This window comes from Zootoca vivipara, chromosome 3, assembly GCF_963506605.1.
Source record: "Zootoca vivipara chromosome 3, rZooViv1.1, whole genome shotgun sequence".
In the NCBI taxonomy this organism is placed as follows: Eukaryota; Metazoa; Chordata; class Lepidosauria; order Squamata; family Lacertidae; genus Zootoca; species Zootoca vivipara.
This window is the reverse complement of record NC_083278.1, coordinates 74,900,940-75,044,929: the sequence shown is the minus strand read 5'-3', so window position 1 is coordinate 75,044,929 and position 143,990 is coordinate 74,900,940. Positions and strand designations below refer to the sequence as shown.

The 143,990-nt window shown below is 42.1% G+C and overlaps 3 protein-coding genes across 3 annotated transcripts; 2 read left to right on the top strand and 1 right to left on the bottom strand.

Annotated features, from left to right (window-relative positions):
• Positions 1 to 15,534: 15,534 nt before the first annotated feature.
• On the top strand, positions 15,535 to 41,619 carry ERO1B (endoplasmic reticulum oxidoreductase 1 beta). Its single transcript, XM_035108391.2, has 16 exons — positions 15,535 to 16,038; positions 19,318 to 19,437; positions 22,959 to 23,042; positions 25,281 to 25,322; positions 26,132 to 26,214; positions 27,009 to 27,082; positions 28,854 to 28,974; positions 29,063 to 29,109; positions 30,494 to 30,505; positions 30,981 to 31,007; positions 32,229 to 32,321; positions 32,430 to 32,676; positions 33,846 to 33,915; positions 35,343 to 35,429; positions 36,091 to 36,224; positions 37,249 to 41,619. The coding sequence occupies exons 1-16, from the start codon at positions 15,934 to 15,936 to the stop codon at positions 37,307 to 37,309; spliced, it is 1,407 nt and encodes a 468-aa protein (XP_034964282.1). The 5' UTR covers positions 15,535 to 15,933; the 3' UTR covers positions 37,310 to 41,619.
• Positions 41,620 to 43,528: 1,909 nt separating this feature from the next.
• On the bottom strand, positions 43,529 to 69,140 carry GPR137B (G protein-coupled receptor 137B). Its single transcript, XM_060272861.1, has 7 exons — positions 68,647 to 69,140; positions 58,944 to 58,993; positions 54,252 to 54,474; positions 50,360 to 50,507; positions 48,678 to 48,802; positions 46,466 to 46,590; positions 43,529 to 45,503 (listed from the first exon to the last, which is right to left on the bottom strand). Exons 1-7 carry the CDS (start codon positions 69,016 to 69,018, stop codon positions 45,392 to 45,394), a joined length of 1,155 nt encoding a protein of 384 aa, XP_060128844.1. The 5' UTR covers positions 69,019 to 69,140; the 3' UTR covers positions 43,529 to 45,391.
• A 14,111-nt stretch (positions 69,141 to 83,251) lies between these two features.
• On the top strand, positions 83,252 to 143,147 carry NID1 (nidogen 1). Its single transcript, XM_035108393.2, has 20 exons — positions 83,252 to 83,528; positions 92,722 to 93,021; positions 94,388 to 94,617; positions 96,466 to 96,881; positions 98,692 to 98,841; positions 99,654 to 99,905; positions 103,394 to 103,594; positions 103,937 to 104,179; positions 105,604 to 105,747; positions 107,135 to 107,263; positions 112,311 to 112,454; positions 113,883 to 114,005; positions 117,646 to 117,861; positions 119,247 to 119,419; positions 122,028 to 122,154; positions 124,986 to 125,157; positions 125,968 to 126,125; positions 126,873 to 126,996; positions 131,072 to 131,184; positions 139,210 to 143,147. Exons 1-20 carry the CDS (start codon positions 83,322 to 83,324, stop codon positions 139,329 to 139,331), a joined length of 3,744 nt encoding a protein of 1,247 aa, XP_034964284.2. The 5' UTR covers positions 83,252 to 83,321; the 3' UTR covers positions 139,332 to 143,147.
• Positions 143,148 to 143,990: the final 843 nt, after the last annotated feature.

Below are 143,990 nucleotides of genomic sequence, written 5' to 3'. Positions count from 1 at the left end.
ATAGTATTTCGTCCCATTTTCTTAAATCAGAGTCCTCAAAAATAGGGTGTGTCTTATACATGGCATGGGGATGTCTTATAGACAGAAAAATACGGTACTTTGCATTTACACCCCACCTTTTTCTCCAAGGAGCTAAAGTTACTGTACATGGTGCCGTGTCATTTCATCCCTGCAACAACCCTGTGAGGTAGGTTAGGCTGAGAGGCAGTGTCCGGCTCAAGGGTACACAACGAGCTTCATGGCCAAGTAGGGATTTGAACCCTGGTCTTCCAAATCCTAGTCTGACATTCTAACCACTACACCACATTGCCTCTCCTAATCCCACAGTTGTTAAGTAGAATGATGCTACGATTCCAGTAATGAAGTTCAGTGTTGAAGGCTCAGAAGATAAAGCAAAAAGAGAACCCCCACATCATTTCAGGGGAGGTTTTAGATTTAGCTCATGCTGAAATGAGGACAATATTTTGTTGGCATCCATCTGTCTCAAGAGATAATGGAGTGAGCCTCTGGGGGTGAAGTCAAACTGCTGTGTTAGCAGCACCAAAGTGACTTCCCTGGGATGCAAGCCTTGGCAGTGTTTATGGAAGGTAAAATAAAAAAATTCCTTCAGTAGCACCTTAAAGACCAACTAAGTTTATATTTTGGTATGAGCTTTCGTGTGCATGCACACTTCTTCAGATACGATGGTATCTGAAGATACGATGGTACGATCGTATTCTTCAGATACGATGGTATCTGAAGAAGTGTGCATGCACACGAAAGCTCATACCAAAATATAAACTTAGTTGGTCTTTAAGGTGCTACTGAAGGAATTTTTTTATTTTGCTTCGACTCAGACCAACACGGCTACCTACCTGTAACTAGATTTATGGAAGGTCTTTGGGATAAGACAGACTTCCTCAACCTTGGCCCTCCAGATGTTTTGAGACTACAATTCCCATCATCCCTGACCACTGGTCCTGCTAGCTACTGATCATGGGAGTTGTATGCCAAAAAAATCTGGAGGGCTGAGGTTAAGGAAGTCTGGGATAAGACCTCCCTCTCGCCCTCACTGATGTGGTCCAAAGGAAAGCACAGCAAAACATTTGGCACTAGCTTGAGTGCAGGAGTTGCTGGAAGGGGGCGTGCAAGGCTTCGTCCAACCATATTAGGGACTCCAGATCTGTGTAGGGTTTACTCCTTAGCCTTTTCTTCACCCAAAGATATCCCATACAGACCATATACAAACCAATTAACCTAAGAGCTACTGATAAATACACATATTTTTCTAAGCCCTAACTTGCATCCTCCTAAAACTTCCAGCAATCCAAACTAGTTAAAAGCTTACTTTTTATTTATTTTTGGCCATATAGCAATCTAATCCAAAATTGTCTTATAGCTAACAAGTGCTTTATAGCTAACAGTCCAAGCAGGAATCAATGAAACTGCCTTCTGTAGGCTCTGAGGAGAAGCTGCAGAACATGAATCCAGTGTATAGGATCCAGAATGGTACTAATGGGAAAGAAGTTCATGTAAAAATAGTGGGAAATGTTTCAAATTGGAATAGTAAAGTCTGAGCTTCACAAGGGAATAAACCAAAATTAAAAGGATTTTTGGAAGAAACAAAATGATATAAAAACTGTATTTAGTCAAAACCATGCATGCACCAGACGTCTAGAACCCAAAAGACTAGCTCAGAATAAATTGCTAAAGTAGCTTCTAAAGCTGGAGGAAGGATATGCTCAAAACAAGAAATTCCTTCTCTCCGAGAGAAGGCAAAAAGGCAAGCTGGGCTCCAAAGACCTCAACAAGCAAAAATGTATTAGAAAACAAAAATAAAATCAAGCCATGTGAGCTCCAGCACTGAGGTAATCTATTTTTGATCCCTCTGCTCCTCCTCACTTTTCTGTTTTCTGATTCACTCTTTCACCCCACCTTTTCTTACTAAAATTCAGCTCTGTATTAGTAAATGACATCAGGAGCAAACTCCTGTAGAACAAGTGTCTTGTTTTTATTTAATTGTTTGGTTGGACTAACATATTCCTGAACCTTACTGGGGTACAAGGAACCTCATGAAGGCCATTCAAAACTGCCAACAAGTCTTCATCCTGGGGCATGATATCAGCTTGACTAAAGCCTTGCCAGCCTAGTGCTGCTGGCTGTGGGGAGTAGCACACCTTATATCTTCTTTCTGATCTCAGCTTGTCTAAAGCATTGCCAAGCTTTCCATTTCTCATGATCCAGCAGGGTCCAGGCAGATACAGACATTTCTGCCTTTAAAGCAGACGTTCAGGCATGCTTAATTAAACCATGAGCCAGAGTCTTCTTGACCAAGGTTTACTTCCATTCCATTCCACAGCTTCTGAAATTATCACCTTCACCACACACATAGATTGGCCCACCAAACTGAGAAGAGCAACAATATTCAATATATTTGCAGCCTGCATAGATGACCAAGCAACTCTTGGGTGCAACTGTGTGGCAAATTATGTGCTAAAAATGATCATCAGTACAGTGGTACCTCGGGTTACAAACACTTCGGGTTACAGACTCCGCTAACCCGGAAGTAGTACCTCAGGTTAAGAACTTTACCTCAGGATGAGAACAGAAATCATGTGTCAGCGGCATGGCGGCAGCAGGAGGCCCCATTAGCTAAAGTGGTACCTCGGGTTAAGAACAGCTTCAGGTTCAGAACAGACCTCCGGAACAAATTAAGTTCGTAACCAGAGATACCACTGTATCTGCCTGTAGGTTTGCAGCCTCTTGGAAGCTGTAGCCCAGTACAAGGGTACCTCGTGTACTGTCACCCTTACAAATGCTTCGGGTCACATTCTCTGCTAACCCAGAAGTAGATGCCCCTTGTTGCGAACTTTGCCCCAGGATGTGAGCGGAAGTCGTGCTCCAGCGGCACAGCAGCAGGCGCCATTAGCAAAAGTGTGCCTCATGTTACGAGTGGTTTCCGGTTACGAATGGACCTCCGGAACGGATTAAGTTCATAACCAGAGGCACCACTGTAACATCTAGAGGGCCACAGCTTCCCAATTCATTGGTCCAGGTAGGTGTTCGGCTGCCTCTTCTAGTTCCCTGTTGCCTTCTGGATACAATTCAGTATCTTACCTTTGGCATTGAAAAGCCGCTTGTGTCTTGGTACTACTGTAAACATTAAGATCAACTGTCATTTCTTATTGCTTGTATGATTCTGTACCAATGGTATGCTCTTGGTGATTGCCCCATATTTGTAGAACTACTGTTCTGTAGTAGAGATCCATCAAAATCTAAGCTTTTCTAAATATTTTCTGGAATAACACATTTGGCTGGTATTCTAGCTGCCAAAGTTAATACAGCAAATGATTGGTTTAATTTACTTTAATAAAAAATACATCCACTTGAAACAGCACAATTTTGTTCTAAGACATGGTTTTTGTATATTTGATTTTTATTACATGTATTTATTTTATTTTGGGAAAGGTGGGCTAAAAATGAACTGGAATGATCGAGTCAATGTTAAAAATAAAAAATCCTATTGATTTTAATGGGGGAATTTAAGCGCATGCTTAAGCATTCCCCACTGGTATAACTTTGATCATGTTCAAATTAAGCAAATTGTTTTTGCTTGTCTTTAATCTTCACTATAGAGATTTTTACTGTTTGAATGTTCCCAACTCTCTGGCTAGGCATCCTCTCCATAGGATGCATGGCTGGAAGAGCTTTCCTTCTGAAAACTTCTTTCTGTTCACACTTCTTAGGATCCAAGACAGAGGCTCTTTCTTCAATGAATGGTCAATCCTGTTTGGCTGATGGTGCAACTCTAAGCATGTATACTCAGAAGTTCAATGGGACTTATTCCCATGAAATTATGGACAGGATTGCAGCCTATATGAATTTGTTTGAAAGATCAATGTAGAAAAAAACCTTATTGTACAATGATATAAAGAGACCTTTGTATCATTGTGCAATAACATTGTTTGCCCTTGGCCCCAGGGCTTGATGGATGACAAGTAAAAGGAATAAATAAACTACAGATTCCTATCACAAATCCTACGTTTTATAAATTTCTTGATGTTCCTTTAGAACCACCAAGTTACTCATTGATCCTTATAATATCCACTTGATGTTTGAAGTACATATCCATAAAACACAGACTTTCATGATCAAATCCTTCAGGGTTTAACTAGAAATAAGTTGGCTCCACATTCAGTTTATTTAGAATGATGACTTGTGCCTACTGAGCTGTGAAAACTTGATTTAGAAAAATCACATGCTAGAGGCCTCTTGGGACTCAACCATTTCTGAATACACATAGGGAATGATGCCACTGGGAATATTTACCTCCCAAAAAATAAAATATATCTGTGCCCACAAAAACCCAACCTCTCTGAAGCTGTCAGTTGCTCAAGAAATCTTGCGCTTCTGGCAGCCCCCGTTCTTAATGTTGGCATTCTGTGTTTTGTGATTTTTACTACAGCTAATTGTTGATAACGAGTTTATGTTTCAATATGACAATTCTTTCTTAGACGATAATTTAATACACCCACCTGTAAGTTTCTATTGACTATCCAGAACAGAAATCTGAGGTATACATTTGACTCCAAGGTGACCCATCTGCTGAACAGGTATTATCTGGAGGGACAGGAAAGTACATGGTAAAACTGTTTAATAAAAATGAGCAAAAATAATTAAAGTTGAAGGAAACCCCAGTCAGTATGCAGAAGACAAAGCAATTGACAGCAAGAAGAACATAACAGCCCTGCTGGATCAGATCTAGGTCAACACACAGCCTCTGAACCTGGATGTAGGATATAATTACCTAACTTGTAGCAAGTCATGGCCTTAGCCTCCATAAATTTGTCTAATCTGCCTTTTAAAATGGAAATGTGAATGGCAACCACTACAAATTGTGGCACTGAATTTCTGAGAATGTGCTCTGTGACGAAGTACAGTCTGATGTTCTCTGAAAAATTAATGAACCTTACCTAATTCCAGGTGCACTAAATACTTACATGAGCATTTTCTCAGATACCAGTTATGACTGAAATGACATACAGAATCATGTTGATTTGTAACTATGCATCACATTTCTCTCCCCCCCCCATTGTTCATGCTAGTTATTAAATGTGGCTTATACACTGGCCACGAATGGCATCTTTCAGAAGATACCCCAGTTTCCAGATAGTCAGTGTACTGTACTTGATAGTCAGACAGTCCTGCATAGTATACATATATCACAAAACTACTAATGAAGCAATTCCCTCACTTCTGCCTGCCCACAGGTACCTTTTACAGCTGTTCAGAAAAAGAAACAGTGCCCTCTGGTGATTCCCACCCTAATAATGTTGCTGCCAAATATAAAATGGAAATGGAAACATTTTACTTTGCTCTCAAAATGTTCCTTTCATGATTGACTATTAAAAATAAAATTGATCGAGCCACTATTAACACTATTGCCTTTTTTACTGCAAGTGTGATTTTGTTTCTTTTCTATATAGTGTTTTATATTGTTAATAGTTAATAATAGTAAGGGAGGTAATTAAGATAATTAAAAGGAAAAAGGAAAAATCCAAATAATTCCTAAACTCAATTATAGCTTTGTGAGAACTCTATTTAAAATGAATGTGGTTTTCTTAAAAAAACAATTCAGTAAACTCAAATAAAAGTTAAGCCCATTAGTTCTAATGGCAGAAAGTTAAGCACCTGCTTTACTTTCTTACTGAAATGACACACACACAAAAAATGCAGGTTGCTTTGTTGGTCCACTAGGAAAAGAAATGTAAAGGTTACATCAGATAATATCTTTATTAGGGCTAACTAAAATGTCACTTTAAGGCTTGGTCACTACAGTGTGACCTTTTAGTTGGATAGTCGGCTGTTCCTGACCTCAGTAAATGCTTTTCAATGGTTACTTTGGCTAGATTGTGCCTACTGTGGAAAGGAAAAGGAGTATTGTAGGACTAAAAAAACATTTTCAAACATAGTCTATATTGGCAGCCACAAACCCGCCCTACGTTTCAAAACACCAAACTGGCAAAATGCATGTAATTTTCAGCTCCTAGTCGTCTATATAGATCACAGTGACTATAAAAGCTGCCTCAAAAATAGCATTCAAAATATTAACTGTCACTTGCTACTATGTTAATTAACAAGTCAACAAAACCAGCAATTAGAGGGCAGAATTCTAAATTTGATAGTATCTTACAAAGTAAACACTGGAAGGTAGTTTCACTGTGTAATACATCCTTAAACAATGCAGCAATTTGTCTACTCAGATCATTACAGCTTAGTATATAGTTGTTCTAGTCCTGCATTACTAAAGCTGCAATACTAAAAACTTACTGGAGGCTGTCCTACTGAACTCAATTAAACTTCAGAATATACACTATTTTTGGGACAAAGTGTCAACTGTGGTCTTCTTTGATAGCTAGTGTCTGGGGATAATTTAATAAAGATAGATTGAATAAATACTGTATGTACAAATCAGAAAGACCAAAATATGGAATTATAAACCCTGTGAATGGAAGAAAACCACTATTATTTGCACCCAGAATTTATTTCCTCTCCATCAGGACTTGGAATTGGCTGACTTGCTATGACCAGAAACATCATTATCTTTCCAGTGCCGTCTTCAGGAAGGTTGTAGCTGCATACACATTATATTTTTAAGCACCTTTCCCCCTTCAAAGAATTGTAGGCATTGTAGCTTACTCCTCAGAGAGTTACAATTCCTAGCAACCTTTAACGAACGACAGTGCCCAGAATTGTTTGAGGGGGCAATGTGCTTTGAAGGTATGGCTTCTACATAAGGCTGCAGTTCTGCATACAAAATCTAAAGTTGGCCAATACATTTGCTAGGGGCAGCCAGAAATGTCACAAAGAGTTGCAAACTTTTCAGTACTACAGAACACTTCATCAGGCAAGATGTTATACAGGGAAGCGGGGTCGTGGAGGATGAGGATTTAAGAAAAAATTACAAAAAGTTAGATTGAATGGGAGTAGCCAGAAGGTCAGCTTGTAGGTTACACAGGGAGCTGCCTTATACTGAGTCAGACCACTGGGTCCATCTAGCTCAATATACACCAGGAACAGCCCACCCATGAGGCAAGGTGAGGTGACCGCCTCAGGTGCCAGGATCTACAGGGACAGCAGATCCAGCCTCCAAGGAACACACTGACCACTGTCGCAGCTGCGATGCCAGCAGCAACTACAGCACACACCTTGGCAGCTTGGCAGCACCCACTCTCACGCTGCCTTGATAGCATATCCTCCTACCGTTGTTCCTGATTTGGATATTTATTCCTCCCTTGTTCCTGATGTAGATCTTCACTCCCCTCTTCTTCCCTGGCAGAGAGAGGCGGGTGTCATTTTGTGGTTCACCTCAGATGCCAAAATATCTTGAGCCAACCCTGGTTGACTGACGGTTGCTCTCCAAGATTTCAGGTATTCCCACCTCTACTTGGAGAAGCCAGGGATTGAACATGGGAACTTCTGCAAACAAAGCAGATACTCTCCACTTTACAATGAGCCTTCCTGCAAAGATGGGGATTGCAGGCTGAATAAATCTCTGCTAGGTGCAATAAGTAATATGATTTACAGTGAGTTATAGCCATTCAAAACTCGGAGGTCTGTACAGCCACACATCTGTCCATCCTCCAACCAGACAAACAAGAGGTATCCCATTTCAAAGACACATTCCAGCCATGGAACTCAAGTACACCTGTATAGGACTGCATTGTAATGATTGTGTCAACACATAGCTGCTTCTATTTTGTGAATTGTATTCTTTGGGATTAATTTTAGTTGCCATTTTAATTGAATTTGCATAAGGTGACTTTTTATATATGATGATAAGGAGGAATATATCTCGCAAGATGAATGCCTTGCGCAACAAAAAAAATTGCAAGACGAAAGCGTTTTGTTGACTCGCGAGACGAATTTTTCTATGGCCATGCTTTGCAAGGCGAATTTTTTTTTTTGCATTTTTTTTTCTTTGATTTGTTTAAATTGGAAAACCGCAAGATGAAATTTTCGCAATACAAAATGACTTGCGGAATGAATTAATTTCATCTTGCGAGGCATCACTGTAACTAAATAAATGTATTCATCACTATGGGGTTGGAACTCTCTTGCTAATGTTAGTTTGGAAGAAGAGGCAGATTTCAAAATGAAGAGAGAAATTTATCTTCTTATGGTCGAAAGGCCTGTTATGGGGCAAGGGACAGAAGCACAGGACAGTGCTCTGAGAACAGCTACATGTATCTGATCCAGAGGTGTCTCAGGAATACTGAACCTGGGAATAAATAGGCTCCTGACTGGGCCCTTTGCCTTTGAAAACATTGAGAGGGGATACTTAGCTGTGGAAGCAGAAACAGCGAGCAGAACAGCAGAATCAGTTGTTCACTGAAGGCAGCAGTTCCAATAACTCAGACGTTCAGAAATGACATACACTAGTAATATTTCTCCAGCTTGGCCTTTTGCTGTGTTCCAATCTGGCAATACAAACTCTACTAATAAAGATGCCTGTGTATTCCCCATATGGTGAAATTTGGAGATAATCTGTTTATCTCCATAGACCTAACTATTGTCTCAAAACCGTTTTGAATGCTTCTAAAAAAATTAAGTTAATTTTTAGTGCATGATTATTCATTTGAGATATTAATAGCTCTTTGTACTTTTTTAAGCTTTACTTTCTATCTTCTAAATTTGATCTTATGTCTTCCATTAACTGCATGACTTCTTGTTTCCTGCTCTATATCTTTTTCTCTTTCAGAATATCTTTCTGTGCGGGGTATATTTTTAAGCTCCTACTTCGTCAGACGGTTAAAAATTATCATTGTAGACAGCAGGATGTCTTCAAATAGCACATATTATTGCTTAATACTTAAGAATCGGCATACTCTCACTAACGACTTCTTAGCCTGCAAGTAACATATTGATTCCCATTGTTTACTACTAACTTTAAAGTTAAAGAATTCAAATATTGATTTTAAACCTCTTTTAAAGTTTAAGAAGCGAAAGTTTTCAAACCTGGCAAACTTTTCAAAGTGTCAAACAACAATTACCAGATTCTGGCAAAACAACTTTTTTTTGAAAGTGAAATTGATATGATTTAAAAAATACTAGTTTTCAGATAATAATTCAGGGCCAAATATATCTGGGAATGAAAACAATTAACTCATTAACAGCTTCAACTAAAGTGTAGATGCAATTTTGAGACATTATCACCCCAAACCTGGAATGTTTTTGGGAGTAGGGAGCAAGAAAAGGCCATGCCCAATAAAATCCTTATCCATTGACAGGACGTAAACAATTGGCAGAGAAGTGGCTTAACATATACAATCATTCACACTTTTTCAGGTTTTATTGCACTTCAATACCATGCTTCTCACAAGTGCATCTTTGAATTCAGATAGAATGTGCACTGTTCAAATTCTCCTGCGTAGTGGAACTAAATGAGTGCAATTACACTTGGAGACTTTCATACCCAGAAAGAATGAAAGCATAGGACACTACTATAATTTGCACATACTGCACTGATTATGAGTAAATTAGGTTTGTTCTGTTCTAAGGAAAATAGATACGTCTGCATCTCTGTACTAATGCACTTTAATTTTTCCTATTAAAATTAAATTAAATTAGTTATGTAAACTGCACCCCTCAAACAGCATTGAACATATATATTCTAAAATCATCCAGGAAAGATGAAGTTAATCTGTGTGTATCTCTAGCTTTATTATTTTGCTTCTGTAACTTGCATCATGTGACAGTGCTTGCTTTGTTTCCTCCAGAGCAGTTCCTCAAAGACATAAAACAGAAAATCAAACCATCCTAAGGATTTATTTTACAGTAATATATTTTCCATTATTACCAAAACAGTTTGTATTACATGAATTAGAGGCAAGTGATTCTGGGAAATACTGTTTTGTTTTATTTTTTTAAACACCATAACTAGTTTGACAACTTGCACTTTGTGTTTGTACCTTAGAAAAGGTTGAATGCTGATCTCACTATAATCAACAGACAGTTTTCTATTGAGCTGGCAGCAATATCAGCACCTGAAACTGTTCCCAGCTAATTAGTATAAAGCTCTGCTGAGTTTCAGTCTTGGGCATAATGCAATTATATAGCAATTTAAACAGTTGCATGATTCAAGAGTTATTAAAAATATTCTAGTCATTTGTCATAAAGGCACTCTAGAGCTTTCACTTGGAAAAAGCACCAAATCCTTTATAACAGAAATATATCAACCCCCACCGTATCCTCCACATTTGATTGCAATGCAATTCAGAGCCAAATATATTAAAAATATCCACATGGGAGAGCTCCTGGAATTGTACCACTTGACTGTTGGTGCACAATTATTCAGTCTGACTAATATTCACTGACTAGCAGCACAATCCTGTGCATACTGTTGTGAGTTTTTGCAGGGAGAGGTGGGCAGCTTCTAATTCCTGGATCCAACAAGAATTCCTTTGCTGGAACAGCCAGGCAAGTTTCTTGGTAATGGCCAAGAATAGGTTGTTAAGAATAGGTTGTTAAGGTAATAAAAAAAAAGGTAAAGGTAAAGGTACCCCTGACCATTAGGTCCAGTCACGGGCGACTCTGGGGTTCTGGCACTCATCTCGCTCTACAGGCCGATGGAGCTGGCGTTTGTCCGCAGACAGCTTCCGGGTCATGTGGGCAGCATAACTAAGCCGTTTCTGGCGAACCAGGGCAGCGCACGGAAACGCCGTTTACCTTCCCGATGGAGCGGTACCTATTTATCTACATGCACTTTGACGTGCTTTCGAACTGCTAGGTGGACAGGATCTGGGACCGAACAACGGGAGCTCACCCCGCCACGCGAATTTGAACTGCCGACCTTCCGATCGACAAGCCCTAACCACAGCACCACCCGCGTCCCATGTAAAGTAACAAAGGAAGAGGCCAAATGGGTGGTCCCCTCCCTCCCTCAACTGTCTATTAGTTAGAAAGACAGAGGCCAGAGTTGAGCTAGAAGCTGAAAGCTGGCTGGGCAGCTGAGAGACAGTCATGCTTGATTTCTACTTGAATCCAAGGCTGCGACTATGGGAGAAACAATACCTTTTTGGGGTGTTAATGCCGTGAGTCCCTCCATTGTAGGCTCAGGTTGTAGATATGTGTAATTAAACCATATATAATAAAGACACCACAGTCTCCACTGTCTCTCATTGTGAGGAAGCAAACCATGGGTAAGCAGCTGGACTCTTGCACCGCTCAGATTGGGGTGGCATGCAGCAGTATATATTCAGAAGGCACTTCAGTAGGGTTCCACAGCAAGAGCTACAAGAAGATTCAGCAAGACTCAAAGCATACACAGAGACTGCACAATACAAAGGAAAGGGAGGGCAGATATTTCAATATAGCACCTAAAGAGAAGACCAGTGAACATGGATTCAAGATTACCCCATATAGGGAGACAGAAGAACTAGGACAGGCAATAAGGGAAACCACATATAACTTCTTACAGGAGAACCTATAACACAGCGTTAGGAAACAGGAGGTCAGTTTAAGCCCCACCATGGGAAATAACAAGGCACAACTTGCTTATTGTAATATAAAGGTAAAGGACCCCTGGATGGTTAAGTCCAGTCAAAGGTGACTATGGGGTGTAATGCTCATCTCACTTTTCAGGCGGGGAGGTGGTCTTTGTCCACAGACAGTTTTCCTGGTCATGTGGCCAGCTTCTGGTGCAACAGGACACCATGACAAGTACAATAGTGGATGGAAATGCCGTATTTATTCTACTTGCACTGGTATGCTTTCGAACTGTTGGGTTGGCAGAAGCTGGGGCGGAGGAACAGGAGCTCACCCTGTTGCACAGATTCAAACTGCCGGCCTTCCAATCAGCAAGCCCAAGAGGTTCAGTGGTTCAGACCACAGAGCCACCCATGTCCCCTACAAATTGCTTTTTGTATGCCCAGACAGCAATAATCATATCAAGGCAAAAGAGAGTGCTGTCATGGCACAAATCTACACTGTATACTCCACAGAGCAGCTCCCTACACAGCCAATTTAATCAGATTTTTTTATAAAAAAAATAAAGCTTTATAATTTCTTCAGTATTTCATATCTGTAAGTCAGAAATAGTGGTTTAGCCTCACACGTCTATGATGTTTTAGATGTAAACTCTCAAAGGGCTTAAACAAACAGTCATTATTTGGGCCACACCTGTGAAGTGTGTAATTGAGATTGTTCTATAGTTATAGAAGTAACACAGGGAAGGAACATTGAATAAAACTGCATACTTGAGGGAATTTTCAATGTAATGAGTTAGGCATCAGGGACTGCAACTGTTTTGGATAACAAGGAGATGCAGGTAACTGAAGCTTATATACAGATGGTATCCCAGAATATACTGCTTCATAATGAAAGCTTCAGGTCCAGAGCAACTCACCACCACTACAAAGATTTAGAGAAAGAATGTAGTATTGCAAACAGGTAAGGATCAGTCCCACCACCAATCCCAGACCCTTACAGACTCATCACAGGAAAACATCCAAGTCTGAACAAAGCTATAATTTCCCCCAGATCTTTAATCTGTTAGAATAATTCTCATAACATACCCAGAAATGTGGCCTTTATGGAACCTTAACATTATTTTTCAGTTTTGCAACTATTGGACCCCTATGCCATTTAGATTAAGCTACAGGTGCATGCCTGCATGCCTTGCCTTTCTGCCATGTAGGCACCAGAATCAGAAATGGGCAAAAACCACAGAATTGGAACACCACCACAAATAGAGAAACACAACAGTATTCTTTATTTCTGCCTGCTGTGTAAACATGAAGGAACAACATATTACTAATATGGACAGTACAATGGAGACGTGTGCATTTTTGTATGGCTGCAAAATGAGGTATTCCATCATAAAGTTAATCTTTAGAAGAAGGAAACAAAGTGACCTATCAGTTCAAGCAGCACAAAAGCTACAATTTCTATTTGCTTCAGGCAAAGCTAAGAAGGGTTTCTAAACAGATCAGAGTCACAGTTTGTTTCATTCTTGTCAGCCTTTAGCAAAACACTAAAATTAACCATATGATCCCATTTTTCTCTGTGACAGATGATCAATCACCACCAACAATTTCAGCATGTTTTACTGCAAATAAATTTTGAATCCTCTTGCTGTAAGTTGAATCTTGAAATAAACTTGCATTTTGGCTCCCAGTGATCTATAAGGCACACCACTATATACATCAGTATTCACTAAGAGCTTTCCAGGAGCCTTATGATAAACTAGCTGGCCCTGCCACGCATTGCTGTGGCTAATCCCTGTGACTGCCACCACCCTGTGTCGATCCATGACGTATCCCGCCCCCTCCTCCCCTGGCTTTTACCTGTGATTCCCTCCAACCTGTCCCGTCCCATGACGTATCACACCCCCTTGTCCCCCCCCGGCTCATCCCTGTGACTGGCCCCACCGTGTCGACCTATCCCGTCCCCTCCTCCCCCCAACCCCCACCCAGGCGAGTCATTACCTCCATTCGGCCTAGTCTGTAAAGGCTTCGGCCTAGTATGTAAACGGGAGCTGAGGTGGTGTTGAGGGAAGGTTTTATAGGTGTAGTACCAGTGTAGCTGCCGCTAGAGGGCGCTGCTTTGCAATCTGGTTCTTTTTCCAAAATGCATTTTCGTCTGAGTGGTGTGTTTTGAAACATGGGGTTTTACCAGGCACAGGTGTGTCATCTGTCTTGGAAAACGGTATGGGCTTGCTGTCATATTCGCATGCAGCATTGTGTCAAAATGTGAACACAATCGGTCTAGCGGTTTTGGTGAAACGTGGATACTAACGGACATGGCCAGTTTACATATACTGTATATATATATATATATATATACACACACACATATATATCACACACACACACATATATATGGCTTGGACTTACAGGTGAAAAAATCAAACCTAAAGTGTCTGGTTATGCCTTTATGAATATTTTAGTAATAACTTATGCTTTTCCAGTCAAAATGTGATTTAGTAGTCTTTACCCAGCAGATATAACTTCTATCCTTTCCAAGTCTCATCCTGATAAAAAGGAACATTACTGAAAGAACCTACTGCAGACAAATGGGTTAAAATAAAAAAAAACAAGCTGCCACCTGCTCTATGATAAAGCATTTAGCCTGGTTACATGAGTAGAGCCAATAATCTCCACATAGCAATATATTATTTATCAAGTGCACACATGGCAAATTCCTCTGAAATATAATACGGCAGGTGAACTTTTTCCCAGACATGAGGCCCTATAACCTATTCAGGGAGGTAAAACTAAGAAACTGATTCCTAAGTAGCTCATTTATTTGGGATTGCAGTCACTCACATACCTTCTGTCATATGGAACCCTGCACAAGTCACCTCCACTTGGATGCCATAAATAAATCCTCTGAAGGCCAAATTATACTTCTGATACCAGTGCTGTGTACCAGCATTCAAGTCCAGCTTGCAGGCTTCCCATAGACATTGCTTCCCATGGGCCACTGGGAGAACAGGATGGTGGACTAAGTGGACCTTTGGTCTGATCCAGCAAGACTCTTATTATGAGTACTACAGTATATGCAATTCTGGCTGATCTGAGTGCTGAGGTCACTGCCTCTGTCAAGGTGTAGAAATCCAATTTTAAAAGCAAAGGGGTGAGTTGATGAAGCTTGCAGAGCAACTTACTTCACTGCAATCGGTGGGTACAAGTGTTTCAGAAATTTGGCTGAGAAAATGGCTTAAGCTTCCATGCGTCTCTCACACACAAACACATACAATGCAAGGCAGCAAGGAAGAATGGTATTGTGACTGTAACGGTTTCCTTAAGCACAATGAGGAAGGAAGCAGGAACACCCTTGTCACAGCCCCCACAAAAACCTGAACATTGCCTCAGTATCTTTACAATAAATGTACTGATTTCATGATTACATTCCTTCGACAGAAATTCAGATTCCTAACAAAACTGTGGCTGGCGTTCCTTCTTTTTTTGTTTTGTTTTGGAGTGCTACAATTTCCTTTAATTATTATCTTATAAAAAATAATATTCCTCTTCCCCAATATGACACATCAGCTCATTGTCAAAGGGCTTGGGTTCTCAAAGCTACAAAGTGAAAGACATCCCTCCTTCCGCTTATTCAGGAGGCGCATGTACACAGAGACAAAAATATATACTTCAGGGAAGTATATATGCTGCTTCGGGGAATATGAGCGTGACGGGGGTTTGCAACGCAGGAGGGGGCAAGCAACACACCTCTAAATATTAACGCTAAGTGCAGTTGTGGGAGGAAAACGGAGTTACGAGGCACAGAAGCCTTTCCCAAGTGAGGCTATTGCTCCCTCCCCGCCCCCCTTTTTAACGCCTTGCCCCTTCCTCCCCTCACTGCGCGCGGGCGCCACACAGCAGCGCCTCGAACGCCAACCCCCGCCCCGCGGGGCCTTCCCCTCCTCGTGACAGTTACAAACTGCCTCCTCTTGTTTTGAAGGGGCGCGTGGTCCTTCCTCATTGGCTGCGGCCTTCGTCCCTCCCCTTTCGCCGCCCGCGTCTGAGGCAAGAGAAATGCAGGAGCGAAGGGTGACGGCGTCGCACTACATTTCCCGAAACGCTTTGCGCGGCAGCCGAGAAGACCGGCTACGCTGTCGCTCCTTCTCCTGTGGTAAAAGGAAAAGTGTCTAGCTGGGGCGTGCGCTCTCTCTGTCTCCTTCCCCGTGCACAACAAGAGCGGCGTGTGGGCTGAGAGGAATAGGAGGAGGAAGAGCAGCAACACCAGAAGAACAGCGAGCGCTGAGGAGGCTGAGGTGAGCGCGGCGCATCCGGCCGGCCGCCTGCCCGCCCGCCCGCCCGTCTGGCAGGCTCTTTCCCAGCGTCGGTGGCAACCTCGGGGAGAAGGAGGCATCCCCCGGTGCTCCGGGCTGCCCTGAGGCGGCGAGGGGCGCCCTCCGCCCCGGGGCGAGCGGGGAGAGGGTTCTGCAGCATGAGCATCAGCAGAGTTGCCCGGAGAACTGCAGCGGAAGCGGCGGCGCAGCTCCTGCTGGCGGCGGCCACCGTGGGCTGCCTCTGGTGCGCGGCAGAGGCCCAGGTGAGAAGGGCTGGCATCATGGGGAGCGAGAGGTGGCGGCGGGTAGGTGGGTGGGAGTCTGCCCGAGGGCTTGTCAGCTAACGCTTTCCGTGCTTCTGTAGCAGGGGTTGCCACCGTGTTGCCCTCCAGATGTGGCCGGACTACAACTCCCATCGTTCCTCCTGACGGTTGGTTGGCCATGCTGGCTAGAGCCGACGGGCATTGCAGCCCCACATTCGGAGGGCACCATGTTGGCTACCCCTGATGGACCGCATCTGGGACTGCAGAGCTGAAGGGATGCGCTCTCTAGCCTACGAAACCTAGGGCCACTCGAGGGCCACCCTTTCCCCACCTCTCATGAAGATTGCCAGGGCAAGGGGGAGGTCAACTTGACCCCATCCTTAGGTATTCCAGGGCTTGATTTTCTCTTCCCTCCTTCCTGTTTAGTAGATTGTGACCCTGGAGGCAAGGATCTTTTTACAGCGCTGAGAAAATTTCGGCTGCTTTATGAAGCGTTTATTAATATGTCCAATTCTCTGGACGGCCTTCCAGCAGGTGTGGGCCCTGATCCTGCCTGTTCAGTGGCTCCTCTTTTTAGCTGTGAGAGTAGAGATGCAAGCAGCTTTAGTGAATTAGAGACAACAACAGCATCTTTAATAAGGGTTTCCAAATCCTTCCTTTCTTCAGTAAGATACAGTTGAGGTCTTCCTTGGGGAGATGCGATCAGTTGTGTTTGCTCTGCCTTGGCTTGGCAGATGTTTGATGCTAATTTGTAATTGAGCCAAGAGTGTGTCAAGTGGGATTATATTATATCAGGGGAAAGAACATGTGTATAGAGATGTTTTTGCTAGCAGGAAGAAGCGATGTGGTCTTTATAGTGTATTTCAAGGTAAAGAAGATGGAAAATTTGCCTAGCATGAGAAGGAATGCTTTGCATACCTTGCATCTTTTTATCCTTACTGTTAAGAGTTACATGCAAGCTCTAGGTTGATTTGTCATGGGAAACAATTTTTCAGTTTGGTTTTCTTTGAAATTATACAAAAGGTTGAATAGTATCAATTGTGTAGAATATACCTGCACTAGAAGATCAGAAGCAAACTGTTAAAATAATTGTGCATTTGGTCTACTCTTCAGATTTGGGTATGAAAGTAATACTTGCTTCTTGCTGATTACGATGTTCATTGTTACAGCTTTTGACGTTGCATAACCGTACTCTGTAGTATTTCAGACCACAATGTTTAACTTAAATGTTTTCAGCCCATTTTCTCTCCACCCCCTCCCTGTAAAACACCATTCTATACCTGAAGTGTCTTTTTTGCTTTTCCTTGTAATAGTTAAGTACCACTTCTTGTTTTGAAGATGTGCACTGCTCCTTCTTATTGGTTCCCCTTCTTGATGATCTTTAAATTATACCTCAGATTGTCCACAAAATGAGCAGGTCGGGGGGGGGGGATATTCCAGCAGCCAATTTCAAGTTATGTGCTGTCTGTTCACAAAGTGGCATGGATTTGAAGTTCTTGGGCAGTGACACGTACTCCTAACGTCTAGGTGTCCGGTCATTCAGCTTCCTGATACAGATCCCAAAGGCAGTTGCACTGAAAATGGAAAACTTTTATTAAAGAACATAGTCTCACTTTTCCCTCAAACATTATTCATGTGATTAGTGGAGATAATTCTTTTTAAATGTTCCCATTCTTATGGGAGATGCTATTTTCGTGTAACTTGCTCACATCCTGGATTTCCAAATAACTACTGAATATTTTGAATGCCTAAGTACAAGAACAGGAGAAATTTTCCAAGTGACTTTCTTTGTCATTTTGCTGTTTACCTGCTATAACATTTGACTGAATTATTTTATTACACTTTGTATTATTATAATATTACTAATAAGGATCACCAGTGTTAGGTCACCAGTATTTTAAATGTGCTTGATTTATTTCTTAAAAATACAGGACTTAAAACTGGACTTCATTCCATGTATCTCTAATATAGTTCTTTGAGGGGGAAAGTAAAGTGGATTTTTAATGTATAATTAAAACAAGAAAGTTCCATTTTGAAATACTCTCATCTTAAAAGCATTATAAAAAGCATGAATAATGGTTGGGCTCCTTATAGAATCCTCTTGTATAGATTTAAGCTTTATAGGCTAGGAGTTAAATGAGACTTAATCGTAAGTGTATATGCGTTTGTAGCCTACAAGTTACAATATATACTATTCTGACCTCCTTGAAAAATTCACTGCTGCTTTTTAGTATTGGCAGCTATAGAAATAGATGAATAGTTCTAAAGCTTAGACTGAAATTCTGAATATAAATGTATCCTTCAGATTTAATGAAAAGAATTCCCAAAGTGAATATAATTCAAGCACACTTCCAATCTCAGCAGTCTTATATGATGGGAGAAAGCTATTTTCAGTTTCACATATGCTTTGAATTTTTTCACTTTCATAATAAATAAACATTGCAGGGTTTTTGATCGCCCTCTAAGGAAACGCAGTGCATTCTTAAAATATAGTGCTTAATACTGACAATGATAACCTGTTTATACAATGACCTGGTTTTCACATAACGCTAAGCCAAACTATGGGTAATTGCAAATTTTCAGGTGTCCAGAGAACCCTGCTGCTTTTCTCTTCCTCTAGTCCTGCTGCTGTGAGCTAAAATGTGAGACGTAAGCCATAGAGCAAATCCGCCATTGTCTTATCTCGGAGCTTGCACATTTGCGCCCATAGTTTGACTTGGTATTATGTGCAAACTGGGCAACTGTAAACGATTGCTGAATTCCAATAGCACACTGCAAACAAAACAAAGCATAGGGGTGTGCTTATTGTCTAATTTAGCATTCTGCTAAAGAGTGATAAAGGATTCCCTGCACAGAATTTAATTAAAATCTAAGTTAATAAAAGCAGATTCTATCAATATTTTAGATAGATTAAGGAAGGATGGTAAATGTACTCTGCATACTATTAATAAGTCTGCTAGCTTTGTCCCATTCCATTCAAGAATAAGCTACTGAAGACTTACCCCACACACCACCCCATTACTGCACAGGTGGCATTTCTACATAGAGAGTCACATGAAATGTACATAGATTGTGTATCACAAATGCAAATGCTTGTTTTGCTATAAGTTAAAAAAATGTGTTACCTTGCCCATATGTGTGTGGGCTTCATGTATATTCCTGCAAGCAAATGCCATTTGCATTGCTCTTTATGATGATTTCTCTCTAATTGTCTTCTTGCTCAAAAACTTTTAGCTATAAGTGATATTGCCATTTAGTCTTTTTGTTTTGTTTTTCTAGTTAACAGGAGTGCTTGATGACTGCTTATGCGACATAGAAAGCATTGATGACTTCAACAATGTTAAGATCTTCCCCCAAATACAGAAACTTCTAGAACGGGACTATTTCAGATACTACAAGGTAGAGCAAAAAATGGCATATTACTATGTAGTTTAGTGCATACATTCTCAGACTCTCTGCTTCTTGGTCCATGTGAGTGGGCTGAAAACTACTGAGGTCCACCATTTACAAACTGGTGGTGATATTTTCTGTTGGTACCTAACCTCTTTGGAAATTACTAAATTCTATGCTATAGCAGTTTTCTTGCGGAAAGGAGTTCCATCATTCAGACTTTTATCTGGGGGTTATTTGGTAATACAAGACTCTAAATGGAGAAGGCTTTTTATTTTATATCCACCTGGCATTTCTCTTTAATGTATGTTTACTCTATCTGCTGTCACTTTTTCTCTTTTCCTTCTTAACCTACCTAGGCCGAAAGTGTTACAGTAGTTTCTTTCATCCCTGCTCTTTTACATTTACTTCTCCCTCCTTTAACAACTTTCTTCTCGTAACTCTTTCCCCCTCTCTTACCACTTTGTTCTATTTTTTAAAATAATGTTTTATCTCTTTTTAAATTCCTAAGGGAAGCAAGACCTCTCATCTCTCTCCCTTTCTCTTTCCCTCCTTCTGCTCCCAGCTTCTTTCCCACAGTCACCTTTACTTGGTATGCAGGGAGTTGGCATCCAACCAAAAGGCTATACGTAGTATGATTGGGGATGGGGTGGGCAAAGGAGGATGCACTGCTTTGGCAGTGGAAAGCGGATTAAGTCCCACTAGTGGTCCTGGCTTATCACTAGAGAAACACTGGCTTAGTGAAATCGATTTTTCTTTCTCTGTTCTCCTACAAAGTAAAAGAAATACAGTGTACAGGGGTTATAGTAAAACTGTACTAAAAATGAAACCAAAGCTTCAAATTTGTGTGAAAAGGAAATACACTGTGGGTTGGAAGAGCAGTACTCTGAAACACTATATACTGTTGTTGGGTTTCTTACCTGCCCATCACCATAAGGTCCCAGAATAGGTAACAACAATATAAAAATACAAAATTGAAATTAGTTAAAACCTTTTACAATCACAAAATGTGAACTCAATATATTCTGGTAGTTTTTTGGGGGGAAACCTCATTTTGATGTAACTGCTGCCTTTAGAACCTGGAATTGGCTTCAGATAGTTGGTTAGCCTTTTCTTTCTTAATGGAATTGGTTAAAAACAGTACCTGAAGAATTAAATGAAAACCTTATCAGGTACTTGAGCAAACAATGATGACCAAATGTAGCTAACGTCCTTCAGCGTTGCTTGATCCAAGGTGTACTATAGTGAAAATAAACTGATATTAGATAAAAGCTGTCTTCTGTGAATGTGAAGCAGATACAGACTACACCTGTTGGTTTTGGAATTTGCTCTTGATAAGCTGTATAACTGAAGGTTTTAACATTTAATGTGGCCATTTCTGTTTGATACAGTGCTGTATCAAAATAGTTGTAAATTTATAACCCACCCTCTCCCCTCTAATCTCTCCCCCTACCTCCGGACACCATATTGTCTTACATTGAATGTAACCAAAAGACTTTATAATCTGAACAACAACAACAAAGATATTGCACCTTTTGTAGTTCATAAAAATCTGTAATTTAAAAAATAAAAATTGTTACCCATTGTAAAGTATTATGTAGTTCAGCTACCAACTTCAGTGGCAATTGTGCTAGAAACTTTATTAACACTCAGGATTTTCTGTTTTATTGTTCACTGCATCTTCATATATAATCTTTTGTTCCATCTGTCCTCTTCCCACTCACAGAATGGCTAAAGATTTTTATTTATTTTATTTTTGCAACCATGTTTTGATCCTAAGGTGTTTTAAAAAGGGACTCCCTCTCGTGCAGGGCAAGTTCCCTGAATTCTGGCCATCTTTCACCATCCCTTGTAGGCCTCTGAGTCCCATCTCATTTTATTACAAGGATCATTGGTGGAATCCAGAAAGCCCTAGCGCACAAGCAGGGGTCATGCCTCTCTGGATCCAACCCTGTGTTTTTAACAGAAGCTGTGTAGTCATTATGAACAATTGGCTTAGTCAGGAGGTGCTTATTAGAAAATGTAATGTTTCTCCCCAGTTGCCTGTTGCTAAAAACAATTTCCTCTTTGACCCCACCCCCAAAAGTGTGTATGTAGGTACTTTGATTGGACTAAAAAGATTTTAACTTCATTATCTTGCTTATGACATTTTTAGTATCCAGCAGCATTTGATAAAAATGTTGCATAAGCTGCATTTGATAAAAATGTTGGATTACTGTGTGAACTCTACACATTTAAAAGTAATTTATATTTAATTGGGAAGGATTTGTCCTAATTAAAAATTTGAATCAATATTCTAAATTTTCTGAACTTGCATGTGGGATTTGTGCACTGTAGCAGCTGTAGCTCACTTTTTTTGCAAAATTTGAGGCCTGTGTATATTGAAGGAAACTGAAAGTTTTCAGATTATCAAAGTGTGGAATAGAAATGAACAATTTTAAATGTAAGATGCCAACAGACCAGGTTTGATTTAAGTAAGGCTCTAATCTTTTAAAGAATATCTAAGTGGTGCATATCAGCTGGGGCTGCAGTTGTATGTTAGATAAGTCTTTGTGCTATGGTTGAAAGAGGATTAAGAATATTTGATCTTGGAAACTGTCTTCCTTTGCACTGATACCATTAATACTGTTGATGTAACTTGAAGTGGGGGGGTTGCATTTTAAAGCTTAAGCTTCCTTGAAGATGTGTGATTCCTGTTTAAACTGGATGTGCTGGATCTGCTTGATTGCAAACAACACTTGTGAGGTTATTCTGTGGAAATCTTTGGCTGAATCTTTTTATATTAAATACATTACAATAAAATTGCACAAACAAATCTTTTGCACACCAATAAAACAAAACACAAGCAATAAGGAACATTTTCAACATAGGTTCATGCAACTATATTCACTGCAAGACATCAACATTTGACAAGTAAATTATTAGATTATGACTGTCCCTATTTTCATTATCCTGAAAAATTTAGAAGATTTAGCAGTGTTAAAAAGTATAATATTAGTTCTTTCTTAGCAATAGGTACATAAGAATTTTCAAAAGACAATGGATAGGATTGTTTTGTTCTTTCAGCCCATTTTATTTAACTCATTGTAAAGCTTTATTGGTACATCACTGCATCTTCCCACTTCCCCATTTGATGAATTGAGTAACTTGCAGAATTCAGGTTCAGCAACTTCTTGGATCAAGAATTTTTATAAAATAGGTCAAGTAACATGAATCACATATTGTACTGATCATTCATGTGAGGCCAGAGGAGAAGGCACAAAAAAGCACCTGATTGTATTTTGTGCTGTGGTATTGAGAAGTTGTTAATGCAATAAAAGCAAATCAAATTCAAATTATTCCCAGAAGAAAGCTTAAGAAATTGCTTGTGCATGCACCCCCACCCCATGCTTGTAGCTGGCTCATATTTTTAAAAGTCAACCGAATAAATGAAAACTCAAGATATTTGTTTGCTCAGCCCTAATCTTTCCGTATTTACCGTAGTTCAAAATTAACTGACTGACAGCATGTATATGTTTCTTGGTTTTAAGGTTAATCTGAAGAGACCATGTCCTTTTTGGGCTGATGATGGCCATTGTTCTATCAGAGATTGCCATGTAGAGCCTTGTCCGGAGGTATGTTTGCAAATAAAGGAGGAAACCAGAATAGTATTGCCTTTGTTGAACAGAATAATAAGGAACTTTACTTACTGCCATTTTTGCAAGAGTTTGCATAACACTGATGTGATTCCATGTTGATAGGAGTGGGGGTTAACACATTTTTAGAGTTGCAGGAAATTTGACAGCTTTTATTGGCACTGCATTGACTGCTGTTGGAAAGTTACTTTGCTAGTGAAATTTTAGTTTTGTGTAAAGATACAGTGGTACCTCGGTTTATGAACACAATTGGTTCCGGAAGTCTGTTCATAAACCGAAGTGTTCATAAACCGAAGCAAACTTTCCCATTGAAAGTAATGGGAAGTGGATTAATCCGTTCCAGACGAGAAAAAATGATGCCTTAGGGGGCTAAGGCAACACAAATTTTACTGTCTTTTACGCTCCTGGCAGAGGGGAGGCACTCTGCACGTGCTCAGGGCCCCTCACCGTCGCTCGGCGGAGGGCAGGGCTGGAGGAAGCGAGCGGCTGCCTAGCCCGCCTCGAGCCGCTTAAAGGGCCGCCCCGCCGGCCGCGGCGCGCCCGATCAGCCTGCGTCCTGGCCGGGCTGCTGCTGCCACTGCCGAGCTGGGCGCCAGGGTGCGGCTCCTGCCAGCCCCAATCCCCTTGCTCTTCCTCATGCTGCTGCTGGTGGGAGAGCCCTGGGCCCGCCGGGCGTCAAACCACGCCACCACCTCCTGTCCACAGCAGCAGCAGCCGCCCCAGCAGCAACGCCTCAGCGGGTGAGAGCGGTGCGAGATCCTGGCCCTGCCGGGAAGACCTCAGCCCCAGACATTACCTGCCCTGACCGGCAGCAGCCCGGCAGCAGGCTGCCTCTTGCTGCTAGCAGCAGCAGCAGCAGCCGCCGCAACAGCGACGCCGCAGCGGGTGAGAGCGGCGCGAGATCCTGGCCCTGCTCGCAGGGGCTGCCGGGAAGACCTCAGCCCCGGACATGACCCGCCCTGACCGGCAGCAGGCTGCCTCTTGCCTGCAGCAGCAGCCACCCCAGCAGCGACGCCTCAGTGGGCGACAGCATCGCGAGATCCTGGCCCTGCTGGGCATGCAGTAGCCCGGCAATGGCAGCTCATCCTCAGCTTTCTTCCTCAGGGCGCTGCGGTTCGTTTAAAAGGGCTGCCGGTAACTGCACCTCCGCGAGGGGATAAAGCACATGGAAGTTTCCCTGAGGGGATCGAAATGAGCCGGATTCCTACAGCCTCTGCCGTTTCGTTTCTCCCTCGAAAGAATCCCAGGCTCTGCGCTTTATCCCCTCGCGGAGGTGCAGTTCCCGGCAGCACTTTTAAACGAACCGCAGCGCCCTGAAGAAGAAAGCGCTTCCTTCGAAGGCCACAGCCTCTGCCGGCGGGAGCTGCTTTGGGTCAGGGGTTGGCGAAAGCTTCACGGACGCCGCTTTAAGCTTCTGCGCGGCCCCGAGGTATGAATGCCCCCCCCAATAAATAAGCCCGGCAGTTAAAAGGAGCAAGGCGGGCATGTAGGAGGCGAGCGCCAGGGTCAGGGAAGGAGGTGGCAGCCAGGCACGCCGGATCAACTCCAAGCAGGGCGGGCGGGCGGGCAGCCTGGCTCGGTGGTGGCGGAGGTGAGTCGGGGAGCGGGGAGCGGCGTCGGGAGCAGGAGGGGGAAAGCAGACGGCACCCTCTGTGCGCGCTTGCATCGCTCTGTGCTTGCGAAGGCATCGGAGCACCTCCGCAGCTGCGGCCCAGGCCTTGGAAACCTCGGTTTACACTTACGGTTTATGATGGTTCGTAAACCGAAAATTCGTAAACCGAGGTGTTCGTAAACCGAGGTTCCACTGTAGGCAACTGTAGTTCAGTTTAAATAGCAGATAAGATAACTTTGTTACTCAAAGGGTAATATCTTTCAGTGCTATTAATGTCAGGCTTAAATAGTGTATAGGTTTTTGGCCATCATATTATGAACAGTTCGGATTTAGGTGCTATCCCATCCTAAGCATTTCATAGAGAAGTTCCATTGAACTTTTTTCAGTGGATCTGCTTACTAGTAAATGTGCACAGGGTACCTATAGCAAAAATGGTCAAATCATAAATGAAATGGAACTGTATCCCAGCGTGGAGTATTGGTGCTCAAACAGTTTCTTGCTGGCTTGGCTCATTGATTCAGCAATCTTTAGGTAGTCAGTGTTGAGAATGAGTGGGTTGTGAATTAAAAGGTTGAATAATAATGTAACTTGTTTGCTTCTTCTAGAGTAAAGTACCAGTTGGAATTAAAGCTGGGAGTGCTAACAAAGTGAGTAAGCTCTTCTGAAATAAAAAAAATGGACTTTTCTGCCCCCCCCCACTGCACTAGGAAAACATCTGACAGGGGGTTGGACTGGATGGCCCTTGTGGTCTCTTCCAACTCTATGGTTCTATGATTCTACGTTGCATTTGCCTCAGATGCAAGAGATAGCTATCCACTCCTGCTACTTTAGCAGCTAACATAGCATTGTGCTATGTTTACCCAGTGGTGAAGCATGATGGTGCATTCTAGGTGTGTTTCCCCCCCCTCCTATGAGAGAGAATTGAAGCTGGCAGCAGTGCTAGGAAGTCCCACTGTGTTTCCTTGCCATGGATACAGTTGATGAGGCTCTCTGGGCTCTCTCTCCCCCCCCCCACACACACCTTGTTTTCCAAGGTGAGCAGAAGCTAAGTGGGCCAAACCTGGTAGCATGGGGAGCTGGTCAGGAGGCATTTATAATGTAGCTTCCTCCTAAACGATCACTTGTAAAATTGCCTCTTGGTGAAAATGTTAAGCAAACACTGAAAATACTTCTCCTTAATGCAAACTTAAATCTCAGATACGCATGTATAAATAAAATTAGTGATAGTAGAATTTATGGCCTTCAGTGCCATAAATGTGCATAAGAATAGAAGCTTCTGTCTCTGGTCCAGAGAATGGTAATACTTGGAAATATTAAGTGCATTTAATGCTTGTGAGGTGTTATCTTGCTTGTCAGTCATGGCTGCATTGGGTAAGTGACAGGCAAATGCCCTAAAGATTTAAAGCAAAAAATATATCAGTTGGTGATATTAAATATCATATACTCTGCCTTGCAGTATTCAAAGAAAGGAAACCATACCAAAGAACTTGAAGACTGTGAACAAGCTAACAAACTGGGAGCAATTAATAGTACATTAAGGTAAGCCCTTTTTTCAATGTTAACTGGAAGGCTTGATATATTTAGCTCTTTTAAGACATTTCTCCATACATGCTATTCTTGCAAGTTCTGTGGTAAAGAGAACATGCCAATGTTAGATTTCACTTACACAAAACATATTTATTTGTAGCTGTTGGTCCAAACATACTTTTATCAGTTGAACTAAAAAGACTAACATGATGAATACAAATTGAGGAAGCAAGGTCTTCCAGATATTGACGCCTAGTTTTCAGAACTGTTTCTCTGCTGGTAGTACCTATGTAGGCATTAATTTTGAAACTCACTTGTAGACTGTGCTGAACTTTTTCTCTGCTTTCTTTCAACCAAGTTCTGTGTGCTAGTGCTGGATAAGGAGTAAGGCTTAAAAAGTGATACAGCAGCATAGTGAGGACAATAAACATGTTTGTTAGCAGGATGGTCTCAAGGATAGCTATCTAAACAAACTAGTGCTATGTATCTGGGCTGAATATACAATTCTAGTGTTAATTATAAACTCGTGCTGTATGAAAACTTGGCAGCTGATTACTTGTGTTGCTTTATGAGAAATTAGTTGCACTTTATGCTCTTACAACAGTTTCATGTAGTCAATGTTAGTTTCATAAGATTACTTTTATCTAAAAAAACACATTTTCATTTTTATGAGCTTCCTTGAAGGTCCTTTTGGGACGATGTCGGTAGCAATCTCTGTTCTTAAAAGTGATGGGAAAACATAAAAATGAGAAATGAGACTATATTATTTCCATTTACCACTAGTCTATTTTTTCTCCTTTCCACAGCAACCAAAGTAAAGAGGCTTTCATTGACTGGGCTAGATATGATGATTCACAGGACCATTTTTGTGAACCGGATGGTAAATTTGTTCATTCTTTTGAACTATATTTTATAAGGCAATGTGTAGCTAAGTAAATTGAAAATCATCTTCATATACTTCACAGAAGAGAAAGTGTGCCAAAATATTTATACTTTGCTCTTAAAAAACAGGTTCAATTCTGATCTTCCAAACAAAAGGAACCATGGGCTTATGCAATCCCCGTCTCTTAGTTTTAGTGCTAAACATAGTTTGCTGTGAAGAGTAAACTTATTAAAGATAAACACCTCCAATTGTGGATCCTGATATAGCCAAGACAGTACCACCATTGAACAAGAGGAAGGGTATCAGCAGGATCCAAAGAACCCAACTCTTTTCAGAAGCATAAATATTTCTGGGAGAATTAAAAACAAAAAATAGTCCACTGAGGACTGAGCACATTCGGTGGCAATGAAATGCTGACTTGGTGGAAATGATGACACAGAAATCCAGATGTGAGGGACAAGCATATGGAGTATCCTTGAAGATGGCTTGGCTGGCTGGAATCCTGAATAGGCATCCTCTACGTTGCCACATTTGGTTGCAGGTCCCACTCGTACAGTCCAAATCTTCAAATACTGTTAATAATTTTAAACCAGAATAGGCTTAATTTAAATAAGAGAACCCTCTTCAAGCAATGACTTCTGATTGTGATTTGGAGCCCAAACATTGATCATTATTTACCAATTTGGACATAATTGAAAGTCACTGTGAACATTATAAGGGAAACAGAGAATGGGGCACTTATTCAATCATTTTTTCTAAAGGTGAGAGAGAGCTGAATCTCTTCTTGTTCATAATCTACCAACCTATGATTTGCAAGATCATCTGACCTGTACCCTAGTATTGTGCTTGGAAAGTGTTGGCTCAGATAGTGTCCAAAGGCCTCAAGTTGCAAAAACAAAGCAAAAGCCCTAACAAAATGTTGCATTCAAAGTCAAAGAGAGGAGAGAGGATGAAGGACACTCAACATCAAAAGTGCTGAAAACAGATCTTACAATAAATATTCATTCTAGAACCAGTTATAAGCCCATGTATACAGCTGCCTTGTCTTCTATATCTGGGCTTGCTCCTTTTTATGTGGTTATAATTAATATTCAATAAACAAGTTAAATTAAGAAAGTTAAAATGTGTTCCCCATAACTGGAAATTAGGCTCCTTTAATAAAATACTGTACAGTGGTACCTCAACTTATGAAGGCGATCCGTTCTGCGGCGCTCTTCGTAAGTCGAAGCATCCATTTTGTGCATGCACAAAGCGCGATTTTGTGCTTTACGCAGACCGCGCGCACTGCTTCTGCACATGTGCAGAACGCGCACGTGCAGCGAGAATACTTCCGGGTCTGCAGACTTCAGAAGTCGAAACATTCGTAAGTCGAGGTACCACTGTACTCACATGTGTAATTGTGCATGTTTGTAGTGTAAGTAATGAGTAACTTGGTACTACTATTCTATCTAGTTTCCAAGCATTTTGCAAATAATGAAGAGGGAAGTAGCAGTAGGCTACCTGCTGAAGCATTTTACTTTGTCTAAATAAGTCTCCTGTTCCAAGTGTAAATAATAAAGGGCAAGATGTAAATAAGGTGGGGCAATTTGCCATCTGTACAAGCATCTATGTAATCTGATAAGTAGTAATAATGCATTTGACTTTTTACATTAGCCAAACTTTTTTGCTTTCCTATATATAAGAGAGAGAGAGAGAGTGTGTGTGTGTGTGTAAATGCACACACAATTATACAATTAATACATAATTAACATATCTATTTTTTCTTTAGATGAGAGATCTCCTGATGCTCAGTATGTGGATTTGCTACTGAATCCAGAGCGTTACACTGGATACAAAGGGCCCTCTGCATGGAGAGTATGGAACAGTATCTATGAAGAAAATTGCTTCAAGTAACTGGGAAGGGCGGGCAGAATTTATTTTAAAACATTTGAGATTCTTTGAATTGCAAAAACATATTTCTAATCTCTTTTCCTTTAGGCCACGATCAGTGTATCGTCCACTAAACCCTCTGGCACCCAGCAAGGGTGGGTCACTAAATACTTTGTAATTATAAGAATGGTTTTGAAGGTTCAATACAGCCATGCCATTTAGGAAACCAGCAAGGATTTAATGAATGGAGATGGCCCACTTAATTAGACTTGCTAATGGTCCTTTTTCTTTTTCTAAACAGTGTTTGTTTATATATTCATAAGATGCATATCTTGCATTTTGATAAGTGCCCTCAAGGTGGCTTGCAAAACAAATAATCATCATTAATGCTACTTTTACTAGTTAAATGTATTAGTTGTCTACAGCCACTGCCTACATACTGTACAATAAAATGTTAATGGGCCAATATTCAATACAACTATTACTAATATAACTATTACTCTCTTGACTGGATTGAGCTGCTGTTCATCTAGACACTGATTCAGCACACCCACTGCCCCTCCTGCTTGAGTGGACAAGGGGAAATAGAGTTGTGTGTCATCCACATATTGGTGATAATGCCCTCCAAAATGTAATAATATACCAAATAAATACACCAACAAAAACTACAGAAGGTAAAATAACATGCAAGCAGCAAGAGAAAAACTAAAGGCTCAATGCCATTCAGAGCCCATCTAAAAGATAGCAGTGAAAAAAACAGGCCAAATGTCTGTGTGGATGACACAATCTCTTTGGTAGCCACCTACCTAATATCTGCAGATGAGGGGGCGCACAGAAAGACTAAAGAGGTTAATTCAGCACTTTGAATTGGGCCCTGAAACATTGCAACAATATACTGGTACTTACAGTATTCCATACCAGTTAACCATCTGGCCACTTCATTCTGCATCACATGAAGTTACCAGGACTGACATACAACTCATAAAAGTAAATTAGCTTTGATGGTACCACAGCATTGATAATTATGGCTATCTCTCCAAGACGGGATGCTGCTAGCACCTTAACTATACTTTTCAACAGGCACCATGAGCTATGTATGCAATGCTGGTTCCAAAAAAAGAATTTGTTTTGGGTGTAATAATATTTCCCCTTAAATAACTGATCAAATGCAACTTACGTTTTATTTGAAACTATTTGCCAGGAATAAGAAAGCAAAGCTACAATTTGCAAAAAAAAAAGAAGAAGTATGAAACTGAGATCCCTGTACAACTCAGAAATGTAGAATTGCTTTTCAAAATATCAGGAAAATTAGCAAATGCTGCAACATTATTTGAGTTTGTTGATTCTCTATATTGCATTTAAATGTTTATCCATTATTTTAGTACATAGATATTTGTGCCTGAACTAAATAACTGAAGGGGTGAATCACAAATCAAAAAGTTTATATATTTAAAAAATAACAGACATGTGTTTGATTTTCGGTAGAGACATAAGAGGGGAATAAATTGTTCTCATCTTCTGTAACTTTCTTTTTTCCAGGAGAGGATGATGGTGAGTCTTCATAATATTCTTTACAAGTTCACTTTTACCCTTAATGCTTAGGTCAACTAAATACAATACATTCAGTATGCTAGATATACATATTTAAAATACCTCAATACCTAATACTGTTGCTGAATTACAATAGAGGGTGAGGGAGCAAGAGGGGGCGGGGAAGGAGAAAGAGAATAGAAACATACAGAACAAGACTTAGTTAGGATTTGGAACACAAATACTTGTCCATCCTTTGTCGGGGGGGGGGATACTTGCAAAAATGGTGTATGATCTTGAAACTTGCTCCTCAAAATAGAAAAATCAATGCTTCACAATTTAAATTGTGTGAAGGTGACAGAGGGAGAATCAAGTCTTTAACAGATTAAGATTTTCCTTAAATCATATGCCCTGTGTTTTGGTTTCTGTCCAGTGTGTTTTAAAAATCTGGAATTTTGATTAAGCTACTAATGTGAATTTATTTCTGTATTTGCAGGAGAATCTTTCTATACATGGCTAGAAGGTGAGCAAAGTACCTTGTTCATCAGCTTTTCTACGGCGCTGTGGTCTAAACCACAGAGCCTAGGGCTTGCCGATCGGAAGGTCGGCGGTTCGAATCCCCGTGACGGGGTGAACTCCCATTGCTCGGTCCCTGCTCCTGCCAACCTAGCAGTTCAAAAGCATGTCAAAGTGCAAGTAGATAAAGAGGTACCGTTCCAGCGGGAAGGTAAATGGCATTTCCGTGCACTGCTGTGGTTCACCAGAAGTGGCTTAGTCATGCTGGTCACATGACCTGGCAGCTGTATCCCAGCTCCCTCGGCCAATAACACGAGATGAGCGCTGCAATCCTAGAGTTGTCCGTGACTGGACCTAATGGTCAGGGGTCCCTTTACCTTTACCTTTATGTTAGTCCAGCTATGCAGCTAGAGAATCCTGTAGTACGTTAGGAGACTAATGAACTTACTGTGAATTGAACTTTCATAGGCTAGAGATAAAAATGCTGTAGCCTATGAAAGTTCATGCAATGGTTAGCTTGTTAATCTTTAAGGTTCCACATTACCTTCTGATTTTTACCTCCAAATAGATTGTAATGCATCTATTCAGCTAACACTGCAGGGTCACTTTAACTGGAGGTAGGAACTGTGCTCTTTACACATTTTGGAAACTGTAAGAGCTCAGATTGAATAGGTCTCATTAAAATAAAGTGTTTATAAAAGTATTCTGAACAGATTATTTCCCAAAGCTTACCTCTATCCCATGCTCAAATATGCTATCCATTAGTGCCTTTCACCAGTTTCTCCCTTCCCACACCCTCCATGCCACTTCTGTTTGTGCACATTCAGATCCAACCTAGTTCAGACACAGTGAGAAATTGTGAGTTTCTATTACACAAATGAATCGCAATGAGCCTCAAGTTTGGCTACTTCCCTCTTCCTCTGGTACACAGTGAAAAGCAGAGAACCACTTCCCATTTTAAACAAATCACACTTTTATGTCCAAACTTGTGGGCCAGGTTATTGAGGAACAGTTGAGTTTGGAAATCATGCCTTTATTATGGCCAAAGGCAAACAAACTGTGGTTTGTTTACAATCAACCCAAAAGCTTCAGATTTCCTTATGAGCTTGAAGAGTAGGGGAGGGGGGTGTTAGCCTAAGGCTCACTGTAGCCCATTACTTAACAGAAATGTGGGCCTGTGAGTCATGCTTTCATCAGTTCACTTTTTAACAATGCTTATTCTACCTAGGTCTCTGTCTTGAGAAACGTGTATTCTATAAGCTCATTTCTGGACTTCATGCTAGTATCAACATACATCTTTGTGCAAATTATCTACTTGAAGGTATTTTATATTTTTAATACTGTGATCATCTCCGTTATTGTGGGAAGTTAATTGTTATCTCTGTGCAAGCATAATTCAGTTTGTCTAAAAATGTTTTTCTCTGATTAGAAACTTGGGGGAGACCTCGTTGGGGATCCAATGTCAAAGAATTTATCCATCGCTTTGACTCCAGTGAAACAAAAAGTGAAGGTCCAAGAAGGCTAAAAAATTTATATTTCTTATATTTGGTGGAACTACGTGCATTGTCAAAAGTTGCACCGTACTTCGAGCGTTCAATTGTAGATCTTTACACTGGAAATTCCCAAGAGGATACAGAGACAAAGTCCCTCTTGTTAGAAATCTTCAGGGACACAAAGTAAGTGTGCCTTCCCTCCCCAAATTTAATGTGCAACTAGATATAGCTGCTTGAACAATATTGGATTAAAAGAAACTACAAGAAATTGCATCAAAGGGATATCTGGAGTCCAAAATATAACAGGAACATTTATTAACCTTTCTGAAAAGAAAAACAAGCACTGGGAAATGGAAAAAACTTCCTCTATCTTGCTTTTGTCAGTTATTTTGGACAAGACGGATTTTTCTGTTTCCCTTGTGTGTACAAAATGAGGGGGGAAAGAGCATGTAGCCTTTTGAATTTGGCCTATTTCCTATCCCACTTCATCCCTCAGTCTCTTGGCCAATAATTTTGGACTCATGAATCTAAGCAGACGGGATTCCTTGCAGAATTGCTGGAACATAAATATAAGTCACCTATTATGAATAAAGTTATTTAATTGTCTGAAACATTAATAAAATGAAATTCTAAACTTTTTTATATAGTTTAAAAATAAAGGGTCTCATGTTTGTCAATTATTCCAGTGCCTTTGTATCCATTGGCCCAACACTGGAAGATGTGCGCATGTTTACTGCATAGTGAACAATTGAATAGAATTCTGCCCTTACCCTTCTTTTATAGCTCTATCAGTAAAAGCTGAAAATTCAGGAAGGGAAGCAGGACTATTGCAGGGGGTGGGGCAGAGAGGTCTTTGCCAAGCCTGCCTTTGGCTGTAGCCTTGTCTCCCCCTGCTGTTTCTGTTTCTTCGTTAATACTCTTGTCAACTGGCACTCCCTGATTCCTTTGCTGCAAGTTGTCTTCTGCTTTCTCAAAGCACCTCCCCTTTCCCAGACCACACTCTTCACCAGTCCTATTCCATGCCCTCCTCAAGTGCTTTTGCTTGGGTGGAATATGTTTTTGAACTGCACTGAAATGTATTTTGTTTGCCTGGATAGAGGGAGATTTGTATGCAGAAAGGCCTGACGTTAGTATGTGTAAGAGTCATATGCATTTCCGTGGCCCCTGGGAGGTTCTCTTAGTCTTCTGACTAAGTCAAGTTTTCTGCTGTCCTGTGCTGTGACATATGATTTTCCACTGAGATATTATTGAGAAATTGTACAACATGGATCCCTTTCACTTCATTCTAAGCAGCAGATTGAGAGTTTTTGGATTATTTTTTATCATTGACATACAGTATTTCATTCACTTAGGTCGTTCCCTATGCACTTTGATGAAAAATCCATGTTTGCTGGAGACAAAAAAGGGGCAAAATCTTTAAAGGTAAATACAATAATGCCAGTGAAATTTTTACAGAAGCTATGCAAACAAGACAAAAAGTCTTACTTAAAAACTAGGCGTTAATCTTTTGGGGGAAAGTCTATAGGTGTTTTGGGGACAGATGAAATTGGTTTGGTTAGAATATGATTCAGAATAGAGAACTGCTTAGTCTTGACTGTGGCTTCAGTATGAAGACTTCTCTAATTTCATTTGAGTAAGACTCCTCACCAAACCATAACCTACTTCTAAATTCTCACACATTTATGAAGCACTTAAGCAAATTACTAAAAACATGCTGGATACTGCACTGACCATAAAACTCTGGTACATTGTTGCTAATGGACTGCATCATTGAACGCGGCCTGTTGCTTTTTGTTTTAGACTAGTCATGGTATTCACTTGCCTAATTTTAGGATCATCATATTACATTTGGAGGTCACATACAATGGTTCTTTCGTTTACCTTAATATGTTGCTGTTTTGCAAAACAGTACAGTGGTACCTCGGCTTACGAGTCGGTTCTTAAACCAAAACCGTTCTTAAACCAAGGTGCGCTTTCCCTAATGAGGCCTCCCACCACCATTGCCCTTCCACTGTTTGGATTCCGTTCTTAGACGGAGGTAAAGTTCTCAGACCAAGTCACTATTTCCAGTTTTGCAGAGTTTGTAAACCAAATAGTTCTTAAAGCAGACTGTTCTTAAACCGAGGTACCACTGTATTAAACATTGTTTATTATTAAAGCAAATCAGAAGATTTCCTATAATAATTGGTATGGTTATGTAATGCTGCCCTTTCCCAGCCATGATTAGAGGGTTTGGAGTTCCCAGCTGGTTTTATAGTCTCCTAACCTGGGACGTGGGTGGCACTGTGGGTTAAACCACAGAGTCTAGGGCTTGCCAATCAGAAGGTCGGCGGTTCGAATCCCCGCGACGGGGTGAGCTCCCATTGCTCGGTCCCAGCTCCTGCCAACCTAGCAGTTTGAAAGCATGTCAAAGTGCAAGTAGATAAATAGGTACCACTACAGCAGGAAGGTAAACGGCGTTTCCGTGTGCTGCTCTGCTTCGCCAGAAGCGGCTTTGTCATGCTGGCCACATGACCTGGAAGCTGTATGCAAGATGAGTGCCGCAACCCCAGAGTCTTCCGCAACTGGACCTAATGGTCAGGGGTACCTTTACCTTTACCATTTCATATGCAAATTCCCCTTTTCCTTTTCATAGCTGACAGTGGTTAGTGTAGACAGCAGTAACCAGTTTGCAGGTCTTGGTTAGAAGGGGGTTTGTGAACTGTAGTTTGAGCTAGTGAGAGCACTGGTGCATATTTAGCACCACCTGGTGGTTAGTCCTGAAAAGAGAAGATGAATTCATACGCATGGATGGGCTTTGGGCGGATTTTATTGTATCTTTAAAAATTATGTTTTATTTTTATTGGTAGGAAGAATTCAGGTTACATTTCAAGAACATATCCCGCATAATGGACTGTGTTGGATGTGATAAGTGCAGGTTATGGGGCAAATTGCAGGTATGTGATTTTTTTTGTGAGTTAACATGCTCTGGGGCTGTGAAATGGTCTCCCATGCAAAACCTTCTAGCACATTCTTCTGATGCCAGGAGTTTGGGGATCTTGCCTTGCAACAGGCCCAGAACCCTGGGATTGGGACTCTGCCCTTTGTGGCTGGTTCATATCAGCACAGTGGTGCGTGTCACTACAAAGCCCATATTTATTAGCCTTAGTATGCACCCACATAATTTCAGTCTTGTTTATACAAAGACTTGTGCCTTGAAGTCCAGCTTCATAAACTGTACTTTGTTGTTGCTTTGAGTACAGTTCATAGTCTTACAATGATAGGAATCTTTTTAGTAATTATAAAATATAAATCATACCTTGTGTTCCTGTATTCTTTGTATTGCAGTTACAGGATATATTCATCAAGAATAATGGGAAAAGGCTGGAAAATAGGGTTTATTATTTTATTGAGAATGAGTTTATTAATATGAACTGAAAATACAATGGTGAAGGACTAGGAGACTGCATGTATTACTTTGTGTAAGGTTGGTGGCAGAAAGGCTTTAATTGTTGCATGATAATCATCTGTCCAAGCTATATAAAACCTTTCTGTTATCAGTTGGTGGTTTGGGACTAAGGAGTTCTGTAGTCTTGCTGTTTTACTGTGTTCTTTTAGACTCAAGGTTTAGGAACTGCTTTGAAGATCTTATTCTCGGAAAAGGAAATAAAAAACCTTCCTGAGAACAGCCCATCAAAAGGTTTTCAACTTACACGACAAGAAATAGTTGCTCTTCTAAATGCATTTGGAAGGCAAGTTATACTTTTACACTTAATTCTTTTATAGCTATGTAGTTATAGGCTATGTATTTTAATTCTTCTGCACCATTCCCCCCCCCCCATATCAATCTTCTACTGGGATCCAACAGAAACCCTTTAAATCCTAGCTTAAAATAAAGCTCTAATTTAAAATAAAGCTCTAATGCTACAACCTAAAAACAAGCAGATACAGGCCAGATACTAATGATGTTGCACAACATTTAAGCAAGCAGAATTCTTCCTTCCCTTCCTAAACCAGCTAAAGCATATTTGGGGGACAACAGGGGGTAGGAGAACAGGAACTACAGTTGCACAAGCAGAAGTCCACTCTGACTGCAGATGGGTATACAGTGGTACCTCGAGTTACAAATGCTTCAGGTTACAAACGCTTCAGGTTACAAACGCTTCAGGTTACAAACTACGCTAACCTGGAAGAGTTACCTCGAGTTGAGAACTTTGTCCCAGAATGAGAACAGATATCGTGTGCTGGCGGCGCAGCAGCAGCAAGAGGGCCCATTAGGGAAAGCACGCCTCTAGTTAAGAACAGTTTCAGGTTAAGAACGGACCTCTGGAACGAATTAAGTTTGTAACTAGAGATACCACTTTATTTGAATATTGCCCTCATTTTTTCTTCCCTATTTAGAGCAGTTGCTGTGACCCCAGTTATAGTGGGGTCATAATTTCACTTTCCCATTCATTTTAATAGTAGTAAATTAGACTCCTGATAGCTTCATTAAGTTACATGAAGCAGCACATGTTGATGGTTGAAAAAGTAATGAAGTTACTTTTTTCTTCAACATTTTTGGCAAAATGAACCTATTTGAAAGAACACTGTGAGGTAATATTGCCAGTCACTGTGTTGTGAAAAAGGTACTGTACTGTGAGGAATGAATTAGTAATTTCCAGTGCCCTCAAGGCAGAGACTCTCAAACTAGGGAGTTTAGTGTTTTTAACTGGAGATTGATTACAATGTGCAATCTTATTAATCTCAATCTTCTTTTTTTCTGCTGCATCACAGGCTTTCCACAAGTATACGAGAACTGCAGAATTTCAAAGCTTTATTACAAAAGAGAAGTTAACGAAGGCTTTTCTACTTAGTGGTGGAAGCAACCATTCATCTGACATTGGGAAAAACAAAATCAGTCTTTATACAAACTGTTCTAAAGGTGGGGGGGGATATAATACCAACTTGAATATTTAAGGTAGGAAAGATTAGTCATTGGACAAAATATTTAAGTATGAAGTACCTAACTTTAAACATGTAAATTATGTTCATCCTTCCACTGTTCAGTGTGTTTATCTTTGTACATCTCTTGAACCATCATTTGTTATGAACTTTTATTATTTTGTCTATTCAGAGACTCTTGCTTTACATCAAACTGCACTTATTAAGTCAGGTAATATGGAAAGCCTTGCAGTGTTGCTCAAAAATAGCTGGTGGTCATATTTTTAACATTTATATGTATCTGAAGGACCAGGTGCTGTTAAAAGATTTTCTGTGTTTTGATGTCTGTTAACAGTAGCTGAAATGGCCAGTAAACTTTTACTAAAATAAGCCCCTTGGCACCCAGGGGAGACCAGCATTCTTTGATCACATTTTGTTTTATTTTTGTACTTGCTTCCCTTCCCCCTCCTTAATTTTCTGTTTCTCTATATCACCGTTGCCTTCTCTGTGAGGAGACAAGACTGGGTTAACAGTACTCCAGAGTCCCTCAATTCCTGTTATGCGTGTCCACTGAAGGGGCCTTTAGAGTGAAGTGCTGCTAGCTTGAAATGCTTTGCTCAAGCCTGCTGTTGGCTCTTTACCATGTAGCCAAAACTTTCTCAATTTCTAGAGAGCTAAGAAAATTTTAATTATACCACTTGCAGTCTTTCAAAATTGAGACTCTTTCTCCCTGTTCTGGTAAGCCCTGTAATATTTTTGTGAGACTAAAAGCAAAAAACTCCTAAACAAACACTTTTAAAAATAGTGTCAGTTCTCGGAATTCAGTACTGCATATCCTGCCTATGCAATCTCACATTTGTACCTTACGAAAAGATACACAATGTCTGTACTAAAACGGGTATGCTCTGCAGAAATTTGATTCTCAATCATTACTTAGAAAGGGGACTTTCATATAGTCACTGCAGAACAATAGCAGAAAACAAGTAATTTTTAAAATTTTAAATACGAAGGAAGAGAAGTTCTGTAACGTGCGATGGAGCAGCTGACTTAGCAGCTGTCTGTGATGTAATATATGTATTTAGTGAGGGATGTTTGAGTACAGCATGAATGTCAATGTTGGTACAGTATATAGATTTGTACATAAGTTTTGCTTTGATAGGTAAAACAATCTGAATTAAAATGAATTAAAAGTGCTCTTAAACACTTCTAATCTAAGTAATCTTTACTGTGGTTTGCGTTTATACAGTTATGTTGCTAGCTTTGTGTTACACCACTCCATAACTTTGCAGTTGAAAATGTGGAAAGGAACATGAGAGTGGCTGGTTATAACACTATTTTTACTCAAAACATTTATATGTTGCTTATAATGAAAGTGGTTTCACAGGAGGCTTTTAATATATAGTTGCTGTGCCTTATTCATGCATTTTATGGGGGCCCAGACAATGTCACAAGCCAATGGTAATCCTCCCATATTTTCTTACTGCTTTATCCATCTTTTTTTCTTATAGCAGAAATCCCTACACCTGCAGGTCTCAAGGCTTTTCACAGAATAAAATCAGAATATACACCACAAAATATATAATGAAAAGAAAAGCCACAACCACACAATAACACCCCCCCAAAAACCCCTCACATTTTAAAAGGGCATAGGAGGTCAATCAAATCAACCAAAGGCCTGGTTAAAAAGGAATGCTTTAACAGGTTTTAACACAACTATCAAGTGGAGTGGGTCACACCAGCAAGTTTTCTAGCCAGGTTGTGAAACTGAACCGATCACCTTGTCTGATTAGACCTGGTTGTAGACATGTGTGTGGTTTGAGGTTTTCCCCCTAGCTTTTGAAGCAGCACAACTCCAAAATCAAAAGTAAGCTCAAAGGAAAGTGAGTTTCAGATCTTCAGGATTGTAGAAGAATCTTGAAAATGTAGTGTATCGTGGTAACCAGTAGTGAGGCTTCATTTTTCTGTGAAATATTGACCTGCTAGTAATAAGGTTTGCTGTATTTTGTTTGAGGTGCACCAAGTGTCACCCAGAAATTCTGAAGCCAACCTTCAAGTTGCCTAATTTCTGCATCCTAATTTACAATGTTACTGTCCTATCATGGAATACGTGCTGGTCTGCCCACAATCCTTGTATCTTCAGCTCTTTCTTGGTGCATGTTCATTGGAACCTAACTTAACATGGGCATAAAAATGCTCAAATGCTTGTTTGCAAACAGTTCCTTGCAAAACAAGGTCAGATAAAATGGTGCTCTGTTGGCAGGAGTGGCTTAAATAGACAAGGGTCAAATGTAAGTTCTCCAAATTCAAATCTTCTTCCCACTTCTTGACTACGGAAAACGTTGGGGGGTTACATCAGGTAATTTATTGTCTTTTTGCAAGGAGGTATAATGTTGAATCCAAAAAATGATTGTAGTCCTTACAAGGCTGAATTGGAAAGTCACTTATGTACAGCTAAGATCACAAAGGCTTCTACTGGATTAACTGGTGATGAACATAGGAAGTATGAGTAGCGAACAGGTTTAAGGGTCATGTAGGGAGAAGAGATGGGCAAGGAGAAATCCTCGTGCTGATAGAACAATTTGCTTAGTGCTACGTTGAATGCTGCCCCATTGTCCACCATCCAAAATTGGGAGTGGATATAGAATCAGTTGGGTGCAGATAAGCAATTGCTGGATGAAGGTTACACAGCTGCATAAATACACAAGTTGCTGGGCCCCAAAGAGCTAAGGCACAGGTTAATACTTTCATTGCAAGCTTGTAGTGTGACAAGATGGCAAAAATAGGACCTGGAGGACACTGTGCTGTCTGACACTCATATTTTCACTTTGCATATGTAATCACCCAGAAAGGTTTTTATTATGCACAGGCAAAACTGACAAATGCCTTTGGTGCAGTTGCATAAAATAAACAAATATATTCTGTGAGAGATAATTTTAAGCTGTTTGAATCTTAAAGAAAAAAAGCATTGAAAAATAGCTGTTGCACTGCAACCCTAAGAGGGAGAATCTGAAAACTCTTTTAACTGCATGAGCAGGACAAAAACGAAGTCTGAGGAATACTCTGACCCTCATTTGTCTGTTTTACATTGTTTGAGAACAGTGGGGGGGGGGGAACGGGAGAAATTTTAGACTGGCTCCTAAACTAGTCTAAATTTCTCCCTGGTTTGGGAGCATGTCAGAGTCCTGGAAGAGCTTTGGATCCAAGCCATTTCCCAGTCTTTCTGTAGCAAGGCCCCCCCCATCACATTTAGCCCTACTAATGCTATAGATCTGACATCAGTTTGGCCATTGTATCATAATGACGGAGTGGGGAATTCAACCTCAGATCTCCCCCTCCGATGTCAGAGTTCTACCTTTAGGCTGGAGAGGGGGAAATGGATTTAGGCTTTGTACACATTACAGACTTTAACTGCAGGTAGGTCGTTCTTTGTCTCAATTTTGATCAAAGCTACTTGGGTGGGAAATGCAGCATTTCATAAGAAATGACAGGATAGATATGCCTTGAGGCTTATGTGATGGAAACCAGTGGTGGAAACGCACTGGATGCCATATCAATGGGAGTGTGTACACAGCCTTCCCCTATGTGCCCCTGGGACTGCTTTTCTAGGGCCATTAATTTACTGAACATGAGGGGAAGAAAAGTCTTGCTTGTAACAAAAACACTATCAAATTTAAGTTAGTGGTTTTTATTTGTAGGACAAATGAGAAGTTTATACCAAAATTGTACGGAATAGTATGGCACACTTGATAAATGCAATGAGAGTCAGGCCTTTATATCTTCTAGCCCAGGAAGGTCTCTAAGCTTCCTAGTTTTACCATCTGCCTTGTGGGCTATCATCAGTGACTATGTTGCAAGTCCTGCAGGCATGGTCTAGATGGAGGTGAATGTGAAGTGAGAGAACAGGCACTTCATGTGACTGTTCTGAGTGGGCTGCAAACACACTGTTCTTTCTTTGCTAATGAATGTCTCAAGTAATTGACTTCAAAAATGAAGTTCCAAATATACGTGGGCAGCAATTTGATGCACACTTAACTGGAAAATAAACTCATTAAATAGTAGCTAGGTTTGGAAACTCAGTAAACACCAGATTCTGCCAGATATACCCCAGTCTACCTGGTTTGGTCCTGGTCCTATTGTGGGGGCCCATGTGACTGAAATCAGAACTTGACAATCCTACTTGGGCTAAAGCAGGTCTTTCAATTTGTGGGTACAGTTCCTGACTCTGTGCCTGAAGCAAAATGAATTCTGCAAAAAGAGCAAATTTTATATAATTTAGATCATAAGAATTATCTTTCCTTGGGGCAGCTTTTTTTGTATGTGAGGATAGGGTAGCTATAAACTTGATATTCTTGTTTATAGCTGGCCAAAAGCAGGCTCCTATATTGTACCTCTCCTTCATGGATCATTGCCTTGTTGTGGCGAAGGGGCTTGAATAATTCAGAGAAGCTATGCCATGCAGGGTCACCCAAGACGGACAGGTCATAGTGGAGAGTTTTGACCAAATGTGATCCACCTGGAGCAGGAACTGGGAAGCCATTCCAGTATCACTGCCAAGAAAACTCCATGGACAAAGACAACAGGCATATAAAAGTTATGACGCTGGAAGATGAGCCCCTCAGGTCAGAAGGCGTCCAACATGCTACTGAGGAAGAGCGGAGGACAAGTACAAGTAGATTCAGAGCTGACGAAGCGGCTGGGCCAAAGCCGAAAGGACGCTCAGTTGTGGATATGCCTGGAAGTGAAAGGAAAGTCCAATGCTGTAAAGAAAAATATTGCATAGGGACCTGGAATGTAAGAAGCATGAACCTTGGTAAGCTGGATGTGGTCAAAAATGAAATGGCAAAAATAAATATTGACATCCTGGGCATCAGTGAACTAAAATGGACGGGAATGGGTGAATTCAGTTCAGATGACCATCGTATCTACAACTATGGGCAAGAATCCCGTAAAAGAAATGGAGTGGCCCTCATAGTCAACAAAAGAGTGGTGAAAGCTGTACTGGGATGCAATCTCAAAAGTGATAGAAAGATCTTGATACGAATCCAAGGCAGACCTTTTAACATCACAGTAATCCAGGTTTATGCACCAACTACCGGTGCTAAAGAAACTGAAATTGACCAATTCTATGAAGACTTACAACACCTTCTAGAAATGACACCAAAGAAGGATGTTCTTCTCATTATAGGGGATTGGAAGTAGGGAGTCAAGAGATAAAAGGAACAACTGGCAAGTTTGGCCGTGGAGTTCAAAATGAAACAGGGCGAAGGCTAATAGAGTTCTGTCAAGAGAACAAGCTGGTCATCACAAACACTCTTTTCCAACAACACAAGAGACACTCTACACGTGGATATCACCAGACGGGCAGCATCGAAATCAGATTGATTATATTCACTGCATCCAAAGATGGAGAAACTCTATACAGTCAGCAAAAACAAGACCTGGAGCCAGAGACCAAATTGCAAACATGCGCTGGATTATGGAGAAAGCTAGAGAATTCCAGAAAAACATCTACTTCTGCTTCATTGACTACGCAAAAGCCTTTGACTATGTCGACTACAGCAAACTATGGCAAGTTCTTAAAGAAATGGGAGTGCCTGATCACCTCATTTGTCTCCTGAGAAATCTCTATGTAGGACAAGAAGCTACAGTTGGAACTGGATATGGAACAACTGATTGGTTCAAAATTGGAAAAGGAGTACGACAAGCCTGTATATTGTCTCCCTGCTTATTTAACTTATATGCAGAATTCATCATGCGAAAGACTGGGCTGGATGAATCCCAAACCGGAATTAAGATTGCCGGAAGAAATATCAACAACCTCAGATATGCAGATGACACAACCTTGATGGCAGAAAGTGAAGAGGAATTAAATAACCTTTTAATGAAAGGTGAAAGAGGAGAGCGCAAAATATGGTCTGAAGCTCAACATTAAAAAAACTAATACCATGGCCACTGGTCCCATCACCTCCTGGCAAATAGAAGGGGAAGAAATGGAGGCAGTGAGAGATTTTATTTTCTTGGGTTCCATGATCACTGCAGATGGTGACAGCAGTCACGAAATTAAAAGACGCCTGCTTCTTGGGAGAAGAGCAATGACAAACCTAGACAGCATCTTAAAAAGCAGAGACATCACCTTGCCTACAAAGGTCCATATAGTTAAAGCTATGGTTTTCCCAGTAGTGATGTATGGAAGTGAGAGCTGGACCATAAAGAAGGCTGATCGCCGAAGAATTGATGCTTTTGAATTGTGGTGCTGGAGGAGACTCTTGAGAGTCCCATGGACTGCAAGAAGATAAAAACTATCCATTCTGAAGGAAATCAGCCCTGAGTGCTCACTGGAAGGACAGACCCTGAAGCTGAGGCTCCAATACTTTGGCTACCTCATGAGAAGAGAAGACTCCCTGGAAAAGACCCTGATGTTGGGAAAGATTGAGGGCACTAGGAGAAGGGGACGACAGAGGATGAGATGGTTGGACAGTGTTCTCGAAGCTACGAATATGAGTTTGACCAAGCTGCGGGAGGCAGTGGAAGACAGAAGTGCCTGGCGTGCTCTGCTCCATGGGGTCACAAAGAGTCGGACACGACTAAACAACAACAACATATTGTACCTATTGAGATTAGTCAACTAAGCAAATTTCACCCACTCACTTTATTTTTTTCTGTTGCTGTGGTATATAGGCTACCTATTTGGTCTGCATTCAACTCAGTAGATCAAATGAGTAATACTTGAAGTAGATATTAATGAAGGAAGTAGTAACATTTTCTTTAAGACTGCATCCTGCTAGGAACAATAATTCCCTTGTTAATACTTCTGTTTACTCATTTACAAAATGTTCTCCCAAATGGGGGGACAAAGATTACCCCACCCCATTTGTCCTCTCTTCTCAAAAATTGGCCTTGCACTTTTCATATGCTGTCTAAAAGTGTCATTGTACAGATATACAATGTAGTTTGCACCAATGTACCTGTAACTTGGAACAGAAAATGTAAATGAAGCCTGGATTACGAATAAAATGCTGAATGGAATTTGGCACCTGATATTTAGATAATCACTTGGTGTTTAGCTGACTCACGAAAAATATTGGCAAAGCCACAGCTAGCAATTGGAAATTACAAACACAAATAATAATGTTGGACAGGTGTCTTATACTGGTAAAAAATGGACTATGGACTATATTCAGTGATTAATACTAATAAAACATTTGGTTTTCTATTAAGACTTGGACAGTGTTTATTCTTAAGCTTACATACAGATTTGTTGTTTGCTTATATCAAATGATGAACTATCAAATGCTGAGCTCATAGGTATCGTGGAAGCTTTTTATTTTATGTCTATTCTTTTCTCATGGTAGGATCCCATGAAACTGAATATGAAATTAACAGTTTCTCATTAATCACAATTGGCAATACTTGCTTGTCATCCATTCCATACATGCATCAAGTAATATTAGACTTTTTGTAATGAACATTTTGTTGGAACTAGGAGTATTTTAAAAATATTTTTATATCAACATTGCCAAAATACTTTGTATGATGATCACAACTCATCACCATCATATCCTACTGAATACATTACAACATGAGACACAAAATTATTTCTGTACATATAAACAGTGACAATATAAGAAAAGGGCTATAAATTTATAGCAGTAGTTTTCCAACATAAAAATAGATAATACAGAATACAAATGTTTTATCTTAGGCTGCAGTCTTGTAATAACACCTCTGTATTTTGTCTTCATTATAAAAGGAGACACAGTGACTTCAGTAGGAGTGCTCCTATGTATAATTAAAGTACATGTGCAAATCTTTGCAAGATCACATCCTAAGCAAGGCAGATTGGAGTGAAAATATAACTATGTTAAACCTGTATGGTTTAACTAAGTAAACCTATAGCTTGTTTTTACTCCTATGTTTTTCCATGGGTCATGCTATGCCCCTGTAACTTGTGTCTTATAACTAATGTGGATTTATTTTAATCAACATTGGTTTAGTGCTACATTGGGCTTGGTCGTTCTATCTCTGTTGTATAATCCTGCTGCAAGGATCCAATGTGAGGCATAAAGCTGTTGATTTGATGTCCCCAGTCATAGTAATCGGGGGAGAAACTAGAAAACAAAATTAAAGAGAAATTAACTTGGTAAAATATAGGCGATAAAAAACAATACTTCAGGTCATATGTTCTGTCAAGTTCTAAGCAGGCACTAGACAGCCTTTGGTTCAAGGAATTGTGCAGGCATGTTTGCTGCAATCCTGTGGTTCCTGGAATGAATTCCTGCTGCAGCTGGAAAGGAATTCGCTAGAGGGGCATAGGATCATACAAGAACAGAACACTGTGGCTTGTCTTAAATTTTATACTTAGCTGTTAATCCAGGTCATCAAGAGTTCTATGCTAACAATCCCCAATTGTACTTGGAAACTAAATCTGAGTACAACTTTCATTTACACGCAACATATTTTGATGAGACACATAAAGATTCCAGCAATAACTTATCTGCATGTTTGTGGCATTCATAACCTGTTTAGCTGGTTGTCTTCCCAGCTTTGGGTAGAATAATGAATTGTAGGAAGTAATTCCTGTTCTTCTGGTGTCTCCCAGTCCTGTACAATTTAATAATGCGGGGTATTGGGGAATGAAACTCAAATTTCCATGGAGTGTACAGAAAGAGGTTGGAATCACACATAAACCTGAGTGATAGAAGCTAGGCGTCACAGAAGCGTGGCAGATTACTGTAAAGAATAAATTGTTACTGTGGCAAAATACTGGGCATAATACAGCCAAGTAGAACATTTGAAATCAATAGGTCCCCCTTGAAATTAATGGGTGTTGTACAGTTGTGTCCCTCTGCTGACAGAAGGCTCTTTAAATTAGCCTGGCTAATTACCACTTCCTTCTGCAAGCCCTTGTGCCCCTCCACTCTGCTCTAGGAGGACCCTAGGAGGGACTGCAGGTGAAAGGGGGAAATTCTGAAAATTACATCTGCTCCAGTCACAGAAGCTACCAAAGCTAGAATTCTGCCACAACTGGACACAATTCCCTTTGGCCTCACATCACATCAGTTTGCCTCACCTGCCATGTATACTGTGCGGTGATATACTCCACGCCAAATCATCATCACTGTCATATCTGCGAGGATTGTCAAAGAAATAAGATCTTGGACTGAACGCATGCGTTGGTACTATCCCTGGGTTTGTCTAGGGATGAAAGAGAAGTTACTTTGCATTGCACCCATTTCCCGTTGCCGAGTTTTGTGATTTGGCATCTGTCTTGAAAGAGAAATGCAGAGAATTCTGACCACACTTCTCCTATCCTGTCTCACATTTCTGTGCACTTATTTACATGCTGGCCTTCTGGTAAACGTATCTGAATATAGCCTCTGTTCCTTCTCCTTTTGCTTGGAGGAAAATGATGGGAGTGAACAGGAACAGACAATAAGTTAAGTCTTGCAAAGTTTCCAAAGCATATGAGAGTATCATTAGGAAGCAAATGATCTGGCTTATCTGTTCTAATTTATACTCTGATTTAACAAGCCACCCATTCTACATTGAGACATACCCAAATTATCTCGTCTTTTGTTATCTGATTTGACATTGAATCTTTGCTATTTCTTTTTGAACTCTAATGTCCCAAACTAAATACAGGGGCCCAAATCAATAGAATCATAGAATTGTACGGTTGGAGGAGACCACATCTAGTCATCTATTCCAACCACCTGAAATGCAGGAATCTTTTGCTCAATGTTGCACAATCCCAAGATTAACAGTTTCTCTACCAACTGAGCTATCTTCTAGTCAACAGCTATTAGGTTGCTCACAATACCAGTCATTTTTTAATTTATTTTTTTTAAGCATACTAAAATGGCCACAGAATTATATTTGCTCACTGTTATCATGAAGAAACTGGCTTAGCTTGGCATTATTTTGTCATCTTTGATTTGAGAGGAAACATGCATCTCTTTCTGCCTTTTTTCACCCAGTGTCTCGCACTGTGAAACGTATAGTACCGTATCATGAGAGAAAAAAATAATTAAATTATGAGGATCTTCTTTAAATAAGGAGATATGAAGTAAAGTACAAACTTAGTCAAATTTTTGTAATTTGAACTGTCATTTAATTCCCTGTTAACAAAGCTCTGCTATGTAATTGCTTATATAAACTTCCAGACACATATATAGAATATCACTATTTTATTTGGCTATTACTCCCCTCTAGTGGCTAATTTCCAGAATATCCAATTCCAAAATCCATATTTGGGAGATACTTTTTGCCAACCACAGTATCACAAAACAGTATGCAAGCTTTAGAATTCTCCATAAAGCTTCATTAGGCTCAATGATAAACAAAGCAAGGGGTGCATCTTGTAAGAGCCTTAAGGTGGGAAGAGGTGGCCGGCATTTTAATATGGTTAATCTTTAGGATTTTAATTGAAGATGAGAAAATGACACACACACACACACACACACACACACACACACACACCGTTTTGTCTTAATTTTTAAAGAACCTTTGATGTTAATGTTTTTCCCTAATTTTCCAGCCTGGGGAAATACCAAAATAAAAAAATGCTACATCAGTTACATACAAAGATTTTGGAACACAAGTATGCAAAACAAGAATCTTGTTTAAATAAAGTGAAGCTCTATACACTGATCTGCCCTTCTCCTTTGTAACATTGTGCAAACTTCTGCTTTAAATGGGTTACAGGTAGGTAGCTGTGTTGGTCTGCCGAAATTGAAACAAAATAAAAAAATTCCTTCCAGTAGCAATTCCTTCCAGTTTGTCATTGGTATGAGCTTTCGTGTGCATGCACACTTCTTCAGATACGAAAGTTCATACCAATGACAAACTTCGTTGGTCTCTAAGGTGCTACTGGAAGGATTTTTTTTAAAAAAAAAGATGAATTCTTAAATTTAACCACAGCGCCACCTGGGTCCCTAGTAAATGATTTCATAGTGAGTCACAATAAATCAAGAATGAGGCAAGCAAATTCTTATCATAAATATTTGCAATCCAGATATTTTGAACCAACAACCCTGTGCCACCTTCCCCCAAAGCTGAGAGTCCATAACATCAGGAAATAAATGCCTTAATAACTCTAGAGCATAATGGACTGAGCGGAAGAATAATTATGCAAAAACAAAGGGTGCTGTCTGTATTGTTCAATAAATGTGTGCACTCAGATTTCAGAAGGGACGTGACATTGCTATGACATGAGAGGCATTTTAAAAAAATAGAATACCAAGAAGTGGGCATATGTTAAATGCGGGGAAAATATAACTTACTAGATCTTTTGTAGAGTTTCGGACACGGAAGAAGAACACCACTAAGGATGTGGGCAGAAGTTCCCATACAAACAGGATTACTCCAAATACAACATATCCAGCATCACCCAACTGACATTTCAAATCTGCCTGTTGCAAAATTAAAGTTAAATATGTATTAGATGTACAACTAAATTCAGCATTTGCAACAATCACACAACCTCCATCTATTGCAGAATGCATAAGGAAAACACTTCTGTGTGCAGAAATACAACTCTTTCACCACTCTTTGTGAAAATCAACTGCATAAAATACATCTCTGGGCACCAGAGATTGCCTAGATGCATCTACAATTATCTTGGCCTAAATAAACAGCGGGTGGCGCTGTGGGTTAAACCACTGAGCCTAGGGCTTGCCGATCAGAAGGTCGGCAGTTCGAATCTCCGTGACTGGGTGAGCTCCCATTGCTCTGTCCCAGCTCCTGCCAACCTAGTAGCAGTTCGAAAGCACGTCAAAGTGCAAGTAGATAAATAGGTACCGCTACAGTGGGAAGGTAAACCAATTCCGTGTGCTGCTCTGGTTCGCCAGAAGCGGCTTTGTCATGCTGGCCACATGACCTGGAAGTTGTACGCCGGCTCCCTTGGCCAATAACGCGAGATGAGTACCGCAACCCCAGAGTCGGTCACAACTGGACCTAATGATCAGGGGTCCCTTTTAAATAAACAAAGAACCAGCAGGTATCCAGGCAGGCAGGTTTCACGGGGATTTTCTGACCAGCAGATCCCACTAATAAGGATGCCATGACCAGTGGGCACTTTAAACATACTGAAATAAGTAGATGGACTCTTCCACAAGCTGTTTTGGGGATGTACTTATAACATGAGAGACACTGCAATTTTGGCCTAGTTCTTAGTCACTCTGGAAGGGTTATACCCATGAGTCACTCGTGGATAAACTGACCTGGTTCTGGATTTCTCAGAATGAATCACAACTGGGGCTAAACTACATGTGATATTAAATGTGTCAGTTGAAAGCATGCCAGTTGTTTCATTAAAAAAAATAATTGCAAGGGGCAGGCAAGTGCAGCTCTTCCTTTTCTGCCTATGAGCCAAATGAACCTTGCACCGTGCTACTGCTAGTACTTGGTTGGACATCCTGTGATGCTTTAATCACAAGAGTAGCTCCAGTGAAATCTGTAAAATCAAAAGCCCAATTGGACTTAAGACTTGTTGGCAGATAGAGCTTCTTATAGCCTAAAAGGAATGCTTTCTTAAGGCTTTTCCATGGGTTATTTTTTATGAAGTCATCATGCCAAAACCAGGCAGGTGCACATGGTAGGTTTCTTCAAGATAAGTTCATTATTTTTCTGCAGGACGAAGTGGTTATACTGCATTACTCTCCTCCTTATATCACATTCCTGGACTACAAAATGCACATAAATGAGTCCTACAATTCTCCAGCTAAGCTTCTGTAGCCTCTCTTTTTTTTAAAGGCTAAAAAACTTTGATATCTAAAAGCTTACATATAGTTCTGCACAAAAAGTTCTTACCTTGCAGACCGAGTACAGCCTGACTTGAGCAGAACCCTTTGTGGCAAATTATTATTAATTGCAATGCATGTCGGGTAAATGGGGTTTTCCTTTTATGCAATCAAATATCAGTGCAAGAATGATTTAATCTTGATATCACAGGAAAGTACTATACTTGCCTGGTCAGATACATTGTACCAATCATAATCAAAAGAATTCTTGCTTTGAGAAAACGATAAAATGAACAGGTTGTAACAGGCTCTTGATGTATAAAGCAGTATAACGATCACTCCTACAGTAGTTAACTGGCATACGGATGAACCCTAAAGGAGAGATTAAAAACACACATCTTAGTATACTTGAATTTGGGCTTGGAAAGTGAGCACTGAAATGACATGATTCTAGGAGAATAGCATAGCTGGACATCAAGTTACTTAGGACCACCCCAGATGCTGTTGTTTTTTTTTAAATCTACAGTTTCTTTTGCTACTGCCAGGTGTACAGTGCTCATGCTTACCCATATTCTGCAGCTGAGTTCTCGTAATATTTCACTGCCATACTATGCATTGTTATTAAGTAAGAAGTCCTATCATGTTCAATGGAATTCAGTCCCAAGAAAATGTGCACAGGATCACAGCCACGCTTATAGATCAACTTTTGTTGTTTGTTTATATGTTGGGTTGGATCTAAGATTATATATCTTTCTACTATTTGCGATTTTACACCAAGCCCCTAGATATTCCCATCTAGTCTAATTTCCAAGATTTAAGCACATTATTTTCAAAAGCTGTCTGTCTGAACCAAGAACATTTAAATAAGCACATGACACTTTGCTGATCCAAGGGCTTGTGGCATTATTAAAGGAACTGAAATCAAGAAGTGTAGGAAAAAGGACCACGAAAGCTGTGGTGGGACAGTTTACACACAGCAGACGACACTTAAAAGAGGAAATCATTGCTATGTACATCTTTGCATTAGAGATAAAATGTTGTTGCTATGGTAGTCAGGGAGGAACAAGCTGAAAGAAACTTCCCATCCTATTACAACCAAGTCTAAAAATGGAACTACCGTGTTTCCCACATTTTAAGACACCGTCTTATATTTATTTTACCCAAGAAAATAAGCCTATGGCTTATTTTCGGGGGGGTGTCTTTTTAATTTTTTTTTAACTGTAATTACGGCAGCCAGCGTTGCTGCTGCTGGGTTCCGGAGGCAGCCTGCAGGGTCGGTGCCCAGCTGCGCCGGTGCTGGACACTGGAGAGAGCAGGAGACTGAGCAGCCACTGCGGCATCGCGCTGCCAGAGACTCGCAGCCACTGAGGAGCTTGCGGCGCCGGGGCTTGCGGGCGGCTCTCGCCTTTCCGCCCTTTCTCCTGCTCCCGGGGGAGACGTGGCTTCTATTCCCCATTGCCAAGGAAACAGCCCGGGGGAGAGACGCCAGAGCTGAGGCGCCCCCCGCCCGCGGATCCCACGTGCCGCCGAAAACGGCAATGCTTAGGGCCCCCCACTCCTCGCCCGAAGTGGAGTAAGGCCCCCCGAGCGGTCCAGGGCTTGCTTCCGAATGCGCAGGGACAGGACTGCGCTGTTAAACTCTTTGCAAACTCCTTGCCCAAAAGAAAGCTGTCCTGCAGAGTGCCGGATCGAGGAGCCGGTCTGCAGAGTCAGCGCCCAGCAGCGCGGCGCTGGATTGAGGAGGCGGTGCTTCGTGCGGAGCTGCTGGGCGCCGACCCGGCAGGCCGCTTCCTCGATCTGGCGGCCTCCCGGGTTGGCGCCCAGCAGCGCCGCGCGGAGCACCGCCGGTCTGTAGAGTCAGCGCCCAGCAGCACGGCGCTGGATTGAGGAGGCGGTGCTTCGTGCGGAGCTGCTGGGCGCCGACCCGGCAGGCCGCTTCCTCGATCCGGTGCTCCGCACGGCGCTGCTGGGCGCCCACCCGGGAGGCCGCCGGATCGAGGAAGCGGCCTGCCGGGTCGGCGCCCAGCAGCTCCGCACGAAGCACCGCCTCCTCAATCCAGCGCCGCGCTGCTGGGCGCTGACTCTGCAGACCGGCTCCTCGATCCGGCACTCTGCAGGACAGCTTTCTTTTGGGCAAGGAGTTTGCAAAGAGTTTAACAGCGCAGTCCTGTCCCTGCGCATTCGGAAGCAAGCCCTGGACCGCTCGGGGGGCCTTACTCCACTTCGGGCGAGGAGTGGGGGGCCCTAAGCATTGCCGTTTTCGGCGGCACGTGGGATCCGCGGGCGGGGGGCGCCTCAGCTCTGGCGTCTCTCCCCCGGGCTGTTTCCTTGGCAATGGGGAATAGAAGCCACGTCTCCCCCGGGAGCAGGAGAAAGGGCGGCAAGGCGAGAGCCGCCTGCAAGCCCCGGCGCCGCAAGCTCCTCAGTGGCTGCGAGTCTCTGGCAGCGCAATGCCACAGTGGCTGCTCAGTCTCCTCTCTCCCATGCCCAGCGCTGCTGGGAGCCGACCCTGCAGGCATGGCTTATTTTCGGGGTATGTCTTATATTTTACAAAGGCTTTAAAATCCTGCCATGGCTTATATTATGACTCCGTCTTAAAAAGGGGGAAACACGGTATATAGCTGGCGTTTTCAGTACGGTATTTCTCCAAATTAACCAACTGAGACAGAGCAGTTTTATGTGGCCTTTTACACTCCAGTTTCTCTAACATAATAAACACACATGCTTCCCAAGATCTTATATAGATTTGGATTTGAGTCCTCGTTCAGCTCATGAAGCTCTCTGGACAGCCGTGGCCCAGATAGACATGCACAGCCCTACCTCCCTCACCCGCAATGTTGTTGGGAAGGGTGTAGCCCTCATCCCTGAACCCAGCCCTAAGCCCCATGGAGGAAAGGTGTATGTGTTAGGTTCCCGTTCAGCCAGTTCATTGATTGCTGTAGATTTCTGTGTCATGATTGAAGGAATAAAACCAAACAAAAATCCTGCAATAAAGGATCATTGCTCTGTTGTGCTTCTGCTGAAGTAATACCCAAAATATCACTTTACAAATTGCATGTGTGCAAGAGCGAACCCTGTATATTCCAAATATCCAACAGATTTACCGCTTGTGGTGCTATGACTCAAAATCCCTGATTTGTTAATTTTTGTGCTGAAATGCATTGACGTGATACCAGGACATTTGAGTATGGTGGTGGATTCTCTGCCACAATCCCAGAGTTGGTCACGACTGGACATAATGGTCAGGGGTCCCTTTACCTTTAAGCACATTAAATAATTATATAAAATTCTTTAAAATAACCAAATGACAACAGGAATCTAAATTGGAATGAAGGACAAGCACCAACATAGAACAAGAAGTCAGCCTGTCTCGCGGAACAAGAGACATTTTTCTAAAAGTTCCCAAATATGAGTCTTGGTGAATCTTGATCAGGAAAGAAAGAAGGTATGATCATCAGACTATTAAATACCCATGGGATGGAAGGCCGACATCTGAATAAAAAGAGACATGTGGGAACATTGAAAGAAGAGAGGGGAAGAGAAGGAAGGGAGACAGCAAAGGTGTTTGCCCATAACCTTTGCTACTGCAATGAACCGAGAAGAATTATATTATGAATTTTGTTTTTCTGAATCCCCATCACTTTTCCCAACTGATGGGGGAAAGGGCAAGAATTGAGGTAAAAACATAAGCACTTAAGGACAATGTTTCTGAGTCTAATAATTCCGCTGTCGTAGAAGGGAAAGCAAGTAGCCACCTTCCACCATTAGGCAATGAGGGGAGTGGCATCAGAGAGAAATAAGGCTCCCTGCATTCAATGGCACTTACTCCCTGGTATGTGTGCAAAGGACTACAGCCTAAAGCTAATAAAATGAACATACATTCATATTGACTTAATGGGGGGGGGGGAAGTGGGTGGGCCACCTTCTTCTCTCATGAGTCACATACCGAGGGGACAGAACTAGAGAAACTTCCTTAGGGAAAGCAATGTCTGTTTGAAGTGATATGATACTGCTTTAAATGTATGGGGCCTTGTTCTTCAACATATACCACTCACTTTTCCACACAAAGATACAATTCCCACAGAAGTTGTACAAATGTCTGAAGCTGTACTTTACCTTGGATTCCAAGTAAATATTTGCTAAGGACATCTTGGAAATCTTGTAGAGACAAATGGAGAGTGAGATGGCACATAGCACAAACAATGAGTCGTTTATAGCAACCCGGATCAATACAATGATCTTCCTTTCTGAATTCTCTATTCTCACAAGTACGGCACACGTGAGATTCACCAGCAGGAAAAGTAGACTGACAATAAATGACACGAGATAAAGAGGCAACCTAAATGGGGAGAAGGAAACAATTGCTTTTTAAATGATTACCTTTTTAGCAAGTGTTAATAAAATGCACAAGGTTATCCAAGAATATATACCCTTCACTACAATTTCTAGAGGAGTAGCTGTGTTGCACATAAGCAATGAAGAGTTTAAGGCACCTAACAAATGTCCTTTTATAGGATTGGGATGGTGCCGGTATGGATGGCATCTGGGACAGGGTCCCCTCAGTGGTGGTTCCTCATTTATACAATGCTGTCCCTTGTAAAGTGAGAAAGGTGCATCTCTCTCATTGACTTTCAGGGGTTATTTTGTTTTGTTTTGTTTGTTTGTTTAGTATACCACCCTATACTGAATGTATACTTAAATACATTCCTGTTTACCCAGGCATTTGATAGCTGAGTAAAACTGGCCATAGCAAGCTTGAAATTAGTAACTGGCAAGTATGTTCTAAATGAATTTACATGTTTTTAGATGGTTTTGCATTTTAAAAAATAATAATTGTATTTTAGTTTAAATTGCATAGTTTTAACTTTTTGATGTTTGCTGCCCTAGGTTTTTTTGAGAGGGGCAGGACAGAGATAATAAAAAATAATATTTGGGTCACTAAGCCTGTGGTTCTATATCTGTAAGATGGGATTCTGTAGAAGTGGTCAAACCAGTTTCTTTGTTAATGGCCACAGGCAAGTCTGTTAAGCATCTTTTTTGCTTGACTAAAAAGAGTTAGCCAAATACAGGTGTGCTGCCATAGAAATGACTAGGTAATGATGTTTCCAAAAGAAGGGAACAAGCCTCCCACCCTCACTTGGCAGGTGGCAATATCATCCTGGGCGTAGTTGAAGAGTAGGCCAGGACCCAGTCTGTTCTAGTCACCTTTGGAGCTGGAAACACAGAGACTTCACTGTTTGAAGATCTGTTGGAGAGTTAAGGCTGTGAGCTCTCCCATCTTATGCTACGTCTACATGTGTGTGTAAATAAAAGACACAATAGTCTCCAATGATCTTCATTCCAAGGAAACCCAATTCAAAGGATGAGCTGGCACCCTTAAAATCTCTCTCTGCTCAGAGATTGGGCTGTACATAACAGTATAAATGGCACAAGCTTTTGTGGACTAGTCTACTTCATCAGATGCATGAAATTTTATCCCGAATTATAGGAATACTGTATAGGCACATGGCTTGGTGGAATGGGGATTGCAAACATTGAGGTCAGAAGGAAATTAAATGCAAAAAGTACAAGTGGTGATAGTTACGTTATAACAGCTACCAGTGACAAAGTAATTGTTGTTAAAAACACAGACATCCTGGCATTGATAAACTAATTAATTCATGCTGTGTGATTTTCTTTTTTTAAAGCCTTTGAATAGATTCAGGCCACAAGTGATAGCAATGAATCTCTTGGTAGATTCATTGTAATTCAGTGGTTTCATGATGCAATCTTCCTTTGAAGCTCCTTCTTCCTTTGAAGCTCCTTTTTTCAACAATTAATTCCCTTCTGATATTACAATCTGCAACTCTCCTCTTCTCAAAACCCCCCCCCCCCATGTATACCCCTGTAACTCAAGATAAAACTTGCCACGTCTGATGAAGGGAACTGGAGACCTGAAAGCTATGCCATAAATAAATTTACTAGTCTTTAAGGTGCTATGAAACTCTTCATTGTTTCTCCATGACAAAACAGTTCCTTAGCTTAAGGCACACACCATACCTTTGAAGCACACTCTTTCTCACAAATACCGGTAATTCTGGGCACTGTAGCTTATCCCTCACAGAGTTACAATTCTCAGCAACCCTTAACAAGCTACAATACTCAGAATTATTTGAGGAGGCAAATGTGCTTTAAAGGTGTGTATACAACTTGGTTTAATACATTTTGCTGCCTGAGGCAAAGGAGACAATTGCCCACCCCTCGCCAAAACACACAATTCCATGTACAGAAGCCAACCTAAGTGGCAGTGGAATCCCACTGCAACATTGGTGATGGGAACAAGTTCCCCATTTTACTTGAGGACAGCAGGCTAGCAGCACAGGACTCTTGTGTTCAACATCTCGCTGCCATTCGCCCACCAACTCTGCCAGGTGCCTGCTCACTTCCCACTGCAAATGCTGCCATGTGTGCAGTACATGATCAGCCATTATTAAAGCTTCTGCACAATCACGTTTGGTACAGAAGTAGTATTTAGCAAGCAACATTATTGCCAAAACAAAATAAAAAAATTCCTTCCAGTAGCACCTTAGAGACCAACTAAGTTTGTCATTGGTATGAGCTTTCGTGTGCATACACACTTCTTCGGATACCATTATTGCCATTTATAAATGTCACTTGAACACAACAGATTCAAATTTCCCACAGAGAAGCAAAGGTTTTTGGAGTGGGAAGTTACCTTGAAGGCAATCCAGTCCAACACCCTACAGAGCCAGTGTGGTGTAGTGGTTATAGCAGTGCCAAATTTAGGGTGTTGCAGAGAGTTTTCCCACATAGGGTGCTGAGCCAAGGGGGCACATAGTAGTAGTAGTAGCAGTTATCTATCTATCTATCTATCTATCTATCTATCTATCTATCTATCTATCTATCTACTTATTTTATGTACTCAAAGTAATTATTGTGAAAATAAGAAATATTCGGAGGAGGGCGCACCAAATTTTGACCTCGCTCAGGGTGCCATATTACCAAAGTCCACCCCTGATTAGTGTGTTGGACTAGGACCCAGGAGACCAGGGTTTAAAGCTCCACTCAACCATGAAGCTCATGAATCGCAAGCCTATCACTCACTCTCAGCCCAACCTACCTCACAGGGTTGCTGTGAAGATAAATTTGATGGTGGGGAGACCTACCTATTCCACCTTGCACTCATTAGAAGGCGAGATATAGAAATAAAAACAGCAATCCGTTTTAAATGTACTAAAAAAGTGGGATCCCTTGCTGAAACTCAGGCATCCTCAAACTGCGGCCCTCCAGATGTTTTGGCCTACAACTCCCATGATCCCTAGCTAACAGGACCAGTGGTCGGGGAAGATGGGAATTGTAGTCCAAAACATCTGGAGGGCCAAAGTTTGGGGATGCCTGCTGAAACTGATCCCACACAGACTGCAGCATTTGTACTTCGGAAAGTAAGTAGTTAAATGGTTGCACAGTAACCACAGCCTGTGAACTTGTTCCATGGAAATCTGATTAAACACAGCGCACTTTCAAAACTCTGGCAGGGAGAGGCAAAGTACAAGAACACATCACATGTTTGTGAACACATCCAAACAACATGCTTAAGCCATGGAATTAAAAACATCCTGCCAAAGATGGAAATGGAAGGTTTTCTTACTTTACCATGTTTGCTCAGAGAAATAGAACCGCAGTTGCCTCTCATGAAGGAAAGTCAAGGCAACCTCTACCCGTGGATATTTTCAAGTTGGAAAACACTTTACACCTTTCATGTTTCATACCTATGTAATGTATGTTTAACAAATGCTGATAAATGCACGCATATCTATTTTGCCACATGCATGCATGCATGTCCAACAACAAATGAAGGGCTACAGGTACCCTACCCCACCTTCAAGGGGGTTGTGCACTTGGAGAGGTAAACTTGGAGGGCATTAACTGCAGCTTCAATGCAAGCAACTTCTTGGTTCTCTCCTGTCTTTCTTGAGTCTTAATAACTGCATATGACCAGGTGTTATGTGTAAAAGCTCTCCTCAGGCTCTCAGCTTCTACTAGGATCCTCCCTAATGAATCCTGGCACAGGGTGAAAAAACTGGCATGACATGGAAAAGCAAGACATCCTGATTCTGAGGCAAGGCTCGTGGTAGCCTAAAAATTCCTTATGTGGGCATTTCAGGGCCTTCAAGATTTAACTCCAGTCCTCTCATGTTCATTGCTGTTGCTTGCACATACTGGGCATAAATAAAACCACAACACTTATTTCAAAGCACGGTAGGCTAAAGTGTTACCTGCTGCGTTGCAGGATCCCTTTGGGAGAAGAGAAGGCTAAGAAGTAAACCCTACACAATTCAGGAGTGGTGTCCCTGAGATGGTGGAATGGCATCTTGCACACCTCCTCCCAACAACTCCTTCTGCTAGGCTGGTGCCAAATGTATTGCTCTGCTTTCCTTTGGACCACATCAGTGAGGCCGAGATGGAGGTCTTGTCATCTGGGCAGCCCAGGGCCCCCATACACACTGCCCAGGCTTGTGCTACTTTGGTGCAGGAGATAGCAGTTAAAAGATACCAGTCTCTGGAGCCACAACAGGCACTGTGATTCTCTAGTGGTTTAACTTCATCCCCAGAGACAGATGAATGTCAACAATAAACAGACTAAAGTGTGCCTCAGAATCAATAAAACTCTCAAGAAAATGTTGCAATGTAATTATTGCTTCTTTCAGTAGGTGAATACAGTTCCTACGGAGGGGTATTACAATATGGCCCAGCCAGCAATGAACGGTTGCTTTTCCTTTTATTCATTACAAGAAAGGTGTTTCTTACCTGTATTTAAGTAGTTCTGGTGAGTATTTTGATTTAGCTTTGAAAATCACCTGGAATAAAAATGAAAGTGCATATTATACTTACACAAATTCAAGGTTCAAATATTGTTAGCACTCTCTTGTCCCTTTAATAGAGATGGGCCTTTGCTGAGCAGGCTTGGCTTATTCATTGAAGTTTGCTGGGCTGTGGGACTGAGAACACTGTCGTTTAATGTGGATACTAAGCTTACTGTATCTCCATTGTCTTGTTTTCCAAATCACTGCTCTCTCACACTTTCCAGTCCCTTTGTCTGGATTTTCCAATACCCGAGGTCCTCCAAAAAGGAGAACAAAGAGCAGAATGTCATATGGACAACAAAGAATTAATGGAAGCACATGAAGCTTACTTGACACATTAAATGATGGTATGGATGAGCCCTCTGTCACATCCCAAGTAAGTTGATTTCCCGTTGCTCAACTGCTTTTACAGTACATAGGTATTTCCTGATGAGCCATTTCAGCCGGCTTGGCTGAAACCCAGTTGCTTATTGTCCTTTTTCTAGGCTGTTTTACACATAAAAGTAGAAAAAGCAAGTGCCTGTTATATATTTAGCATGTACCCACTTTTGCACTGTAACAAGTGAAATGACTAAACGTCCTTTTTGCTAACTTTGTGTAAACTGCAGAAATGAAGAAGCAGCTCAGATCACTGTGGTTCCCCTTAGCCTGTCTCCACACCAAGTGGACACATGGTGGAAAGTAGTGGAGTCGGTGTTAAAGTAGGTACCTACTAAATACATAACAGCAGGAGTAGCCAATATGGTATCCATCAGGCAATGGTTAGGACTGATGGGGACGGGAGTCAAACAACTGTATTGGAACTTTATAGTGCATATCTATCCTCTTCTACTGTAATGTGTGAACATCCCTGAGTAGCCTAGTAGGAAAAAAACACTTAATATAATATAAACCAGGGGTGGGGTACCTCCAGATATTGTTGGATCCCATCTCTCATCAGTCCCAGCCACCATAGTCCAATGATAAGAGATTATGGGAGCTGCAGTCTAGCAGATTATCTAGAACAGTGTTTCTCAACCTTTTTTGGGCCACGGCACACTTGTTCCGTGAAAAAAATCACGAGGCACACCACCATTAAAAAAGTTTAAAAAATTAACTCTTTGCCGCCCTATAAGTGTAAGAAACACTTGCCAAATATTGCTTTCCGGCGGGTCAAGCTCATTGCGGCCACGGGCAGGGCGGGAGAAAGCGAGGCAAAGATGGGGGTGTGGGATAAAAAGAAAGGGGGGGAGAGGGGAGCGCTTAGTGTTGGGAAAATGGCAGATGGGCTGGAAGAGCGGCGGCGCCGGCACCTGTGTGCGCTCCCTCCTCGCGCGCTCTAGCTCTCAGCTGCCGGGTTGGCGCCTCGCAGTTCGCGAGCCGCTACCTGCGCACGCGCCCCCGCGCGCCTGCCTTGCCTTGCCGCGACTTGGCCAACTTTTCTGCCCACCAGTTCTCGCCTGCGCTCCTCCTTCCCCCCGCCCCCTCTCCCCCCTCCCACTCTCGGCGGCGGATCCCTTTACCTTGGGAGAGGAGGGAGCCTGGGCGCTGTACGGCGGCGCTGCTCTCTCTCGGGGGGTTTTCAGCAGCCGTAAAGCGGCGTGAGAGAGAAGTGGGCGGCTTTCCCTCAGTCTCCCTCCCAAAATTTATTTGCGAAAAAAAAGGGGAGGCTCTGGCCGGCTTCCTGCAGCTAGAGCGAAAGGGGACCATGATGCTGCAAAATCGCCCTTCTCATGTCACGGCACACCAGCCAGCGTCTCGCGGCACAGTAGTGTGCCGGGGAACAGCGGTTGAGAAACGCTGATCTAGAAGGTCATGGGTTCCCTTCCGCTGTTCAAAATAGAAGCCTTTAACAGTGCAGTTCTATGCAAGTCAGAAGCAAGTCCCAGCTTATGTACTGGGGCTTACTCCCTAGAAAGTCTGTTTAAAGACATGGATGCATAAAGACCTGAGAACTGGCACATTCCCCATTTTTTTCTGATCTATTCTGTGCCACTTCCACTTAACCTTTCGCACATGCTTCAAACTTGCTAATATGTTCCAAACTTGTTACTCATATTCATCACTATCCTCTAATTCATCTCCATTTTGTTTTCATCCTTGTAAAAATGTGGTGCTCACAGCTAATCTCAATACAGTCCAAACCTAAGCAAAAAGAGCACGGCTCTCCAATGTTAAACCGGGAGGCAGGAAGTATAACAGGGGTCCCCAAACTAAGGCCTGGGGGCTGGATGTGGCCCAATCACCTTCTAAATCCGGCCCCGCGGATGGTCCGGGAATCAGCATGTTTTTACATGAGTAGAACGTGTCCTTTTATTTAAAATGCATCTCTGGATTATTTGTGGGGCCTGCCTGGTGTTTTCACATGAGTAGAATGTGTCCTTTTATTTAAAATGCATCTCTGGGTTATTTGTGGGGCATAGGAATTCTTCATATTTTTTTCCAAAATATAGTCCGGGCCCCCCACAAGGTCTGAGGGACAGTGGACCGGCCCCCTGCTGAAAAGGTTTGCTGACCCCTGAAGTAGAATAAGCAAATACTTGGAAAAAGCACGTATGTCTTCTCTTGCACTCGTATGGTGATGTGAACACCAAACAATGGGCATTGATGCTTATGATTGCCCCATCTTGTGTAGGCTTAGGCTCCAAAACATAAAGGGTGTCTTTCCCCTATTTGATCCCTGTGAGGTAGGCCAGGCTGAGAGATAGTGGGTGGCCCATGGTTACCCCAGGATGGCGCAAGCCTGATGTGAAAGACAAGGTGGTGGTTTCTCTATTCCACATATAAAAGCTGAACAGGCTGACAGCTGAATCTGATTTTAAAACACTGGTGACAGGATAGCACCCTCCACCATATCCTAGGGCAGCAAACTAGCCTTCAGTTTCTTCGCACCAAAATGAAATGCAGGGTTTGCAATCCCATAAAGTAGCTTAAATATAGCTGGCACAAACAATCAAATTGTTTAAAGTTGTAAAGATTTTCAGGTAGATTACATCTTAACAACAAGTCTTTTCAGCATCAAATATGTGTTGGCCATGGTATATTCACATTCTTATATATTATTTCTTGGCATGTCTTTGAAATGCCTTTGCTAACTTCTCTTTGAGGATAAGCGTTGAAAAGTCAAAGATGTGATTACCCTGATGGAATCACCATAATTCCAAGTGTGGTAAACACAAGTGATAAGAATGCACAGAGTGCTTGTTTACTTTATTCAACGTTATTTTCTTTTCCCCTGTGAAGAACACTGAACTAATCAGGATGTGGAAACAACACTTCACATACCTATGTCACAAGAACACAAGTGACAATAAAATGAAAGTGATCAGTGAGTGTAAACATGTGCAAGAAAAGGTGTATACAATACAGAATGTACAAAACACAAGTTAAACAAACTGGTCACTTTATATCCAAATAATACAGATAGTAAGTGACAAGATATCCAGGATTGTATCTTGTTTCATATTCCTTCCAAAATGAATTGGAGAATTATTCATGGGTGGGAACCATTAATCCCCTTATAGCTTCAATCTTTCCTTTCAAAAGGGTGTTTTGATACACAAGGCTTAACATAAATGATGTATGATCCAAATGGAAAAACTACATAGACCAGAATGTTCATTTGCATTACAAATGCCTCTCTTCCACTTTTGCTTCTGCATCGACTTTCCAGTGGCATCTGCATGTGAGGGAGCTACAAAGGCCATTCATATTTCATATATATGAAAGCACCCTTTGTGCTGAGTAACAGCCACATTCCATATTAACTATGTGTAAAACACAGCCTGACAGCATGACAGCAAATACATTTTGAGAGCTAAGAGGACAAGCTACACATGACAAAAGAAGACAGAGAAATCTCAGGATCACTAGCCAAGCTGAAAGAGACTAAACGCTGAGCAGGAAACAAAAACAATTCACTTCGAAATCAGCAGCCTTTAGGACACTGCTCCAGTTAGGGTACCCTTTATTGCATATCTAAGACCCAATAAAATGTACACTGGGTGAACAGGAAGAATGTAACTCAAGCATTATTGCATGCACCCAGCATTGCATTTAAACTGGGCTCTGTCCCATTAGCATGGCAGCATAGGACCTGCCTACACTTCAGATCCCTTCTGTGCATGTGTAATGGGCAAGGAGGATCGGATTAAAATGAATTGCCGGGAATGTGCTGCACCATGTGGCAAGTGCTTTCTGTCCAGGTGTATAACATTTAAATCAGGCCTAGTTGTGGCAATTCTGGATATCACAAAGACAGGTTAACCAGAGAGCAGAACAAATACTCTCTCTCTCTCTCTCTCTCCTCTCTTTGTGTGTGAGACAGACAGACAGACAGACAATTGCTTTAGGCTAGTAGACCAAAATGAAGCCATGGGGGGATGAGTCAAATGCCCCATACTGAAAATGACAAGTGTCTTTGCTCCTTCATCTTATATTTAAGGATAAAATCCTTAGACGGGTTATCCAATTTTGTTCTCAATTAGAAAGATGTATTATGCAGTGAATCTCACCCAATGGATCAAGATAACTGTTTCCTTTGAGAATAAATCCTGTGTTTTGTATGCGAGTGACTTGCTGAAGCACTCTGACTCAGAGTGGAAAGGCATATTACGCAGCAAAAATGGAGTTCCATTCCATTTGTAAGCCTAATATGGGGGTGAAACAGGGAGTTTACAGGAGAGAAGTGGCAGGCAGGAGTGAGTGTTCATCTCTTCCAGCTTTTCTCTCCCCACCCCCAGCACCCACGAAGCTCTTACCCCAGTCCAATGGTTCCAAAACTATAAATATAATTATTTGGGGAGGGGGAGTCATGGAGGCTGGGGTTGCAAGGAAAAATGAGAAGGACAGAAAGTTCCAAACCCTCCCTACCAACAAAGACACACATTTGGAAAACAGCTGGTTCCGCCCTGAAAAGTATGCAAGAAGGGACTCTGAAGGATTTGCACTAGAGCAGTGTTTCCCAGCTTGTGGACCTACAAGTAAAGTAAAACCAAAATAGTTATTACTTTTAATCCTTAACTGGTATGATGAATTCATCTTACAACTTTTTGTTTTGTTGGCATATTACTGTTGCATGCCACCCTGATCTCTGAGCAGTGCAAGATTCCAGGGTCTGTGTTTCCTTTTGGAAATGAGGCACAGTGGAGACTGTGGTGTCTTTATAGAATCATAAAGTTGGAAGGGACCCAGAAGGTCATCTAGTCTAACCCGCTGCAATGCTGGAATGTCAGCTAGATCATACATAACAGGTGTACCTTCAACCTCTGCTTTAAAACCTCCAGGGAAGGAGAGCCTACCACCTCTCGTGGGAACACCTCCAATTCCTCCTGCTGCACCCGTTCTTCCCCAGCTATTGGCTGCTTACAGTCCTGCCCATCCACACTCTGGATCTCTTTGGCCACCCCCTCCGTCTGTGTGCCTTGCAGCTGGGCTCCTGGGTCACTTTCACCCCATGTAGAGTCTCATCTAGTAGGGCCCTCACCTCGCATGGAATCACGCTTTCCTTTCCACAGAGCCTTCTCACCCACTCTGCTTGCTGCTACCCCATTCTGGTCTTGCTGTTGGATAATTTGCTCAAGCTGCTGGCTCTGCTGCTCCACCTGTTGCTACTGGTAGATTTCCTGCTGGAGCATCAACCCGAATACGTATCCCAACTTTTGACACCAGTGTTGCACACCACCCCAACATGTTGCAAGATTCCAGGGGCTCCAAGCACTCACACAGGGTTCATGTTTCCTTTTGGGAATGAAGCACAGTAGATACTTTGTGATATATGGTTCATTTACACATATATACAACCTGAGCCTATGATGGAGGGGTCCACAGCATTAACACCCCAAAAGGCTATTATTTCTCCCATAGCCACAGCCTTGGATTGCAGCAGAAATCAGGCCTGGCTCTCTTTCTCTGCTTGCTTCTGGTCCACCTCACTGCTAACTCTCAACTCTGACTTTGGTCCTTCCCACTATCTGTGATTGTTAGGAGAGCCTTAGTCCTCTCTCAGGGTTTCCTGTTAAACCATTCTGGGAACTGTTGCTCTGGAAGGGACACAGGGGTCTCGTAATAACTCTCAATGCCCTTAACAAACTGCACACTTACGTAATCATATGTGTTCAGAATGATTTTTTTTATAGCTTGTGAAGCAATATCCTTTAATCAGATGGTTGTTATTCTTACATTCCCGTAAGCACAATGGTGAATAACTCTGTAAGCACTATAAATATTCTAACAAATCCCACATTAATAGGGATTTATGGTAAAATTCTTCTTGGATGGCTTAAGTAATGGTTATGTAAAATAAATAAATTAAGGTCTTATTTATATATAATAAATGTTCATAAATGTACCAAGCAAACACGCACATAAATATATAAACCACATGTCTGAAACAGTACAGGAAGATAGTCCTGAAATCATTTTGACTCCCAAACTGACCAAATGTTTCTCTGCAAGGAGGGGGTGAGAGAACCTTCCCATTGTCTCAGGAATTAAGTAATTACCATCTCAAAGAAATGGCCAGACTACCAGGAAAGGCAATCAGATAAGGCATTATCAGATAACCTGGCAGACAGGAAAAACAACAACATTCAAATTTCTGCTGTAGACCGCCTTTTCTATGATGTATTTTTTTTGGGGGGGGGGTAGTCTTGGTAGTCTTCTTGGGCTACACCCCTTCTGTGATGTATGTATGATGTATGGAGGGGTGGTCTTGATCTCCAGGGCAGGGAATTTCAAAATGTCTATATAAGGGCAGGCACACCTTTGTTCTGGGTCCTCCTCCTTTCTCCTGCCTGTGAGGGGAGCACCCTGTTGCAACAGTTCAATAAAGATCAGGCTTACTAGCTGCTTTGTTTCCCAATATTCTCTGGTTGGCCTCTGTTATTTTCTCCTACTGATGGAGAACCTACAAAGGACTCTATAAGGGCTCTTGTATACCCCATAAGGGAATAAGGGCATGCTGCTAACATGCCAACCTGGTGCCCTCCACCTGCTGTGGACATTTGCCATCAGCCCCAGCCAGCCTTGATGGGAGTTGTAGCCCCCCAAAAAGCTGTACTATGAGGTCCAAGACAACTTCTTGTTTTGCCCATGCTTTGTACATGTTAAGTTTACTGGCATAATTTCAACCGATTACCTAATGTATTTCTCCTGCTCAGCCATCCTAATTAATATTATGGGCTTTCTCTTTACAACATGTCCAACTACAAAGTTATATTTTTTGCTAGTATTCAGTAACTTTCCTTCACACCCAAGAGGCTGGGTGTTATGCATGGTGAGGCATAACCAATCTGAAGCCTTTCTTATTTTTATTTGGATGAAAGTTGCCTCTGGACAGAGTGATCTCTTCTCCTCCCTTTCCACACTTGCCCCTGCTTGTCTTCTGTGACAACGTAGGTGTGATTTTTAACAGGGCACCCTTTGACAACATGCTGAATTACAAGCCAAACTTGCCACCTCCTGTATAGATTCTGAAGCATCCACTCAAGTAGGGTATTTTTTCCTCAGAATTAACCCCTATTGTATTCAGTGTAGATTACTTTCAAGTAAGTGTGTGCACAGGATTGCAGCCTGGGTGATTTATTATCATGGATCTTGCAATTCTTTTATGTAGTTCTCCTTCAAAGGTTGACTTGTTTTCTCAACTCTTATTAGTATTATTGGGGGGGTTTTCTGTACAAGCAAAACCTGCCACAAATTTATTGTTATGGTACTGGGGTGCTAAGCTGTAGGCCAGACCCCTCAGATTCCTGCATCTAGCAAGTGTTAAAAGCTAATCAAGCAGTCTAAATTCTGGAGATAGCAAAGCTAGCTTCCTGGTGAGCTGATGGGAGATTAAGGGGTTCAGACTGCAAATGGGTGGGAGCCCCTCCCTCAACAGGCAAAGGCAGAGTTGATGGTAGAGTGTTGCAGAAGAAAAGCAACAAGCTGGAGAAAGAGCCATGCCTGATTTCTGCTGGAATCCAAGGCTGCGGCTATGGCAGAAACAATACCCTTTCAGGGTGTTAATGCTGTGAACCCCTCCATCATAGGCTCAGGTTGTATATATGTGTTATACACCACAGTCTCTACTGTGCTTCATTCCTAAAGGAAACACAAACCATTGATAAACACTTGGAACCCCTGGAAACTTGTACTGCTCAGAGATTGGGGTGGTGTGCAACAGTATTTTAGCTTTTGTGTGCCACTTCTTTAAGTCCATCAGTATAATATCTCATCTGCATTTAACAAAAGACTTGCAGGCTTATTCTGTTTTTCAAAAATGTAATTTTATGTTACTTATAATCTGCTTTGGGAGGATTTGCATCCTGGAAGAAGGTGTATAAATAACTGCAATTAAAAGATAAATAATGTTACATTATATTATACATAACATATAATATAAAGTTTTGATCCTTTGCACATATGTTGGAAATAAGCTCTGCTGAAGTCAGTGGGGTTTTGTTCCAAGCAAAGGAACATGCAAAGGAACACTGCACAAGCCATTCAGCGAGTTCCCAAATGAGTTGAGATTTCAACGCCTGTAGAAACTTCTCATATTTTAAATAAAATATTGCAACTGCTCTGCCCAGCTTCTTTAAAAGGCTGGTATTGTTATATTACCTGCTTGTGTTTGTATATAAAGCAAATAGGAAAAGGAAAGTAAAATATTATTTAGTACTAAATATTTGGTCCAAATGATCAAATTGCTCAATGGTATTAAGTAATAATGCTTAGCATTAGTGCATTTCAAGTATTTAAAGCTCACTTCACATGCATTTTCTTTCACTAGCCCTAAACAACAGTCCTGCAAAATAGGCAAGAAGGTGAACTGAGGTTGAGAAAACAGTGAGAGGTTTGCCTAAGGCCATCTAGCAAGTTCCTGGCTGAGGTAAAAAAGAACAGGCTCATTGCTTCCATTCTTAACCCTTGCGCCACACCAGTTCTCAGGAAGAATTTTCCCGCACATACTTTTGCATACGTTTTCGCTTGACAGGACTGAAAACAAAACAGAAAAAACGCTTGCAATCAAAATAAATGGCCAGAGAGATCTGGATCTCCTGATAGCTACTTTATTAAAACTAACCCATCTCTATAGCAGTGAGATCAAGGAGTTGAGATCCAGACGCTTTGCTGAAGAGGCAACATGTGTGAGTTGCAAAACCTTACTTTGTTTTGTTGGTAAAAATCAGATGACCTGCTTAGTTTGATCATGAGGAAGCAGTTTCCCTCCCTCCCTTTTCGTTTCCTTATCAGTATCTATTTGAGGATTAGCCTAAGCGTTTCATGTTGGGTTTTTAAAGTATCCCCCACATATCCAATACAAGGACAACTTCTACTGACGGCTACAAGTGTGCAACAAAGGTTTGTGTAAAATGGCTCTCGGCGTATGAAAAATCATGACAAGTTGCACTATAAGTAGTTTACTAACCAAACAAGGATGTCGTATGGTATTTCATGCAATGAGATTCAGAGACAACAGAGAAACTCTCTTTTTGTGCTCTGGTGGGATTCGACTACCTTTTACTCAGAGTAGGCCCACTTAAAATTAATAACTTAGTCATGTTCATCCATTTCAAAGACTTTCTGAATGATTTCTGCATATACAACTTAGCTGAATGCCACCCTCAAAACAAACAAACAACAACAACAACAACGGCACAATCCAGACATGGCCATTTCCTTACCTGAGTGAAGTAAAGATTCATCAGTGTCAGTGTAAAAAACTGGAGGCACACCGGGAAGCAGTAAAGCAGCCAGAAGGCGAAAGGGCTGAGAGAATTGGCCGTGACAAAGTCTCTGAAGTAAAAGGAAAAGAGCACCGTCCGAAGCGACGCCCACAGCAGGCAGAGGAACAGAAAGACCGTCTGGTAGCTGAGCCTCTTGTGCCGGTAGTGAAGGACCAGCCAGAGCTGGATGTAAATGAAGGCGAACAGGAGGGAATAAAAGACCGTGTAGGCAATGGTCAGTCCCAGCTTCACATAGGGAGGCACCGCGGGGCTCAGAGTGGAGGGGAAGGTGTCGTTGCCCAGGGAGCTCCTCCACTCGAGGGCCTCCATCCCCGGCTAACTTGGCCTCCTGCTTCGGCTGCCTCCTCCTCCTCTTCCTCCTCCTCTCATCTTCCTACAGCAGAGGAACTCCGAGAAAGAAAACAAGCCGCACTTCCTCTTTGGCGGCTCACCGAGGGCTCGCAGCACATGATCACAATCCGGAGTGATTCATGAGGACTGCCTCTGTCAGCATTTGACAAGCAGCCACTCAGAAAAGCCGATCTCTGCGTGCCCTCAATTGAAACCGCCTCCTGCCCATTCGCTGGTGTTCCGCCCGGAGTTGATCTTAAACGACGCTCTCTTTAAAAAATAAAGAAACAAATGCTTAAAACAAACCGTGCTCTAAATTTTGATTTGTGCAATTCCCGGCTCCCCTCCCTAGCTTGTTTTGTTTTGTACTGAAGTTACAGGCATCTGTGTTATCTTGTCTGGTTTGGCCCAAGCTAAGTTAGGGAAAGCTGGGAGTTTTAGCATCCTTAAAGGTAAAGGTACACCTGATCGTTAGGTCCAGTCGCGGACGACTCTGAGTTGCACACTCATCTCAGTCTATAGGCTGAGGGAAGTGGTGTTTGTCCGCAGGCAGCTTCTGGGTCATGTGGCCAGCAGCTTCTGGCAAACCAGAGCAGTGCACAAAAACGCCATTTACCTTCCCGCCGGAGCTGTACCTATTTATCTACTTGCACTTGACGCGCTTTCGAACTGCTAGGTGGCCAGGGGCTGGGACCGAACAATGGGAGCTCACCCCAACATATAAAAAAAACCATAATAAAACATTAAACATTAAAAAAAACCACTTCCCTATACAGGATTGTCTTCAGATGGCTCCGGGGTTGGATAACTCCATACCCTCCAACATTTCTGCAATGAAAATAGGGACATCCTAAGCAAAAGTGGGACATTCTGAGATCAAATTAGAAACCAGGATGGCTTCTGTGAATCAGGGATGTCCCTGGAAAATAGGGACACTTGGTGGGTCTGCACTAATGCAGTCATTCACTGGTCTAGCACCTCCATCACTTCAACTGATTTAGTTAAAAAGAACGGTGATATTACGCTGGGTGTAAGCTTCTAGGGTCCTGATGTCACACTGAGACCTTTGTTGCTAATTTAGATTTTCACCAGTTTCCCGAGATTGCAGCTGTGGTGTATAAAACTCTGCCATTCCATAGATTACACATTTCTCTGACCCTGCTGTTAAGTACTCTATCTTACAGTTGTAAATAAAACAGATTGTTGGTTCAGCTTTTTAAAAGAAATTCCTGTGAAGCTTTGGGGTGGATAATAGCACAATGGTGCAATTTTCTTTGTTCTTGTTTCCCACACAGCACCTCAGAGCATTGTCAGAGAGGTTGTAGTCTAGCAGTTCTACTGCTTTGTTGTGGAGTCAGATAAGAGTGACCTGTTACTCTTTGTGGACCTCTGATTCCTTCTTATCAGCAACTGTTGCAACCATGCACCAGTCTGTTGGGCCCTTGTGGCCTAGGGTGCAGAGACAGAAACTCCTTAAGTCTCTTCAGCCTTGGATTTGTTTAAAATGGGCACACACAAGGCTGATAGAATGGGGGGGGGGAAACAACCCTCACTCCAATTGTTATTCAGAGCAGGGCAGAGACAGCTTCCACTCTAAATTATATACAGTGGTACCTCGGTTTAAGTACACAATTGGTTCCGGAAGTCTGTACTTAACCTGAAGCGTACTTAACCTGAAGTGAACTTTCCCATTGAAAGAAATGGAAAGTGGATTAATCCGTTCCAGACGGGTCCGCAGAGTACTTAAACTTAAAGTACTTAAACCGAAGCGTACTTAAACCAAGGTACGACTGTAACACCAAAGGAAGGCAACAGAGGAAGAAGGTGGAGAAAAAAAGAAAGCAAAAGATGTCTGTACAAAGTTTCATTAAGCTTGGGTGAAGATGGAAAAACTGTGACTACATCTTGGGGCTGTATTAGGATCATGGACTCACTGTGTGGCCTTAAACCATAATCAAGTTAGTATTTCAAGACCTAATTGTGGCTACCAGTGTTAGAAACGGAGATATGAAAGCTAGGAGCTAAACGACACCTTAAACCAAGGTTATGGGCTCCGCAACAAAGTGTCTAGGCACACTTTTTAATATAACAAATATAGGTAAAGGTAAAGGGACCCCTGACCATTGGGTCCAGTCGTGACCGACTCTGGGGTTGCGCGCTCATCTCGCATTATTGGCCGAGGGAGCCGGCGTATAGTTTCCAGGTCATGTGGCCAGCATGACAAAGCCATTTCTGGCAAACCAGAGCAGCACATGGAAACGCCGTTTACCTTCCCGCTGTAACGGTTCCTATTTATCTACTTGCATTTTGACGTGCTTTCGAACTGCTAGGTTGGCAGGAAATATACAAAGCTGAAAATGAATGAACTGCAGCTAAAATCTTTTTCCACATGGTCTAGTCCTTCCCCTGCCTGTCCCCCCTAACATTCTTAAGAGGGTCCCTACTCCAGTCTTCAGAGAGTGGCTGGAAGTGGGGAGGCAGAAAAAGGTCCTCCTTCTTTCCTTCCAGCAGTGGCAGTTTTAATCTGAAATCTTAGGCACAGTACTGCGTCCAGAGCTCAGAAACCGCTTACATTGATGAAATTCGCTGTCCCAAAACTTGCCTAGAACACCAGTTTCAAACACCGGTGGCTACTTATACGTCATACATCTGAAGCACCAAAGGGGAAAAAAGGAATCATGGGAACTATAGTTTGTCCCCCACTGGCTATAATTTCTAGCAACCTTCACAAATTACAGTTCCCAGGATTATTGGAGAATGAGTGCGGGTAACTGTGCTTTATTTATTATTATTATTTATGCATCTCCCAGGTTCTATTTAGATATCATATATTTTTCATCATACGTACATTGTTTCTGTACAGACTTCCCAACCTATCATTCCATGGCATATTTGTTTTGCTGCATATCCGTTAGTTTTCCCACCCTATTTTCCTCCCATCAATTTCCTCATTATGTTAACTGTTGCTTAAAGTATTACCCCTACTTGTAGAAAAGATTCAGTGTCATATCTTTTTAAGTATTCTCTGAAATATTCCCACTCGCCACTTTTTTGGTTCTCATCCTGATTCCTTTTTTAGCTGTCATATTTGCTAGTTCTGCAAAGCGGGTAACTGTGCTTTGAATGTATAATAATAATAATAATAATAATAATAATAATAATAATAATAATTAATAATAATTTATTACTTCTACCCCGCCCATCTGGCTGGGCCTCCCCAGCCACTCTGGGTGGCTTCCAACAGACATTAAAAGACAATAATCTATTAAACATTAAAAGCTTCCCTAAACAGGGCTGCCTTCAGATGTCTTCTGAATGTCAGGTAGTTGTTTATCTCTTTGACATCTGGTGGGAGGGCGTTCCACTACTGAGAAGGCCCTCTGCCTGGTTCCCTGTATGCAGCAACAGACTCTGTTTAAACTGCTGCATTCGTTGCCCCTGTGATTTTTTAATTTTTTTGTCTCTGTTGCATTTTTTTATTCCTGTCAAGTCAACCCAAAGAATATCTGGGCCCTGCCCTGAAGGTGCTATTACACCTTTCACAACTTTTCCTAAATTAATCATACAATCTTCACTCAAGATTAACCCTCTGCATGGAAAGCATAATGCTGGTGGTAAACAAAAAGGGTTTAAAGACTCTCTCAATGCAAATCTTAAAAAAAATGTAGTATAAACACTGACAATTGGGAAACACTGGCCTGCAAGCACTCCAGCGTGATAACAGCCTTTACCAAAGGTAAAATAAAAAAATTCCTTCAGTAGCACCTTAAAGACCAACTAAGATACGTATCTGAAGAAGTGTGCATGCACACGAAAGCTCATACCAAAATAAAAACTTAGTTGGTCTTTAAGGTGCTACTGAAGGAATTTTTTTATTTTACTTCGATCCAGACCAACACGGCTACCTACCTGTAACCTTTACCAAAGGTGTCATGGACTTTGAAGATGCTTGAACTCAGGACAAAAGAGAGAAATGTGCTAAGAGGAAGGCACTTTGGCAAACCTTCACCTTGATCAACTCCCACCCGGAAACCTATGTCCCCACTGTGGATGGATGTGTGGATCCAGAATTGGCCTCCACAGTCACTTACGGACACACTGTTAAGACTGTGTTAATGGATGACAATCTTACTAGGCTACGAGTGATCGCCAAAGAAAAAGAACATTGACCAGTAGATGTCGCCATAGTTTCTTTTTCTGCACTGAAACATGGGGGAGAATTCCTCATGTTTAAGGACTATGTGCATTTGAAATAAATAGTTTTTTATGCTGAACAGAAATTAACAAATGGATTGCATTTCTTTCCTGAAAATTCTTTTTAAAGTTGCTGACCCTGGGAAAAATTGTACAGGGATAGCACAATTAAGTTGATGCATCAAGTCTCAGTGAAGTATCAGATGTTACCTAGCTGCAAAATAACAGCATGAGTCCATGTTCCCTATTCTTCTGCAACGACATGCCACCTTGGAAATCCACAAGCTTATGAGTCCTTGATAAGACTAATTCAAATATATACTACAGTGTAGTAATTGCACGGTTGGTCAGCAAAAGTGAAAATATGGGAATTTTTTAGTAAACAGGTTTTTCCTCAATGAAATACAACAGATTAAACTCTTATTGTTGGGGAAAGGGACTTAATTGGTATCCTTGTCTCAAGGTATACATGCTGAATTTGATGAGTTTGTCCCTGTTCTCCAATCTGTGGCAATCTGACCTGCAATTGGACTCGTTCTGATAATCAGTTGACCCTACTTTTGACTTACCTAACAGCCCAGCAGCTGGAACAATAATAAGGAACTTGTGGCCCTTTAAATGTTGTTGGACTCCAACTCCCATCAACTCCAGCTACTGTGGCCAATTGCCAGGGAACTGTAGTATTGTAATTTGAAGCCATTGGCTTGAATCCTACCCACCAGAACAGGAGAAAACATGCTTGTTCCATCTTCCATGTGACAGCCCTTAAGGTATACAAAGATGGCTATCATCTCCTCTCAGTCTTCTTTTTTCCAGGCTAAACATATCCAGCTCCTTCAACTGTTCCTCATAAGGCTTGGTTTCCAGACCCTTTATCATCTTGGTTGCCCACCTCTGCACACATTCCAGCGTGTCAACATCCTTCTTAAATTGTGGTGCCCAGAATTTGACACAGTATTCTGACAGTGGTCTGACAAAGACAGTATTATCACAAGTATTACCGGTACTTCCCTTGATCAGGACACAATACTTCTGTTGATGCAGCCTACAACCGCATTAGCTTTTTTTTGCTGCTTCATCACATTGTTGACTCATGTTAAGCTTGTGGTCCACTAAGACCCCGAGATTCTTTTCGAATGTATTACTAGCAAGCCAGGTGTCTCCCTTCTTATATTTGTGGAGCTGGTTCTTCCTGCCTAAGTGCAGAACCTTACATTTGCCCCTATTGAATTTCATTTTGTTAGTTTGGGCCCAGTTCTGCAATCTGTTCAGGTCATATTGAATCCCAGTTCTGTCAATTTGGTGAGCAGCCTCTCAATTCCTTCATCCAAACTATTTATTAAGACACTGAACAACAATGAGCCCAGGACAGAACCCTGTGGTACCTTACTTGTTACCCCCCCCCCCCCGGATGACAAAGAACATTAATGAGTACTTTTTGGGTTCGGTCAGTCAACCAGCTACAAATCCATCTAACAGTTACCTCGTTCAACCCACATTTTACCAGCTTTCTCACGAGAATATCATGGCGGACTTTGCATGAACATTTAAGTGGGGATTAACTACAACTGTTGCTCTTTGCTTTGCCCCCATGTGGAGCATAAACATTTTGGCTGTTCAGTATTCCCCTGTATTGAGTTAGAAAGTATGGAAGATGCTTTCTTGACAAGACTTTACAACCAAGTGGTTTCTGCTTGGAAAGGGGAGACAGAAGCAAATATTATCCACTCTTCAAATGTCCAATGGGAACTTTCTCCCCCTAAACCTCATAGTTACATAGAATGGGGGGGGGGCATGTCACAACTGGGGAGGGGAGGGATAAACCTGACCCCACTCTCTGCTTCAAACAATCGCAGTTGAAATTGGAGGTCCTATTGTCCGCAAAAAGCCACAATAAATACATCCCTTCTGCTCACTACATATGGTATTTAGTGCAATGTGTAGATTGGCCCTTAAAAGCTTGTGTTTTGCAAAGTTTTCATTTTGCCTCCATTTCAGCTTCTCTCGTCATTCAGATAAGGAACAGAAAACATAAGGGGCATTGTAGTGTCAGAGTCACTCCTTGCAAAACCTTGTGTTTCCTAGGAGTTGATTACTGAGTAACTGTTGTATGGAGCTGGCAGATTTTCCATGTTTGACTATTGCCTTATGACAAATGCACAGTGTGTATAGTCTATGGGAGAATGCTAATCCAAATTTTGGAAGACATGCGTGGGTGTTTATGTTGATTCGTGGCTTCTAAAAGAAATGAACTGCTTTATATCTCAGAAGAAGACTAGGGTCAGGAAGGATAAATAGATGTCATTCATGGAATTATTGGCTCATTTTTAGGTCTGGACAACATCATGCTAAAGGAAATGTCACAAGCTTTTTTTGTTTTAAAACCAGCTCTAAATGAAGGGCCATTGTTAAAATCAGTGTAGTCATTGACACTATCTTGACTAAATTATATATGACAGATGGCCATCCAACCTATGCTTAAAAACCTCCATGACCTGTAAACCCTCTAGGCAGGAATTATGCCTCTTCTGTTATGTATACCATTGAACATATTACAATAATTATATGATTATAAATTAGTAGCAGATGTTGCAGAAAGCACTACAGTACTGAATAACTAACATGGGAGATTCAGACCATGGCCACAAATTTAGCTTTATATATATTTGGCAATAATTATATCACTGGGATGCGGGTGGCACTGTGGTCTAAACCACAGAGTTTAGGGCTTGCTGATCAGAAGGTTGACGGTTTGAATTCCCGCGACGGGGTGAGCTCCCATTGCTCAGTCTCAGTTCCTGCCAACCTAGCAGTTCGAAAGCACGTCAAAGTGCAAGTAGATAAATAAGTACCGCTACAGCAGGAAGGTAAACGGTGTTTCCATGTGCTGCTCTGGTTCGCCAGAAGTGGCTTTGTCATGCTGGCTACATGACCCGGAAGCTGTACACCGGCTCCCTCGGCCAATAACGTGAGATGAGCGCTGCAACCCCAGAGTCGGTCACGACTGGACCTAATGGTCAGGGGTCCCTTTACCTATATCATTGTCAATCTGTACTGTGCATCCTTGAAATGAAAACAGCATCTTTTCCAAGTTCCAAACCCAATCCCAGACCTGATGTTATGACTCAGCTGGAGGGTTCCTCATCAGAAGTACTGGAGTCCCTGGTACTTAATGAAGCCTGTGAGCTGTCTAGATCTGGGGGCACAAGGCTGCTAGAGGACTGCCCAAACAGCAGAAGAGTGTGACCTTGGAGGCCAATACTGAACACACCCTGAGCCTGCAGGACTGACCACACACCTTAAAAATCTTTTCAACAACAACCAGTGGAATTCAGTTGTATCTTGGATGCGGTTCCAGCAGCTCCAACCCTGAAGCTTCCAAACCAGGCCAGAAGACCTGCTGGAACAGAACAATACCTTCCCATACCCATGATAGCTCTGATATCTAGAAGTTCTCTGTGACGGAGGGCCCAGGAGGGACAGGAAAGCTTACCTGCTTCCAATATTACATCAATCCACTCTTTGCTGGTGCCGGCCATATGCTACATTCCTTCAAGGGGAAGGTTGTTTCCCTTACTGCATCACCACCCATTACGGAAAACTGTGAGTAATCAAGATTATCCCCCCTTTTCCTTCTCCATTGGATGTTTCCTTGTGCAAACAGTAGAGTTGGTTTACCATAAAAGAAATGCACATCAGAGGGAACCTGGGACTCTGGAGGCAAAATCCAAACAAGTTAATGGTAAAGCTATCTAGACCAGAGACCATCATGAGGCATACAGATAAACATACTGCAAGAGATCATTACTACTCTTAGCCTTCCCAACAATGACAAATAGGTTTTCCACAAATTTCTGTTTGCTCCAATTGAGCTTTAAAGAGTGGGTTTTGTGAGGAAAGCTCTGGAGCAGGGGGTCAGCAAACTTTTTCAGCAGGGGGCTGGTCCACTGTCCCTCAGACATTGTGGCAGGGCCGGACTATATTTTTTTTGGGGGGGGGGATGAACGATTCCTATGCTCCACAAATATCCCAGAGATGCATTTTAAATAAAATGACACATTCTACTCATGTAAAAACACGGTGATTCTCGGACCGTCCGTGGGCTGGATTTAGAAGGCAATTGGGCCAGATCTGGCCCCCGGGCCTTAGTTTGCCTACCCATGCTCTGGAGCAAAAAAAAAAAGTGGGGCGAGGGGAGTGGGGAGCACTCAGACACAGAGCTTTAAAGTGCAGACTGTGCCTGGAGAGAGCAGAAGACAGGTAAGTGTGGATAAGCCCAAAGAGTTAAAACCCATTCTTAAAGCTGCAAATAATAGCTGTAGAGGGAAAGAGTTCAGATTTCTGAACTTCTGTGGTGCTAAAGCTTCTAGCATTCAACTCAGTGGGTGTGCTCACATGCAATGGGAAGCTATGGTTTAGTGTTATTATGACAAACCATAGTGACTTGGGCTCATGCATTCTTCTCAGTCTCCTCTTCCAGAATGCTCAGAAGCTTTCACTTGACTAGCCACAGTAGAGTGTTGCATCAGAACCCTAAACTGTGGTTCACATTATCTATGGTTTATTGAAAGAAGTCACATTTAACCCACGTTTTGAAGTTGGCCTGTTTCGACAAAGCATAAATCAGATTAATCACAGTTTGTTAGGTCTGGATGACCTAGAAATCTGTGGTTAATCTAAAACAGATGCAACTCCAGTGTCAGAGGAGGAGGCTCCAAGGCTCACCTTATCTTGTTCTCATAATACTATGGTTTAGTATTACATCCAATCAGTCCAGTGTATTCATTATTAATCTGACTCTAGATACCTGATAATCTGATGATAGCACCATTCCAGTGGATATATCCAGTAGCACAAAATTAATATTATGCTTGTGCTTGAGAGCTTTGTTGAACCATGTTAAAAACTATTATACCAGTATAACCCGTAGAACAGAATTATGTACTGCATCTGACCTGCTTAATTTGTGACTTACCAAGAGGAATGCAGCTTGAGAAGTTGGAACTAGATGGCCCAAGGGAGCATCCGAGTGGGATGTGGGAGGTGAAATCAGGACCCCAATAAGTGTTTTGTTTTTTTTCACCCCAGTCAGTGGATTTATCAAGCCCCTCAATGAACTGCTGTACGCAGTTAGTTGGTAGGTTGCACTCAGCTTGGTGGGTCAGCAAATTGTGCAGGTTTATGCAGAAGTGCCTCTTTTCAAAATCTGGCAGTCAAATGCATTACTTTAAAAAAAAACACCTGCCACCGGCTACATCTTTTACTTTAAATTGAATGGTTTCTTTATCTTTATGCAAAAAGTTTTAAGTGTTCAGTTGATGCATACTGTACTTCAGATAACAAAAGTAACCAGTCCAAGAAACAGCAGGAAACACATGTATCCTCTTGGTCTTGTAATCTTTTTGAGTGTAGCCAATACTCAAATGCAGGAGACCCAGCCAAACAAGCTGCAGAAAAGACCCCACCCTCCACTATAGAACATACTGTTAGATGTATATTTTTCTGTTGATACAAGCTGATATTTGTTTTCAGTTCTACATACCCAAAACCTCATTGCGGATTCCAATAAAATCTAATCCTAATTTCCATTTATGGGTTAAATCATGTCTGGGTTAAATTCCAGATACTGTCTGGAAACCACACACATATATATATTTGGGATTGGTGATAGAGACAGATGGAATCAATTGTGAAGCACTTAATTCGGTGCCCAAATACATTATCGGTACTAATTCAGAAAAGAATGTGGACTTCAAATTAATTACAAATGCCGTCTAATGCATGCTGATGATGTCTTTGGCATAGCCCAGCAAGTGAAGGACAAAATGGATTTTGCATTCCATGTACAGAAGCAAACCAGCCTGGTAGTTGAATCTTACTTCAATACTGGTGATGTGACAGGATTGTCTACTGTACTTTAGGACAGCAGCCTAGCTTTCTGGAAAGAGCAGGGCAGGTTGCATGATGGCACGCATATATTTGCCTGCTCACTCCCCCCTCAGTATCTACTGCCTGTGGTGTCTGGCACATTTTGCCTAATAGTAGAGCTGGTCCTGTACCAGAGACCTTTTTTTGATGAAATCAGAGGAGCGGTCTGCATTTATGAAGTGGTTTGATTTGTGTCTTCAGTGTCAAACGGGGGCCGTAGAAGTAGTTGCACAGTCTGGGTGAGATCAGGAGAATATCTAATCCTGGATATTCTCAGCATCCACACAAATCCCAGGATAAAATATTCAGACTATTAAGAAGTGAAATAGAATGTGTTGTTCTCTGGCTACACTTGTACTGTACAGGTTTTTTATATATATAACAATTGGCTTGCTCATAAACTCCCCACAAAACTATGCAGTAGTAGAGTGGGAGCAGTTTCCAAAGGAATTTACCATCCTAAAGGAATGTTGTCCCAAGAGACCTGAAGTTTTTCCCATTCTGCTCAGTTTTTCCAGTAATCAGATATATTTGCAACCCTACTCCAAAGGCAAACAAAAATTAGCATGTCATAGTGTGCTTGTCCCCACCCCTTTCTACACATAGTAGGAAACTATCATATGATAAGAGGTCAATCATATGTGGCTTCCATATACATGCAGGTGTGAGCTTCTCAGGTCTTCGTCTTCTAGCAATGCCTCCTTAATGGTTTCCTGCTTGGAATATAGTCCAGGCTTGTAACCACTGAATTCATAAGAGCGAATGGAATGCTGCCATTGTTCCTGTGGCTGTGTGTTATGAGTAGGAAGATCCTTGCATCAAATCGCCAGTCAGCCGGTGCCCAGTTGGTTACAGAGATTCTTTATAGTTGGCAAAGCAGCCACATTTTATTCAAGTAAATTAGAGCCAAGGACCATTTTTTTCTGTAACAAGATACATTTTTGTAGCATTTCTTACATATTTTAAACCAGCTCAGTGCATTTGTATTCTCAGAATAACTGTAAATAATAAAGTTTCCGTTGTTGAGCAGCAGAGACCACTTAATGAGAATTGCAGATGTACCGCTTAACCATTCTTAAGTGATACAGTATAGTCTGGTTGTTTATTCTTTTTAAAACAAATTGTTCCTTTAAAAAAAAAAGCCAAAAATACAAATTTTACTTGAAAAGATCTCCCACCAATGTTGGAGGCAGATTAAAGGTACAATAACCCAGAAGCAGTGTCGTTTATTCAGAGCAGCTTTTAAAAAGAAAATTCCACTACAAAGTTAGAGAGCCGTGCGTATGGAGGGAGGGAGGGTCATCTGGCTAAATTTAAAAGACACGAGTAGTTAGGAGACAAAATCCTTTCCTAACCACCCACCACAGAATTCCCAGAATTTCCCTGTGATTATCTGATAAAGAGGAAACTGGAGTCAAAGGAGAATACAGAAGTAAGCAGATAAGAATTAACCTTTAACTGGAAGAGCATATTTGGATCAAAAATCTCTCCCAGATCTAAGTTACGTCCAATGATGTAATCAGTGGCAAAACTTGTGTGTATATATACCCATATATGTACCTTATTCACTATAGAATTAACATTGGATCTTAGTCTTATAGCACAGTGTTCATTTATTACAGCGATGTACAAGGGGTGTCTCTGCATTTCTCCTGAAGCTGCCACAGTGAGAAAATCATGTAAACTGTTGACCTCTGAGCTCTAAAGCCCTGTCAGTGAGTAACTGCAATCTGTTAGGAACTACAGTACAGGTGTAAAGGCTTTATCCACAGTACTGAGCAGGGAGATTCCACAGTAGTTGTTACAGTCATGGCGGTCACCTACATTCTTGTAGAGGGTCACAATGCTGTAGTCGCACATGTCTTGTGGCAGGAGGCAGGACAGGGTCTCAAACAAAGCTGGGTGCTCCCAAGCCCACAAGCCCATCATGTTCACACCATGTCCCAGTGACTTCTATGCTAGCTTGGTCATGTCCACAGAACGGCAGGGTGCCCAAGGATGTGCTCTGCGGGGAGCTGGCTTCAGCCACTAGACCCATCGGCAGACTAATTCTACATTACAAAGATGTCTACAAATGTGACATGAGGGCTGGCACCATTAACTTAGCAGTATGGGAATCCAAGGACCCAGGTGGCGCTGTGGGTTAAAACACAGAGTCTAGGGCTTGCTGATCAGAAGGTCGGCGGTTCGAATCCCTGTGACGTGGAGGGTGAGTTCCCGTTGCTCGGTCCCAGCTCCTGCCCACCTAGCAGTTCGAAAGCACCTCAAAGTGCAAGTAGATAAATAGGGACCGCTCCAGCGGGAAGGTAAACGGCGTCTCCGTGCGCTGCTCTGGTTCACCAGGAGCAGCTTAGTCATGCTGGCCACATGACCTGAAAGCTGTCTGCAGACAAATGCTGGCTCTCTCGGCCTATAGAGTGAGATGAGCGCCGCAACCCCAGAGTCGGACACGACTGGACCTGATGGTCAGGGGGCCCTTTACCCTTTATGGGAATCCATTGCAGATGATCACAGTGCCTGGAGACAGACAGACAGACAGGTTTTGTGTCCATAGTAGTGACCAGAGGAGGAATGGCTGCTGGGAGGAGAAGAAACGCCGTGGTGCATCTGCAGCAGCACAACCGGACCCCTTCATCTGCCCCAGTTGCACGTATTGGTCTCTATAGCCTCAGCAGGCATGGCAACTCTCCAGTGGTTTGACTTCACCCTCAAAGGTGCACTCCTGCATTGTCTACGGCAGGGGTTCCCAACAAAATTTTCTCGAGGACCCCTCATCGAGCCGCTATTGTGACAAGGACCCCCATTAATTCCTAATCCTAAAATTAAAAAGTGAGAGCCAAATTAAGAGTCTTTTTATATTTTATATTTATACGTTTTTTACAGTTACGACAGAGTACTCCATCAGTATACAGTTAGTTTTAATTTTCAGTTCTTAATGAGATGAGTTAAATCTGTCCTTTGAGTCCATTATTTCTGAAATATTAGGTTCCAAACTTGAAACTTTCACTCTGAAATCCGACCGCATGTCGAGCCGATTCCTATATTTGTTTTTCATGAAACACATGGAAGAAAATGCTTGCTTTGTTTACAAACACTACTGTTTTGCAAAGAGGCAACGCGCGCCAGGGAGGAGGGAGGGGAATGGAGAAGACAGGGTACCTGCGCAGTAGCGCACAAATGAAGCCAACGCGCGCAAAGCATCTTGGGGAGGTGAGCGTTAGTAGAATGCGCGTGCTGCCTCTTTGCAAAACAGTAGTGTTTGTAAAGCGCCACCTAACGGCATACAGCAGAACTACTGCCTCTATCTAATTCTAGTTTTGCGCTAGACTGCTCATGCAGGAAGCGGCCAAAACAAAAAAATCTGTTATCATACGAAATATATTGAATATATTTTTTATTATAATAGCATCTTGCGGACCCCTCTGGCATAGCTCGCGGACACCTGTTGGGAACCACTGGTCTACGGAGACAGATAGATGCCAACAATATGTCACCTTTTCCTCCAAGGAGTTCAAGGTGATGTACATTTGTACATGGTTCTCGCTTCCTATTTTATCCTCACAACCTTGTTAGGCTGAGATACATGACTGGCCTTAGGTCACCCAGTGAGCTTCATGCTCGAGTGGCGATTTTAACCCTGGCCTCCAAATACTTTAACCAGGGCACCACACACTTAACTCTCTAGTCTGTGTAGCTAAAGGGGTGTATCAGTGACTACTCTCCCCCCTTCCACTTTACTGGGGATCTTTTCTATATTTGTACATGCAAACGTTAATGAGTATGAGCGGGGAAGAGAACCAAGCTTTCACAGAGAGCAATTGTGGGTAACTGTACTGCGAAGGGCGGGAAACGCCTCTGGCTCCAGGAGGCTTGAGATTGGGTAAGCAAAGCTCAAGTTTTCTCTGCTGTGATTTTTGGATGGCTTTGCAAAGGATGCAAAAGGAGGGAGGTGGGGGGGACAGAAGCCCGTCCTCTGATGGTGATAGGGCGTCTTTCTTTGAACTCTCCGCGGATTGGTTGGCTTCCATCCCTCTCCTCGCTTTCCCTCGGCCTCCCCCTCCCCTCTTTTCCACCGCAGCCCCGGCGGGGTTTAAAACTTGAGGGCTCGCCGCTCCGAGGCTCGTCTGCGCCGCTCGGACGTCGGCGAGGAGAGAAAGAGCATGGCCAGCCTGCGGGGCTTGAGTTTGTGGGCGCTGCTGGTGGCGCTGGCGACGCCCGGGAGTGGTTCCCCTCACGGGGGGCTCCTCTTCCCCTTCGGCTCGGAGCGAGGCGACGCCGAGCTGGAGGCTGGGGACGACTCACATTCCCCGCCTCTGGAGCTCAGCACCGCGCTGCGCTTCTACGGCTCCAGCGTCGACTCCCTCTATGTGAGTGCGGGTAGGGGGGGCAGCGGGCGGAGGGGACCCCCGGGGGAGGGCGAGCGAGTGAGTCCGGGGGAGAGAGGGCAGTGGCCTGGGAAAGGGGTCCCCGTGGGGTGCTTCCCCCCTCAGTGCAGCGCTGAAGGCTGAGGCGGCGTTGCTGTCACTGCTGTGGGGCAATGGCGGGGGCGGAGGGTCTGCTGCCCAGGCTGTCGGCCAAGTGGGGCCAAACGGGGTGCGGGGTAAAGGGCTTCCTGTGGCGGGAGGTTGCTTAATTCCTGAGAGGGAGAATTGCTGGGTCTGAAGGTTGTTTGGAGGGACTCGTGCGCTTGGAGCCCTTTCCTCTCCTTTCCAAATGTGGCTACTGTGTCTTCCCCGACAAGAGGGACGCCTTCTGCCTATGCTCAGAGGCGCCGCCGTTCCTCCGCGTGACTCCTTTGTAATTCAGACCTCTCCGGGTTGAGCCTAATGACTGTAAAAGCGACGCCAGGGGAAAAGACCAAGCGCAAATTAAGCCGTGGCATGTAGGTTTCCCCATAAAAGTTCTTAAGACAAAAGGCATTTCCTCCACTCACGCCTGTAAATTTTCTTGCAGCGGGGTTTTTGTTTTTTTAAAGCCCAGAAATTCCCCGCGTGGTGGTGCCGCCGGAGGGATGTTGTATCATTAAGAGATCGATCTAAGCCGAGTTGAGCCCCTATTGAAAGCAGGGGGCAGCTGGCAACTCCTGACAAACAGCTTATTTCAGGAGGAGAAGCAGTTGTGCAGGAGCAGGTCAAGGAGAGGGTTGCTGGGTGGGAAGGGGAGGAACTGTCCAGAACCATTTTGGCAACTCAACTAGATTGTTGCTAATTCCAAACAAAATAGAAAGCAGATGGGATATGTCCTTTCCAAGACTTGCCGTCCCTGCTCAATGAGGGGTTGTTGCCTCATTTCAGCAGTTTATTCCACTGAACTATAGGTCATGCAAATAAAATTGTGGCCCTATAGTTGAGTACAAAGGGTCAGATTCTGTTCTAAGTAAATTGGCATTCTTCTTTTGGCAGTGTATCTGTCAGCCAAGGATTTAGTGCATGGTGGTTCTGTTCTGCTGAATTCTGAAATGGTTTATTTTCTTAGTCCTTACTTTACTCTTTTTCAGTACAGTAGGTGTTGCTATCCTTGTATTCTTCCAGAATTGTGAGGTATTTCAGTATGTTTTCATCTTAATTTGGCTTATTTAAAAGGCCAAACACACTGAAATGCTTTGAATAGTGTGGCTGTGGTGAAATACAATGCCAAACCATAGTTGATACAAGAAGAGTTAGGCACAAATTTCCTCCTCTTACATGTACCAGTTAGTAAATTCTGGTCCTTGTTTGCTAGTTAGTCTGAACAGGCAAACTATTATATGCGTTTGCCTGCAAATCAGACTGACTGTAATCGAGTTTGCTGGAAAGTGCAAGCCATAGTTTTTTGCCTGGTCTGACAAACTGGCAATATATCCTTTGTTGAGAATAACATCAGAACCTAACTGACACTCTGTGCAAGGGAAGAAGGTGGGGAAAGTAGAAATGCATGAGCATAAAATTCATGTCTGCACATCCTTGAAATGCTGTGCCATTTGAATGCACATTATTTTTTATTGGTACACTATAGGCTGGTGCTTACCTTTTAAAGTTCTGTGTGGTTTAGGATACGGGTACTTGAAATACCATCTTCCCCATATCAACATGCCTGATATAAAGGTCAGTGTCACAGGTCCTTCTCTGAGTCTGGATATCCCTGCCAAGTTAAGTGAGCCAGGTGTGACTGGACCCAGGGCTTTTTTGGTTGTGTCACCCTGCTTGAAGAATTCCCACCCCAAGGTGGCTTGCCTAGCACCTGCACTGCTATCTTCTGGGTGTTGCTACATGAAGACACTTCTGCTTTACAATGCCTTTTTACATCACAGTTCTAAAGTTTGATGGTGCCCTTAAGCATTGCTTTATTGTTCGTTATTTTACTCATTATTGTGCACGGATGCAATTTTGTGAACTGCCCTGAAAAATTCAAATTGTAGGGCAGTATATCAGTCTATTAGTGATGTATGGAAGTGAGAGCTGGACCATAAAGAAGGCTGATCGCTGAAGAATTGATGCTTTTGAATTATGGTGCTGGAGGAGACTCTTGAGAGTCCCATGGACTGCTAGAAGATAAAACCTATCCATTCTGAAGGAGATCAGCCCTGAGTGCTCACTGGAAGGACGGACCCTGAAGCTGAGGCTCCAATACTTTGGCCACCTCATGAGAAGAGAAGACTCCCTGGAAAAGACCCTGATGTTGGGAAAGATTGAGGGCACTAGGAGAAGGGGATGACAGAGGATGAGATGGTTGGACAGTGTTCTCGAAGCTACGAACATGAGTTTGACCAAGCTGCGGGAGGCAGTGGAAGACAGAAGTGCCTGGCATGCTCTCGTCCATGGGGTCACGAACAGTCGGACATGACTAAACAACTAAACAACAACAACAACATATCAGTCTATTAAATAATTGTAAAAAATATGCCAGTATAGCTACCAATATTTATATCATAGTAGCAAGCAGCTTTGGAAATAACCCCACAAATGTTATTAGCCTGGGGTTTTTTACTCATGAGGTGCATTGGTGTGGAAAGAATCAGGGCAGGCCCACCCATGAAGTGGGGTGAAGCAGTTGCCACCACCTCCGCCACTGGTGGAGAAGCAGTGCCATCGTTGACACCCAATTTGATATCTTGCTGGAAATCAGCTCCTATGTCAGTGGCAGATGGCAGGTGGGGCAGCGGCGGTGCCATTCTATGGCATGGTGGTGGTGTTAGCAGAGTTGGGTGGCTCAGAGGTGGAGGTGTCATGGCAGGCAGCATGGCAGAGACGGGTGGCACATCCCATTTTGCCTCAAGCCACGAAATGGGACTGGAAGGAATGACATGTTCCATCCCTCTTTTGCCACCCCTTCCTCTAAGTAAGAACCAAAGTCGTCTGGCAGAGGAGAAACAGAACATTTGGTGTCCCCTCTGGCAGCCTGTTCACTTCGCTGGATGCAGTTCCTTATTGCTTGTGGTGACCAGGCAAGAGTTTAACTGCAAGGATGCTATCAGATATAATACATTGCAGTATATGAGATAATAATATTTAGTATGACTTTCTGCTAGTTTCAGTGAAATTATCTCTACACCAATCTGATTCGAGAAGATGGCTTGTGAAACATGTTCTTCTCCTCAGGCTATCTTATTTTTAAAAATGGTTTCAAGGAAATTGTAATCTTCTCTGTGCTTTTGGGATTGGGTGGGACAGAATAAAAATCCAACCAAATGAACACAAACTATAATTTTATTTATTTATTTATTTAACATTTATATATACCGTCCTCTTGCAAAACTTCAGGGCAGTGTACTACAATGTTAAAACATTTAAAAGCAACAGAGTGCAATAATTAAATTTTACAAATTACTCCAGGGGCATTTTAAACAACTGCCGTCTTCTTTTGCGATCACTCGTAGCTGAGTAAGATTGTCTTCCATGAATATGGTGTTAACAGTGTGTCCGTAAGTGACTGTGGATGCCAATTCTGGATCCACACATCCATTCACAGTGGGGACATAGGTTTCTGGGTGGGAGTTGATCATGGTGAGGATTTGCCAAACATGCCTTCCTCTTGGCTCGTTTCTTCCTTTCGTCCTGAGTTTGTGCTTCTTCAATACCTCGGGTTAAGAACTTTGCTTCAGGATGAGAATAGAAATTGGGTGGTGGCGGCGCGGTGGCAGCAGGAAGCCCCATTAGCTAAAGTGGTACCTCAGGTTAAGAACAGTTTCAGGTTAAGAACGGACCTCCAGAATAAATCAAGTTCTTAACCTGAGGTATTCAAGAGGTATTCACTGTATTCAAGAGGCACCTGAAAGTTAATCATAGAATTATAGAATTGGAAGGGATCTGGAGGTTATCTATTCCTACCCCCTGAAATGCAGGAATCTCAACATGTGGTTCCTCATCCAATTTGAAACCATACCAAACCTTACTTAGCTTTGCAAATGTTTTTGTGGTTTTATTGCTGAGCCACTATGTGAAGTGACAAGAATTCTCAACGTTGGACTGCTTTCTCTCAAACCACAGAATTGTTTAGCTGTGTTCCCTTCCTTCCTGTTTCCTGTTCCTCCTTCTGTCTTTCATAAATTTCCTTAGCTGAGAGAGGCAGAACTATGTATAAAGTGTGTGGCATGTTTTCTTAACATCCCATAAATGTAACTTGGCCATCTATGCAATTCAGAAGTACTGAATCCTAAAGATATTTCACAAGGTTGTGTGTCCTGTCAGATTAAATGGAGTAATACCTTAAAAGGAAATGGTGCATTCTACAGCTGTTACTGTCTCCAGACAATTAGTGATGTTCAGTTTCCCCCTTCGTATAAGTATGCCTCTCTAATAATATGCAGTCTGACTATAATGTGAATATCTAGGTTTGGGCTGGCAGTTTTATTTGTATTTAAATTCATGTTCACTCATACTCATTTCCTTACTTGGGTTAAGCTGGTAGAGTAATTATTCTTCTCCTACTGGGGTGCTTTCAGATGCAAGTTTATTATGGAATTAGTGCTGCTCATGCAAACAAGTCCTCCATCAGCAGCCAAATAATGTTATCACCATCAAAATACGAGCCAATGCTTGTTTTATATTTAATCTATATTTTCCTTTACTGTGGGAAATCTGATAACTAAAAGTAATCCATTATACATTTTCAGAACTGCTGGTGTGGAAGCTTGCTAGTGCATTTCTTTCCCCTTTTTTTGGTGAGCAGTTTGTCACATGCGTGGCGATGTGGTGGTGAATGGTTTCTGTTGCCATATTCCCCACTTCCATTTGCCGCACCTGGACACAACCAATACATTCTGTTTGTGGCAGCCTCCTTTGTTGGCATCTATCTGTCTACAGAGACAATAGTGCGCGCCTCCAGGGGTGAGTTAGCAGCACTGAAATGACTTCCTGGGGCACAAACCTGGGAAGTGTATGGAGCTCCTGGACTGCCCAGATGCAAAGACCCCACCCTCTCTGCCTCATTGATGTGGTCAAAAGGAAAGCAGAGCAGTATGTTGCTGGAAGGAGCCATCCAACTATCTTAGGGATTTGTGTAGTGTTTACCCATAAGAAAACGGAGATTTAGGTTCTGAGTTTTCCTTCTCCTAGATGGGCTACCTTTCCAGGTTGATGAGCTCCACCTGCCCCTTACTTCCCTCTACAGCACATCCAGAAACTGCCTTATTGACAGTTGGATCCACTATTGGTCTCATTTGTTCAATCCACTGCAGCCTGTCTTCACATGCAGAGGAAATCCCTTACTCACCAAGAGTTTGAGACCCATCAGCTACCCTCCTCTGATTTAGCTGGCCAATTGAAGCCATTCCAGGGGTGTAACAGCTGTCCTGTGCCACAGGTGAGAGCTAAGTGCTGGGTAGGGACCAAAGGTGGACAAACTACCCCAGAACATAGCTGTCAAGTTTTCCCTTTTCTCACGAGGAAGCCTATTCAGCATAAGGGAATTTCCCTTAAAAAAAGGGAGAACTTGACAGCTATGCCCCAGAAGGAGCACGATGTGTTCCCCACCAGAGCTTACTACCCCTCCCCTAGACCCCATACACCTCTGGCAGCCTCAAATACCAAAGAAAATACACCCATCCCTACTTATTGTTGTATGCTGAAGGCATGCCCAATTCAGTTCAAAACTAACTATGGAAAGAAGAGATGCCTGATGTTCTTTTTACATGCTTCCCTCCTGGATTCTTTCATATTGAGCACTTGTTGCATCTGGGTTTTGTTTGCTTACCTTTCTCTTTTGGTTGATGCTGCTGCTATGTGAGCTAATGACATTGACCTGAAAGCAATTCACTGTATTCCAGGGGTGCCCAGTGGCGTAGTAATAGGGCAGGAGGCTAGGCGGGGGGCAGCAGGCTGGACGGGGCTGACCACCTCCGGCGGTCGCCGCCACCATGGAGGAGAAGCCCCGACGCAACCGAGGCTGCTTCACTCCACGGCTTGCTCGTGGGATTTGCTGCGGCGCTGCGGCGTATGCCTCCTGTACACGCATATGCCACGCGCTGTGCCGTGTCATGCGTCATGATGCATGCGTCGTGATGTGCGACACATGCGCACATTTGCCGCCCCGGGCAGCCAGGCGGCCAGCTACGCCACTGGGGGTGCCAACTTGAATAAAATATTGGGAGGGGGCCAGGTAAGCCCCACATAATCTAGGTGGCTACTATGCTGTAACAAATACATGCTGCCCAACATCACATTGGTAGACTTATAAGGAAGTGTAGAAAACAAAGATTCCCTCATGGTTGAACTGTATATTCATTTATTAGAATAAGAAAAGCGTTTTATATTTCCTGTCCCTTAGAATGCTAAATGAAAGGTCTCCAAGAGAGTAACTGCTTCATGTGTCTTTAGTCTGGATGCATGCCATCTGTACCCAAGATTTCATAAATTTTAAGAAACAATTGTTTATTTTACAAATATAATTTATAATAAGATTCTAATTCTATTGACTAATGAATACCTTTTCATTTAAGTCGCAAAATGTTCAACTTACTGGTTATTTTCTTCCTTGGGCCTGTTCTTCACAGCACAGTCATAGGCATGTCTACTCAGAAGTAAGCTGTGCTAAATTCAATGGGGCTTACTCCTAGGTAGGTAAGTGTGGTTAGGATTATAGCTGTAGCCACTCATGATTCTAGTGTCCCATTGTTTCAAAACCAAGTCCTTTTTGGCAGGCTCTTTCACTCATTCTCAGAACATATTGAAATACTCTAATAGAACCAATCATGTTGAAAATTTAACTTCCTTATTTCATTTATATCCCATTGATCCTCCCATGTATTTGGCATCATACATGAGGGTTATCCCATTATATTCTCACAATAAGTTAGGCTGAGAAAGATTTATTGTTTTATTTTGATCAAATAACATCTTAAAGCAGTTTGAAAAAGATTATAGCAGAACAATACACTATGTGGGCAGTCTCTTCTCAAGCCATTGAAGTGGGTGAATAAATGGTTAGTGGTTTGGAATAAGGCTTCAGCATTCTTCCTGTGACTAGCAAAGCCAAAAGGGGTTGTACAAATATAGAAAAAATGCAGAACAGGTAATGCAAACAAGAGAAATGTTGTGAATTTGCTTGATTTACATTTTTATTAAAGATTTGCTTGGGTTACATATTTATACAAGTACAGAATTTGGCTGTTTGTGGCGCATAACTTGGTTTGCTGCTTCAGTGCTACTTCAAACTGATTTTTAGGATGATGATGATGATTATTATTATTATTATTTATACCCTGCCCATCTGGCTGGGTTCCCCAGCCACTTTGAGCGGCTTACAAAAAAAGAAGAAGATTAAAATCCAATAATTCATCAAACATTAAAAACTTCCCTAAACAGGGCTGCCTTCAGATGTCTTCTAAAAGTCAGACAGTTGTTTATTTCTTTGACATCTGATGGGAAGGCGTTCCACAGGGCAGGCGCCACTACTGGGTCAGATGCTATTGTAGCTTTTAATTTGTAACAGTTCTGAGAGCATGGGGCCCATTTCAGGCCCAATGGCTGTGCCAGCTCCTTGCTGATGAAGCTGCCTGCCTGCCTCTGCCTCATGCCACGCATAGAACGTAGATGCGGCAGTGTCCCTGCTGCTCCATAAAGCCTCAGCCAGGCTTGGGGAGAAGGATTAGGATGACTATCTCAGACAACTTTATTAGGTATCATGAAAGGGTTCATTTAAAACTTGGAGGCAATAATAGGATTTCAAATGGTGTTTTTGTGTATGCTCACCGACACCCACCCCCTTTGAATTCCTATTATTGTCTACTACTCTAACCTTAACCTACAAACTACACTCTAGAGTAGATCCTGAATATTCAGTGGTCCCAAAATGTATGAAAATTGTATTTGGAGGCATGGTGCCCTGTTGAACTGTAAATTGGTGAAGCAGCTACTCCAAGGCTGGAAGAATTTGCTGTGTTTCACATCTCCAGTCTAGTTACAGGTAGATAGCTGTGTTGGTCTGACGTAGTCGAAACAAAATAAAAAAATTCCTTCCAGCAGCACCTTAGAGACCAACTAAGTTTGTCATTGCTATGAGCTTTCGTGTGCATGCACACTTCAGTGTATCTTCAGTGTATCTGAAGAAGTGTGCATGCACATGAAAGCTCATACCAATGACAAACTTAGTTGGTCTCTAAGGTGCTGCTGGAAGGATTTTTTTTATTTTATCTCCAGTCTGTGCTAGGAAAGTCATGTCCAATATTCTGTATCTTACGTACAGTACGAGTCATTTCCTATCACAGATTTACATGCCAGCTACCTGCAATGCCAGATACTCCTATTTGCCAAAGTTGTCCACTCACTGATACAAAAGTTTCTTATGCCATTTTTCCAAATGTTAATGTATCAGAGCTTTGGGCAGCTTGGAATTTTTAGTAATGTTTATTTCACCAGAAAGTGTGTCTGTTGTATCTGTCCTTTTGGCATCCTGTAGATATTCTGGAGAAAAGCACAGCTGTGTCTCTGTTTGAGAAGAGCCTGGAATGACTGCACTGGTGATCTTATTTTGATAAGGAAATGCCAAGGATGCAATAATGTAATCAGCGAAAGATGCAAAGTATAGGGTTTTTCCCCTCTTGACATCTTAAGTGGTCTATGTCACATTGCAACATAGCAGAGATCGCAGGCCATGGCAGATAAGGAGGCTCTGTAACCTGGTTTAATTGTGAAACAGGAAGTCGCTGCTGGTAGGAATCGGGGATAAATTACCGTAGGATTGGTTAGCATTTTTTATACAAAACTACCTACCGTAGTTCATGTTTCCTGAAACAATGCACAAATAGAAATGCACTTGAAGTCTGCACTTCCCTGGATTTTGGGGTGCAGTTCTCCAACTCAAAATGCTGCGTTTGTGAAAATTGAATGTCTTATGCTAGGGGGAATTGCTAGCAAAAACGCATATGAGAAACATAAACTAAAATGTTGACAAATTGCTGTGAGGACTTTTTTTAAAAAAAAAAAGTTTGAAAACTGATGGGAAATGTGAATAACTGAGCTGAAAACTGGGGGGGGGATGAGAAGGTGAAAGAAACCAAATAGACAGATTTGTCCATCCATCCCTGCCTGCCTATATCTAGCATGTATTCACTGTTTGTAACATTTTCCTAATTAATTTTTCTAGGTTCTTACTAATGGCATCATTGCAGTAAGTGAGCCATCAAGGGACGAAGATAACCCTGGTCAGCTTCCGGTCAGTTTTGGAGGTATCGCTCCCTTTTATGCTGATTTGGATACTACAGGCGGACATGGGAAAGTGTACTACAGGGAAGATTCATCCCCAGATGTCCTCCAGCTTGCTGCTCAGTATATTAAAAGGGGCTTTCCAGAGTCTGCCTTTGATCCAAACAATGTTGTCATTGTTACCTGGGATTCTGTGGCTCCTTATGCAGGACCTGGAGAAGATGTCGCTCTACAAGTGAAGGTGAGCATGTGACGGCATAGCAGTAGACAAATGAGAAGTACCAGGACGATATGCAAACTAAGTGAAACTACAATCCTATGTATCTTTGCTTGGAGCTTACCCCCTAGTAAATGGATATAGCTTGCAGCCTAGGAATGACAAAGGCTTTTTGGAAGAGAGAGATGCAGGTTGTAAATTTATCTTAGTTATGCAGATCCAGAACTTCAGATTTGATATGTCAAATGAATGCTTTGGATCTGCAGTAGGACTTCTTCATTTTATGAATTACAAAGTTCTGTGATGAAACAAAATTAAAAAATTCCTTCAGTAGCACCTTAAAGACCAACTAAGTTTTTATTTTGGTATGAGCTCTCTGTGATGTTTAGTGTTCAAAACAATCTCCTTTTTTTGGAAAGAATAGTTTTGAGGATGTTCCTAAAGATAATAAATCCTTGATTACATATTCTGTAATAACTGAATCAACTTGTATTTAAAGGGCTTATCCACATTTGAGTCCACATATTTATCTTTTAATCAACTTTCTTCCCCATTCAAATTAGATCAAAGTAGTCTACACCCATACTTTGAATATGTATTTATATATTAAGAGCAAATGTGGTCTTTTCCCCGTAGGTTTGTGTTTGTCCCTGCCTTCTTTTGTTCTAATGTGTCAATTAAGTACAGCACTGACAGGACATGCACACAGCTGTCTGCATGCACACACTTTGTTAAAAAAATAAATAAATCCCTATCCAGGAAGTGTGCAAAAGCACACAGTGAATCAATTGTAAATTTTTAATAACATTTGCTTGTGCAGTTTTCTGGCTTTGTGCAAATCTGAGGGATCAAATGTATATATATCTATGTTACGAGCATAGCTGAAAAAGAAATGGAAGCAACAAGAAAGGAGGGCACATGGGATGGGGAGCAGCACAAAGTGATAACTGACCCACCCAAAACCAATAAAAACCAATTTTCTATGACCCCAAGTGGAGCAGTTTAGAGCCTATTGTATTTTTCCATGTATAAGACTAGGTTTTTAAACAAAAAATAGGTTTAAAATTGGGGCTCGTCTTATACACAGGTAAGCGCTGAGGGGTATTTTCTTAATTTGGAGCCCCCCAAAATAGGGGGGGCGTTTTATACACGGAAAAATACAGTAATTTCCACCAATATACTGGATTATCCCTGTATCAGGTAAATTTGAATTTACAAGGGGAAAGCATTACGATTGGTGTTGGGTGATGTCATGTGTTCTTTGCAAATTGATTGGGAATGCAAACAGCTGAAAGCACACAGTAAACTCCAGTGTGCCCAGAGTCTCGTCTTTATGTCTAATCCTGCAAACTTTTTCTGCAAATAAATAAAATTTAAATCTTCTCCACAGAGAAACACATTCCAGGCTGTTTTAGCGTCTTCTGATTCGAGTTCCTATGCTGTTTTCCTTTATCCAGAGGATGGTTTGCAGTTCCATAGTACACATACTAAAAATAATAAGGAAATTATCCCTGCTGTTGTTGGCTTCAGTCAACCCTCTACAAATTACTTCTTATGGGTAAAACCTGGAATATACAATATAATTGCTAATGAAGAAGAGTTCATTGGAAATCTACACAAGTATGCTTTTTATTTTTTAAAAAACTATTTCCTATAAGACCTTTTGATATGTAAATGATGTTAGTAATCTTCTATATCACAAATTGCAATTAATCTTCATAAACTTGAAAAGGTTTTTTTTTATATTCATTTCTAAATCAGCATTATTATTTTATTTGAAGATAAGAGATCAGAAATGTTAAAAGTTTTCTCCACCTGTGTACCTGTTATATGTACCTGTTATAGTCACTAATGAACCACCATCAGTGTGCATGTCACTTTACATTTTCATATTCTAAAAGTCAGTTTCAAGTTTGACATTCTGAATAGACAACAAAGATCTAAAAAGCAATTTGGCCCCAAAATCAAACAAATTTTGAAACAAATATACGCTGAAGCTTCTAGCACAGTAAGAATAAACAATATAAATTCATCCCTGGTGGGGATTTGATGGGGAACAAAGCAAGGCTGTCCAGTCTCTCCTTTTTTGTTCATTAGTGGGGATATGATTTTGGTGATTAACTCGACCCAAATCAGTGGAATAGACTTTGGTCAAAAATACCTTTCAAGTCTATTTGGCAATCAACAGAGAATTAACCCTAAAACTCACCTGTAGATGGTACCTAACTGCTAGGGAGCTGGCAGTGATCCACCCTGGTGCCTCACCACGTTGCTGGAGGGGCTGCCCGAAACTTGGTACATATCTCCACATGTGCTGTGAATGTATAAAACTCTGAAATTCAGTATTCCAAGAAATTAATAAAATAACAAAACAACAAATGCAAGTAAGACTAGAATTAGCTTTATATATTCCAAGACAACAATCTGGATTTACATAATAAAGTATTAATAAGCCATTTATTATAAGCAGCGAGAGGCAACATAACCAGATACGTACTGGAAAGACCTTTCTAGCACAATCATATACAATTAGTAAGAAAGCAGTTTGGGAAACAGCCCTCCTTGAGAGATTAACAAATAAAGTACAAATGACATATGGACAAATCAAGAAAGATGGTTTTACCCCAGTGTGGTTAATTTCATAGCATATGCCAGTATTCTAGAAATTGAATACGCATACCCCCAATCAGCATTTGGCTCCAACTGCTTGATCTAAATTTAAATTTAAACAAAAATAATAATAATCTTTGACTTTGAACCCCTCTCCCATATTCATCAATATACCAACACTTTATATTGTTTCATGGAGCAAAAATGACCATTACTCATACTTAATCTAAACACAACCACAAGGGCTCCCGATTAGGCATTTAGCTATACAATGTTGAATGTTATCTGTTAACTCTGTTCTATCCTGTTTCCCCTTTGTTTTTGTTTAAACCAGTTCATGAACTAAGAACTTATATATTAACCACTAAAAATGAACCATATGTTGCAGATATTCCTGCAAATCTATTATGCTATTTTTGTGATAGACAAATTACATGAGACTTGGTCTATTTATTTGTATTTTTTTTATTCCTATGATCCTTGTTTATGAAACCTAATAAAAAATTCTTACAAATAAATAAAAATAAATAGACAACAAAGGAAGAAGGTGGTGGTGGTGGTGGTGGAAGAGCCATTACAGTGTGAATGTTTGTTCAGGATAGGCTGAACAAATGAGTTGCTCACACATTAAGGCCCAACTTAGGTGGCATGGAAGCTGCTGAAAAATCAATACAATATGGGTACAATTTCCCTTGGGAAGTGGTTTGCATGGAATGGTGTGCAACCTAAGTCTGATTTTGAGCAAATGTGTTAGCATCGTGGTTGTGGCAATCAAATCATAGATAAAATTAACTTTAAAAATATATAAAATGTACAGTTCTTGCTTTAATATACAGTTAGAGATTTCTTATATTTTAGGAGCAGCAATTTGGGAAAACAAGGAGTCTGGGCATTTGAGATTGGTGGCTCAGATAGTATCCTGCCAGCCAAAATCCCCGAGACTGCTACCACTGCAGAATACAGTGACTATGACCAGTTCCAGGAAGTGGCTACAGAACCGTCCATATCAGAGCAAGGTTCTATTGAAATAAACCAGCCGGAAGTATCCGAAGATATTTTAAGCAGAGGAGATCAGCTGCACATTAGCTACAATTTACCTCAGCCAGCAGAAGCAGATGGCTTTCAGCCTCCTTATCAAGCTTTAACAGAGCATCCTCCAGCTGCGAATCCGTTTCCAACAGGGAAAAGCCCACCTCTCCAGTTTCCAAACCAGCAATTTCCCAGGCACCACACTCAGATTATTGATGTAGAAGAAGATGATGAAACTGGAATTGGTAAGGTCATTCGGTATTCGGAACCATAGAATTGTCTAGCATCATTATCAAAACTCAGTAGCCTGTTTGAATAATATGTATGTATACCATCTATGAGTCCTGTTTCTCTTCCCCAGAGAGGCCAGATTCTCTCAGAGCTTTATATATATGGGGGGGGGGAGAGAATTGGACACATATCCCACATATCCTCCAGAGCCTAAACCCAGCCAGATGGGCGAGGGTATAAATAATAAGTTGTTGTTGTTTTCTGCAGCCAATATTCACTGGCATCATGAGAACAGTGTGTGTGCAGCCCTCAAATCCAGCCAGTTGGTAGGGGTTAACAGGGTTTTCCTGCACGCCCTGGGAGTCCCTGCTAGGCTATAAAGATCTATACTGTACTATCACTCCTCAGATGTGATATCTCAGTTGCCACATCCATTACTTCAGAGGGAGAGAAGTGAAGCACAGCCACTTCTATCTGGCTGCAGCCAGGTTATAGCAAACAGGTCTCTGCTGAGAGACCTATTCCTTTTTGCTCTTCCTGTCCCTGAACTGTTTCCAGTCTAGCTGGTCAGTATAAGAACTTCATTACTTAAAAATGGATACCCGAGTTTGCTTGTTGTCCTCCTTCCTCCTCATATTGTTACCCTTTTGCTTATAACTTTTAGATTGTAAGCCTGAGGTCAGGGTTCCTGTTTTTATTGATCTGTAAGCCACTGGGAAAATTTGTGTGAATGTATGTGGGAGGGCCTTTTAGACTGAACACCTAGGTAAGATAAGAAAGGCAATACTTTGTCAAGTCAAGAACAGCCCTTTGAAATGAACAAACCATAATGATTACATGTAGCGTAATAAGTGCTGTTATGTTAATTTGTGTTCCCTAATATAATTGTTCAAAAGCAAAATATAAATACCTGTGATAGAAATCCTGGTTCACAACTATCTTAGAATTGTAGAGTTCGAAGAGACCCTGAGGATCATCTAGTCCAGATCCCTGCAGTGGAGGAAAATGCAGCTGCTCCATATGGGGATTGAACCTGCAACCTTGGGGTTAATCCGCACCATGCTCTAACCAACTGAGCTAGGAAGGAGAGTGCTGCGAATCAAAATGTTGGTTGACTCATTGTGACTATGTTGGAAATCAGTATAGTCCTGCTTGTACAGTCTGCAGTGACCCATAGATTTGTCCCCTGTGCAAGCTGTAATTACTTCCCCATGAACCAAATGCCTGCTAATGGCTAATGTCATTCTGAAGGCTGCTTTATATGTCACAAAGTATGTCCATTACATGTCCCTGAAGTGAACCATGGATTTTAAGGTGCTTCTCATGTTTCAAAATACAGGCCAACAAATCCATGCCCAGGGACACTTGGCAAAGTCCTCCTGAATAAATGTCTATTGTGTACATGCAGGCATGTATCTTCCCTTCAGATTATTTTTTTATTTATCACCTTCCACACATCTCAAGGTGAAGTACAAAACACAATAAAAAAGCTTTAAAAAATAGCAAAAGCAAAACAGAAAATAACTAGATTTCTGTTTCATAAATCTAGATTTGTGTTTCATAACCAGAGGGCTATGCAGCAGTGCTAGTGCAGGAGACAACACTCCTGCAGCTGGAATAGGGTCTCCTGTTGTCTCCCAGTGGTGGTATATTTTGTTGTCCTGCCAGATGACTATTTATTTCACAGCTGCCAAGCAAAGTGACAGGGAAAATAAAACTCACCATGTGTGGATTAAGATGCTTTATGGCTAGGACAGGGGCAACATTTCTGACCGCTCTCTGAAATGCATTATGCTGAGAACTTTTCTTTTTTACCCTCTGCAGTGTTTCGTTACAGTACAGATGTCCAGCAAAGCTGTGCAAACAACCGTCATCAGTGTTCAGTTCATGCTGTTTGCACAGACTATCCAAATGGCTTTTGTTGCAGTTGTAGTGCTGGCTACAAAGGAAATGGCAGGCAGTGCGTAGCAGAAGGTAATTTAAAAATTGTTTCAAAACTCATGACTCTAATATATACCACACACATGCATTTTAATGATCAATTCCCCCCCCCCCTGCTGAATGCAATTATTTCCATCATATCTCCGGCAATGCAAAGCATAGGGATTGAACATGCTGCAGTGATAAAAGGAGGATGCTGTCATCTACCATCCTTGTAGATTAATACTTAGAGATAAAAATACTTGGTTAACCAAACTGATAAATGGGTTAAGATTTTATGCTTGTGTTTAAACCTCTTACTGAAGAAAGGTTCAAGAAAACTAGAGATCTGCAAAACACTAGAGGAACTTGGTTTGTGAAACTCATTAAATTGTCAGAAGAAACTACATTATGTAATACTACTGTACATTGGATGATCAAATTATGAAGTTCATTGACAGACTAATCTTTTCATTGAACTTTAGAAGCAAATAAACAAGATAGTGCACTTTTTATTCCAAATTAGGAAACTAGTTGAAATTAGAACTGATTCTCAGCATATAAAGTTCAGCAATTTACAAATAGAGATTAAAGATGTATGGATGAACATAGCAAACATATTCTATGTAAATATCAACATATATAAATAAGTGGTTCATTTGTCTAAAGTGAATAAGGCAGTGCCTAGTTTCTGATTATTGTGTTCTGTTATTCTTTTATATTGTAATAAACATACAAAGTTTACAACCAGTGTTTTTAAGTAGCTTTTAATATAGAATTATTTATCAATCCGGATTAGAAATGTTAACTTTATTATGTTGAAAGGGCTGTGCTATAACCTGGCTACTTTGGTTTTGTTTTATAAGGTTCTCCTCAGCGAGTCAATGGAAAAGTCAAAGGACGGATCTTTGTAGGGAACAATCCAGTCCCGATTGTATTTGAGAACACTGACCTCCACTCTTACGTCGTGATGAACCATGGACGGGCATATACTGCAATCAGCACAATTCCAGAAGCTTTGGGTTTCTCCTTGCTTCCTCTTGCCTCTATCGGAGGTGTCATTGGATGGATGTTTGCTGTGGAGCAACAAGGATATAAAAATGGATTCAGCATTACTGGTAAAATTTTACCGTTGCTTTTTAAAAGTTGCACGTATCTATTTTGTAGACAATTCACAGGGACTCTGTTGTAAAATAAAGAAATTCGTTGTTGCCAATCTCTGCTTCAAAAGACGTGCCTCAGAAACATACTACGGTATATTCCTCCACAGACCATGTTTGCAACGTTACACCAACTTCTCTTAATTTCTGTAAGACAGGGACATTTAATTTAGAGAAACAAGTGACAGCAAAGAGTCATCAGGCACAGGTATAAAAGTCCGTATTGTTTTCTGCCCATCCCAGTAGTGACCTTACTTCTGGGCTGCTAGCAAGTGGTGAGAGGTAAAGCATTGGTGATTTTGTCTAGGGTGTTGCGGACTGCCTAGACCAGGCATCCCCAAACTTCGGCCCTCCAGATGTTTTGGACTACAATTCCCATCGTCCCTGACCACTGGTCCTGTTAGCTAGGGATCATGGGAGTTGTAGGCCAAAACATCTGGAGGGCCGCAGTTTGGGGATGCCTGGTCTAGACGAAGGAAAGGAAATTAGATGGAGGGAGAGTTGGGTCACAGAAGAAGCTAGTAACAAGAGGAGCCATCTGCAGCAATACATATTTTTAATTGTGGTTTTGGATTTTATTAGTTATTGTGCTGTATGTTGTTGTTAAAATTTCTATGCTGTCTGAGGATCACTGGGCGGTTTACAATATAAAAATACATGCCATAGTAACAAACAAAAACAATACCCCCCACATACTGTGTAGCCCCAGTTTTCCTACAGTGAAACCAGAGAAAAATCGGTAGCTTCAAGGACAACTAATCAGAGAGGAGTGAGAAAAGTGTTCAGCATGTGGTTTTGATACTTAAGGAGAGAAACAAAAGGGAAAGTTGGGGGGAAAGCTTGAATACTGGGACAGTAATAACTCAGACTGCAGAGAATACCTGTATTTGTTTTCTGAGCTGTCCTGTGATCTTAAGTTACGTCTGGGTGGCTGTGTAAATTCAATAAGTAAATAACTAATAAAATTAATGGCACGGCAATTTTTGCAGGTGGAAAAGGTGCTGTAAACCGAGCTCCCACCGAAATCTCTTCCCTCTGACTGGTTGAATAATAAATGTAGGGAAAGGACATTCACAACCACCAGTTCATCATGCTACCTGCCTATGGGGGAGTGAAAACAACCCCTTTCCCCTTTATGTAGCTTTGGTATTGCACCAAAGCTAAAAAGTGATCAGTAGGAAGCAAGCAGACAGGAAACTCTTGAGCAAAGGGCAACTTCAGGCTTTTCTTGAATTTAATTGTTTACATTTCTTGCTTCAAAACAGCTGCGCCCCACTGATATTCCTTCAAATACTTCTTTTGTTTGAAAGGTCACAGGGGAGAAAGTTCACTCATTTCAAGAATTACAACATTTAGCTGATACCTATGAAGTTAACAGCATTTACCATGAATTTTGTTTTTAAGGAAAAATAAGCTGGGAGAAATTATTCTGAAATCAGTACTATTCTCCCCCCCCAATTGAAACCAGTACTGTTTGTCAGCTTTTTTGTGTGAAAAAGCATTTTGTTGTTGTTAGCACTATGTTCAGATCCTACTAATTCAATACTAATGGCATAACAAGTAGTTCCAATGCAATGCGTAACCAGAAGGAATAACTGTACAGTGGTACCTCGAGGTTACAAACACTTCAGGTTACAGTCCAGTTTCAAATCTTTTAATCCATCCATTTATTTGCATTATATACCTTTCTCACCCCACTCCCTCTCTTAACCACTCCAAACCACCCCATTGGTCCTTCCTCCCGTTCTGTTGCTTTAAATCTTCAGCCAATCTCCCACCCCCATCTTCATTTTCACTGTCCCCTGTTTTAACCAGTCTTCTGTCTGGCTTGCATCCCCCCACTCTCACTAGGGGGGTACAAAGTATAAAGAAGCTGGTCGGGGAGTTAGGGAAACTGCTACCTGGGGGAGGGAGGGGTGGGATCTGAGACTAAGATATGGGATGGGGGATTGTCAGAATTTGAAATTAGGAAAAGATATATCTTTTTAGGGGGAAATTAAAGGCTAAGGGAAATTAATAGAAATAGTTAAAATTAAGAGTTTGAGAATTGTATAATTATTATGCTTAATATAGCGAAAGCTGTGAAATTAGATTTGGGATAGACTCGGGAAGGGAGGGACAGGGAAGTCAGGGATAAGATTGTAATAAGATATTGTTTAGTTCTATTATTATCCCGTCTTTTTATCTTTTTTCTTTTTTCTTTTGATTTTTCTTTTTTGCGTTTTCTTTTTTCTGTAAAAAATCTCAATATATTTAAAAAAAACCAAACACTTCGGGTTACAGACTCCGCTAACCCAGAAGTAGTACCGTACCTCGGGTTAAGAACTTTACCTCAGGATGAGAACAGAAATCGCACGGTGGCAGCGCAGCAGCAGCGGAAGGCCCCATTAGCTAAAGTGGTACCTCAGATTAAGAATGGTTTCAGGTTAAGAACGGACCTCCAGAACTAATTAAGTATGTAACCAGAGGTACCACTGTACCTCTGCTGCAGGGGCAGCTTAAAGCACAGAAATTATGCCTTTAAAAACTGGACACCCATATAAAAATCACTCATCCTACCATTGCTACTCCACTTGGGAAGGGGAAATTGTTCTTCCCTCAGTTGGAATTCCCACCTGCTGCTGTTTGGGGAACTTCATCAACCCGCTCGATTCCCCAATAAAGCTCCTGTGCCACTCTTGCCACTGTTCTATGGATGAAGAAGGCAAACTTAGGTGAAATGGATAAGGGGGTTGTTAATTTCAACTCATTTTTAGAGAGTTTAAGGGGCTGGTGCCTTGTCCATTTCATGTATTTACCCTTCAAAAATAGGATGCAAGTACCAGCACTTGGGCATTTAAAATTTAAATCAAACTTTCCATCTTCATCTCTGCAATCCCAGTATAGATCACACTTGAAAATGACACATACATTGACAATTCCATCTCAAATTTTGCTGGTATCAGTTCTGGAAACTCCATCACATAGGGATGCCATTTTTAGAGTAGGCTGTGGTCAAGTTGTGTCCAGGAAATGGGGAGAAGTGAGTTTACACACTGTCACCAAATGAATCACAAGCCAGTCTGCAAGCCAGGTGAGAATAGTGCTTTTTCAGTCAACATCTGAAAAGACTGTCCCACATTCTCCTCAAGGTTTTTCAAATTCTGTAAAGGATGATTGCAAAAACCTAGATAGATTTGATACACTGAGACACTTGGGAGACTTTATTAATCCATTACTTAACAGACGTAATGCTGGAGAACCCTTCAGTCATTTCAGTCTTTGGTAATGTATACATTTCTCTTTAACCAGGAAAACGAAGGGGCCGTCAATTATAACCAGATTCCATAGTGTAGGTTTGACAGCACATTCCGTTTAAGGAGACTGCGGTCTCAACTATATGTGTTTTAGCATATTGTGAATGTTTATTTAAAAACAGAAATAATTTTTTTTTATTAATCTTCTAGGTGGTGAGTTTACAAGGCAAGCTGAAGTTACATTCCTCAACAACAATGAAAGGGTGACCATTAAACAAAAATTCAGTGGAATTGATGAACATGGACATCTTACAATCAGCACAGAAATTGAAGGCAAAGTGCCTGAGATCCCATTTGGTTCTTCTGTTCATATAGAGCCCTACACTGAGCTCTATCACTCTTCTAGCTCAGGTGAGTTGAACAGCTGCGAAACCTTGCTACTTCCATTTCATTTTAACAAGTTGTCTAAGCCTGTGACAAGAATGAGCACTGCAAGAGGAATCTTCTGTTTTGTCTTACATTTATCAAGAAGCTTGTCACTGTAACATCTGAAGAACTTTTAGACTAATCTTTTCATCGAATTTGGTTGCTATACAAATTTTCAATACACAGATTAAAATTTCTAGCTTTATATAAAGTAACAATCATAACTTTGTTATTTTTTAATACACTCATATGTGAGTACAAAAGATTGAATGAATTTACTCAATATTTTAATTCCCTTCTTAATATAAGATAATTTCCTTGTTTCAGTTATCACATCGTCATCTACTAGAGAGTATACAGTGACAGAACCAGAAAGGGATGGGGTGTCTCCATCTTACACAGTTCCATACCAATGGCGGCAGACAATCACATTTGAGGAGTGCATTCACGATGACTCTCACCATCCAGTTTCAGCGACTCAGCAGCTATCAGTGGACAGTGTCTTTGTCTTGTATAACAGAGATGAACAAATTTTACGATATGCCATGAGCAATTCGATTGGTCCAATTGGTATGTTCAGTGAATTTTTTTCTGGTTTGTTTCCATTGTACTGTTTTAAGGTTCGTTAGATTCCTGTCCCTTTTACCCTGTGGGCTGTCAAACGGAAGAGATTTGGGGAAAAAAATATTTAAAATATTTTTTATTCAATTTTTTAAAAAGCAAATAAGATTACACAACTTACATACCATGGAAAAAGGAACAAAAAAAAGCAACAAAAAAAGATCAGAAAAAAAGAAGAAATGGGGGGGGGGAACCATACATAAAAGAAATTCACTTTTAAATTCACTTCCAATCATTTATATATTGCTTCCATTTATATAGCCTCTTTAACTTGATATTCCTCTTTTAACATTACTATCTATACTCACACAAATACCTATATACATTTATATCTCCTCTTATATAACTTAATCTAAACATATCACTAGATCTGTTTTTATATTCTCTTTTTCAAAAAAAAATTCTTCAAATAACGGAAGAGATTATTTGTAAGAATGGTCCCAAAGGCTCTAACTAAAGGTACATCTATTCCAACTCTTGCTTCCCCCAACCAGGTATCTCTGAGAAGTGCACAAACAGAAGTTGCCCACCATTGCTCCCCATTGATTGGCATACAGCTTGCAGAAGAGTGCACAAAAGTATATGAAATGTTCCACATTCATATTAGATGCAAAGCCACAGCCATTATTCTTGGACACATGGAATGTGATGAACTTTTTGTGTTGTAATTCAGGAATGGGGAACCATGCAGGGGCGGTTTTTTTCTTGAGGCAGGAGAGGGAAGGGGTAGGTCTGCCCACTACTGGCTCTGGCCTCACCCTCTTTTTGGTTCTGCTCCTACCCACAGCCCTGGCCAACCCCAGTATCTGACTCCTGAGAAACCACCAAAGAGGGAATGCATCCCTCAAACATAGAAATTGTTCCCTTCCCCTTCCATAGCTAGTACTGATTGAGAGTTCCTCTCTGTATATAATGAATAAACTTAGAAATGTTTATGATAATGGCTTTGGACTATTAGTGTTACATCTTTAGCATTTATTACTGTTATAGCCATGGTATTTGAAGGTTGTGTTTGTTTGTTTAAAGGAATCAGTTCTAGTGTCAAACTAGAGAAGTGTGTTTGAAAGCAATTGACCATGGAGAGTCTAAGCCAGGCATCCCCAAATTGCGGCCCTCCAGATGTTTTGGCCTACAACTCCCATGATCCCTAGCTAACAGGACCAGTGGTCAGGGATGATGGGAATTGTAGTCCAAAATATCTGGAGGGCCGAAGTTTGGGGATGCCTGGTCTAAGCTTTATGAGAAATGTTCTCCCAAGCCATGTATTCCCTGTCTGAAGGCCAGTCCTTGTAAATGTATAGTAGTATAGCAGTAGCAGTATTGAGATCATTACATGCATTCTCATTTTAATGTCTTCTGTGGCTTCTTGACAGATGGTACAGGTGATAAAAGCCGCAATCCCTGCTACACAGGGACTCACCAATGTGACACAAATGCAGTTTGTCGTCCAGGAACAGGCAATCAGTTTACCTGCGAATGTTCTGTGGGCTTCCGAGGAAACGGACGTACATGTTATGGTATGAAAATATATAGGAAAAAAATAAACTGACTTCCATAGAGTTTTCAAACAGCTGAACTCAAAGATGCTACAAGTGAATTCAGTTCAATATTTTCTTGGAACTTTTGAGTTCAGCTGCTTGATACCAACATCGCTATGGATCCACTAAAACATATCCCTAGGACATCTTCCTAAGTGACTTATTATCTTTCCATGAAACAGTGTCTAGCACAGAGCTTTCCTAACTGTGTGTCGCGACACATTAGTGTGTCGGCTGCAGTGTGTAGGTGTGTCACATGAACGCTCCCTGCACTCTTCCTGGGGTTGGAAAGGGGTTAGTTTAACCTCTGGTTTGCTAGTAAAACTTAATTACTGCATTGTGAAATGATGCAAAACTGAATTATTGTGTCGCAAAATGATGCATGTCCCAAAAGTCACCAACTTGAAAAGTTTGGAAAGCTCTGGTCTAGCAGAAAGACACACAAATTAATGAGGGTACTTGAGCCCCATTTCAACAGACTTAAAGGAGGACCTGCCCACCTTTGAGGGAAAAGGAGGTGGGAGTGGTTTTGAGCAGAAAAATAGCTGGAGAGGAAATAGTAAGGTAAAGGTAAATGTACCTCTGATTGTTAGGTCCAGTTGCGGACGACTCTGGGGTTGCGTGCTCATCTCACTCTATAGGTCAAGGGAGCCGGTGTTCAGACAGCTTCTGGGTCATGTGGCCAGCATGACTAGCCGCTTCTGGCGAACCAGAGCAGCTCACGGAAACACTGTTTACCTTCCTATCGGAAGGTATTTATCTACTTGCAGTTGACGTGCTTTCAAACTGCTAGGTGGGCAGGAGCAGGGACCGAGCAACGGGAGCTCACCCCGTCACAGGAATTCGAACTGCCGACCTTCTGATCGGCAAGCCCTAGGCTCTGTGGTTTAGACCACAGTGCCACCCGCGTCCCTCAATAAAGTAGCGTAATTCCTCTACAGTTCTTCCCGTCACGTTCACAGCATCCTGAGGCTACTTTATTAGAAATCAAATCAAATCAGGGGAATTTTTATCTACAACTTTGCATTGAATCTAGGTTGGACCATGTTGTTTCAATTCTAAATTACTGCACCAAGCTCTTAGGAATCGGCAGGTACAAATGAATCAACATACCAAACTGGCAGAGTAAGACACTGTGCACTTTATCACTTGTGCCTTGACATGTTACTTGGCAAATACTTTGAATCCTGCAATCAGAGGAGATTCATTTAAACAGGCTTTCAATATATAACTTTACTTCAGCTAAAATAGATGCCTAAGTTATACATATGTCATGGCCCTTCAGGAATTATATTAGTGACTTCTGTTGTACATTGCCTCTTTTTGTATATTAGTGACCTCTGTTGTACATTGCCTCTTTTTGTAGATATAGATGAATGCCAGGAGCAACCAACAGTGTGCGGTGACAATGCAGACTGTAATAATCAGCCAGGGACTTTCCGATGTGAATGTCTAGAGGGATATCAATTTTCAGCTGATGGGCGAACGTGTGTGGGTGAGTTTTAATTTTGGAAACTTTCTATTATTGTTACTAGGAAACTGAGATCTGATGGAGAACATATCAAACAGAAGTTATTTTTTAATACCTCCCTTAATTTGTTGGTTGTTTTTGTAAAAAAAAAAGTTTGTTTGTTTTAATCGAAAAATATCAGAAATGTAAAGAATGCTGTTCCTTGATTTGGGGAAGGCAATATTTAGGTTCTCTAAAGGATTATTATTGTATAGGCACTGCAGGCTTGGTCTGCTTTGGACATCATCCAAAGCATGCATCTGGTTTAAGCTAAGCCAGGGCCCTTTTTAACTCATGCAAAGTACTTGTTCTCCCCCTCAGTAGGGATGCCAGGTCCTGACCTAAATACTGCATGCTGTTCCAGGCCAGAAACTTAGCATCCTGGAATGGGCTCCCCCACTTTTGATCTGCATCACTGCAACAGTCCATTCTCTCATCCACAACTTGTTATGGGTCAGAGACGTATAGCAAACTGTAGAGGAGGCTGGGATGATTAGGCTCTAGTTGTACAGGAATAGAAGATACCATTCCTAAATGTTTTTTTTCTGAATGTTATCCAGAAGCATTAAAGCAAGGGTCAACAGACTAGAGTCAGGAGCTGGCTACCCCACTCCTCTCTTGAATCACCAGGCAACTTTTTTAAAAGTAAGCTATACAGTATATGTAAACAAAACAAAACAAACCCACCCCATGTGTGACATCACTTATAGTCAGGGCCGTCTTACCCATAGGTGCTAGGGGTGCAGGGCACCCGGGCGCCGGGCTCTCAGGGGCACCAGGCTGAGAGTCTGGGGCCTGAGAATTGAGTCTGGGGAAGAGCCCGCCCGTCGGTTGGAGTGCTGCAGTGGGCTCTTCTACTGCAGGCGGATCTGTGCCATGAGTTTGGGGGCGACCGAGCCAGCGAGACGCTGAGGCGGCCAGCTGGCTCCACCCTACTCTGGGACCGGGCAACCTGGTGGGGTGGGGCGCCAGGCGGATCTTTGCACCCCGGGGCCGCATATGCTTAAGACAGCCCTGCTTATAGTTAATATTTGAATACTGTGTTCTTTGCAACTGAGATTTCAAACATACGTATTAATGTATATGTATATTCATTTAAATCCAAAACCTGATTAAATCAATACCATTAAGAGTTTTTAAACTTTTGGGCTGAGGGGAATAAGTTCTACAAGCCTGAGATACCTATGCTGTCTTTTCCATTAATAGCATCCACTTATAGCATCTTATGTAAATAATTTTGGTAAGGAGTACTGAGGGGAAGATGAAAGACTTGTAAGTGCAGCTGATCCAATAATAAATGTCTTTAATATATGAAGACTCATGAAATACATGGCAAAGTTATGTAACATGAGAGGATTTGTGGAAGCTTTACACAGACAGCTTTGTAGGGTCTGCTAAACAACTGTATTAAATCTTTCCTTTCTTGCATTTAGTTGCTTAAACATCTGTTTGAAGGAAATTTGAGCTTGAGACTACAGCAAAGCATTTCCTGAATGCTTTACTTTCTTTCTCTTTCCCCCCAGAAGTAATTGGTTAGCTCACTCTTTTGCCAAAGATAGTGGATAACCGTCTAATAGTCTGGTTCTGTGCATGCTCACTTGGAAGAAAATTCAGTTCTGCCTCTATGGTTAGGCAAAGTGAGGTGAGTGCCTCAGGCGGCAGATGTTGGGGGCAGAAGTAGCAAAATCCCTTCCTGTTCCCCCTAAGCCCCATGACCATTTATCTCTTTTGGAAGACAGAGCTATGCATGTGACATGGCATGCCTTGCCCCCTCTTAAACTAGCCTGCAGCTTCAGGTGTGGTGGAGAGGACACTTATTTCACCTTTAGTGTTGAAGTAAGATTTAGCTGCCAGTTCTAGGACTGGCTCTGCTATTAGACAGAGTGAAGCAGCTGCCTTGAGCAGCACATAAAGCAAGGTGCAGAGCAGCAGTGATGTTTTGTAAAACAGAGCTGTGTGTGCCCTAAAGGCAGATATTCTGAGGGTTTAGTTCTGCAGGATGCTCTGTAGAGCAAGCTGTGAAGGCTGTTTTAGGCATTTTTAGCAAATTTTTAAAAATCAAAATCAAGCAAGGCTCTCCTTTTCAGTAAAATATAAAATAAAAAATTACATGAATTTTTGATTTAAGAATGGTATAAATATTTTTATTTCTGACATGGTTTGAATACAAAGTATCTCTATAATTATCTTAAATCCCAGATGTCAAAACTTAGCGGTGACTTGTTCAGTTTGGTATTGTTTTGTATTTGTTTAGAATTCATTCATCTGCCAATGTTTTTATATCTTACTGAGCTCCTGATGCGATTGCCAAATTACAATCTTTGGTCATTTTTGGCTTAGTTCTTAGTAAGGTAGTAAATCATTCTCTGTGAAACAGCAGATAATTCAACCAGCATTTGCGAGAGGCCTCCAGTGTTTGATTCTCCTTGCCTTGCAAATGTTGTCATTGTAGATCATTTCATTTCACAGCACCAGCCTTGGTTTGAGGGGAGGGGAGGAAGGGAAGTGCTGATATTAAGGTATTCAAACCTCTTTGCTGGCCTGCCAGCCAGAATGAGGAGATGACAGTACTTATCCCAGTAGCTTTTGAGATCATCAACCTTCTGGCTGTTCCATTGGGATTTGGAGGAATTGTGTTGCAGTGACTTCAGTCTTTCCTGGAGGTTCAGGTTCAGATGGTGGTGCTTGGTCGTTTGTTTCATCCCTTAGCCATTGGCCTATGGGGTGCCTTAGAGTGTTATCTTGTCCCCCATGCTGTTAAACTGGGGGGGACTTGTTTTATTTAAATTACTCCCTACCTAGTTCTTAAATGTATTGTAGAGGAAGGCTTGGCAGGCTCTGACTTTCTGCATTCTACTCAGGGTGGCCACGATAAGAAAGCTAGCCCTGCCCAGAATCTTGTTTCTCTTTCAGGTCCTTTGCCTTTCAGTTTTGTGTAATATCCTTACCTCTTGGTAATGCCTTCTTAATGGGTTTATTTTATGCTCCAAATAGCCCAGGTTAACCTCCTTGTTGTTGTAATATAAATCCAGCTTGGAAAGCTAAGGAGTCCCTCACTTACCGACATATTGTGATGCCTTTCAGCTTCAGCAAATGTCAGTAGGCTCTTCTGGGTTGCATGAGGCTAAACAACCTGAAGCTTAATCCAGATAAGATGGAAGTACTGTGGATAGGGAAACCCAACAAGCTTGGATAGTAGAATTCAACCAATCATCGATGGGGAAGTCAGACCTTACTATGGTCATTCAGGCATTAACAACTTCCAAAAGTGACTACTGCAATGTGCTCTCTTTGGGTTCCCTTTGAAGGCAGCTCAGAAACCACAGTTGGTGCAGAATACATCTGGCTTGCTTTTGGCCTGGCCAATTAGATTATATCATGCTGACACTTTATCAGTTGCACTGGTTGCCAGTACAATTCAAAGCCAAGTTAAAGTACTAGTGAAAACCTTTAAAGCTCTAAATGGCTTGGGATCAGGTTAGAGTCCACTTGCACCCATACCAGCCCTACTCATATCCTAAGACCTATGAAAGAGGGCATGTTGAGATGCCCAACAGTAAAAAGCTATTTGGCTGGTGGGCATAAGGAACAGGGCCTTTTCTGCAGAGGCCTCCCATTTCTAAAACTCAATTCCACAAGAAATCAGGAAGGGCCCCATTACTGAACTCTTTTTTTTTTTTAAAAGAGCTCTAAAGACATACTTCCTTAGAATGGTCTTTGGGAATGAACATGTCAAGTTGGCACCTCAGTTAGACTGGCTGGACCAGGTGTACAGTGCTGGCTTTATGATACTTTAGTCTATGTTTGTAATCAGTCTCTTATTGTAATCAGAATCAGTAGTCTTATTACTGTATTTAATTAACATTGTTGATGTATTTTAGTGATTGTAAAATGCTTTGTGAGATGGTGGTTCTGAAGAGCAGTATATAAGTCATTTTAATAAAATCAATTGCCCACCCTGGGCCCCTTTGGGAGGAAGCATGGGATATAAATTAAATTAATTAATTTAAAATAATAATAGCAACTGTAATAGTAATAATAATACTACAGTATTGCACTATGAAAACATATGCTCTATTTCTGGGTTTGATTATTTTTTCTACTGAACCATATGGAATAGATTAAACTTCCAGAATCTAACTTTTGCACACAATGGGCAATGCTTGCAGTATTTGTTTTCTTCCTGAGAAATTCTGAATCATTGTTGTCTACTTCAAACAATGGAGGGAAGTAAAGAAAGCTAATAAGAGTTTGAAGAAGTGGTGTTGTTGAGGGGATTGTGGGAAAAATTTGACTCGAGAGAAAGCACAATGGAAGAAAACACTGATTTAATAATGAGAGAATAGTTAGCTGATAAGCTCGTGTAGAGTGAGGGGAAAAGATAAAAATGAATAAGGCAAAGTGAGTGAAGAGATCAGCTGAAGAACAGGACTTGCATCTTGAAGGTTGTGTAATTAACTAACTGAAGGGGCTATGAGGAAGAAAGGACAGCAATTTGAAGTTTATTTGTGTCCCCATACATCAAGGAAAGTGCAAATTTTGTTGCCACTGAAGAGCATAAAAACAAGAGAAAGGAATAATCTTCCGTGTCTCCTAGGCATGTAGTTTGGGGAACAGGCCATTTCCTTTGTATATAATGGTCTATCCCTCACCGTATGCCCAGGAGACAGGGAGGATAACTTGTACAGTTAACAAGGATGGATGGAAGAGAGCTGTTAGGTGAAAAAAATAATATGGGAAAGTGTTGAAACTAATAGATTTGAAGGACAAAATACAATTTAACTACTGCTGGCAATAGGATTGTCTCGGAATACCCCAAACAGCTTTCAAGTAATGCTTGGGCTGTTGACAATTAGTGTGATTTCCACCTCCAAATTTTCAGTGTGCAGAGATGTAAAATGTTACATATTCTTAGCATAGTGTTAGTTTTTATGCTAGAACTACAGGTAACTGAAAATATTAGTTCTAGTTTGATTTTTGTTTCATTTCCCTCTGTTCAAAAAATATTAAAGTGAGTGTTCCTACCTTGCAGCTGTTGAACGTGTCGTCAATCATTGTGTGACGGGAACACACACTTGTGACATCCCTCAGCGTGCTCGCTGCATATATTCCGGTGGTTCTTCTTATATCTGTGCATGTTTACCAGGCTTCTCTGGGGACGGACGTTCCTGCGAGGGTAAGTGGCACCATGTTCCCCCCCCTTCTGTCTTGTCCTTGGAGAACTATGTACAGCTTGGTTATCTGACCCTCAATAATTTGTTTTCGCTTTTTTGCTTTCTGTAATAATTTTTTGAGTTGGAAATCTAAAACCAGAATAAAGCAGAGTTTCCACACTGTCTTCAGTACACACACTTTCTCCACATTTTAATCTTTTCTAAAAGCCTCTTTTTACTAGTGTTGTTTGCTGGCATTCATATGGAAATCATAGCTGCCAAGTCTCCCGTTTTTTGCGGGAAACCCCCGTATTTTAAACCGTTTCCCGCTGGCAGCCCAGATTGGAAAAAATCCCATGAATCCCCCGGATTTCCTACCTGCCAGGGAGCTGAGGGAGGCTCCATTTTGGGTCCTGGTGCTGCCCGATTTCCGGTGCCCAGACATGGTTAGCGTTGCACCGGAAGTCGCTTCTACGCGTGTCCAGACATGCATAGAAGCGACCTCCAGTGCCGCTCCGCCCATGCCTGGGCACCGAAAATCGGGCAGAGCGGCACCGGAAGTCGCTTCTACTCATGTCCAGACATGCGTAGAAGCGACTTCCGGTGCTGCGCTACCCATGTATGGGCACCGGAAATCGGGCGCCGCGGGCACCGGAAGTTGCTTCTATGCATGTCCAGACATGTGTAGAAGCGACATTCCGGTGCCGCGCCGCTGCTTATCCCGCATTTTTCAGCAGGAGACTTGGCAGCTATGATGGAAATGTTGCTATTCCCAAATGCTTGTGACTATCCTAAATCGCAGAAATAAACAAATGGATAGTGATAATATTCATGTTTATGAGATGCATCTTAAATTGTCAGCATCCTCATTTGCATATCAACAGTTAAAAGATTTCTGATATTTAGTGTACCATTTATAAAGGTCATCTGACTGCACATATCATAAAGTAATTTTTTAGCGGAAAATGCACTGGAAAATGCACACAGTGTTGTTTTCCCAAGCTACCTATATCACATTGAGCCCTTTCCTCTCCTAACATGGTTGTCCTAGTTTAGGTTACCCTAGTTTAGCGCATGGTGTGTCCAGTAGATTATCTCCTTGTCCTTTTGGCAGTCTGGTTGGCTTGTTGTGATTCTATGCTTTGGAACCAACTGCCCAACCTAAAATCTGATCATGTATAAAACATTGCTTATGAAACTCAAAACATCAGATGTTTGAATGGTGAGTCAACGGATACTTAAACTCATTATATCATTAAATTTTGACCAATATGTGTGGTCATAGCTGCCCAACATCTTGGCTGAATGAGATGTTTGTCTCATGGTAGCATATGAAAAAGGATTCAGGTCCAGGTCCTTGTAACAGAGGATGTAAGGCTGGCCTACATGCATATTTTTCAGTTCCTTAAAAGGAGTGCATCTTATAATATAGTCTTTCTTTTCTTTTATAGATGAAGATGAATGTAAGCTGAGCCGCTGTCATCCGGATGCTTACTGCTATAACACACAAGGGTCCTTCAGCTGCCAGTGTAAGGAAGGTTATCGTGGGGATGGTTTCCAGTGTGTGACAGGAGGTAAATAAATGTTATTTTCTAAAAAATCCTAGCAGAAGCAAACTGTTGATAGACAGCATGGTGGAATGCCATTAAATGAACAGAAGTTGTTTAACAACTGTGTACTCTGATTTTTTTATTATAAAAAAAACCTGAATTATTTGATCAAGCAGTGATTATTTTATATGGCGCTTTCCAGCGTTTATCAAGATTCCCTTTTTACTTTAAGACTTTTTACAGTTAAATCATTTATATGTCAACTCAGAAATCAGGCCTATTGAATTTAATGAGATATGTTCTAAAGTGAGTATAGTATTTCAGTTGGGAATCACACGTTTTTGAAAATTAAGCCTTGCATAAATTCTGGCTTGTTTTCTGAGTTAAATATCTCCTTTGTCAGCTTATGATTTTAGCTAATACATACTGGAATTTTGTGTAAGGAGCGCTAAGAGCTACGTAAGTGCATATATCTCTAATCTGATCAGTTGGTGCAATAGAAAATATTCTATGCTATTTATAAGACTATCACATTCACTCCAGAAAGATGAGTGTTCTCTCTTCCATTTTGCTATTTGTTTTGCTGGAAAATGCTACTTTCCTCTACTGTGAACTTGTTTGGAAGTAATGCTGTAATTTTGCTTTGCGTTGTTTTGCTAATTATGTTAGATTTCCTTTTGGGTTGTAACTTCATTATTTTGAATTAAGATTGTGTTATCATATGGATTTCCTTCTCTGAATGAGAAGCCATGGGCATAAATCAGAATAGGGCATTAGGTTTTGGTTTTGTTTGCATTGTGTTGTGCATATTTATAATTGGTCTGCAAATCAATCAATCAATAAAGCACATCACTGCTCGAAGGATCATGGCTGGAACTTGGGGTGATGGATGTTGAATTTTGGAGAAAGAGACAATGTCCTTTTTCATGTGAGAGGTAAGTATAGATAGAAAGGAAGGAGGTGATTTCAAGGGAAGAGAGAGAGGATGCTTTATCCCCTAATTCCTATCCCTTTCTGACAGATGAAAATTGTGACATGTAGTGGTTGACAAATAACCTGCAGCATGTGTGTAATCTAGCAGAGCAATCCATACCACTAATAGGAACTGTATGTTATTTCTTGGTCCAATACAAGGATACAAAACAAAGTTGGCCATAAGTAATTAGGTTTGAGGGATTCAGATAAAATGAGGTTCTATTCTTCGTTATGCAAATTTTCACTTCTTTGGAATGTCAAGAGCAGTCTTATAAACAGACAGCCTTATACTAGAGTACCTAGGATCAGATATAAGTTGATTTATACAGGTGGAATGCAACAGCTGGTATGGTGCCAGTGCCCAAATAAAGCTTGAACATGGCACTGTCACAGAATCAGTCCTATGGAGTACTCTATTGGTAAGAATTTCTGTCAGCTGCTCATTGATGCTCTGGACGTTGAGGATGGGAAAGAGAGAGGCCCTGTATGGCCCTGTTTTCACAGCAGCCTAACAGCTGTTCTGTCCCAGTAGAAGAAAGAAAACCTGTTCCTGTCTCTTTCAGCATGTTTGGTTTTTGTAGTTAAGGAATAGAACATAGTGTTTCCTCTGGGAAGAGCCATCCAGCTTCGCCTTGCTAACTATATACTATTTTGCTGCAGTCATAAATGTCACTGAAGCTATTGTGGGCCTATGAGACTATATGTTCTACAGCGTCTGTGTTGTCAACACACACACACACACACACACACACACACACACACACTTCATGTATTCAGGTACCACTTTCAGCATCTCTAAATTAAGCTAGGGAATTTTATTCTGCAAATACAGTATTGTAATAGTTTTTACACAGCAAATCTGCTCCTTGAAGTAGTTGTGGAAGTTGCCTGCAATTTTACATAGGTTCATCACATAGCAATAGAGTTCCTGGTGTAAGCAGCGGCATTCCAGCAGCTATGAAGAATGTCTGTACTTCATTATTCCCTCACGCTCCATTGTTTCATTACAAAAAGAAACAGATGTCCAAAACTTGTCACCCCTTCATCTCCCGTAGAATGTCTTTACCAAACAGAAACAAACCCAGACTCTCTGGCTAGGGACTATGACCAATAAAAATCATTCACTGAAATTGTTAATGTGGGTAATGTAGTTCACATGGGAAGTGCACTGGTGGCAAAAGTCCGTATCCTGTTTGTAGGACTCCATGACTGAAGCAGCATTAAATGGATTGCACTAACAGCCTCCTAATGGTGAGGTGTTAATCTGCCTTTCTTTGAAACCACATAGGAGCATCACCTAAAACAGGGGTGGCCAACTCCCAAGAGACTGTGATCTACTCACAGAGTTAAAAACTGGCAGTGATCTACCCTCTTTTTGGGGGGTTGGGTCAAAGTTGTTGAGTTTTTTCAGGGAGAAGGTAAAATGTTGAGCTTTTTTAGGGGAGCCACAGTTGTTAAGCTTCTTTGGGGGGGAGCCAATTATTAGATCATGATCTACCTGTTGGACATGCCTGACCTAAAACATCACCTAAACCACAAAAGACTTTTTGGGGCAACCTTCAGCTACCTGATCACAGGTGGTGGGGGGTAATAGACTGGATCAGTGCACACATTGTGGACATTGTGTGTAGCATATGGTGGCTGAACTTGGCAGTTGTGCCCATAATCATAGCAAAATATAAACAGTAAAATCCCGTGGTAGCATTAAAGTTGTCATGTATACATGGCAAGTCACTTCACAGAACCTGCTCACCATGTGATGACGGCTAGAGAATGGAGTGTTTTTCTAAATGCCATCTGTGTAGTGTCCTACCGTTCATTTGAAACATTTGCTGCAACCTTAGTAAATGCATTGTGGCTTAGATTTTGGCTTGCCTAAACAATGGGATTCATCCTGCTCCTCCCCCTCCAGCAGCTTCTAAGATCAGTCCTCTGATGTTTTACTTTTTAGCACTATTTCAACTGCTACTGATTATTAAATAACAAAGCTGGAGCTTTTTCCGTTCACAAGGCCTGCAGTAACCCAAGAAACCACATTAATGGATACAGCATATTTTAGAAGCCCTTTCTACAGCTCTGAAGTGCTTCTGGGCTGCCCTTGTGTTTGCTCTAAGATTCTACAGAGGGTCACATGTGGTTCTTCTGCCCCACGCCAGCCTCATTTCTGCTAAACCATTGGTGGTACAAAGGACAAGAATTGAAAATGTCATTAGTTGTGCAACTTTCTTACTGACATTTAGGGTTAGATGCAAGGGGACAGAGAGGGATTACGCTGTGCTGGTGCAGGTTGGCTGCACATTTGCACCTGGCTGCAGAAAAGCAGCATTTGCAGCTGAGTCTTCATTGCCTGACTTTGTTATCCAGACAGCTGTGTTATGTAAAGTTTCTGTGTGCCTACAGTGCTTGCACAGTGTTAAGTGAGAAACCACCTCCCACAACTTACTGGAAAGGGATAGGAGTTCATCTCCCTGCCCCTGATCACACTTCAAAGTGCTGGCCAGCTGTTGGAAAACCACCTTAACTGCCATTTCTAATGCAACCTGTATGAGCTTCATTCCACCTTGCAGAACTCAGGGGCAGCAAATTTGGCTAATATATGTTGGCTAGAATCACCTGCATGTAGAACATCATAGAAATGAGATGTTAAATTCACCTTTTTTTCTTTTTTTGTTTTGTCTCTTATTTTCAGAACTAGAAAAGACAAAATGTCAGCGAGAACAAGAACAAATTTTGGCTTTTGGTCCAAGAGGAGCCAGGCCAGTTGGCTTCTTTGTTCCTCAGTGTGATGTCTATGGGAACTATTTGCCAACTCAATGCCACTCCAGCACTGGGTATTGCTGGTGTGTAGACAGAGATGGGAATGAGATTGATGGTACCAAAAGTGGTCCAGGGATTCGACCTCCATGTAAGTTAAGTTGCACCTAAGCCATTAAGCTTTCGAACTGTTAGGTTGGCAGGAGCTGGGACCGAGCAACGGGAGCTCACCCCGTCGCGGGGATTCGAACCACCGACTTTCCGATCGGCAAGCCATGTTCAAAGTGGTGACATAATGAAGCAAGTAATAGCTATTATAGCCTTCTAAATAAATCAAAAAATGTTTCTAGCCTGCTTGCCCACAGTATGACTCTGTTAGTCATGTGGGTTCCCCCTACCCCCAAAAGGGCAACAAGCCAGAGCTATCGACAGTGACTTGCAAATTATATGGTGATATTCATAAATAGAAAGGATGTTTATACAATGAATAGTGTGGCATTCCTATAATATGTTCCATATGGATGCTCCTTTTAGAGAGTGCCCAAACTACAACTGATCCACAGTACAGCTATTAGGTGTTGGTTGTTTTAGGATGCACGAAGCACATAATGCCAGTTGTACAAAAAAGAAAAACAACTACCAGACTTTTAGAGGACATCTGAAGGCAGCCCTGGTTTAGGGAAGCTTTTAATCTTTAAGAAATTAGCATATTTTAATATTTCTGTTGGAAGCAGCCCAGAGTGGCTAGGGAAACCCAGCCAGATGGGCGGGGTATAAAAATAAATTATTATTATTATTATTATTACTATTATTATTATTATTATTATTATTATTATTATTTTACAATATCATCGCTGGCTTCCGTGCCCAGTGGCCCTAGAATTATGTTGACACTGTGCCTGTCCTTTCTGGTTTTATTAATATGTCAGAACCATGGACAGTAATGGAAATAACTTCAGTATTTGGTGGTGTAACATGAGCAGCAGGAATGAGAAGCAGCCCTAAATGAAAGAAATATAGAAGGCTCTGCCTTACAATTGGTTGTTCTTTATACCCATAAAACATGAACCTGGTAAGGCTAAGCACTTTTAAAACCTCATTAGTTTAATTGAAAGAGACATGCAGTATAATTCTGTGCACCTTTATTCATAAGCAAGTCCTTAGATGTCAGTGCATTCCAGGGCTGGCCCGAGACATTTTGGCACCTGAGGCAAACCTTAAAATGACACCTCCCCATGAGAGATACATCCCTTGGCGGCCAGATCTGATGCCCCTTTGGATCCTGCAGCCTGAGGCAGCTGCCTTACCTTGCCCCATGAGTGGGCTGGCCCTGGTGAGTCCTAAGCAGTGTTGCATAGGATTGCTGTCTCAAGCATGTTCTTAACATCATTTGAAATATGTAGCACTTAAATGCGCTAAGCGTTGGCTGGATTGTATCCAGTTTATATTAGAGTAATCTTGCCTTGCAGATGCAGTTTGACCTTATTGTGTTTGCGCAATCCTGACTGCGTGTGCTTTCTATCATTTGTCAACAAGGTCTGGGCACAGTTGCTCCTCCTGTTACAGTTGGACCCCCTGTAAAACCAGATACCATTCCTCTGCCTCCAGGAACACACTTACTCATTGCTCAGAGTGGAAAGATTGACCATGTCCCCCTGGATGGGAATGACATGAGGAAATCAGATGCAAAAGCTTTGCTGTATGTGCCAGTAAGTATCCCCTGAACTTGGTGTAGTAATTTGCATTAGTGAAAACTGAGGTTTTTAGCTGAAGAGTTATACTACAGAAAAAATAACACTTCAGATCAATATCAGGAACAGTCAGATGACTTAATATCCTTTGGGTTTTGCTGATTTTCCTTTCTTACTGATGTTTTGTTTTTATTTTTTTTATTTTAGATTAGGCTGCAGCTGCTGAGGAAGGTGGGGGAGGGATAAAGATTCTGAAATTTTGAAGCTGGGGTCACAATTCTTTTTGTATTAACTAAGAGAGGTCCCCAGAGAAATGTGTGCTCCTGTTGCACAATATTTTTACAGCCTTCCCTGCTTCAGTGATAGCGTCTCAGGACTATTATAAACAAACTTGTACTGTATTTATAGCAAATTTATTGGCTTTCTAAGCAAGTCAAAACTCCCATCAAACTTTCCAGTGTTTAAAACATTGTTTGACATTCTTAGATTTTAGTTGCTCATGCTGGCTGGCTATAATAGTTTATGTGGGTTTTAAACATTCTCCACTGAGCTCCCCCTTTATCTTCCTCTCCTTGATATTCTCTTCTTCCTTCTGCTCTAAATTTTATAATATGTCCTGATGACTTCCTGTGCTCTGGTCAGGCTCCTATACTCTTCCATGTGTTTCTTTTCCAGCTGTTTCCTTATGCCTGACACCAGCGGGCAAGTAAGTCTGTTTCCCACTTTTCACCTTCTCTTACTGTTGTATGAAGCCTTTTGCTATGCAATGTCTCTCTAATTTTGCCACATGTCTTCTGATTCTTACACTTTTTTTATCCATAGTGATTTCACATCCCCTGTTCATTCTCAGTATTCTAATTAGATATTCTAATTGTATTTGTGGGTATTTCTCCCATCCTGTTGTGGGAGTTGCATATGAGAGTAGCCAAAAGATGCAAGGAAACATTGTGGAGCTTAGTGTGGTTGAATGATGCAAAGTTGTAACAGTGACAAGTCTGGATATGTAAAGACAGGAAATGACAACTGTCATCACAATGAAATTGGGGGAGGGGGTATCTCTATAACATTATAGAATTCCTGCAAGTAAAAATGAGGATAGTGAAACTAAAATAAGTTTATGCCAATGTAAACATGTGCACATGATTTTGTTTGACACGTTTGTGGATCATTCAAAAGTAAACCTGTCAGTGTCTGCCTACCACTTGTAATTTGTGCTTATAAAACACTCAAGGCATTGACCCATCTATCCCTTATGGCAGTGGTTTTCAACCTGTGTGCCGTGGGCAACACTGGTCCCTCTTTCCTTCCCTCCCTCCTCTGATGCCCTCTCGTGTCTCTGCCTCCCAAAGGCTTGGACAGCTTTTCGTTGCAACAGCCCTGGCTACAAGCTCCCCAAGCAAATGATGCCTCTGGGACTGGCCAGGGGGTACTTCCCAGGCCCCTGTGGGGCAGTGTAAGGAGGCACCTCTCTTTGGGGCAAAGGTGGCAGCGGCAACTGCCCAGAGGACTCTCAAGGAGAGGGAAGAGGAGAGGAGGCTGAGGGAACACTCCACAGGGGAGGGTGTTCGAAAAAGGGTGAGAGGTTGTCAGCTGTGCAAGCAAGGGGTAACATAGCTGGGCTCCTGAGCCCCACAGGGGTGCTGCAGAAAGAATGTAGTTGGTCAAGGAAGCCGTGGACTCAAAAAGTTTGAAAACCTCTGCCTTATGGTATACTCTTAACCAGCAGCTGCTCTTGAAAGCCTCAGTCAGAGGCAACTTTCCCATTCCCGTGACCTGAGATCCTTTTTAACTAGAGACTGAACCATGAAAAGCATGCATTCTGTCACTGAATCACAGTCCTTCCTGTACCACTGGAAAAAATACCAATATTCATAATATGCTAGCTGAACACACATTTTGGATCCAAAGTATAGAGCTTGATCCAAGGAACTGAGTAGGAGGGAAATAGTTGCTAGTGCTGTTCTGCAGATGCTTGCAAGAGATTTCACCCAGTGCTATAATAGGCTAGTACTTTACCAATTCTCTTGTTTCTGCTTGTATAAGACCTTGCACAAATCGTGGCATAAACCTTCCAATGTCTTTGGATTTAGCTTCCCTTTTTCAGTGCAGCAGCAGCTAACTTGGGGCCGTGGACATGCTGTTGAACTCAAACTCTCAACCAGAATGGCCAATGGTCACAGATGTTGGGGAGTTTTAGTCCAACGTCTGGAGTGTCGCAGATTGTTAATCACTGCTGTGCTGCGTCCATGAGCGGAAGGCTACACTTGGCTCCAGTACACAGATTATTAGCTGAAGCAATCATTCTCTGCTGCTGCTTCAGATTATTTTCTGCCTGCACTGAAGGTGGGCCTGAACCATTAAATGAGATGCCCCCCCCTTTCCATCTGCTATGATGCTGTTAGCTTTTGCTGCTAGCTGATGCCTTCTTATACTGTACCTTGAGTTTTGCCAGCTTACATTGGATCCTTTAGGTATGTTTTATCACTAGGCTTTAACATGCACCCTTTCCCTAAATACAATGTGCTATAATCTAGGTGTTTTGACTGATCTAATGCCTAACCATTTCTTCTAAAGAATTGGAAACATGATGTATTTTGAGACTTGTAATAGTTTCACCAACTTGCAGGATAAAGTTGTTATTGGAGTCGCTTACGACTGCTTGGAGAAGATGGTTTATTGGACAGACATAAGCAGCCCATCTATCAGCAGAGCAAGCCTGGGTGGAGGAGAGCCAGTATCCATTATAAAAACAGGTAGGAGGACTGTGTAGATTTCTTCTTCACAATATTTTTTTTCCAGCGGCAGGGCTCCCACAGAGAATCTTCATGGCCATACTTTCTATTGCTCTCAAGTGTTGAAAGGTATATTGGGGGGGGGGGAGTGTCTGAGAGTGGAGTCCTAACCCTCCCTGTTGATGGCTGAGGCACATTTAGGATGGTGCACAGATTCCTCCCCACCAGTGCAGAGCAGCTTTGCTGGTGAGGTTGTGCCATGGCGGAGGCAGTGAACTCATGCTGGTCGTAGGGCATGGGAATTTCCCAAGTGTCAGCATGTGGACAGGTGACCAATGCCTGTGTCTCCCTCATCTATGTCATCACAAAAACAATGAAAATATTTCTCCATACAGTTTCTGCATTGAGCAGCATAAGGCAGCCCTGCAGCTGTGCATTGACTGTAGTTGTGGATCCGCTGCTCTGCTTAAAAACAAAAACCACTGCCTCTTCATTTCTCATATAAGCAACCAAACCCAGGAAGTATCTTGTGCCTAGGAGCTTGCCTAGCTCTGAAACTTTAGTTGGCAAGTTGGAATTACAATTCTATTATGGAGAAGAGCTTATGGACTCTTCTTCACCCTTGCAAGTGAATTATTCATTACTTACTCATTCATTTTGCTTACTTAAGCAGAGCATAATAACAGCGCAGGCACTGATTATTTTATTAACATTGTCTCAGAAACAGTGCCCCTTACACTGCAGTTCTGTACATGTATCCTTAAATATAAATCCTATTGAATTTAAAGGTACTTACTTTCAGCTATGTATTGTATAGGGTGTGTAGGATTGCAGTCTCAATGGTAAAACTGCCCTAATGTCTGTTGGTAAGTTCATTAGGTAACTTGTTTGGTAGGTTACTTTAAAAAATAACCTAGAAGTACAAGTATGTTTTATTTAATGATGGGTTATTACAAGCAAGTATATAATATATATATAGCAAAAATGCATGAACCAAATTGTTTTTGGCACAACAGGCACTGAAACTTTAAGCTACATTTTTCTTCCTTGTTGCTACAATTTGTGGTGTGCTTGTGCTGATGATTTTATTTTTAATGCTAAAGTTCTGATAGTTCATATTTGGATTGTTCTGCAAGACCATGTTTTGTCTTGTGGCCCTTCCAGCTCTCATTTGCCTCTCCAGCTGCGTTGCCTGTTGAATTGTAGGACCTTTCCAAGCCCCACAGCTGCACAGACTACTCCACAGGGAGAAATGCTCCTCCATCCTGCAACCAAATAAATTGGATCTGTGTATATCTTCATAAGCCTGCCTCTTGCCAGGCTCTGAGCTTCCCAATTCCTCTCAGACAAGCTTCATAATCAATTGAAGAAAATTAGTGTTGAGTAAATTCCATATGCACATAATGTAGATTAGGTGTACTTGTGGCTGATTTTCTTCCCAGGCTGGTTAATACTTTATTCCAGGCCACACAGCGACTTTAAATCTCTTAGCAGACAGCACCAGTCAAATACGGATCTGGACTGTTCATGGTGCCATTTTTATTGACAACCTTTAGTACACAGATGGAACAGAGTTTGTGTAGTATTCACCTCAAATGTAATTATATTCACCATTTTGGCCTCAGTTGTGAACAGTCTGTTATTTAAAAGAGAAAGAGAAAGCTTTGATCTTCTGAATGCATCAGAGCACTTTTCCCCCAAAGCAGAAGAAACCATAGCATGCATTTTGAACCTATGGTTTAATCATTAATCAATCAATCAATCTGTGTTTGAGCTTAGCAGCTCCTGGAGCCAGGATAGTAGATCATTATCTGCTGTTTCCTGTTGCTTTAGACCTGGTCACTGTCCAAGGAAAACTATGCACTTACATTTCTCAGAATTGTTCCAAACTTAAATCTACTCTCCAACATTATTAGCCACTCAAAGTTGAAAGCTAAGATCAACTGTTAGTTTTTAAAGTGTGATTACTTTAAAAAAATGTTTTCTTTTGGCAGATCTACAGTTTAACTCAGTTTTTTGGTTGGTTATTTTTTTGCCTTAGTGAACTCCCCCCCCCCATAAACTTGGGTGGTTTCATTTTATTTTAAACACCCTCATGCCAAGAAGCCCTAAAACTGTGTTACGATTCTATGGTTCTACCTTGAGAGGCATTAAGAAGGCTAGTGGATAGAGAAGCCTGGTAATAAAAACCCATTTTCTGGTAGCAGCAACTTCATACACAGGGAGAAGAGTGCAATCTTTTGTGGCTGGATCTCCCAAGGCAGCACAGGACAAACACAGAGCTTTGTATACAACATTTGTAAGCAGTTTTTGTGGCACCTTCTTGCTAAATTTTGACTTAACATAAGAATATAGTAGTACAGAAAAATGAAATGAAAGGTAGGCTGTTTTTATAAAATGGAGATGCCTGGAAGGTGGGCTTTCTCCTGGGAAAGGGCACTGAGTGTTATAGTTTCAGCTAAATAATGACAGGTGGAGGATGAAGCATTCCAAAACTGTTTTGTTGGCATTTTTGTTATTTTCATACTGCAAGAATGGCTGTTCCCATCATCCTTAGAGCATCTCACTCCTGTCACCTCAAGATTTTCGCAAGATGACACCATGAGAGCTTTAAGCCCCTAGTATTTATACTGGTGCTGCTGAGCTCCAACTTTTTTGCTCCATTTTCACTGTCTCGTCTGCTTTCCTGTCACCCTCTTTGCACATTACAAAATATCAGAAGAACTTTGGAATAGAACACTTGCTTTTCTGTATTAACAGAGAAATCTATTGCTTTTCTGTATTAACAGAGCAATCTGAAAATGTATTTTTTAAATTAGAAAATTATTTTTGTCTTTTGCCCTTTCACCCAGATTTGGAAAGCCCTGAAGGAATAGCACTGGATCACCTTGGGCGCACCATCTTCTGGACAGATTCTCAGCTCGATAGGATAGAGGTAGCAAAGTTAGATGGTAGCCAGCGCCGAGTACTGTTTGACACTGACCTTGTGAACCCCAGAGCCATTGTAGCAGATCCTATGAGAGGGTAGGTAAACTGCTGCTGTTCTTAGAACATACTTGCTGATAGCTCAGTTAATTTCAGTGGCCTTTGTCCAATTCTTTCCACATGCTGCTATTAAAATATTTTAAGAGTAGCAGCAACAAACAGACAACACGGTAATGTCAGCAAAACAATGAAAAGGTAAACAACCGTGAAGTGCAAATATTTAAATGTATATGCACCAACAACCTTCACATATACAAAAAGATTCAAAAATGTGTACAAAATCTCATGCTCGAAGTCTTAAAAGTCCAGTATAAGGTGCAATAATCAAGTCCAATAATAAAGTCTGATAATAAAGTGCTACGATGTATCGCACATTCTTATCTCTTCCCATGTGTTCTTATCTCATCCGACGGGCAGCTAGCTTCCCTGTTTCACAGGAATGGTTTCCTCAGGGGGCGGACTCTTTCTTAAGTAATAAATTTGTATAAATTTATATGATGCACCATAAATACTTATACATTTCTTTAAAACATTGTACAGAAATGTTTAAAATTACTCACCTACCGAAGCTCACAATTCTCAAAGATTGATTAAATGCAACAGTTACTTACAAGGTTAAATACAAGGTTCAATCAAAAACAAGAAAAGTTGGAGAAGAAACCAATGAAATTTAAAACTTAAAACTGCAGCTCAGTAACTTTCAAATTCTTTCTTTCTTTTTTTAACAGAAAGGGACTTTTTACTTACCACAATTTACTTATACATTTTTTTTCTTGTTAACCAGAATGCTTCTTTATCTTGGCACCCTACTTGCATCAGTGGTATGATTCTTTTTATTTGTATATTCAGAAATCTTTATTGGACAGACTGGAACAGAGAGGCTCCGAAAATCGAAGCCTCATACATGGATGGCACAAACAGAAGGATTCTTGTTAAAGAAGATTTGGGACTACCCAATGGGCTGACATTTGACACTTACTCTTCATTGCTGTGTTGGGTAGATGCAGGTAAAGGCTTATCCATAATGCACTATGAACTATAAATTTTTGAAACACTGACTCTCAAATCTTCTAACAGATGCATACAAAAGGAATGCATAATTTCTTCAACTTTCTGTTAGTCACATGCACCAAAGTGATGGTTGCTTTTGTTGTTGTTGTTGTTGTTGTTGTTGTTGTTGTTGTTGTTGTTGTTGTTGCTGCTGCTGCATATTGTCCTTCTCGAGGCCATAAACATATTGAATAGGAAGGACAGCAGTAAGAACTTAGTTGGGTTAAATAAACGCATTGTAGAGCACATACTTTGAAGGCACGAGACTCTAGGTTCAATCCTTGGCATGTCCACATAAAGCTGGGAAATAATCCTATCTGAAGCCCTGGAGAGCGACCTTTTCCTAGTGTAGACAAAACTGATCTACATGACCAACAATCTGATTCTGTATAAGGAAGTCTTATTTGTAGTGAAGAATGTATGAGGCTACTTTTTGCATCAAGCATGAGGAGGCTGCGATTGAGATAGAACCAAGATTTTTATTGTGGACCTTGTGTGACCCATATCAAATACCAGTAAAGGGAAAGAAAGACTATTCTTAACCCAAATGATTGCTGAGAAGAGATGTCAACAAATTCTTGGATGGATGAGCTTAGAAGGAACCATAATTCTGAACATACTGGTTTTCTTGCGTCATTGTGCTTTTTCTCTTACAAAAGGACTATTTGTCACAGACAAAGACCAAATTGTTTTGTTGTATGCAGGCACCAAAAGGGTTGAATGTATGGATCCCAATCAGCTCGGTCGGCGAAAAATCCTTGAAGGAATCCAGTATCCGTTCAGCATTACAAGCTATGGGAAGAATTTGTTTTACACAGACTGGAGAAGGTATGATGGTCTTGTGTGAAAATTATTCACTTGTATTTTATATTCCACACACACATACACCCACTTTGGCCTCACAGAAACTGTATTTGTCATTTGGGCAGTCTGTGAGGTTTTTTCTCCAGGCGAACAACTGAAACAGGTTTTCTAAGGAGGATGCTTTTGTGTTAAGTGTTTATTCTGAACATGGTGAATGGGAGTTGGAAGGTAATGTTCCTGCCTCATGGCAGTACTTTCTCTAATGTGTAAAGCAGAAGCTGGTTATTTGAAGCCTTTCCCCTTCCTGCTCAATATGCAGATGTTGAAACTTAATATAAAGCTTCTAAATATTAGCTATGGTATGTCGAAGGTTGAAGATTTAGATCTTTGAGGGTCAGTCTGGGCAAAAACATGTTTGAAAACAAAAGCTGGGAGCGAGCACTTCGAAACTTTAGCAAGAGATTGGCTTCAATGCAGCAGTGTGTGTGTGTGTGTGTGTGTGTGTGTGTAGCAGTAGCATCTGTGCAAGTGTTCACCCTAAGGCTGAAAGTCGCATCCAGGAGCTAGGCTTGTGTGGGAGCAATCCCAGTCAGAATTGTTGGCAATAGCATCCTCCATCTGTGTGCAGAGGGAAGCAGAAGGCTAAACCCGAGCCCTACCTTGTACTCTTCAAAACAGAATATTGAACTTTTCACCTTGGGAAAATTCATGCATGTAGCACCTACAGTATTTGTGTGCAGGATCTTGCTTGGGATACTTTCATGTGCACACGTCCGGGACTTGATTAGGATAACAGTCCACTTGTTTTTCAGTGAATTGAGAATAATCCAGAGGATCCTTTAGTTCAGAGGATCTGGTATCTGCTGTAAGTCCAGGGATCCCATACTCTCCCATATTGCCAAGGGTGTGCTTTTACATTAGGAGACATTTAATATAGCCACGCAAACATAAATTTGGATCTAAATACTTCTTTCATGAATTGAATCTCCTTCTATGCACAGAATAGAACCCTTGGATCTCAGCTCCTCAAAACTAACATGGTTACAGGTGTTCTCCCCCCCCCCAATGGAGAATGTTAATCAATGTTGGAACATTATACTGTGGTCATGCCCCATGAATAGTACCTGCAGGATCTAGCATATAAATCTTCCCCTCACTCCTCCCAGCCCTGATACTAAAATACCTTATGCAACTTACTATTCTGCAGCAGAGTTCCCAAGAACGTCCTAATGCACAGAGCTCTGGCTAGAAAGTTAAAACTATTGGTAATGGTTGGCCTTTCCAACTTTTCCTATAGTTTTTTTGTTTTATCCTGTTCCCCTTTTCTGGTGCCTTTGTCAGGTGGCTGGCAAAGGTTAGTGTAAGTAAAAAATTCAAGTAATAGAATAATAAGAATAATAAATTGACATCAGTATAAAAAAACAACAACTTTGCCCTAAAAAGCTAAAATGACCTAAAAGCAGAAACAGTTCCCATAAGTGCCAAGAGAGAGCAGAAAGTTTCCTAAAAAGGGGAGGGGGGCAGAGAAAGTAGAAACTAAGGGCTTTAATGCTCTGTGTCTGAGGGCTCCTCCCCCCACCTCTTTTTTTTTTTTTTTGCTGTGGAGCTTTCACTGTGAAAACCCACTCCTTAGCACTCTTTCAGAGCAAACAGCAATTTGGGTTTTCTGCTGATTTGCTTTAAAGCAGGCATCCCCAAACTGCGGCCCTCCAGATGTTTTTTTTAAAAAAATATATTTATTAAAGATTTTCAAACACACTCACTCATACCAAAATTACAAAACATAAAAAAACATACACACGCAAAAAGAAACAAAAAAACAAAAATACAAAATACAAAAACAAAAATACAAAGACCAAAATACAAAAATACTAAAAACATCAATTTCTAACTTAAATCTTAGTCATCACTTTTTGGACTCCCCCGACCTCCCCCCCTTTGGGTTCCTGTTACAATATTATTTAGACAGTATTCATTGTATTTTTACTTATCTTAAACATTCTTTTCTCAATCCTTTCTTCTTATTTTCCACTCTTATTCCCAATATTAATACAATCACTTTTAATCTAATATTTCAAACCAAATAATTCTAATCCCCTTTATTCATACTCTAAAACTTTCCCCCTCTGCCTATAATTTTTATTAACAACGAATCCTCGTTCTAACATTAATTCTTGTATCACATATTATTTTAAACCGTAATAACATAATTCCCCCCCTTCTCCCAGATCCAGATTTTCCAGAAATTTAAGCGAGATCCATATATCAAACCAGTATAGGGCCAAACCGTTTCATCCAACTCATACAACATTTATAAATTTTTACCCCACTCCCACTCTTTCCCACAGCTTCCACCAACCCCTTTCCCCCCTCTTCTGCTGTCTCCCACCTATGTCTTTGCATCTAACTTCCCAGAGCGTGCCCTGTCCTCCCCCTCTCACTGGGAAGACCAGAGTCCACTCTGGTTCATCTTTGAGGAGTTCTTGAATCCAGTCCTTTTTCTGTTCCACATCTCCCACTTGTGGAACATTCTGCCATCCTTCTTCTTCCTCTTCCTGTTGCGCCAGTTCTCCGTCGGTCGTAAAGATGTCCAGTGTTTGTACTTTCTTTTTTTCCTCCATGTCCAATTCAATAATTTCCATGTCCATACCTCTTTCTGTGCAGCTTTCTCCATTATCCTCTCTTGATTGTTTCTCCTGGTTCAGTGTCAGAACACAATCCCGCAGAAATGTGGTATACAAGTTCAAACCCTTTCTGATGTCATGTAGCTCTGCAAATATCTTGTGCCAAGGCTGGTCTTTTGCAGCTGCTGTGTCCGAAGCCATCTTATCTGCTCTAGTCCCGTGGGAAACCAACCAGTTGCACTACAGGAAATGGCGGAGGGCTCATTCCATAACTTTGTAATCCATTTTGTTGCCCAAACTGGTTACTTTGTCTTTTAATTCTCTTGCAATCACCTCACTTTTTCTTTTTCTTTTTAATTGTTCACTTTGTATCCCAGTCCAAATGTCCTTTCTTTTAATTTCTTTTTAGTTACATTCCTCTTCTTCTTTTTGACACTTCCTTCACTCAGGGTTCGCTAGATCTGGTTCCCTGGGGGTACTTCTTTTAAGCCAATTGTTAATAAATTATTTAATTCGTTCCCCTTCGCGGCAGGGGATCGGTTACTGTATCACAGTCTCTCAACTGGAAGAGGTCGGCTTCCTTTTTATACCTCTTCCGTGTCCAATTTCATCAATTAAAAAAAAAAAATTTTTTTTAATCCTTTACTCACGGTTCCCAATTTCGATTTCTTTGCGTTGGAAGAATCTGCTGCTCTCCGCCGCCGGCAACGAAGCTTTGCTGCCGCGAGGGTGACAGTGACGCTCAAAATGGCCCCTTCGACTACCACCCCACTCTGCCGGGACTCTTGTCGAGTTTGCCGGCAAGTAGAGGAGTCGGAATTCGGGCCCCGCTGAGCACATTCGTCCTCATAAAGCTCAATATGAGGCTCTTACGGGCAGCCGTGACGCTTTTCGCGGCTTTCCCCCCCCTCACGGCGCCGTTTACCTCGGAGCTTGAGGCGAACGCAGCCGGACGGCGCTCGCAGCAAACCGGAAGCCCGGCCCTCCAGATGTTTTGGCCTACAACTCCCATGATCCCTAGCTAACAGGACCAGTGGTCAGGGATGATGGGAATTGTAGTCCAAAACATCTGGAGGGCCGAAGTTTGGGGATGCTTGCTTTAAAGACTCAGCTTTAAAGTGTGGGGTTTTTTTCTGGAGAAAGCTTCAGAGCAAGAAAAAAGGGTACCCTGACACAGAGCTTTAAAGCACAGACCATATCTGGAAGGAGTGGAGGACAGGTAAGTGTGGACAAGCCCTAACCCAGGCATAGGCAAACTCTGCCCTCCAGGTGTTTTGGGACTACAACTCCCATCATCCCTAGCTACCAGGACCAGTGGTCAAGGTTGATGGGAGTTGTAGTCCCAAAATATCTGGAGAGCCGAGTTTGCCTATGCCTGCCCTAACCCTTGATGGTAACAACAGTTTCTTCCTTGCAGCCTCATCATTTCTTCCCACTATTAAAAAAATATTGTTTCACTTTTTTCTGTTCCTTAGAGATGCTGTAGTAGCAGTTGACCGTACCACCTCACAGGAGACTGACAACTTCCAGCCCCATAAACGCACTCGTCTTTATGGAATAACTACAGCCTTGGCTCAGTGTCCGCAAGGTAATTGCAGGATTATTATTTTTTCATTTATAAGTTACTTTGGAATCTGAATATAATATTCCAATAAAATATTAAGTTGATCAAGCATATATTCAATAATAGTTCAAGGGATTGCTTTTGCCTTTCCCCCCTTTCTTTTGATTGAATAATTTAGAAAAGCTTAATATCAGCAGAGCTCTATTTGTTTCCTTGACACATGAGTTTACAGCAGAGGGGAGAGTGAAGTATCCCTTGTACTAAGATGCTTTCCTGATGTACAAAAACATTTTAATTGTTATTGACTGTATTAGTTAGGCTTTGTTCTGTAATCGGATCTTGAGAAACACTGTGACTGTCTCCAGTTGCCCATCTTGTCATTTCGCTTGTTTAACTAAGATGCTAGATTTTTTTTCAGATCCATGTGCAAAGCTTTCAGTTAAATAAACAAACAGTTGCATGTCCCAAATGTGCTCTGTAGAGCTGAAAAACATTGCAGAGATGGTATTTTTGTTCAAAGGAAAACTCCTGGCTTTGTTAGGTTCACAAGCATATTGTGCTCAAGAGCGGAGTCCTATCTGCTTAGTTTATTGTTTCTGGACAAGCAGAATTGGTTAGTGCTTGAAGTTAAGTTTCAAGCTTTGTGCCAAGTGTAGAATTTTAAGATGCAAAGTGGAACTGACACCTTTCTAAGAAAATGCAGGCTGTGCATCACAGGATCATCAAAGGGCTAATCTCTAGCTGTGGGCATACTTCATGGGAATGCATCATAAGCATTTTATTATTTTCTCTCTTTTTTGGGGGGGGGATACTTAAGTGTTTTGCACAAACAATTTTGTCTGTTTTCACTGCCCTTGATATTTCTGTGCCTTCTGCTACTTTGCTGATTTCCTTTCTTCCTGGGCTACACTTCAGAGATTTATTATCCAAGAGCAGTTGTTGTGTAATCAGTTTTTTATGCTTGCAAACCAACTTGAAATTGTTGATGAAAGGCAGTATATAAGTGTTTTAAACAAATATTAAGCAAATTCAGCTCTTACAGTAATGCCACTTCACTGCTAACAGCCTAAAAGTGAACATAGTTATGGCAGATATTCCCCAAGTTTGCTGAGAAGAATTCTTGGACATTGTAAAAGTTGAGAGATCCTTAATGTCTGTGAGGAAGAGTTCAAGGTGTGCATGTTTTCTAATCTCGCTTTAGTGAAAAATTTGACCTGTACCTTCATTGTCCACCTTTTTGGAACATTACTTATGTTTAAAGGATGTTCAGCACTGATGCTAATCAGCAGCCAATGAACTGAAACAGAAAAATAGAGCTATGCCATCTTTAATACAATGGGCTAGTTTGCATGTTATGCTAAACCATAGTTTAGTATTGTACGCATGAACTGTGGCAAACTTGGGTTTCTGTATGGCCCTGTCCCTCTCTTTGCAAACCTGAGGAGGGAATCAGAATTCCGCTCTGTTTCCGAGCACAATTCAAAGTGTTGGTGCTGACCTTTAAAGCCCTAAAGGGCCTCGGCCCAGTGTACCTTAAGGAGTGTCTCCACCGCCATCGTTCAGCCCGGACACTGAGGTCCAGCTCCGAGGGCCTTCTGGCAGTTCCCTCACTGTGAGAAGTGAAACTACAGGGAACCAGGCAGAGGGCATTCTTGGTAGTGGCACCCGCCCTGTGGAACACCCTCCAATCAGATGTCAAGGAAATAAACAACTATCTGACTTTTAGAAGACACCTGAAGGCAACCCTGTTTAGGGAAGGTTTTAATGTTTGATATTTTATTGCTTTATTATTGTGAGGGACAGGGGATATCGCGAAGTCCCTCCCCTCCTGAGTTCAAGCCCGTCCCCGAGCAAAGGGGAAAGCAGGGAGAGTTCCGATTCCAGTGGGGAAGCAGGAAGTCGTGTCCGAGGCTCAGGCAAGGTAGAGGAGCCAGGGTCCCAGGTGGGACAGGAAGGGGCAAGCAAGGGGGGAAGACCCATCCCTCCAACTCCAGAATTACGCAGGAAGAGGAGGGGCAAGAGGATGGGTCTGCCAAAGCTTTTGTGTTGGAGAAAGACGCGCCAAAAGCCATTAGGAGGTTCTGAAACAGACTGACAACATCGCTCCGTGTAAATAGCAATGACTTGAGCACTGTAAATACGCAGCACCAATAAAAGAATAAAATGCAGAGCTGCGTAGCGTCGTTACTCTGAAGTAGTCCACTCCGGCCACTGTGACAGCAACCTCCTAATCATTTTTGGGCTACTTCGGAGTTGCCGGGATGAGCGTGTCCGAGGCGGAGAAGTGGCGGCAGATCGCTGAGCAAGCCCAGCTAGAACTGCAACAGCTGGCGCTGCAGGCGCAGGGAGAATTGAAGGCAGCTAAAGAGGAGACTAAGAAGGTCCAGGACGACCGGCTACAACTTGCGGAACAGGTGAGAGAGCTCCAGGAAAAAGAGCAGCATTTAAGGGCGGTGGCGGTAGACCTCCAAAACAAGCTGGATGCAGAGAAAAACAAGGCGGGAGGGGCTCCCCAAGTCCAAGTGCTGCCAGGAAGGAGAGCAGGGACCCTTGTAAGCAAGTTCAATGGAGACCCGAAGGAGTTTCAGGGCTTTGAGACTGAGATCGTGTATGCTCTTGAGCTGCACCAGAATGAGTTCCCCGATGATGAGCACAGAGTAGCGTTTATTGTGGAACATCTCACCGGAGCAGCCAGGGAGTGGCTAAGACCATTAATCGCAACCAAGAATCCTTGCATGAAAAATGTCCAACAATTTCTAGAAGGTTTGAGGACGATGTATTCGTCCGATAGTCATTTGGACCAGACTAAGGAGGAACTGCATAATTTACGCCAAGGAAATATGACAGTTCGCGCATATTGGGCGAAATTCACCATGCTGGTGCACAGACTGGGGTGGGTTTTGGATTCGCCTCCCATGCAAGCTGCGTTTTACTTGGGTTTGAGCGAGGAGGTGAAGGATGAACTCTCGAGAGGTCCAAAGCCCAGTACTATGGATCAGCTGAGCAAAGCAGCTCTGGCGGTGGGGGTGAGGCAGGAATCCCGGTGGAACGACAAGCAAGCGACGCGCGCAAAGCGGGCTTGGTTCCCACGGTCGCAGGAGAAGCCACTCCCTCAACAACCCTTTCAGGCCACGCCTGGAGCCAGCCAGGACCAGGAGCCCATGCAGATTGATAGCGCGCGCGCGCGGGCTTTTCAAACCCCAGCGGCGCCAAGGCGCAAGGAGGGAAGGGGCGGGAATTGCTTTCTCTGCAACTCACCCCAGCATCTCGTCAGAGACTGCCCACATCGCAGGGAGTGGCAAGGAAAGGCGGGAACGGTGGTGCCCTCCCCCACTGACGCAGCACCACAGCAGGGAAACGGGAAAGCCTGGCTGCAGGAGACAAGGGGCAGCAGCCAGGCACAGTCAGCAGACAACAGCCCCAGCCCGCCCACCCGCACAGAGAGGTGCAGAGCCAGCCCACCCCTCCCAGAGCAGGAGTGGTTCTAGAAGTGACGCTAACGCTCCCAAATGGCTATCCCCTGACGGTCCTCGCCTTAATTGACAGTGGGGCGTCCGCCAACTTCTTCTCGAGAAGCTTTGCAGAACAGCACCAAATCCAGCTTTTGCAGTTGGATTTTCCTCTGCACGTAGCAACCATTGACGGCAGGGAGCTGCTGGGCGGGGCCATCACACATCAAACCCCCCCCATGAGAATGACGGTGGGAAGGCACTCAGAGACACTGGCGTTCAACGTCACCACCATCTCAGACCCCCCCATCGTCTTGGGCATGAGCTGGCTGGCGCGCCACGACCCCTCCATCAGTTGGCACCAGAGGTGCATCACGTTTGGGTCAGACTTTTGTCTGGAACATTGCATGCAGCACCAACCAGGGGAGGGGCCTCCGATAGCCACGGTGGCCACCATGCATATCAAAGGGGGTGAGGCAATACCCAAGCAGTACTGGGACCTGCAGGAGGTCTTCAGCGAAGCGGAGTCCGACCACCTACCCCCGCACAGGCCTTTTGACTGCCAGATCAACCTGGTGCCAGGGGCGACGATACCCCCAGCCAAGCTGTACGCCATGTCAGACCAGGAGCTGGAGGATCTGCGCGCTTTCATCGACAAGAACCTCCAGCGGGGGTTCATAAGGGAAAGCAAGGCAGCAGGGGGCAGCCCGGTCTTCTGGGTGGACAAGAAAGACACGCCACAGCGCCGTCTTGTGGTGGACTTTAGACGGCTGAATTCGGTGACAGAGCCCGTGGCTTTCCCCATGCCCAGAGTGGATGATCTCCTGACAGCGGCACGCAGGGGCAAGATTTTCACCAAGCTGGACCTAAGGGGGGCGTACAACTTGATCAGGATCCGGGAAGGAGATGAATGGAAAACCACGATGTTCACGCCTCTGGGCTCTTTTGAATATCTGGTGATGCCCTTCGGTTTGCAAGGGGGCTCAGCATGCTTCCAGGCCTTCATGCACCACGTCCTGGGGTCCCTCCTCTTCAGGAAATGCTTGGTCTTCCTAGATGACATCCTTATCTACTCGAATGACCCAGTGCAGCATGTGAAAGATGTCAGAGAGGTGTTGCAACGCCTGAAGGAGAACCACCTGTATGTGAAGCTGGAGAAGTGCAAGTTTCACACCAAAGAGGTGGACTTCCTGGGCTACAAGCTGTCAGACAAGGGGCTGGCGATGGACAAGGACAAGGTGCAGGCCATCCTGGACTGGCACAGCCCCAGGACGCGCAAAGATGCCCAACGCCTACTAGGCTTCGCTAACTTCTACAGGAAGTTCATCAAGAACTTCTCTCGCGTTACGGCTCCCATCACGGACTGCCTGAGAGGCAAGCAGAAGTTCAAGTGGACACCAGAGGCGCAAGCAGCGTTCGAAAGCCTCAAGAGAGTGTTCGCCTCAGACCAAAACCTGTTCCATGTGGTGCAGGACGCGCCCCTACGCATTGAGACTGATGCTTCTGAAAAAGCTGTGGGCGCAATTTTGTTGCAACTGGACGCCAACAGGGAGTGGAGACCCTGTGCCTTCTTCTCCAGGAAGCTGACACAGCCTGAACGCAACTACACAGTGTTTGATAGGGAACTTCTTGCGATCTACGCTGCGTTCCAGCACTGGCGACACTTCCTGGTGGGCGCGAAGCACCCCATCCAGGTGTGCACAGACCACAAGAACCTGGAGTTCTGGAGAACTGCCAGGGTGCTCAACCAGCGGCAGATACGGTGGGCAGAGTTCTTCTCGAACTTCAACTTCTCCATCCACTACATCCCGGGGGAGCAGAATGTCAGGGCGGATGCCCTCTCCCGCAAGCCAGAGTACATGGAGGAGGAGGCGCCACCAGCCCCAAGGCACATTTTCCCCCCGTCGGCATGGTCCTGCGGAGCAGCTGTGGTGAGCGAGGCAGAACTCACAGCACTGACGGCAGCGGATGAATTTGCCAACCGCATCTTCAGAGAACTGAGAGGGGGGAGGGAGCAGGCAAAAGACTTTGCAGAACGCAGAGGGCTGCTTTTCTACAAGGGTGCGCTGTACCTACCCACCACCCAGCTTCGACGTACGGTCCTCAAGCAGATGCACGACAACCCTACAGCGGGGCATTTTGGAAGGGACAAAACCGCTCACCTAGTCATGAGACACTTCTGGTGGCCAGGGGTGCGGGAAGATGTTCGAGACTATGTAAGGGGCTGTACCACCTGCCAGCGGGCGAAGGTGGTCAGAGCAGCGCCACCAGGGTTGCTGGAGCCCTTAGCCACACCACACAGGCCGTGGGAAGTGGTGTCCATGGACTTCATCACAGATCTGCCTTCGTCCAGGGGTAAGACTGCAGTGTTGGTGGTGGTGGACCTTATGTCCAAAATGTGTCACTTTATACCGTGTGCCAGGGCAGTCTCGGCAGAAGAGACAGCCAAACTGTTTGTTGATCACATTTTCAGACTGCATGGATTACCTTTAAGGGTTATTTCGGATCGTGGCCGCCAATTTGTTTCCAGGTTCTGGCGGCGGCTCATGAACCTCCTGCAGGTGGAGGTCAGCTTGTCGACGGCTAGACACCCGCAGACCAACGGACAAGCGGAGAGGGTCAACGCCATTCTGCAGCAGTACCTGAGATGCTACGTCAGCCAGCGGCAAACGGACTGGGTGGATCGCTTGCCACTAGCAGAATTTGCCTACAACAATGCAGTGCACGTCTCCACAGGGGTGTCGCCCTTTAAGGCCAATTACGGGCGCGACCTCAGATCTTTCCCAGAGAGGGAGAGGGAGGAGGAGGAGGAGGAGGGCCCACAGGCTGAGGATTGGGCAGAGGAACTGGAGACGGTGCACCAGCAGCTCAGAGAACACTTGGAGAGGGCCAAGGAAGCGTACAAAAAGGGGGCAGATCGCCACAGGCGACAAGGGGAGGTCATCAGGGTGGGGGACAAGGTGTGGTTGTCCTCGGAGGGCCTTCCCACCAGAGGGAGGTGCAAAAAGCTGGCACCCAAAAGGCTGGGCCCCTTCACGGTCACGCAACAGGTAAACCCGGTGGCATACAGGCTGGCACTGCCAGAGGACATGAGGGTGCATCCAGTGTTTCATAGATCGCTGCTGTCGCCGTACAGGGAAAGCAGCAGGCTCCGAGACAGCGAACAAACCCCCGAGGAAGGGGGGGAGAGGGAAGGCAGGGAGCAACTCAATGAGGCCACGGCCATCCTGGATTCAAGGTGGGGGGTGGGGGGACTGGAGTACCTCATGGCATGGGAGGATGCTCCACCGTCCCAGAATGAATGGGTCCCAGCCACTCAGATACAGGAGGAATTCTTGGTGGAAGAATTTCACGCCCTCTTTCCCCACAGACCCAAGCCCTGGCACATGGAAAGGGAGGGGGAGGAGGAGGAGGCACGGGAGAGCAGCTCACCATGGCGCTGGGAAGCGGAGTTTGAGGAACCAGAGGATGAGGTATGGGTGTCACCGAGATCCACCCAGTCAGAGGAAGGAGCAGATTGGCAGAACGTTTTTACCCCCACCAGCTCTGACGCCACGGACTTTTTGGGATTCCCGTCCGCCCAGGCGGAAGGGGGGGGCTCGCAGGACTGGGGGGAGGTATTCACACCAACGGGCTCGGAGAGCACTGAGTTCTTAGGCTTCCAGTCGTCACCGACACATGGGGGGGGCCTGGGGAGGGGTGAAGGAGAGCTTGGGAGGGGGGTGGATGTGAGGGACAGGGGATATCGCGAAGTCCCTCCCCTCCTGAGTTCAAGCCCGTCCCCGAGCAAAGGGGAAAGCAGGGAGAGTTCCGATTCCAGTGGGGAAGCAGGAAGTCGTGTCCGAGGCTCAGGCAAGGTAGAGGAGCCAGGGTCCCAGGTGGGACAGGAAGGGGCAAGCAAGGGGGGAAGACCCATCCCTCCAACTCCAGAATTACGCAGGAAGAGGAGGGGCAAGAGGATGGGTCTGCCAAAGCTTTTGTGTTGGAGAAAGACGCGCCAAAAGCCATTAGGAGGTTCTGAAACAGACTGACAACATCGCTCCGTGTAAATAGCAATGACTTGAGCACTGTAAATACGCAGCACCAATAAAAGAATAAAATGCAGAGCTGCGTAGCGTCGTTACTCTGAAGTAGTCCACTCCGGCCACTGTGACAATTATTATTATTATTATTATTATTATTCCGTTGCGAGCTGCCCCGAGTGGCTGGGGAAACCCAGCCAGATGGGCGGGGTATAAATAAATAATAATAATAATAATAATTATCATCATCATTCTTTATTCGACCGTCAGTCAGCAAAATTATTATTATTATTATTATTATTATTATTATTATTATTATTATTTTATTACCCAACTTTAGCATTTCTGGTTACTTCAAATTCTTAGTTTGAAAAATCCAAGATCAAAAAATAGTATTTGATCCTGGCTTTTTCTCTGGCATACACCAAGGCAACTTGGGGTGTAGAATGCATACAGTCCAGGCTTGTCGCAGGTTGTGAATATTAACTAGCTCATAGCTGAGGGTGTCCAAACCAGGTCAGTGTTTGCTTTCCTCTAATGCTATTTTCTTCCGCTGTGTTTTTATTCCTTTGCTATAGGACATAACTATTGTTCGGTGAACAATGGCGGTTGTACTCATTTATGCCTGGCTACTCCCGGGGGCCGTTCTTGCCGGTGTCCAGACAATACCATTGGAGTGGATTGCATAGAAAGAAACTGAGAGATGTAGCCTGAAATGCATCGAGGCAGCTGCCACCTTTTGGAAATATACTGTCAACAACTAGTTAAAAGGCCAGTTACATTCAAGTAAAGATCCTAAAGATACAGTCTCCATGCTGCCTGCAGCTAGAAGCTACAAAGCACACATGTTATAACAACAGTGGCTACATTATGGAATGCTGGCATATCTTTGCAACCTCCCCTCCCCCCCTTTATTTTTAAAAAAGACAAGCTTAGTGATCAGCACTTGTTAGGTAGAATCTCTTAGTCGTATTGTTGTACAAGCTGTAGTATGGGATGTTCAAAAGCACATGAGGTCAGGATCTCAAACACCCTGATCCCTTGGCGTGTAAGAGTATTCTGACCATATATTTACAAATTAGCTTTCAATAGGTCGCCTTTAATGCAGCTGACTTGTAAGCACCTAAATATAGGGGCAGAAAAGCCCAGGAATGAGTAGGTTGAAGTGGTTGAAATAAGGGAGATATTTGCAATAAGAACCAACAACTTAAGTGAAGGAGATCCCATATTGAGTAGGCTCTTATTCTTCCTCCCCTACTGATTTTAACCACTGTCAATACAGTGTGCGGGATTCACCTAATGCCTCCCCATTAGTGGAAGCCCTGCACAAGGGCTTCCGCTCGTGCAAGAGGGCTCCACCCCCTTCCTCTGTGAACACCACACATGACCCTGAAATAGGCTTTGAGGCATTTGGGAGAACCCCCATAACAACACCCTGAGGGAGGGAAGGATGGGTTGTACAGATGAAATGCTTGCTATGCAACATTGAATTCCACCCAGTATTATCATTATGCTTCACAAAATAGAAACAAAGCAATTTAGTACCAGAAATTGTTTGCTAGTCTGTCTCGATATCACTTTAGTGGTTATTCAGCTTTTCACTGTCTATGTGACTTATTGACCACTTATACTAGCCATGTTCCTCAGATTTCAATAGGACAGCCTTAGGGTAAAATGCCACTGAATGCCTCTGCCCTTTTTGAATGGGCTTCTACAAAACAGCATGAATTTAAACTAAGGAATGTGATGTTTCAGATAGATCCTGTCAAATATTTTTCATTTGCTTTTTTCTAAAAAAATTCATTTCTTTCGACACGTCCTTATTTCATACGTCTGATAGTGGTCCATTTCCAAATGTTTTTGTTGTACTTTTAGATGTACCTTACTTTAACACATGCCATGAGCAATGAGGGTGGTGAAACAAGCAGATAGCCAAAATATTGTCAGTAACATTGACTTTCCTGGCTATACAGGAAAAAAATAGGGCCAAGGTACATGTTTGTTGCTTGCAAGCAAAATCATTAGCAATGGAATTTGCAAAGCAGGGTGCAGGCTAAAGGCTGATAAGCGTTTCCTAATTCTTCTGCTAAGGCATTTTTCAGAAGCCTTGTTTTTTCTGATAAAGACATCCGCAGCACATCAAACAAACAAAATGCATAGTGATCACAACTTGCTTCTAAATATCTATCTTTAGAATGCTGCAATTCAATTTTTAAAAATAATCTTTGGATCCAAGATGACTTTACTTGCCTGGTTACACCATTATTAAAGCAGAGCTAATTTTGAGCCTTCAGCTCTGTGACAACTTTTTTCATTTTATATTTATCATTAAAATATAAAGTGCTACATTAATTTTTTTTAAAAAAAATGTATAACTCTTGTACGTATATCTATAATGTGTTTAATTCTAACCTCTATTAGACATGTCTGCAAACTGTAAATACCAAAAAATTGAGCTCAACCAAACCAAAGGTGCTGTTCATAACTTTTCTTCCAGAGTTATTTCATTTTCAGGTGACAACGGAAAAAGTTTACATGCTGTACAGCTTATCACATCACTGCCAATAAAAAAGTATGTGGGGTTTTTGTATAAAAAAAGTTTTTTATCCTTGCAGTATAACACAGTGCTTTAATATTTTTATATAAAAAGTTTTCAGACATGCTTTGCCATCCTATCTGTATCTGTGTTTGCATGTAGATTTGCTTTCTGGCTTAATAATAATACTTTTATTACACAGCAGATGCAAGGAAGTGCCATACATTACTACCAATCTAGCAAATTATTTATATGCAGAGCTCCTAGAAAAGTCCATGCTCATTGAGCATGCAAAATCTATTCGCATAAAATATTTGTCTGTGTATGTAAGCAGAAGAACTATTTGCAGCAGTCTCTGGGTCTGTTCAAGGTAATGTACATGCTATGTCAAAGAGAATTCTGTATCACCCTAGTTCTGCAATGGACTATAAAATTATAGAACCCCCTATAGAAACAAAGTTGTTGAGATCCATGTGCCAGTCCTGACAAAAGCTGCCCCCTATTTTAGGCAACAGGAAGATGATAGCTGAGAGACAGATTTCTAAGAGAGGGAGGGAGCAGAAAATGTGATACTGTTGTGAAGGCACAATAGATGGTTACAAAAGTTGTTTACCTGGTACTAGTTCCAGCTTAGTGTCTTTTTAAAGAGCATCGAGGAAGAGGAAATTCCTGTGCCATTCGTGGACTCTGCAGACCTTCATTCGTGATTGTGCTCTGTACAATCTTGAGGTCCTGTGTCTGCTGCCCCTCCATTAGGTAAGTCACTGCTGTCTAATGGTGATCCCAACACTTATCCATTTTATAAGCCTGTGGAAGGTGGAGTACACTTGACTTGCAGTGTAGTTTGCAAAGACTAGTTGCTTGTATTAAAAAACATAGCAAAGAAGCCTAATGAGATAAGAGGTCATAGACCTCAATCACTCATGTGATAGAGAAGGCTAGTTAATTACTACCATGTCTTAGGGGATCATTCTAAATGAGGAGTGACTTATGCCTGATGGCTTACGTTACTGTAGTGGTGTAGAAACAATTTACACTAGAAACATTCAATATTCTAGCAATATCTAAGAAGGAACCGTGAGAGTTGACCAAATGACATGCCATTGGTGCTAGACGCCAGGATAATTAGGTACAGTGCTGGAATTGTGGCATTTGGGTCATGTACTGTTTTATAGAAATGACACATGATGGGACTGTAACACTTGCATTCTTTGATGATGTATGAATTAGGCCTAAGAACCTTAGATTGGTGTTCAGCACAGCTCACAATTTTACATTTCTAAGTCCCAGCAATCTAGGGCTTGAGCACCTTCTGAAAAGCCTCCTTCCAGGCAAGTTCCTCCTTGCTTACACAGATCTGCAGGATAGATGTTGTTCCATGGCCTGCCCTTAACAGCTGTGAGGAATACGAGGTCACAGGTGTGTACCTTTCCTGCACAAGCATCAATATCTATGCTTTACAATATCAGCTGTTGTTTCCAAAACTAATCAAAGCCTAGCTGTTCAGGGAAGCGAATGTAATTAGATTTGAGCTTTTGCCATTTGCTGTTGTCTATGAGAATATTCTTCTGCCTGTATTTCATGTGTATTTACATTTTTTGAAGAAAAAACCAGAACATTTTTTGCCATTTTTTATACTTTGTTTTTAGTATGTTGCATGGTGCTTTGTCTGTCACTTAGGCAACTGAGAGTGCAGCACAGAACTGTATGAATAAATAAATGCTGGCATTTGTGCAGCCTGCTAAAGGCAACTATGGGATTGCAAATGCTTAGCACCAAAGCCTCCTCAAATCCCACAAGCAAAGCAAATGATAGCCTGCAGTCAGCTCCATGTTGGTATTTGGTATGCCTCGGATTTCAGAATGATTGAAAATTGCCCCCAGAAGAAAGGGAATAATCTAAATTGCTGTGAAACTGTTTGGACTGGCACTCTCCCATGCACTGGGGAAATACTAAGCAATAAATGTTAACGGTGCTGTATTAGGTTTTTTTGCCTGTGATTTATTATCGTGGTGGAATGCATTCCTCGGATATGCTGCCAGATCAAGGGAGCATGGAAAGTCACAACATCCTCTAGGGGAGTATTCCAAGTTGGAAAGCTGCTTGTTCGACATTTCTCTGATTACACAATTTTGTCACAATACATTGAATGTTAACTCAGTGGAATATAATTAAGAATGACAGGAGATTATTAGAGGATAAGAGGATAAATGGCCCCTCAATGACAGTGTCACACTTCATCAATTTGATCTGGGGTTCGACATGGCCGAATTCTGAGTGCAGCACTTCATGGTATGTTGTTCTGGCCTAGATCTTGTAGCAGTAGAGAAACATGTCAAATGCTTAAAGAGGAGCTTGCTAAATTCCAGGCTTCTAATGCAGTAATGATGACATTGCCACTTTATATGGGTATACCCCTTTGAACTACTACTTTACTGCTCCCAATCAAATAACTCGGGCCATGCCAAAACAACATCTAAAGCCAGTTTTAAGCAGGGCTGTGTGTTGTGGGCTGGCTTTCTCAATGGATTCTGCGAGTTCTGGTTTGCTAGGATTTTAGGAGTTCATGTGTTTTGGAGCGGGTTTGGTGGTGATTATTAGTTTCTTAAGAATTTCAGTTCTGAAACGTTAAGCTGCGGTAGCTTATTTGTGTAAAGTAGCATGCCTTCTTGTACAGTAATTAAAGCTGCAATACTATGCTAGAGATGGGGTACTGGTGACCATCCAGCTGCTGTTAGACTAAAACTCCCAGCATTCCCCACCAGACCCGTGCAGAGGACAGGAGCAGCTGGGTACACTTGACCTGGGCCTTGGGGGGAGGGG

What these genes read in the sequence shown, in the direction of transcription:
- ERO1B (XM_035108391.2), top strand. Translation starts at nt 15,934, where the DNA reads ATGAGCATCAGCAGAGTTGCCCGGAGAACTGCAGCGGAAGCGGCGGCG. An exon ending in GCAATTAATAGTACATTAAG is followed by an intron (nt 26,215 to 27,008) that starts GTAAGCCCTTTT and finishes TCCTTTCCACAG; the next exon opens with CAACCAAAGTAAAGAGGCTT. An exon ending in TGCAAATTATCTACTTGAAG is followed by an intron (nt 32,322 to 32,429) that starts GTATTTTATATT and finishes TTCTCTGATTAG; the next exon opens with AAACTTGGGGGAGACCTCGT.
- GPR137B (XM_060272861.1), bottom strand. Translation starts at nt 69,018, where the DNA reads ATGGAGGCCCTCGAGTGGAGGAGCTCCCTGGGCAACGACACCTTCCCC. An exon ending in ATATTTACTTGGAATCCAAG is followed by an intron (nt 50,508 to 54,251) that starts GTAAAGTACAGC and finishes TCTCTCCTTTAG; the next exon opens with GGTTCATCCGTATGCCAGTT. An exon ending in CAATGTATCTGACCAGGCAA is followed by an intron (nt 48,803 to 50,359) that starts GTATAGTACTTT and finishes TGCAACAGGCAG; the next exon opens with ATTTGAAATGTCAGTTGGGT.
- NID1 (XM_035108393.2), top strand. Translation starts at nt 83,322, where the DNA reads ATGGCCAGCCTGCGGGGCTTGAGTTTGTGGGCGCTGCTGGTGGCGCTG. An exon ending in CAGGCAGTGCGTAGCAGAAG is followed by an intron (nt 98,842 to 99,653) that starts GTAATTTAAAAA and finishes TTGTTTTATAAG; the next exon opens with GTTCTCCTCAGCGAGTCAAT. An exon ending in CTTGGCTCAGTGTCCGCAAG is followed by an intron (nt 131,185 to 139,209) that starts GTAATTGCAGGA and finishes CCTTTGCTATAG; the next exon opens with GACATAACTATTGTTCGGTG.